The 124,726-nt window shown below is 42.6% G+C and overlaps 2 protein-coding genes across 4 annotated transcripts; one reads left to right on the top strand and one right to left on the bottom strand.

Moving 5' to 3' along the window:
* The first annotated feature begins 17,486 nt into the window (after positions 1-17,486).
* Positions 17,487-85,509, top strand: LOC147614638 (uncharacterized). Of its 3 annotated transcripts, none has more exons than XM_086779904.1 (22): positions 17,487-18,089; positions 18,298-19,038; positions 52,639-52,889; positions 53,945-54,016; positions 80,105-80,239; positions 80,347-80,465; positions 80,638-80,913; positions 80,989-81,076; positions 81,187-81,292; positions 81,411-81,524; positions 81,663-81,826; positions 81,916-82,033; positions 82,160-82,384; positions 82,566-82,756; positions 82,842-83,009; positions 83,185-83,290; positions 83,673-83,810; positions 84,077-84,241; positions 84,336-84,542; positions 84,643-84,837; positions 84,938-85,009; positions 85,135-85,509. In XM_086779904.1, exons 1-22 carry the CDS (start codon positions 18,042-18,044, stop codon positions 85,291-85,293), a joined length of 3,858 nt encoding a protein of 1,285 aa, XP_086636030.1. In that variant the 5' UTR covers positions 17,487-18,041; the 3' UTR covers positions 85,294-85,509. The 3 variants fall into 3 exon arrangements, with proteins under 3 accessions (XP_086636030.1, XP_086636031.1, XP_086636032.1); XM_086779905.1 differs by having other exon boundaries at positions 17,530-18,089; positions 53,953-54,016; XM_086779906.1 differs by lacking the exons at positions 17,487-18,089; positions 18,298-19,038; positions 52,639-52,889 and adding an exon at positions 53,386-53,635 and having other exon boundaries at positions 53,953-54,016.
* A 10,008-nt stretch (positions 85,510-95,517) lies between these two features.
* On the bottom strand, positions 95,518-96,849 carry LOC147614637 (putative pentatricopeptide repeat-containing protein At1g68930). The gene has a single exon (XM_086779765.1). The coding sequence runs from the start codon at positions 96,847-96,849 to the stop codon at positions 95,518-95,520; it is 1,332 nt and encodes a 443-aa protein (XP_086635891.1).
* Positions 96,850-124,726: the final 27,877 nt, after the last annotated feature.

Genomic DNA, 124,726 nt, shown 5'->3' with positions numbered 1-124,726 from the left:
CAAATGATCTTTGGATGTTCAAGGAATTGCCAACTCATAAGATCGATCCAGGTTCTCCTGTACAATTGATGTCCCAGTACTTCAATGTGATCCAGGTGCTTTCTTAGGATCCCCAGCTCATCATCTAAGAAAGTGTCCATGCTTGCTGAAATTTCCAAGCCATCTAAACAGCTGTTCGTGCTTCCTTGGATTTCCAAACGAATTTCATATGCAAGTAAATTTGTCAGGTCCAGCATCCAAGGCCTCATGCCTCAATTTGTCAAGGCCACCATCCAAGGCCTCGCGGCATCACTTGGACCTTGTGAGGTGGGTGTGTGTTTGGCATCACTTTCCAGCCCTTCTCCAGGGCGTCAACAGATGCATTTGTGGTCATTGCCATCCGGCAAATAGTTTGAGCAAAACTTGCTCCCAATTTCTTTGCATGCTTGGCTTGACTTAAATGAATGGCATCACAACAGCCTTCTCCCATCTATTTGCTCCCATTTTTTCTCCCCACTTTTTTGCATGCCTAGCTTATTATCTTACATGCTTGGATGGGCTGTTTTGGCCTCCCTTTTTTTTTTTTTTTTTTTGCATGCTTGTCTTGACAAATACCTGCAATTTCACAGCACAAATTGTCATAATTGAAATTCAAAATTTCCCCATAGCGCACAGTTTTTTTATGCATTTACCAATCAAAGTTGGAGAGAAAATTTTTTCACTTTCATGATTATTCCTGAGGTTAAACGCACATTTTTTTTTAGTTCCATGATTATAGACCCTCTGATGAAAATGGGAAATGCTAAGGCATGAAAATAACATGTGAAGATAGAAATTTATTTTATGAAGACATAAAGGTAGAGAACAAGGAGAATGACTACTTTTACCTTGAAAGTTCCTAGCTTTCATATTATGTCAAAGATGAAATCCTTTGATGTTTTTCATAATTTCCATTTTTTTTCCATTAAGATGAGTGGGTCTTGCCCCCACCCCTTTTTCTAGTCACACACAAGAATTTCACCCGGCTTCACACACACGCGGCCACCAGACATGCAAGGGCCTCCCCTTGCTTTTCATCATTTCCCTTCGTTTTTTGTCCCTAAGCTATGAATTTTTAAGGTTTCCTTTTCATCATTTCCCGTAGTTTTTTTGTCCCTATGCTATGAGTTTCTTATTTTAAAAATACATAGCTTTCCCTTTGTATTTTTCCCCTAATCACTTCTCCTGTTGATACTTAATATTTTGTTTTATACTTGAAAGGAAGCAGAATCCTTCACCCCTAAGCACTTCTTCAAATCCATATTTATTGTTTACCCCCCCCCCCTCCCCTCCTAATATCATCATCCTCATCCATCTTTCAGTATCCACTCACACAACACATTATCATCGCCACATATGCTTCTACATTGAAAGGAGTTTGAGTGAAAGATCGTGTCAAAAAACATTGAGAGGTTTAGCAAGGATATTCAGTTACATGCTTTTAGTGACTCCAATATTGGGCTAGATGTTATGGCATCCGAGTGTTCACTAGTGGTCTTTGCTTTAATCTTGGTGATTCATGTATATCATGGCTCAGCAAGAAGCAACCGATGGTAGCTACTTTGAGCTATAAAGCTGAGTATAGGGTAACTTTTATAGTAACTCTGGAGTGTGTGTTACTCAAATATCTTTTGTCAAATCTTGGTGTTAGCATTTGGGAATTTATCAGCACACATGATCCATGTACATGTTCACATCATCACTATAGAGGGATTGTGTAGCTATTTATATGTTAATGATATGTGGACATAGGCTAATAATAGGCCAAGATATTTTTTTCCTTCTCAAAAGGTTTTTATTCCTTGAGCATGTGGACACACTCTTATGAGTGAGTGTGTAAGGACCTTACCATGTCACTTCACTTATATTTATCTCATTCTCATCAATCTACTTCACTCTTATTAGTGAGTGTATAAGTGACCTTATCATATCACTCCACTTGTATTTAAATTATTCTCATCTACTTTGAGTGTTTTGTTTCTCTACATCTATGCTTACTTCTTGTTATATATGTGTATGTATTGCTCACTCCAACAAAAAGCTATCACATAGTGAGAATTCTAACATGCACAATGGTACACTGTAAGAAGGCTCAAAGAAGCTCGAGTAAAGAGCCTCATGCCCTCTTGTGATGGTCTCATTGAGGTCAAGGAAACGGCACTCGCCTTGGTAAATAACATCCATGGCCCTAGTAAATAACCTAAGAAGCCTGGTTGGAGAGCCTAATGCCTCTAATGATGGTGGGTATGGCCTCCACAGAAAGCGAGATCGAAAACAAAAGAAAGAAAAATGACATCCCAATCTCCCTTTTGTTTTGATTTCCAAAACAAGGCCAGTTTAAGGATTAGAAAAAAGGGAAAGGAGATGGAGGGAGTAGGGTTAATCTTTTTTATGGAGATAAATATTAGCCCAAATTGAAGAGTAGAAAGAAAAAGGGGGCCGTATGGCCTCCCCTGCCTCCCTCCACCCCAATTGTAGCTAGAAGACTTGTGGTACCATAGGAGCCATAAACAAGGTTTATATATATAAATTGAGATTGCAAGAAAATGATGGTTAGAAAGAGAAGCTACTATAAGTAATATGTTGGAAACGTAGCATTATTCGAAACATCATGGTTTGTAGCATAGTTAACAACTCTAGCTGGTGGATGTTAATCCTATTTTGGATTAACAAATATACTCCTCCATTGAGAACATTAATAAGTGTTATGTAAAGGCACTATAAAAGTTGTACATTATGAGATACTAGCCACCCAAGGCCTTAGTTAGTAAGTTTTGGGCGCCCAAGTGTGAATAAGGATCAGATGTATAAAAGGAAATTTCTCATAATGGAAATACACAATCCCCCTTTCTGCTATGAGAGCTCTTGCTTTATCTTGTGTGTGTGTGTGCGTGTGTGTGTGTGTGTGTGTGTGTGTGAGAGAGAGAGAGAGAGAGAGAGAGAGAGAGAGAGAGAGAGTACTCTAGTGCATGTTCCTTTTCTATGCATGTGTATGTGGAAGAGTGACAGGTAGATTGCCTTGCACTGTGGTGTGAGGGACTCTACGGTGACAGCGTGGAGATGAAGATTGGAGGAGTGGAGCTTCTAAAAGCGAGCGCTTGGGACATGAGCTCGAAGCATTGATATGTACCCAATGATGTTTGATGTCTATTGCTTCTTCTGATTGTGAATGGGTAGAGTTCTCTCTTGGGAGGTGTGATAGCCCATAACATTTTTGGCACCACTGCCGAGGAAACACCATTGTTTCTTCCATCCTCTTTGAGCTTCAGCTCCCACTATGCAAGATTCATGATTGCCTTTGCATTTAGAAAGTGCATTGTGGAGAAAATGTATAGATAAGGTTTGAGTGAAAGAGAAGAGTTGTGAGAAATCGTGTGTTTTGGAGTGTGGGTAAGTACTTGATTTAGCCTAGAGGAAAGTTGCACTAGTTTTTTCTTTTAATTTTGATGTTTTTGTCTCACAAAACTTGCTACCGTGAGCTAACAAGGGTGATACTTTGTTTTCTGTTTTTTTTTTAAATTTTATAAAAATTATAAAAACAAGGAGCCAATGGTTGTGCTTATGACTTGCATTGCATTCCTAACCCTTAGCACAACCATTCTAGATCATTTGGATAGGTAAATTACACTCCAAACTTTATTTTGTCAACGCAGAAGCTAAACATGATTGAAAGTGTAGAAAACGGTTCACGGCATGAACCATTTCCTGCTACTTCATGGCATGAACCACCTTCCACAATTAGTGCCCTAAATTTTGGGATTACCTTGCCAAAAATAGGGTACCTTATCCTGATGCATTGGACACAACAAAACTGAAGGAATCTTATCCCTTGAAATAGCAGCGAGGTATTTCATGACGTGAAAAACAATCGGTTTCACGACGTGAAACATTGGCGACTTCACAACTTGAACCATTTCCGGTTTCACAGCGTGAAACATTGGCGACTTCACAACTTGAACCATTTTCGGTTTCACGGCGTGAACCACTCGACTTCATGGCATGAACCATTCCCTGTTTCACCACATGAACCCTTACTACTTCACGACGTGAACTATCCTCTGCGATTTCACGGCGTGAACTGTCAGTTTGCGGATCTAGTTCACAAACTAAGGGCTATCAGATTAAAGTTAGGGGAGTACCTTAATTGCATAATTAGAGTCTGTCTGACTCAAATCAAGGCAACTTTGACTTGAAAATCCAAAGTGTCTACTAAACACGTGAAAGTGTAGGAAACAATTCACAACGTTAATGATTTGCATTTTCTACTACTTCACGAACGTGAGTTGTATCGTCAGTTTCATGGCGTGAACCGCAGTTTGCAGTTTCACGACCCAAAACTTAGTTTGGCAGAAACCTATGAAAAACAAATTAGGGTAGTGATTTAGCCTGTCAAATTTAATTCTCATGCAATTGAGGTCAAGGAAACATATTGGAGACGATATTACTCCTAAACGACAGTGCATCCAATCACCCAAGATCTTCCTATCAAAAGAGTGTTAGTTCAAGCCACTCGGCAAGCACTCAATTGAGTGTTTCAGGTCAGAGAGATCTGACCACCGTTGACATAGGTAGTGAAGAATCCATGGAATAAGGGCTACGATTCTTTGGCCTTGAGCATCTACTAAAACAAAAGAAAGAGCTGGCCAAAGAAAAAATCAAACAAGCTCAAGAAGAAGCCAAGGCCAAACAGACTCCAAGGGAAAATGTTGCATGTGAACATGGCTTCACTCACCCTTCTTGATGAGGAGGACTTAGACATTGAGCCGGCATGTCTCAGTGTAAAAGTCTCTACGAAAGAGAGTTACGCCAAGAGCATTGCGTTAATTGATACGGGATCAAGTCATAACTTGATCGCCTATGAAACATGGGTAACCTCACTTCGAAACCACAAATGCACAAGTCCGAAGTGTGCATTTATTAACTACAAAAGTTGTGGGATTTTTCATTGTTAATATTTCTATAAAAAATAATCCCTTGGTGGGAAAGGTGTTTGTCATGCCTGTAGGATCCATGGAAGAAGAGATGATTCTTGGACGATTGTGGAACTGCACTAGTAATTGTCATATATCCAATGGGAAGAGAGGTCATAACAACTCAATGATGGCAAGGATACCATCACTGTGCCATTATGGAGCCCCTTAAACATAGGAAAACAGGCAATGATAGGGGACATGGAACCACCAACGCCACAGAAAGCAACTGTCATACTAGAGAAAGCGTCCATGTCACAACCTCACCTCCATATGAGAAAACCACAAAAATAGCAACAAAAGTATCCAGTATGTCAACAGTGGGTTACCAAAGCCCAACTTTAAGCACAAGGATACTATGATACAAACAAGGTCTCATGGGGATTAAAGCATAGAAATCAAGCTACAGGCATGGGGCCAAGAAAGCCAACCAAAGACAAGGAGTATTCTAAGTATACCCGCAATCCTTGAAGTATTCAAAAGCAATAGGTTCAAAAGGATTTACTAGCTATACAAGGCTATTATCAAGGCAATACAGTAATATGGGTACCCAAGTTCAACCCAAGATCCAATACTGCATAAACCTTCAGGAGAACATGAAAGGATCATAAACACAAACATGACCAATTCCTAGTTAAATCAAGTGATAAGAAGGCGCAAAATCTGGTATGGAGAGAGAAGCATGTTCAACCAAGTGAACATAAAAGTGCGACATTGCCAATGTCATCCACCAAGGAGAAAAAGCTAAAAAAAGTTGTGGACAAGGGAAAGGAAGACATGCACTCACAAGAAACAAAACAGGTTCCGCAAGATTTAGTGGATGCACTCTTCAATTGGATGGAGGGAAAAATCAAAAGCTCCAACTCTAAACTGAAGCAGTTAAAACAACAAATTCCCACAAGTTCCAAAGTACCACATTGATTTCTGTGCCAATAAACAGAGAAGAATTACAAGAGGTATCCATTCCCCATCAAGTGGGTATGAGGTAAAAGAGTATAATTTCATGCCGTGAAACATGTTCATTCGTTTCATGTGTATTCAATCCTTCTCTGAATGCATAACATGTGGCTTTGAGTGTTTGAGCATATAAGAAACCATAAGGTATCAAAACTTGCATGCATAAGGGATCAAATAGTTTCATGCCGTGAACTGGTCCAGGTTACTTCTCGCCCCGTGAATTGGTCCGAGTTACTTGATGCCGTGAAACGTGCAGAGATGGCTCACGTCATGAACTACCTTAGCACTTCACGTCGTCGTGAAGCAATTCAAAATGGTTCACATCGTGAACCGCCTTTACCACTTCACATCGTGAAACAATCACAAGCCTTTCACGAATCGTAAGCTGACATGTGGCAGCCCCATTTAAGCTAGTCATCGAGGCCGATGACTGAAACATAAAAGCTTCTTTTTTTCCTTTTTTGTGCATTTCTCTTCGTCATCTAACTTGTGCTTGTCTTGCATTTATTCTTCACCGCCTTGCACTCATGTTTGCCTATGAAATTTAGTTCAAGGGATCTTCCCTTTCTCATTGCTTTGGGACCTTTGATCTCAGGTAGGATCTTACCCTCCAACTTTGATTGTTTTATTTCTTTTGAATAAAAGAATTCTAGGACATGCAAATAATCGAATGCATTCTTCATCCATTCATCTGCATATGTTCTTCGTTTTGTTTTTGGGTTGCCATGATTTGTAAACCTTTCATCCATATTCAATTTGCATGAAAAAATGTATCATCACCCTTAAATCGCTTCACAAGGGCAAGAGCTTTCTTAACCCGTGAAATAGCAGTCTGCTATTTCACACAGAATCCACACCAACCCTTCAGTAGGACTAACACTGCACTTAATTGCATTCTAATGCTTGGGATATGCCATAGCTACACACTAACACTGCACTTAATTGCATTCTAATGCTTGGGATATGCCATAGCTACACACTAACACTTATTTAAACTAAAAAACATCACACACAAAACTCTACTATTTCACGGATTTATAACCTACTACTTCACGGGTTAAGCCCCTCACAGCTTAAGCCCTTCACGGCTTAAGCCCTTCATGCACTAACCCTTAACGCACTAACTCTTCACAAACTAACACCTCACAGCTTAAGCCTTCACACCTGTAGCTTCTTGACTTAAGCCATCACACCTACACCTTCACGACTTAAGCTCTCACGTCTGTAACTTCACGTCTTAACAATGCTTCACAACCAACACTCATACACTCTGTTATTGCTCATCCCACTAACACACTTCTCATCAAACATCACACACACACACACACACCAAAAAACAAAACAAAACAAAGAAGGGGAGGAACAAGAGCTCCTATGAGTCATTATGATTGACGCTCTTTCCAGTGTTACAGATGACCTCCTCTTCTACACACCAGAACTAGAAGTTGAAGATGAAGGCCCAGTAAATGCAGATTCTTTCTTGAATAACATAAAGGCCGATCGCTTCTTTATTACAGGAGACAATGGAAGGCCTCAACAACATGCTGCAATTGCCATTCTACGAATTAGAGGGCTCAGCCTCCACAAGCGCTTCTATCTGGGAGAACAAGATCAAAGGGTATGGCGCTGTCAATTACTAACTACTCACATGCTCCATGACAGGAATGCCACCCTATTGTGATCAGTGACACTATGGTTTCATTAAATGATTGTTTTAAAGATAACTGAATCTATGAAAAAGGCAATTTCATATTGGGTGTGTAAATGGTGTGACTGGCGTTAAATTTGCATGAATATCCAACTAAGGGGCCTGGGAACTCTTTTTCCTGGTACCCGGGACAAAACCTAACCAAATTCCTAATTGGATCCCATCACTACAGTGGTTGGGCGGTTGGCTAACCCATGGGACTGGATGGGGTTAGGCTAGACTGATGGATCTATAAAATGAGACTCAATTCTTTTATAGTATGATAGATGAAGTAAATCCCGGATAGTAATTGTTCTATGGAAAAAGAATCAACACCAGTGCCTCTCGATGGGGAAAAAAGCGTTAGTTTCTATGATCCAAGTTTAAGTTATATGCCTTGTTCTCCAAGTGGGTTAAGGGTTTGACGGCTTGGAGACTGACCTACAGAGCTCGTGCCTAACATGTCCCAAACTTGGGCACCCAGCATACGACAAATAATATATACCTAGATAAATCCAAGAACATTGCCAAATTCACCTTATAAGAAAGTGCAATTTATAACCTCATGGTAGTCATCCACAAGACTATAAACCATCAACTCCATCATGATAGTATAAGGTTCCTATGGACCAATAAGATTAATCCAAGTGTTGGGATAAGATAAATCCAAAGAATAAAAGAAAATACCCAAAAATGAGTAAATGCCCACATAAGATGAAGAGTTGACTAAGTACTAGATTTAAAAGCTAAAAATTATGAAGTATTAATAGTGGCAAAAATATCAGCACTTTTACAACTAGAAGGATATGGAGATGTCGGGCCTATGTCGGTGCTAACCACGTTGCCATTTTTGCTAGAAGACGATGGGTTCGCTGCTCACAGTAGCAAAATATTGCTGCTATTTTGTTGTTGAGTAGTGAAAGTACTGCATCGTAAAAAAAGGATGAGGCTGACTGGGGAGTTTGCACAAGACTCTCCAGTCTTCCCTAGTTCTTTTTTATCTAATGTAGGCACAGTAAAACTAACACTTCACAACAAGCAAGTACAAGATGCTATAGACCAAGTGCAAAAGCTTAAGGAGCAAATGGCTATAGCCAATGCTACACACAGAAGAAGTCATCCTCAAAAGCTTGAAGGCCACGGAAGAATAAGAGGCAAGATACCAAGTGTTAGAAGGGCACAACCAAATGCTAAGTAAAACGTGGTTCAAAGGATCAAAGAGAACACGGATCTGAAAGCACAAATAAAAAAAGCCAAGGAGCAGCTTCAAAAAGAGGTAGCACATGCTAGAGAAAAAGAAGGGCAAGATACACAATAGCTTAAAGAAGATCATGCAGCGTTCCATTCCAAAGAAGAAGGGTTTACAAAGAGGTGGCACATGCTAGAGAAAAATAAGGGCAACATACACATGAGCTTAAAGAAGCTCATGCAACGTTCCATGCCAAAGAAGAAGGGTTTACAAAGCACATCGCTACCCTCATTAAAGCCGTCACTCCAACTGAATAAAAAGTGAAAAACCTTCAAACTGAAAGGGAACAATTAAACAAAGCCCATGTAGAGAAGATTAAAGCTTTAAATGAGGTAATCACTTCAAGATCTTTGGAAATGGATCAGATGCTGGCTAGCCACCAGCAAGTGACCATGTCAATCAGAACCTGAGAAGCAGCCAAATATTAGCAGAGGAGCAACTAAAGAAGATTAAGACATGGTTGACACCGGGTCCTGGACTTCACACTCCACATTCCGAAGAAACTTGAAAAAGCTTCAATCACGCTAAAACTTTTACAAACATGAGTTCGGCAACTAGGTCTTTAGACCTTGATAACAGGTTCTAAGGACGGGACCTACATCATGTAGGTGGGGATATTAATCCCCACCTACATCATGTAGGTGGGGATGTTAATCCCATTTTGGATTAACAAATATGCTCCTCCATTCGAGGACATTAATAAATGATATGTAAAGGCACTATAAAAGTTGTACATTATGAGATACTAGCGACCCAAGGCCTTAGCTATAGTAAGTTTTGGGTGCCCAAGTGTGAATAAGGGCTAGATGTATAAAAGGAAATTTCTCATAATGAAAATACACAATCCCCCTTTGTGGTATGAGTGCTCTTGCTTTGTCGAGAGAGAGAGAGAGAGAGTGTGTACTCTAGTGCATGTTTCTTTTCTATGCATGTGTGGGTGGAAGAGTCAGAGGTAGATTGCCTTGCATTGTGGTGTGAGCGACTATGCGAGATGACATCGTGGAGGTGAAGATTGGAGGAGTGGAGCTTCCAAAAGCGAGCTTGGGGAACCTCAAGGGACGTGAGCTTGAAGAATTGGTAAGTACCCAATGATGGTTGTTGTCTATTGCTTCTTCCGATTGTGAATGGGTTGAGTTCTCTCTTGGGAGGTGCGGTAGCCCATAACAGTGGACTCCAATGATTACTAGAACTGTTGAGGATAATATAAATATAAATGTGGTGCCAAAGCACTTTAATTGTTTTGAATGGATGAAACTTAAGGGTTTTTAATCAAATATTGTCAATTACTAAATATCTTAAGGATATGGTGAACATAATGTGGTGCCAAAGCACTCTAATTGTTAAATGGATAAAACTTAAGGGTTTCTAATGTGATACTATTATGTTTTTTTGCATCTTTAACTAAAAAGGCACAATACACTGAGAATATGAAAAAAAGGTTGTTAGAAAGATATTTTGGTATTGATAGCATGATGGGTAAAACTTTGTGTAGGAAGGCTTCTTCATCTCATAAGCAAAAAGTCAACAAATAGGATATCGATAACTTGATATTTCTTCTACCAAAACAAGGGGGCTAACCCTGGCTTGGACTTAAAAATCAAAGGCCTACAATGTACCTTTTACTTTAAGTGGAAATCGTGAGTTTTTGAATTGAGTTCTTGTGTTTTTTATTTAATTTCATGCATGTGTGCTTTAAGATTTAAGTAGCCAATAGCAAGGCCACTATGTTGCGCAAATACAAAGTCGAGACTTCTTAAAAGCAAAAAGTCAACAAATAGGATATTGATAACTTGATATTTCTTGAGGAGGCTGACCTTGGCTTGGACTTGAAAATCAAAGGCCAACAACGTACCTTTAACTTCATGTGAAAGCTATTACTAAAACCCGATTTTTAAAGGTGGGTATTTTTTTGAAGGTTAAAGGCAGGTGCAACCTTCAAATTTCACAAATGCATGCCATAATACAAGAGTCGAGAAAGTTGAAACAAGGGATGGGTGAATGCACCGACCTCTTTGAATGCCCTTTTCCATGATTATGTGGTTCCTCCTCCTAGGTGAGGGAGTTGCTCTCATGGATGAGCATGGGGAAATGGAGAAAGAGGTATGATGGTGGTGGTGGTGAGTGAGGGAGGAGGTGAAGAACCTAGGAATACACCACCAACATTACTCCATTAATACATTAATAATAATACACTAGTAAATGATGCGTGGATTTGCTCGCTTTTTGAAAGTTTCCTCCCTCTCTTTCCAATGTTAGAATTAGGGTTAGGGTTGCAACAAAGCACACACACAAGATAGAGAAGCTTGAGAACACACGAACTCACTAGATTAGAATAAACAAATGTGTGCCAGATATAAAAGATAAGTACACACCCCAAAATGATTAGATAAGAGGGTGTACATACGCACGAGGGAAAAAGACCTCCTGGTGAGGGAAAAAGTACCCGGTGGTCCTAAGCGTGTTCACACAAATCACTACCATATAATGCTACAAATCCCCCCTGGAGTGATGATGTGAACATGTACAGGGTATGACCGATCAATCTTGAAAAGGCAGTAAGCCCAAAGCTTTACGAAAAGCTTCAAACTTTTCACGAGGAAGAGCCTTTATGAATAAAACTGCCATGTTGTCATGTGTAAGCACATATACCAAGTTGATCTGTGTTGCGACGGAGAGTCTTTCCGTGACATAGTGGTAATACACCTCAATGTGCTTAGTGCGAGCATGAAACACTGGGTTCCTCGCAACTGCTAATGCACTTTGGCTACTATCAGTGAAAATCATAGTGCTAGATAGCTATCCAACACCCAAATTAACTATAAGAAGTCTGAGCCACACACACTCAACTATAGTTGTAAAAGCTGCCCTGTACTCAGCTTCATAGCTGGAAGTGGCCACTGTAGGCTGCTTCTTGCTGAGCCATGATATACATGAATCACCAAGGTGAAAGCAAAACCCACTAGTGGACACTCGTGTGTCATAACATCCAGCCCAATATGAATCACTGAAAGCATGCAGCTACGACTCACCCCCTTTGGATAAAATAATCCAAAATATTGAGTGCTCTCTAAATAGTAGGAAACCCGCTTAATAGCCTGCCAATGCTTCGTACCTGGGCTATGCATAAATCTGCTTAACTGTGAGACCGCATACTGTATATCTGGCCTCATGTTGCACACATAAAGAAGGGATCCAACACCCTGCTAATACAAACTAGCATCAAAAGAATCTCTTGCATCTTGAAGACTAAGTCGAATACCTGCCTCCATAGGTGTAGCCACAGGTTTATAGTCTTTAAGATTAAACCTCTTCAATAGCTTCTGTATATATTTAGACTGTAACATAACAATGCCATCATTGCGCTGCATAAACTGAATTCCCAAATAGTAATGCAAGGGCCCCAAATCTGACATCTCAAACGATGAATGCAAATTAGCCTTAAAGGCTGAAATCTGATCTATATAAGGTCCTGTGAGCGCAGCATGTCATCACTGTATATAACGATGACCAAAAATGTGTCCTTATTCCTCCACATATAGGGTACTCTCTGTTGGAATGTTGCAAAAATCATTTGCAACCAAGTATGCATGAATCTTCTCATACCATGCTCTAGGAGCCTGCTTAAGGCCATAAAGAGCCTTTTTCCACCTGCATACTTTAGACTCTTCTCCTTGCACAGCAAAACCAGAAGGCTTCGATACATACACCTCCTCATGTAAATCACCATTTAAGAATGCAATCTTAATGTCCAATTGATGTACATTCCACCCATGGTGTGTTGCCAAAGCAATGAGACACCTAATGGTAGTCATATGAGATATGGGTGCAAAGGTCTCATCATAATCAATGCCCAATGCCCTTTTGCTGAGCATACCCCTTTGCAACAACAAGTCTGGCCTTGTAGTGATCAATGCTACCATCTATTTTACGTTTTAACTTGTAAACCCACTTAGTACCGATGGCCTTCTTGCCATGAGGTAGATCTGTCAAATACCAGGTGTCATTCTTGAGTATAGAGTATAGGTTCCTCCTCATTACATAAAGTATAAATGAGAACATGATCCACACGAGAATAATCTGCATGATGAGAACTTGCATGAGTTCTGCTAGGTAAAGGAGCTGCCAACTTGCTATCCCTCAATGTTTGCACAAGCCATTTTGGCATACGCCTCGATTCTTCTATGGCTGTTCTCTCCTCATCCATTACATCCTCAATAATTGCCTCATTAAAAGGCTGATTTTGCACCTGCAAAACAAAGGCTGAATTTCAGCACTTGGTTGGGCATTCAATTGCTCTACATATGGTTGCCCTCCATTAAACAAAGCCAGGAGTGAATCAAACATGTCCTGTGAGCATACATTATGTTATTTTTTGCATGAAAGCATGGACTATATCCCTGCTTTCTGAACTGTATCCCATAAATATGCATTTAACTGCTTTATCATCAAGCTTAATGCATTGTTTCTTAGGTACAAAAGCATAAGCAGGACAACCAAAAACATGCAAATGAGCCACAGAAGGCTTCCTGCCATGTCAAGCTTTGTAAGGAGTTTTGGATTGCAAGGCCTTGGCAGGGCATTTGTTGAACACATAGTTGCCTCTAACGAAAAACCATGAGGTAAATCTTGAGCTTTCACCACACATCGTGCCATCTCCATGAGAGACATGTTCTTCCTCTTAGCCACACCATTTTACTTAGGTGTGTATGGCACTGTACATTGATGCTTTATGCCTTTTTTGGCCATATATGCATGAAATTCCTTGGACATATACTCCTCTCCCTCCCCCCCCCCTCTAAACGAAGGGTGCCAACTTTACATTTACATGCATTTTTCAGCCATGGATACAAAGTGCCTAAAGCACTTTAAAAACCTCTGACTTCTACTTTAATGGATACACCCAACTATATCTGGAGTAATCATCAATAAAAGTGACGAAGTAGAGATATCCCCGAATAGATGGTGTCCTCATAGGACCACATACATCACTATGTATAAGCTATAATTTCTTAACATCTCTCACAGATCCATCCTTTGGAAATGATACCCAATGCATTTTACCAAGAATACACCCCTCACATACATGTCTAGCATGGGTCTCAAGAGTTGGCAACTCAGACACCATATCATGCCTTTGAAGGTGTAATAAACTGCTATAATTCAGATGGCCAAATCATGCATGCCATAATTCTACATCACTCATAGCACGAGTCATAGAGACTGAGCAAGCATCATGCTGCAACTTCTCAAATACATCCATCTTAAATAGGCCATGAAACAAGGTACTTGAGGCAATGATAGAATAACCATCATTTCTATTCTAAACTATAAATCTGTTATCCACAAATTTCACCATAAACCTTGACAAGGTTAAGGCTGAAACTGACAGCAAGTTCTTCTTAATGTCTGTCACATATAAATTTTTTAGAAAAAGTAAATGCATCCCCATTTGCAACAGTGAGCACAACTCTACCAACTCCTTTGACAGCATATGAGGAACCATTTGCACCTGTGATGATTTCTGCACTTGGGAGAGATTCCAGAGATGAGAACAATTTTTTTCGAGTAGTAATGTGCTTACTAACACCACTGTCAAAGTACCAAGCATTCGATTATGCCATTGACATGCATACATCATGGACATAAGGGCCATAACTGCAATGTACAGTCCATGCCCAATCATCTTGAGTAGAACATGCAGATTCCTTCTTCTCTGCACTTGGTGCAGATGCATCAGCCATAGCCATGCCCGATTCTTTCTTTTTCTCCTTCTCTAGCTTTTTCTTGCACTCATTTATGTAGTGCCCTGGTTTCCTACAATAGTGACACTTGCCCTCCTTTTTAGGCTTATTATCACCTTCTTTCTTTGCATCCTTGCCTAAGGATTCCGATTTTGGCTTTTAGCCACCATGTGAAGAAGCTTTACCTTTGTCTTTCTGACTGGCAACAAAAGCTTGGTCACCAACTCACATAATAGATTTGTTTTGCCTAGACTGCTCTTCTTTGCAAGAGTACTGAAACCAGCTCATCAAATCTAAGGGCATTTGGATTTCCCTTCATCATGGGTCTAAGGGTAGAGACAAAACTTTGATAAAAATTTAGCAATGCATTGAGAACTGTGGACACCAATCTACTATCAAGATATATCGCGTCCACACTAGCGAGCTGCTCCTTAAAATGTAGCAATGCATTGAGAACTGTGGGCACCAATCTACTATCAAGATATATCTCGTCCACACTAGCGAGCTGCTCCGTAAAATCTTTGATCTTGGTCAAAAAACTGTCCGTTGAGTCTCCCTCATTCATGTGCTCAGACTCCAACTATTTGCACAGATATGTAACACGTGTTTCATTGCGCACTTGGTATAATGTAGCAAGTGCATCCCACGCCTGTTTTGAAGTCTTACACGAGGTCTTACATGACCGAATAGGAATAATACTTTGCTTCACAGAAAGTGCAAGTGCATCTCTTTCATCCCATCCTGTTAGTAGTGGGAGGTACTAGCCGTGTATGTGGAGGAGCCACATCTGTATGAGATTCTACTTCAGATGTACCTGCAGCACCTGGTTGCATTAGTGGTTGTGAAACAGGATGAGTTTCACTACCATTGACCACATTCCAAAGGCCTTTAGCAACCATGGTGTACATGCCCCAACATATAGGACCACAAATGGGTAGTTATTCCCATCAAGTTTGTCCTCAGCAGACAGCATGTTGAATACATCACTACTACCAGCCATGATTATCTACCAAATGCAAAATCTTTCAACACACTGCAAGTACGCAGTATTCACATGCAACCTCGAATGGCTGCCAACGGACTGAATCACCTGCAAAGTGTAAGAAAAATAATACAGAGTAGAGAATAGAGTGTTACTGGCAAAAGTATGATGGTCGATGTTGTTGAAGACACTGTAGATGCTGCTGCACACCAATCTTTGCTGCTGCTGGCGCACAGCCCAAACACCCAAAATCGAGCAGAACCAATCCAGAATGATGCCTCTTGAGAACGTCTGCAGAAACCTTGCGGTGTCCAAAACGTGCCCGAATCGCGTCATGAACCTTGAAAACTTTGTATACTTTGTATATAACACACTATAGTATATACCTTCTTCGCCTAAGAGGGTATCTCAATCAGAGACAGAAAAATAGGGTTGTGAGGAGGGAGACAGACTACTAGATCAACTGTCAAGCTAGCTCTGATACCAATTGTTGGAATTAGGGTTAGGGTTGCATCAATGCACATACACAAGATAGAGAAGCTTGAGAGCACACAAACTCACTAGATTAGAATAAACAAATGTGTGCCAGATATAAAAGATAAGTATACACCGCAAAATGAGTAGATAGGAGGGTGTACATACGCACGGGGGGAAAAACCTTCTAGTGAGGGAAAAAGTGCCCCGACAATCCTAAGTGTGTTCACACACATCACTACCATATAATGCTATATCTAAACCTATAAAGCTATACCAAAGCTCTTTCTTTCTCTCTTAACCCTGTCACGTGCAATTCTTCCTCTTCCGAATCTGCCATGTGTAAGGCATGGGAATAGTGAAAAATGAAGAATAGACTAGTTCTGCACCGGCACGCTGCTGCTGCACTGTCCCCACCTGTGCACAGTCTGCCCCTTTGTACAACTGCTGCCATGTGAGCTAGAGGAGGAGCAAAGGAGATTGTTTTAGGTGACACATGGCAGGGGGGAAAACCTCCTCCTAGGTGAGAGAGTTGCTCTTATGGATGAGCATGGGGAAATGGAGGAAGAGGTATGATGGTGGCGGTGTTGAGTTCCAAGGCTGAAATTTGAAGGCCTACCCTGACCTTCAATTTGAAGGCCATAACTAGCTTGACCTCAAAAATTAATTGAATATGTATGTTTATGTTTAAGATATAGAGAAAATTTTGAAATAGTGGCCTTCTTTTGCAACCGTATTTTCTAAGAGGCCTTCTCTAGAAGGTTTGAAGGGCTTTGATGCTCTTTTTTTTTTGGGAATAGTGTCTTCGGCAAGAGGAGATATGGACTAAGCTGGTAAGGGAGCTGGTGGAAGACACTCATGTTCAGATAAAAGGCGGGTTAGGTTGGAGAGATAAGCTGTTGAAAGTAATGGAAGGGGGTTGATGGTGGCGAAACGATGGACTTATAAATTCACCCCCTCTCTGGCCTTCGAGGATATCAGCTTGGCTTTGATGCTCTTTGAAGGCCTAGGAACACACCACCAACGTTACTCCATTAATACATTAAAAATAATACATATATAATAGTAATACATTAATAATAATACGTATATAATAGTGGGCACTATCTAAACATAAATGAGCAAAGCCTTTGACAGAAAAGCCTTCTCTCTTTTTGTTTGTTTTTGGCTAGTGGCCGTTACTCAAGTCCGCGTGGCCGTCAGATCAATTAATCGACGGCTGACGTTCATCATCTCACAACGAGTGACGTCTTTTCTACGGCGTTCTGTACGTTTATCATGGGGGCATCCCAAGCTTGCCAAAAGGATGACCGATTCGACCGGTGACGGGCAAGAGCGAGGCTAAACGCTACCGGCTTTCCTCAGTCACCGTCCAGCGATATTAAGGCAAAAAAGACTGGCGTTTGCCGGTTGCAGTCCCCTCACAGTCAGAGAAACTGAAGCGAGGAAACAACGAGCAACACCGTCACTCTTTTTTCAAAGCTTTTGCTTCCGCCATAGCCAACTTCCACGGGTGTTTCGAAATTCTCATTTCAATTCTTCTCGTTTTCTGCAACACGCCTTCTTCCTTTCCCTTGTACAGCATTTTCCCCGACCTTGCCCCCCCCTCGCCTCTCGTTCTCCACGTGAACCACCTTCATTATCATCTTCTTGTTCTCCTGCTATTTTCTGTGAATCTACATTACCTGCACTGCTGAGCAGCTTCTGCAACACGCTTCTCTCCTCCATTTCTTCCCAGGTTGAGCAAGCAAGAAGGTCTCTTACCTGCGATTTCTGCCGATCGTGCATCATACATTGGCATTAAGGTTCAAGGTCTGGCCTGCTCTTCTTCTTCACTCAGGAGTTTTCACCACTGAACAGGTGACACCTTAGAAAAAATACAGGGCTTGTGAGCAGTTTGCAGCAAGGAGGCCTGCCTTTTCTTTTTGGCGAAGTGGAATGATCACAAGCGCTAGCTGAAGACATGTTTACGGACGGGCTCGACCCCTCTGCTCTACAGTGGGTGCGAGAGGTCGTTTTTTTTCCCTCCAAATAAAAAATCTACAAAATTTCTAAAATTGATTCCCTTTCCTCAGTTTTTTTCCTTTGATAAGTTTTATCCTTGTAAATCTATCCTATTTAAAAGAATTCTCCATCTCGCATGCTGCTTGAAGCTTGTTCTTGTGAACAGAAATTATGGAAATGTAGCATGTAGTCTCACTGTGGCCTTTAAAATGTAGGGTTTGGTGCAGAAGGATAGGGCAGTCCCGCCGGTTCTCATAGACACTCAGAGTGCAAGGCTTGTGAGGGAGAGTGTACAGGATGGCAGGAAAAAAGGCAAGAATGGCTGGGGGGGTCTCCCCCCTACACAGCTCCAAAATGCACATTTCCACTCAGGCCTGATTCGGCCATCACAGTTCTCTGCTGTCGCTGTATATGATTCCAACGAGAGTGTTGGCTCCGCTTCTGCTACAGAAAACCATGAATATGAGGATACCACAGACTCAGAAGACCATGAGTCTGGCCACTATTCTTTGGATTCATCCCCTCAAAACACCTCCGTTAGACAAGATCACGGCATTAGAATCAACAATAGTGCAACGGCAGCAGCAGGCTGCGGCACCGCTGATGACTACTACTACGAGTACGACAGGCGGCTTCTCAGTTCCAGGTCAAACTCCAAGTCTAACTCGAGATCCAACTCGAGGAGGGAGAGCTTTGGGCGATTGGAAGGCCGCCAGGCGCAGGCATGGCAGAAGGTGAAAGAATCTGCGGACTATCGATACGGCAGTAATCAGGACGATGAGGAAGGTGCAAGTGGTGAGCAGAAGTTCCCTTTGTATGATGGGGAACATTACTCAGACGGTGAAGAAGAGTCTTGGCGTAATATTCACAGATATGATGGAGATTCTGTCAAGATTGCCAGCAATGCCTTCTCCGCTGCACACAGTTTGGAGACTCATTCTCAGGATGTTGATCAGGTTTGCTATCATGACTTTTCCAGATTCTTAGAGTTTGTGCCTCTCTCCAATCTTATTGAAATTATTCTTTCATCCTGTGAGCACATCGCAGTGATTACAATTGAATGATCTCTGTATGAAATGAACCCAAAGTAGATCTCCCCAATGTTGCTGCTAGACATGTACTTTCAGCCCAACGATGACTGCAGATCGGTTTTCCAGCTTCTCCCAAACGCCTTTGCCTTGTGCTTCAGATTTTTAAGCTCTTGATAATATGAGATGAGGAATGAAGACTCCAAACGGTGCTTATCAGTCAGCTTCCGAAATTGTTTTGTTTGAGCATTCTGGGTCTCCTCTTGGACATGTTGCCCCAAATCGTGAACCACTTGATTGGCACATGGCTGCATTATAGTACCAAGAGGGTAGTTCGTAAGCCGCAACCCCAGCAACACCTGGGTTAAGCATATGGTTTCATAAAGTACATGGGCAAATACTTGTTTGCTGCCCTGCACTTGGGCTTCTTGTGAGGCAGCCCATGGGCCCATAAAGGCCTCAAAGTCTCAGTCGGCCAGCCCTTGTAGGCTTAGACGAAGGCGGCTAGGACTGGTCTCAGTCAGCCAGCCTTGGGAAGGTGTGCTCACACCTATGGAGGGCCGGGCAGGGGGGTGCATATACGGGCAGCCCATAGGCGCCCAAGAGTGCCAAAACTTACTCCAGATCAGAAAGTGCAAGCCAGCAAGTGTAACATGTAGCGGAGTTATGTGTAGATGAAGGATCTTATCACACAAAGTCTCACACCGCCTTCTTTATCCCGAGTTTCGTGAGTGTTTAGCAATGCACTTTATCACTTCACAGTTTAAGAGATGAGAGAGAGAGAGAGAGAGATCTGAACACCTTATTGGGTCCCAAATTACCCATTGAAGGGTCCCCTCCTAATGCTAGGAGTATTTGCTTTTATTACTTTGAAGAGAATGAATGTATGACTGACTTTGGACTGCAGATAAGCCAAACACAAGACCTTTGAAAGACCAAGAGTCAAGCTGAATTGTTCACGGCTGTAGAAGCACCAATGATGACTGATCTCAATGCCAATACACTCTTCCAAGAAGGGAATGTAGGAAGGCTGTAGACTGTGGTTGAGAGATAGGTTGCTTTGGGACTGTTCTAGGCTGTGAATATGCACTATGAAGGAATGAATATGCTGCGTTTACCTCACCTTGATAGTTGGAGCAAACGATGAGATAATCAAGTCATTAGCATAGATGATTACTAGCATAATGTCCCCATTAGTCTTTTTCACATAAAGTGAAAAGTTTGTTATAGATATCTAAAATATAATAGTGTGACAAGATACTTCTTATCGTATTTGACCATGCTCTAGGTGCTTATAGACCTCCTCCTGTAAATCACCATTATGTAAAAATTGCATTCTTTATATCCATTTGATGTAAAAACCATCTCTTAGCTATAGTTTTACAAATGACTACTCTCATGGTCCATCCTATAGTAAACCAAAATCCTCCTCTGTGATATGCAGCGGAAGTCTTTGTATTGGAAGATCCTGTCACACAAATGCTCACACCGTCTTCTGTATCCTGAGTTTCGTGAGTTTAGCAATCCACTTTAATACTTCAAACTTTAAAGAGATATGAGAACTGAACACCAGATTGGGTCCCAAATTACCCACTGAAGGGCCCTCTATCCTGATAACGAGATAGTATTTGCTTTATTACTTTAGAGAGAATGATTGTGGATTGTAGATAAGCCAAACGCAAGATCTCGGAGGATCTGAAGCTTGGCTGAACTGTACATGGCTGTAGAAACACCTCGATGAACTAATCTTGAGCCTATGCACTCTTCCCAAGAGCATGAGGAAGGGCTGCACACTTGAGGCTGAGAAAAGAAGGCGGTGGATTGTTCTAAGCTTTGTTAGAATGCTGAAATGCTTATGAATGCTTTGTTACCTTCACCAGAGGGCTCGTGTATGCCTGGATGATGCACTGAAGGCTGGTTACTGATGTAAATTGCTGTAGGACTGAAAACGCATGGAAGAACTTCGGGAAAACTGCAAACGCAAGGCTGTAGAGCTGTTTACCGGTGTAGGTATTGAGGCTGGACTGAAACGCAAGCTGCAGGGGCTGTTGTTGGTCAGAAATGCAGATTTGTAGGGGCTGAAGATCTGTAAATGCAGCCTGTAGGGGACTGAACTGCAGGTGGCTGGTTCACATGCAGAAAACGCAAGTGTATATGCTGATTTAGGGTTGTAGAGGTATTGTATGGCTGCGCTTATGGCTGTAGGGACTGCTGAACTGCATGCGTTGGAGAACCAAGGCTGGTTGAAGCAAACTCAAGCACTCCAAGGGCTGGATGAGACTAGTCTAGTGCTGAAGGCAATGGAACTCCTAGGGCTGAGGAGGAAAGCTCTTCGCACATTGAAGACTGAACGGGAAACTAAGCCCTATGCAAGCCTATTTATACTAACTAGAGGCTGGTCAAGTTGGTTGGTCATTTATTTAATAAAGTTTATATTTATAAATGACAATAAATGCTAAATAAATACCATGTAAAATATGGAAAAAATACCAGATAAATCCTAGTAAATTCCCTAAGGCTTCTGGGATTTTCTAAATGATGCACAGGCATATGAATGCATATTATGTAGGATGCAGAGTGCTTTCTGATGCAAACCCTAAGGCTTCTAGTGACTCTACATGCATGAATGATTCTCTCCAAGTTAGTTAAGGGACTTGACTGACTGACTGACAAGGCTGAGAAATGATCTACGTAGCTCGTGCGTGACTTATCCAGGACTGAGGATGTACAATGGGGTCACGGCGTTTGACAAATATCATCCTACTGGGGGGTAGTTGTAGGATTAGGGTGCCCAGTTTTGTCCACTCAGGCACCCTGTAAATAGTAAAAAAACAGGCATTTATTTACCTTTAGTGGCCAATCTCTCCTAGCTAACGAAGGAATTTTCTTTCAAGTTGTTTTGTTGGAACGTCACATGCAAAGTTGGGAATATAGTTGCATAATCTAATTAAGCATTAGATAGTTAAAAGTCCTCATTTCCTTAGGCACAAGCTCAATGTATACACCATGTCCCAAATTTTGGCTGGTTCCATAAAATGCTAATATCTTTCATATATAAACTCATATGAGATTTCCACTTTGCATCTTAGATCTTCACATAATATAGAGCTTAACTTGATTTTTTGAGAAATTTTTAAGCTATTTGTCTATTTTCTTTAATTATTTCAACGTCTTTGAAGTGCTATAATATATGCCACTTTTTGCACCCACAATAACTACCACTTAAAAATGCATAATCTTGTAGATCAAAAGAGTGGTAGATAGTGTAGAATGTGGTGGGTAGTCAAAATTGCAAATCCAATGGTTCGATTTTTAAAGATCTCTTTTCTAAAATTCCTCCAGGCTATCAAAAGGCTTGCAAATACTAATAATCTAATTAGTAAAATTACATTTTTAATGTAAATCATCTAAAATCTATAGGGACTAGTGTACTTGTATAAGTGCATCTATGGAAAAAAAATTAGATCACTCTAAGTATGGAAAGATCAAATTTTTAAATTGTTTTATCATATTTTTGGTTAATTTTGATAAATTGGACTAATTTATATTAATTTAAGTTATGTTGGGGGTAAATTTGAGTGTATATGTATTTTCTATTAGTTTCTTGATCTCGTTTGAAGTACCTTTTCCCCCCAAATTTGTTGTCCAAAAAATGTCTCAGTCCAGCATAAACTGGACAAAACTGGACACCCTGATCTTGCAACAACCCTGGGTTCCAATACTGTACAACTGTTGCACTGCTGATGATGAGCCATCTTGTCACCATGCACTGAGTGCAGAGTGCATGTGACATCCTCATAGTCATGCCAGAGGTCTGTGCATATCTCTTGGCCTTACTAATCTTGCCTTGTACCTGTTCTCAGACCCATCTGAATTCTGTGTATGTCTCCCACATGACCTAACCCTAATTCTCCCATTAACTGGTATCAGAGCCCTTAGTGATCCCTCCCTTCCTCTTCTCCTTGATGGTAGCAAGGAGTCAGGCGCAGCAAGGCAGCGCAACAGGCAGCAATCTACGTGTAGCATAAGCCACAATCTACGTGTAGCATAAGCCACAAGTCTGCAGTCGTGTCAGCGTTTCTGCAGTACAGGCATGCAGGCGAGTGTGGTAGCTCTACACGGTGAAGCAGCGCTGGCCCTTCAGCGTGAGCAGCGAGTGGATACACAGGCGACGTCAACAACTTGAGTCGGCTGGCCACCTAGGCGAGTGGCGAAGGAAGCAGCCGTAAGCGTGGAAGGTCGCAGGCTGGGCGTGAACGAAGGCAGCAAAGCGAGCGAAGATTCATAGCGTAAGGCAGCTGGCGAATACGTCAACAACTCGCAACTCGCGTTACTTGTACTTGTGCGAGCACGGGGAGGAGAGGTGCTTCCGCCTTGTCAACACCCACCGCGTGATCGTGAAGAAGCGGAGGCACTGATGTCCAGACTCCAGACTTGAGAGACAACTATGACATGGGGAGCTCAAAGCTTACGCGAGGCTTGATTCCTGCAGCGTCTCTCACACTGTTCATAGCTACAATTCTGTATCGACGTTACTGGAGGCTCGCGCATGGCCATGGACAACGCAGCAAAAGCAAATTAACAGTCGGAGAGGTGGAGTCTTAGAAGCCATAGGCAACACACCTCTCATCAGACTCAACAGCTTGTCTGAAGCCACGGGTTGCGAGCAGCAAACACATCAGCTTGATTGGAGCATCCATCAAATCTGCAGCAAGAATTGCCCCCCTCTCTTGCAACAGCCTCTGCTATCAAAATTCAGCCTGCAAATTGAAGAAAAATAAAAAATTACAAGGTATTTGCCTCGATTTTTTTTTGGGATTTGCAATTGAGCAAGTACAATCAACAATTGAGCAGGTACAGGTGCCCAATTGCTCAATTTTTGAGCAAAATTGGCAAAATTGGGTGACATTGGTCACAATCAGGATAAATTTGCAGAAAATTGGTCAAATCAGGATCAATTTGCAGGAAATTGGATGTCGAAATTTGGGGCTTTTGATGTAATTGTGCAATTAAGCACTCATACATGCTGTATGATGTGAGAAATCGCACATTTGGGCAAAATTGCAGCAAATTGCAGTGCAAATCAAGGGGCTTTTGTGCCGATTGAGTTGATTTGCATGCAGGCAATCGCATTTGATGCTGTGGATAATGTGTTGATGCGTTACAAGCACTCAATGTGCCTGTAAATCAAGGGGCTTTCATGTATTGGATGTATATGTGGCCAGGGGGAAGCATCGTGAACACTCTGGATGCCTTCATGTGCGTCAATGTACCATGTATGATCAGCAATTGATCTTAAATCAAGGGGCTTTTCAAGTTTGTATGCTTGTTGAGCTTGGCAAAGCAGCAGGCAAGACATTTATGCCTTGAATCCTCAAAAATCAGCTTGCAGTTAAGGGGCTTTTGCCCAATTTCTGTTCGGAACTGTTGTATGGAGTGTACAGGACTGTAAAAGTCTGATTTTCACTCATTTGGACAGCCAGGAGAGCATTTATTGCTATTGTACCTGTTGGTACAGATTTGGCACAGCTTTGTGCAAGTTTTGGCATGGCTGTACACTGTTTTGAGTGACCAAAAGGTTCAATTTCAGTTGCTGTACTTGCCGGTACAGGTTTGGTACATCATTGGTGAGCACTTGGTAGTGCTGTACAGTACTTTGGAAGGGCAATAGAGCACATTTAAGGTGCTGTCCAAAATCTGCAGCAACCAGATTTTGGTGTTTTCATCACATAAAGTGGGAGGAAAGTCGAATTCTTGCTTCCACAGTGGGAGATAAAGCTTGGGAGAAAAACTTTGAGCACTTTGTGTGCTTTTTGGTGCAGTGTTTGCACATTTTGCAGGGAGTCAGGCATTAAAGGTTGCATATTGCTATGGCAACCACAGGTGAGAGCTCTTCATTGCTTCACATCAAGAAGCTTGAAGGCTCGCATAATTATGATATTTGGCAAACCCAGTGCTACAATGTGTTGCTCCAGAAAAAGCAGCACAAGCCTATCAAAGAAAGGGGTGTGATGCCCGCTTCTCTTACAGCTGAAGAGTGGGAAGATATGGATGAGCTGGCAAGATCTACTATCATGTTGTCTGTGTCAGACTCATTACTTTTCAGCATTCGTGAAGAGAAGACAGCTTGGGGAATGTGGCAGAGATTGCAGGACTTGTATGCCCAACAAAGTGTCTCAAGCAAAGTGTATTGGTTGAAGAAACTCATAGGTCTTCAGATGAAGGAAGGGGCGTCTATGACAGCCCATCTAAATGAGTTTAATGGTATTGTCAGCCAGGTCATTAATCAAAAGTTGGCAATGGACGATGAGTTCAAAGCCACTTTTTTGTTATGCACTTTGCCAGAGAGTTGGGACACATTCAGGACAGCCACTAGCAATTCGAATGCTATGCTGTCATATGCAGATGTTGAGGGTGCTCTTCTTCAAGAAGAGATGAACAGGAAAAACAACTCTGTTGGAAAGTCCAATGCAATGAATGCACGTGGGAGATCCCAGCAAAGGGGGAAAAGCCAAGAAAGGGGAAGGAGCAAGTCTCGCTCCAAAAAGGATTTGGAATGCCATTATTGTGGCAAGAAGGGACACATTAAGAAGCAATGCTACAAATGGAAAAATGATCAAAAGGAAAAGGGAAAAGGCAAAGACAAAGAGAAAGATGAAGCCAAAGATGTAAAGCCAAAGGGCAAAAGTGGAGTCAAGATTGAAGAAATCAATGTGTCACATGCAGGTGGCAGTGAGGATGAGGTCCTCTTTACGTCTTCACTTGATGCCCATTCACTTCTTACAGGTGGTCATGGTATGCACTCATGGATCATTGATTCAGGTGCCTCCTTTCATGTCACAGGTTGCAGAGACTTGTTTGTCAGGTACGCTGCTGGCAATGAAGGAGTGGTTTATTTGGGTGATAACCATGCATGCAAGATACTTGGCAGAGGTGATGTGAGGCTTGTGTTTTCAGATGGCTCACAGCTTATGCTCCATGATGTCAGGCATGTGCCTGAGATCAAGAAGAATCTGCTTTCTACTGGACAGCTTGATGATGCTGATTATGTTACCACATTTGGTAGTGGAAAGTGGAAGATTAGTAAGGGCTCACTGGTTGTTGCCAGAGGCTCTAAGGTAAACACTCTTTATTTCATGCATGCAGGTGTTTGTCACCATGCTAATGTAAATGCAACCGAGCTGCCGGAAATTTCTATGTGGCATAGCCGGTTGGGACACATGAGTGTCAAGGGAATGGAGCAATTGTCTCGTTTGGGTTACTTGCCTTCTCTAAAGTTTTCAAGTTTTCAGTTTTGTGAGCATTGTATATATGGTAGGCAACTACAGTGCCCCCACAAGAAAGCTCTTGGACAGAAAGATGCTCAGTTAGAGCTTGTGCATACAGATGTATGTGAGATGCCTCAGCTTTCTTTGGGAGGGGCAAAATATTTTGTCTTTTATTGATGATGCCACACGCAAGGTGTGGGTTTATCCTCTTCGTTTGAAGAGTGATACATTCTCAGTGTTTCAGAAGTTTGTTGCTCATGTTGAGAATCAAACTGGCAAAACACTGAAGGCTTTGCGTTCCGACAATGGTGGAGAGTATATGTCCAAACAGTTTCAGGACTTTTGTGATGCTAAAGGCATCAAGAGGGAGCTCTCTACTCCTTATGATCCTCCACAAAACGGGACAGCAGAGAGGATGAACATGACCATTCAGGAGAAGGTCCGTTCTATGTTGTCACATGCTGCATTACCTCATGGTTTTTGGGCTGAAGCTGTTATGACAGCCGTTCACCTTATAAACAGGTCACCTAACACGAGGCTTGGTGGGAAAGTGCCAGAAGAAGTATGGACAGGGAAGCCTCCGTCATACAAGCACTTGAGAGTGTTTGGTTGCGTTGCGTACGTGCACATACGCAGGGAAATGCGCACCAAACTTGATCCTAAGTCTCACAAATGCATATTCCTAGGATATGGTGACAGAGGTGAAATGGGGTATAGACTTTGGGATCCCATGAATAGAAAGATCATACGCAGCAATGATGTCATTTTTGATGAAACATGCATGTATAAGGAGCCTGCAAGGCAACAGGAGCCTGGCAGAGTCATCTTTGATGATGATGGACATCATGGACAACAACAAAGGGCTGTAAATCAGCCATTACAGCAGGAAAACCAACCCTTAAATGGTGCTGAAAATGGTCCAAATGGACAGCCAGAGATGGCAGAAGATATCCCTATGGATATACCACAGTTAGCGGAGATACCGGGCATGATTTTTCAGCCTTATGGCATGGAACAGGAGCCACCAATGGGTGATATGCAGGCTGGACAGCAACCTGCAAATGATGGTCATTGGGTACGGAGGTCCACAAGACCCTCCAGAGCCCCTGACAGGTTTGTTCCAGGGGTTGACTATTTGATGCTTACTGACTGTGGGGAGCCCTCATGTTATAAGGAGGCTTTACAAAGGGCAGACAAGGCTCTATGGGAGCGTGCCATGAAGTCAGAGATGGATTCTGTGCATAAAAATGGAACTTGGAAGTTGGTGCATTTGCCTGCAGGCAAGAAGGTTTTGCCATGCAAGTGGGTTTACAGGCTCAAAGTTGTACCAGATGCAAAGCCAAGATACAAAGCCAGGTTAGTGGCTAAGGGCTTCAAGCAGGAATATGGTGTGGACTTTGATGAGATCTTCTCTCCAGTGGTCAAAATGACCACACTTAGAGCTGTGTTGGCTTTGGTTGCGCATGATGATCTGGACTTGATTCAGATGGATGTGAAGACTGCTTTTCTTCACGGTGATCTCCATGAGGAGATATATATGCAGCAGCCAGAGGGTTATGCAGTAAGTGGAAAGGAGAAGCTTGTATGCAAGCTGAAAAAGAGTCTTTATGGGCTCAAACAGGCACCAAGAGAATGGTATCATAAATTTGATACATTCATGAAATCTCAGAAATTCAGGAGAAGTGACATAGATCACTGCTTGTACACCAAGAAAGCTTTGGATGGCAGTCTCTTGATTCTCATTTTGTATGTTGATGATATGTTGATTGCCGGGAAATCTCGTAAAGAGATGGATGCCTTGAAGCAGAGGCTGCATCAAACCTTTGATATGAAGGATTTGGGTGATGCAAATCACATCTTGGGTATGCGGATACTTCGGGACAGAAATCAGCATGTGTTGTATTTGTCTCAGAAGGAATACATTGGCAAAGTCTTGCAGAGGTTCAATATGGACGGGGGGAAGAAGACTAGTACTCCTTTGCCTCCATATGTGAAACTCAGTGCTATGGACAGCCCACAATCGGATAGAGACAGGGCTGATATGGCCAAGATTCCGTATGCTTCAGCTTGTGGCAGTCTCATGTATGCCATGGTTGCTACTAGGCCGGACATTGCATTTGCAGTGGGAGTGGTTTCTAGATACATGGCCAACCCTGGCAAGAAGCATTGGGAAGCAGTGAAAGGTGTCATGAGATACCTGAAGGACACACAGGATTTGTGCATTTGCTTTGGCAAACAGGATGCATTAGTGCATGGTTATACGGATTCGGATTATGCCGGTCATCCAGATAACCGGAAGTCTACTACCGGTTATGTATTTACATTCACAGGAGGTGCTGTGTCGTGGATATCCAGGATGCAGAAGTGCACAGCCTTATCTACTACAGAGGCCGAGTATATTGCAGCCACAGAGGCTTGCAAGGAGGCATTATGGCTATCTCGGTTAGTGGTTGATTTGGGCTATACAGGGGATATTCCATTGTTGCATTGTGACAGTCAGAGTGCCATTCAGTTGGCAAAGAACCCTGTTTTTCATGCAAAGACGAAGCATGTGGATGTGAAGTATCACTTCATCAGAGAGGTGATAGAGAACAAGCAAATTCAGCTTGTTAAGATTCATACGGATGACAACCCGGCTGATCTGTTGACGAAGAGTTTGCCTCCGGAGCGGTTTGCTCATTGCAGACACTTGATGGGCATTGGATGAGGCCAGTTTCAGCCTTGATATGGCCTTGTATATTATCATGTACATGCTGATTTTTTTCTTTTCCTTTACTTAAGGGCACTTTGCCTTTAAGTGGGAGGTTGTTGGGGTAAAGGCGTTATGCCCACCCTTATAGTGTGTACAAGCCCATAAGTTATAGTACATAGTACACTTAGTACTTTTAATGTACTAAGTGCACTATGTGTACTAGTGCAATATACATGTGTGATAGGGGTGTGGCAGTCTCATGTATGCCATGGTTGCTACTAGGCCGGACATTGCATTTGCAGTGGGAGTGGTTTCTAGATACATGGCCAACCCTGGCAAGAAGCATTGGGAAGCAGTGAAAGGTGTCATGAGATACCTGAAGGGCACACAGGATTTGTGCATTTGCTTTGGCAAGCAGGATGCATTAGTGCATGGTTACACGGATTCGGATTATGCCGGTCATCCAGATAACCGGAAGTCTACTACCGGTTATGTATTTACATTCACAGGAGGTGCTGTGTCATGGATATCCAGGATGCAGAAGTGCACAGCCTTATCTACTACTACAGAGGCCGAGTATATTGCAGCCACAGAGGCTTGCAAGGAGGCATTATGGCTATCTCGGTTAGTGGTTGATTTGGGCTATACAGGGGATATTCCATTGTTGCATTGTGACAGTCAGAGTGCCATTCAGTTGGCAAAGGGCACTTTGCCTTTAAGTGGGAGGTTGTTGGGGTAAAGGCGTTATGCCCACCCTTATAGTGTGTACAAGCCCATAAGTTATAGTACATAGTACACTTAGTACTTTTAATGTACTAAGTGCACACTTAGTACTTTTAATGTACTAAGTGCACTATGTGTACTAGTGCAATATACATGTGTGATAGGGGAGTCACACACTCATGCTATTGATGAGTTGACTTATCCCCACAACTCTCTCTCTCTCTCTCCCCCTTGCTTCTCTGTGTATGTCTCCCACATGACCTAACCCTAATTCTCCCATTAGGATCCATGTTTGATGCGATCCTCTTTGGAAGTCCATTCAATTGAAACACCTCTCGGATGAAAAGTCTAGCCACCTCATGGCTTGTGTGGAATGAGGCATGCTTGCTCACTCAACACTCTAATCATTATGGAACCTCTCGCTCTTTGACAATCCAATCACCACAAAGTCCATAGAAATATCCTCCCATGGTAGCTCTAGAACTGGCGATGGATGAAGCTTGTTGACCGCTTTCTTGTTGTTTGGATTCGACTTCTCGTAGACCTGGTAGAAAAGCACATACTGACAATCCAATCACCACAAAGTCCATAGAAATATCCTCCCATGGTAGCTCTAGAACTGGCGATGGATGAAGCTTGTTGACCGCTTTCTTGGTGTTTGGATTCGACTTCTCGTAGACCTGGTAGAAAAGCACATACTGATGTCCATCTTGCTTTATGTGAGGCCAATAGAAGAGACGAGTCAACTTCTTCAGTCTTGGGTCCTCACTGCGATGTTGTGAGAGAACATTGTGGGCCTTGAAGAAGCATCCGACATAAATCACTACACTTGGCTACACATAGCAGATCCTTGTAGTACAATCAAATGGTGTACTCTAAAGCAATATCGTGCATGCACTTGCTCGAGTGGCCTTAAAATTATGGTCTCTAGTATACATGCTCTTCATACGAAAACCATTGCCCTTGGCTACACATGGCCAATCATTATAATATCACCATCAATCACAGATGGTGTATTGTGAAGAAATGCCTTGTATGCACTTACTCCAATTATCTTGAATATCTAGGCCTCGAGCATACATGCTCTTCATTTGCACAAATTACCCATTTCATCAACCTTTAATATCTACACTGGATTTGGCGTTTAGCTACCACATTCTCCTTTCTTGGAATATAGTCAATTTGAAAGGTAAATTGGGGCAAAAATGAGACTTGAAAAGCCGACATGGAGATAAATCTTGTGGAGCCTGTGTGAGTAAATGTTACATGCACTGATTGTGATAACGCACAACAAGGCCTTCTTTATACCTTTATGTGGTGAGAATCTTTAGCATCCAATTTAGAGAGTAGAGAGAGAAGAGAATGAGAATGTAGAAGACGACAGAGTATTGGGTTCCAAATACCCACTGAAGGGCCCCTCCCTGTAAGTAAGAGTATTTGCTTATATTATTCTTTGGAGAATGTTGGACAATGCTTGAGTGAACAAGCGATATGAATGCCCAATGCAAGGATGAGGAAGACCATACGTCAGCTGAGTATCCACCTAATCTGAGGCTTTGCTGAAGACTCTTCTAGCCATTGATGCAAGTCCAAATAGCTGGAGGACTACACATATGCTGGTTGAATGTGAAGAGGAGCTTCCTTGATGCCTGGAGAGTTTGGATGCTGAATTGGTTCTGCACTTTATGTTGAATACTTGAATGAATGAGGGAGAGGGATGCGCATGCTATTATTTATACCTTCAAAAGATGTAGTTGGTTGGTATCATGCTCAGTCAGTCAGTCCCATTTGGAGAAATATTATCAATTGACTGGATTTTTGCGTTGGTTGACCTAATCCTAATGAATTGCAATGACTGGATCCCCTCTTCTTACTCTGTTGGTCGACTGCTGCTCTAAAGCATTTATGTTGGCCGATAGCCCCTGGTCCGGCTGACAACTAGTGGGCTTGAGATAGGGCAACCAACTAGTTGCCCAAGCCCACCAATGGCTTGGATGAGGCCCCTTTGTGGGCTGGCCATGCCATGGCCTAGCCCAAGGCAAACTAAATGCTACTTAATGTAGACCTAATGCTAAGGTTGACACCACATGCACTTGTATGATGAATTCTCCAAGTGGGTTAAGAGGATTACACTTGAGCTCGTGCGTGACTGTCTCTAGACTGAGGGCTCACAAGGGGGTCATGGTGTATGACAAATATTCCTTATAAAAAGGTGTCACTTTTGTACAAATGTTGCACTGACTATCATGCTAGTGTGTCACTGTGTACCCCGGTGCAGGTTGCACGATGCACGTGACATTCCCTCTTGCTTAACTTGGCGGTAGGTTTAAGGCTTCCAAGTAGTCCGCTAACACCTGGGGACACTCTTGAAAGAACTCTTCATCCAGCCAAACTACTTCATGGGTTCTGTGGTTGTAGTATTCTTCGATCGGATCCATGGTTCTATCTATGGAGGTGAATTTTCTCTGGCTCTATGACTTCAGCTTCGTCTATCATATTTGGTTGTTGCTCTTCTGATATATCATGCAATGCTGGACCTACATATGGCTTCAACCAAGAAACATGAAAGACACTGTGCATAGTCCAATTTTTCGACAACTTTAACTTTAAAGAGACATCACTTAACTTTTGAATGATTGGAAATGGGCTGAACCTTTGGAATGATAGTTTGGGACAACACTTGCCCACTTGCTGTATAGCCGTTATTTCATGATGCGGAGATATACCCAATCCCCTTCCTTAAAGTTGACATCTCGTCTAGATTTGTTGACTTGTCGGGTATATTCTTCTTGAGCTTTGGCAAGGCGCTCCTTAACTGACTCCATGGTTTCCGAGAATGTCTCGGTGGTTTTATTGGCCTCAAGAGATGGTGACACCTTACTCGTCAAAAGAGATGAGAACCGGCGACCAAATGCTACCTCATACGGCGTCCGATCAATACTCGATGAGTGAGTATCGTTTAGTATTGCTTGAACCAAAGGAAGATACTGTTCCCATTTCAACTGCTCGTTATGGTAGTATGATTTGAGAATGTCAAAGGCCAACTGATTGTGTATTTTTGTTTGGCTATCTGTTTGAGGATGGAATGTGCTGGACAACTGTAATTTAGTTCCAAAATTGTCAAACAATGCTTTTCAAAAATGGGATGTAATCTTTGGATCTCTATCTGATGTGATAGTCTGTGGCAAACCACCAATGGGTTACCAAACCGAATGAACAAGCGAGCTATGTCCTCGGCTGTGGCTGTTTGCTTGCATGACAATTGTCATACACTGTGTGTTTCTAGATCTAGTTGAGATGGAAAGAGGGCCTACGAAGTCCATGCTGATGTCGTGAAAGGGTCCCTTAGGAATAGGCAAAGGTTGAAGTAACCCTACCTATTTCGTATGAGGAACTTTCACTTTTTGACATATCTGGCATGATTGGACATGTTGGTAGACATCCGGTCTCATCTTAGGCCAATAGAACGACCTCTCTAACTTCTCCAAGGTACTGTTGAAATCCCTATGATCCCCAACAAGAGAATCATGGGCATCGTGGAGAAGGACTTGGCGCTTTTCTTTGAGTACACAAAGATGGTTCTTGAAAAACAACAAACCATCCTTTATACTATAGTGGCCGGGTTTTGAATTGAGGACCAGCTGATATTGAGTCCTGAACTCTTCCGAATCCGGATACTATGCCTCTGCCTTGAATTTCTAGTACAATGGACTCTTGCAATTTTTTTAATAGTGCCCTTTCGACTAAGAGCATCAGCAACGGGGTTATTTTTGCTCGGGATGTATTCAATCATTCCCCCAAATTGTTGGAACATTTGACTTCACCTGGACTGCCTCTCACTCCATCACTCCATTGGGCATTGGGCATGGCTTACAACCATTAAAGTGCTTGGTGATCTTTCTTAACTGTGAAGTCTCTCCCGTAAAGGAAGTGCTTCCAATGCTTAAGAGCGATCATCACCCCCAAGAGTTCTTTGTGATACACCGAATAATTCTTTTCGGCGTTGTTCAATTTGCGGCTATAATAAGCCACTGGCCTATCATCTTGCTGTAAAATAGCTCCAGTGGCAAGGTTATTGGCATCGGTGATCACCTCGAAAGGATCATCCCATGATGCCAACTTCAAAACTGGTGACTCAGAGGCAACTTTCTTCATTGCCTGGAATGTCTCTAGAGCCTTGGCCGTAACGGACACTTTTTGACGACGAGTCTTCACACCCTTGAGCAAGTCAATGAGAGGTGCTGCCAGGTCAGAAAACTTATCCATGTGGGTGCTGTAGGCGTGACAAAGATCCACAAATAAGCGTATTTCCTGGGCTGTAGTGGGAACATCCCAACTGAGAATGGCCTATACCTTTTCAGGGTTGAGGCTAATACCTGATGAACTCAATACCTGATGAACTGATGATGTATCCCTGGTAATGGATTTCGTGTACTCCAAACTCACTCTTCTTGGCATTGATAAACAACTCATTGTTCTGCAAGAGTTGCAAAACCCGTGCCACATCTCGTTGATGCTGCTCTGTAGTCCCTGAGAAGATAAGAATGTCTTCTAAGAAGATGAAGACACATTTGCTAATGAGATCCCGAAAAACATGAGACATCATTTTGTTGAATGCCGTTGGTGCGTTGGTGAGGCCAAAGGACATCATCACAAATTCATAGTGGCCACGCTCGGTCCTAAAGGCCGTTTTTTGAATGTTGGCCTTGAAGATCCGAACCTGATGGTAGCCACTCTTAAGATCTATCTTAGAATTTTTTTTTCACCATTGAGTCGTTCGAGGATGTACTCTATTTTGGGCATGGGGAATCTATTCTTAATTGTTAGCTTATTGAGCGCCCTGTAATCCACACATAAGCGTGAAGACTTATCCTTCTTTTGGACAAACAGAATGGGAGCGGCAACAGGTGGTCGGATAAATCTGGAGCGGAGTAGCTAGGCTAACTGTTGCTCCAGCTCACTCTCCAATGCCTTAGAAAGGCGGTAGGGTAACTTGCTTGGAGGTTCTGAACCAGGAACCAACTCTATGTGATGGTCCTCAGGTGTACTGGGTGGGAGGTCGTCTTGTAGCATGATGTTGCTGTATTGAGACAAAAGACCAGCCATCCGCTGCTTCCTTGCGGGTGCTGTTTGAACTGTATTAGACTGAGAGAGCGGACATATAGTAACGCACACTCTACTCCTGCTCGTTGGGCTTGGATGTGGGAAATGAGTGGAATGCCAAGAATCCTCCGATCCCTGCGAATCATGAGAGGCTTAGGAAGGCCTTCACAACGATAGTGAAAGTGTCCTGCCTCCAATCAGGAATGGGTGCATATCGTCTAAACCACTAGATCCTGAGGATCATGTCACACTCTAAAAGAGGGGAGACAATGAAATCTTGTTGGAATGTGGCCCGTTGAACCTAAAACTCAAATTGTTGAGCTTTATGAGTAATGTGTGTATGGAGACTAGGGGTAAACTTGTCCACATCTAGATGATAAGGAACCAAGGTACAGCTCATCTTGGCGGCCAAGTGCGGAGGGATGGCATCCTCAGAACTGCCCATGTAACTGCCCATGTCAAAGAGGACAATGAACTGCTGTCCGTTTGCAATGCCATAGGCATGGATGAGAGCTTTGTCTTTCTCTCAGCCCTGCCCTCCTGCTTATCATCAAATACCACTAGTGGCACTGAATTCAAAGAGGGCAAAAGCTGAACGGCATTTGAGGCTGATGGTGGAGGTGTGAATGAGGATGCTACGGTTGCTACTGCAGAAGTGGATGCCTTAGTAGACTTTTCTGCCTGGAACATAGTGTAATCTTTCTTCTCGTGTCCCACAGTGTGACAAAAGAAACAATGGTGTGAGGGCAAAAGAGACCAAAGGACCAAATATATGAAAGATCATAGTAAAACACACAGCATGCAATGGTGATGTGAATATAAAAGATGAAGTCTAGTACAGGAACTCTATGTGAGACTCCGAATAAGCAGAGAGAGCTGCTGTCCCATAAAACGCAGTTAACAAAACTGGAGTGACCCTGATGAAAGCACGGATATAAGCCTGATATAAGACTAATGTGAGTCTGAAGTAAGGCTGCTGAAAAAACACTGATATCAGCCCAAGGCAAACGCTGAAGTCAGCCTGATGAAGACGATCAGTCCAGCAGTAGAAAATGCTGTAGGAGTATGGCAAGGGTGTAGAGGGTGAATGGGTAAAAGTAGGTTGGTCGTCTCCCAATGAAAGACCTCGAACAGGGCTCTCTAGTGAATGAGGAGTTGCATCCTCTGTGTAATCTATATCGAAATAAGGGGAGTCAGTATATGGTATGAAAAGCTGATCCTCCGAAATCGAGGGTAGACGATCCATGGTATGTACTTTCTAGCTCTTCGATCCCTTTGCTCCATGTGAGGGCAAAAGAGACCAAAGGACCAAATATGTGAAAGATCAGAGTAAAACACACAGCATGCAATGGTGATGTGAATATAAAAGATGAAGTCCAGTACAGGAGCTCTATGTGAGACTCCGAATTAGCAGAGAGAGCTGCTGTCCCATAAAACGCAGTTAACAAAACTGGAGTGACCCTGATGAAAGCACGGATATAAGCCTGATATAAGACTGATGTGAGTCTGAAGTAAGGCTGCTGAAAAAACACTGATATCAGCCCAAGGCAAACGCTGAAGTCAGCCTGATGAAGATGATCAGTCCAGCAGTAGAAAACGCTGTAGGAGAATGTGATATAGGCAGCGAATAAGCTGTGGTGAGGCTGATGTAGGCGGCCAAAAGGAGCAGCAGTTAACGCTGCAAGCAGTACCTGCTGTAGGCGGCAATAGTTTACGTTACAAGTAGAACCTGCTGTAGGCGGCCAAAAGCAGCAGCAGTTAACGCTGCAAGTAGAACATGCTGTAGGTGGCGACAAGCGATATGAGTCGTCTGTGTGCTGACCAACAGCAGATAGGGAGGCACACTGTGATGTCCAGTCCACGAGAGTATCCAGCCAGCGATGAGCTAAGCAACCAGTCCACAGGCGATGGAATGCAGATGTGAGACGAGGGCACAACCGTTGGAGTGCTGCTGTGAAGAGAAACGCAGTCCACGTGGGTTGGTGATGAAGAACACGAGAAGGGCCTCATATTTATATGATAGTTTTAGTGGCCAGGATAGAAGTCGGCCAATAATGGAAGTCGGCCCTTTTCGGCCTCTCCCCGTATCCGTATCCCTGACTTCTTTATCTAGATGCTGACATTTCCCTTGAGATCAGAGAGAGATGGAGATCTTGTGACGGTCCTGATCCTCGTCATAATATTGCGCTAGCTCTTGAGAGGACTAGCCATCATTATCATAGCATCGCCTTGTCTAAGAAGAAGGAGGCTCTGGACAAGGAGAGAGCTATTAGGTGTAGGATTGCTGCTCTTTAGAGGAAACATGAAAAGCATCCACATGCGACTTGGATTACAGACCTCTTGACCACAGTTAGAGCAGAGCTACAATTGGCCATGGACAGGAGGGCTGAGTTCTCCTTTCATGCGAACGAGGCCTTTTGGACTCAGATGGGTGGCAGATGCAACAAAGAGTTTTTTTTCAGCACACAGGCCCTCCCATAGCAGGGATTCCGTGAGGTACTTGCAGGATTCACTGGGTGAGGTTCAGATTGAGCCTGATAAGGTGAGGGGTGGTGCTTCAGAATTTTATCGGTCTTTGTTGACTGCAGAGGTGCCCTCCCCTCAGAGAGATGTGGCACGGCAGAAAGTTTGGGAGTGCATGCCCAGGCTCATTACAGATGCTGTGTGTTCTTCCTTGGATGCCCCTTTCTCGAAGGATGAATTCCTTCACGCACTGCATGCTCTTTCCAGTGGTTCATGCCCAGGGGATGATAGTCTTTCTCCCGCCTTCTTTATTCTTTTTTGGGATCATATTGGAGATGCTATCACTGTTGTCGTTGTTAGGTATGATGCCTCCATACCTCACGGAGGGGCTGATTCACCTTATCCCCAAGAGTGGGGACAAGACTGACATCAAGCAATGGAGGCCCATCAACCTCCTTGGATCTGCATATAAAATCTTAGCTAAAGCCTTGAATATAAGGTTGTAGCCGATTCTCCAAAGGACTATCCATGATACTCAGAATGGGTTCCTCCAAGGAAGGAGTATATTTGATAACATCTTTTCTTTCTGGGAAGTTGTCGAGTGGGCAAAGTCTAGTCAGTAGTCTCTTGCCATTCTTTTTCTTGATTTTGAAAAAGCTTATGATAGAGTGGATTGGGATTTTTTGGAGGGCACTATGGCACACATGGGGTTTTCCCAAAACTAGATCAGAGGTGTGTCTTGCCTATATAGTGTTTTAGCCTGTGGGGGACGCGGTGAGCGTTTTCAGATTTCCCGTTCAATGAGGCAGGGCTGTCCCCTCGCCCCTTTACTGTACCTCATTGTAGTTGAGGCTATGAGCAGGTTTCTTCGGGCTGCCCCTGGTGTTGTGGGTCTCAGGTTGCCTTTATGTACGGACGAAGAGTTTTTGGACTCTGAGTAGCAAATGATACGGCGTTGTTCCTTGAGGCTTCACATGCTTGTTTATGTGCTTTCCGGACAGCCTTGGAGGCCTTTTGTTTGGCAGCAGGAGCTACTATCAATTGGCATAAGTCAGTCGGTTTTTGGATCAGTGATTCTCCTCTTGCAGATTGGGGTACAGATGTTGGTTTTACTTGGATTGAGAGAGGATGCTCTGCTAGAACCTTGGTTGTCAGGTGGGCATTGACATTTCCCCTGCACAACAATTTGCTCTAGTGCTCTTAAGCATTAAAAGCAAACTTCATCACTGGAGTAGGAGGAAGCACGACTTGGCCTCTAGAGCTTTGGTGGTTAACCAAGTTTTGCTAGCCACGACTTGGTTTATCGCTTCGTGCTGGATTTTTCATCAAGGCTACATTGCTAGCTTCGTCGCCTTATTCGGAACTTTCTTTGGTCAGGGCTTGATGGAAATGCACACACCAGGGCTAGAGTTGCTTGGGAAACCATTATCAGGCCTAAGCAGGAAGGGGGATTGAATATCATTGACCCTGAGGTGCAATGTAAGGCTTTGCTGTGTAAGCTGGTTGTTAGGGGCTTTCTTCCAGGCACTGAGCCGTGGAAGGACTTTCTCATGCAGCAGATCACGAAGTGTGTCCCTGTTCGCGGAGGTGACTGGACTCTCAGCTCACGCTTTATTTTTTCGGGTGCAGTTCACCGCTCCCCTTCATCCCCCCTGGTTAGGTCCCTCCTACAGGCCTGGGACTACCTGAGGAGTTTTTTGGTACACATTCCTCCGTGTTGAGCGGAATAAGTTAACCGGCAGTCCATTCTGTGGAATGACTTGATCTTAGATGTGCATGGTAAGCCTCTTGGGAAAGCTATGCATATTCTTTGGGCTGGCTGGGAGACCCTTTGCCCTACAGTGTTGGCTTGGAAGAGGTTTCAGAGCCTCACCGAGGTACAGAGATTGGATCTCACGCAGCATTTGAGAGGCTCTAGTCGGAGGATTGCACAGATTGATGCAGCCATTCCCAACCACTGGATTACTGGATCCTTATTGGAAGACCGTCATCATTCTTGGTTTGGGGTTTTTTCTGGGACAGGTGTTCCTCTTTAGGTTATGGGTCTCCCCTTGCCTAGGGAGGATGATGTACCGGTCTTTTTTTCTGTATAGGATGGATGGCAGTTGGAGAGATGTGACGTGCAGGACCTTATTGAGGACCCCCAGTTTCGTCCAGTCAGAGTTGTTGGCAGGTTAGGGAAGCACGTCTTTGTTGACCCCCCCCCCCAGGGATGATCACAGAGAGTGTTAGCTTTGGTTGTATGGTGGCTGCCCTATCAGACATTTGCATTGGGACCCTGGTGAGTGGGTGTGGAAGGATGCTTGTAACCCCTTGAAAAGCATGCCTTTTTTCAGTTATACGGTGCGGAATGCCAGACATCTTATCTTGGGATACATTTAGAGTGTCCCTACTCTTAGACCCCATTGGGAATCTTATGGCATTTCGACTGACATTCAGAGGGTTTTTTGGCGGAGATTGTGGCATTCTTATAGGAAGCCACATGTTTCCTCCTTTATCTGGGTTTGTCTTCATGGTGGTCTGGCCACCAATCAGTGGAGGTGAGTTACTGGTGCTTGCCCAGCATGCCCTAGATATGCAGTCAATTTACCATTGTTTATGGGAATGCAGGGAAGCACAGAGGGTTTGGTCGGCAATTGCACATCTCTTTGGTAGGATTAAGAAGGATGCTATCATTTCTTTTGGTTCTATCATTTGGTTGACACAGTCTGGGCCTCAGCTGAGATTCGAGGGGACTGACAGGAGCTTGGCCATTATTGTTAGGCAAGGAGTTGCTCGGCAGTGTTGTCTTCATGATTTGCCACTTTCACACTTTGTCTCCCCGGCACAGAGGTTAGACAGTTCTTGGGAGATTATTGCTAGCATCTCAGCCTGGAATATCTGGAAGGCTAGATGCACCGAGGCCATTGAGGGTACTCCCGTTCTTGTTTCTCAGTGTCTTTGCAGGATTTGGAGTGATATTATTCACACCATCATGGCTACCTGGTCCAGAATCCGGGGATCTTCGAGGGCTGCGGAGAGGAAGCACGGCCAATTTATGAGAGTGGGACATTGGTATCTTTTTCACGTCCTCTCATTCGGGACCCTATTGGTAGCACAGGGCTCCTGATTGGTTGAGATCTCCTCCTTTCTTGGTGTGAAATCTTCATTTTGTAAAATTTTTTCATACTTAATAGAAATCTCCATTTGGCGTGAAATCTCCATTTTGTAAAATTTTTTCATACTTAATAGAAGTCTCCTTTCTGGAAAAAGAAATAAAATCAACTCTTGATTCTGAGCGAGGGTTACCCGCGCATAAGTCTGAGGCTCAAAATTCGTCACTGGATACCTAATGGTAGTGTCTAAACCTCGAATGAACTGCTTGAGCTTATCTTCTTCTGATATGCCCAATTGCTGGGCCATTGTAATGATCTTGTTGGAATAGGTCAAAACTGGGGAACCACCTTGAGTGAGTTTGTAGAACTCGTTCTCAAGATTGGTCATGTACTGTGGTGGAAGAAAATGGGCTTTGAGGTCAGCCATGAAGGTGTTCCAATGAAAACGGAATTGGCATGTGATGGGGTTTGTGTGAAGTTGTGACCAATGCTGCCACCAAGTAACAGCTTCCCCATTGAGTTGGGGTGCTGCTACATGGACTTTGTCTTGTGGATCTGTAATTTTAGCTAAAGGAAAATGTGCTTTAAATTGATGAATAAATTGAGTAATAGTGGCATGATCACACTTATCATCATACTTACTAAAAATTTGAAGAGGTTCGGATGATGATGGTGGTAGGAGCGGTGGAGGGCGAGGAATTCGGAGCCTGCTGAGGGAGGGCCACCATAATCATCATTTGTTGATGCTGTTTTTGCACAGCCTCCCGGTCGAGTCTTTGCTTGAACTATCGGTCGGCTTTCTCTCTGCGGCGTTGGTCTTTCTCATATTTGTGTGTGGCTTCCTTATCCATTTGTTCCTCCGCACGTCTCAATTCTTTCTCTTCTTTTGCTTTTCTTTTTGTTTCTTCACCTTTTCTTCTTTGTTCTTCACATCGATCTTCGTCTTTTCTTCTTTGTTCCTCCATATTGAGGACCTGTGCCAGATCTGAGATGCCTTCTTTGGGCTTCTCTTTTTTGGTGGCAAGCTGCATCTTCAGAGAATTTATTTGCTTTTTCACTATTCTCAGGAGCTCTTCTGTGCTTGGTGGAAGCATTTTTTCTGTTTGGAAGTTTTGTGCCTCCATTTGTTCTTGTTGGCTTTCTTCTTGATCTGATGTTCTCCCGACATGGTGGAGGCCTGGGTGTTTTTTATGGACCACAGTTTTACCATCCACCGGATGCTCTTTCTTTAGGTAGCCGAGTTGGGTTACTAGCCTGATGCTCTGATACCAATGTTACATGCAGTGAGGTTGATCGTGATAACGCACAATAGGGCATTCTTTATACCTTTATGTGGTGAGAATCTTTAGCATCCAATTTAGAGAGTAGAGAGAGAAGAGAATGAGAATGTAGAAGACAACATAGTATTGGGTCCCAAATACCCACGGAAGGGCCCCTCCCTATAAGCAGGAATATTTGCTTATATTATTCTTTGGAGAATGCTGTGCAATGCTTGAGTGAACAAGCGATATGAATACCCAACGTAAGGACGAGGAAGACCGTATGTCGGCTGAGTATTCACCTAATCTGAGGCTCTGTTGAAGACTCTTCTAGGCATTGATTCAAGTCGTATGCTGGCTGAATGTGAAGAAGAGCTTCCTTGATTGGTGGAGAGTCTGGATGCTGACCTGCTTTTGCACTTTATGCTGAATACCTGAATGACTGAGGGAGAGGGATGCACATGCTTTTATACCTTCAAAAGATGGAGTCGGCTAGTATCATGCTGTGTTGGTCAGTCCCATTTGGACAAATATTATCATTTGACTGGATTTTTGTGCTGGTCAACCTGATGAACTGCCATGACTGGATCCCCTCTTCATACTCTGCTGGCCGACTGCTACTCTAAGGCATTTATGCTGGCTGACAGCCCCTGGTCAGGCTGACAGCTAGTGGGCTTGAGATAGGACAATTGATTGGCTGCCTAAGCCCACCAATGGCTTGGATGAGGCCCCTTTGTCGGCTGGCCATGCAATGGCCTAGCCCAAGGCAAACTAAATGCTCCTTAATGCAGACCTAATTCTAAGGTTGACACTACATGCACCTGTATGATGAATTCTCCAAGTGAGTTAAGAGGACTGACACTTGACTAGCCTCAGAGACTGACCTACGTAGCTCATGCCTGACTATCCTTGGACTGAGGACTCACAATGGGGTCATGGCATACAACAAATATTCCTTTAAAAAAAGGTGCTGTTTCTGTACAAATGCTGCACTGATGGTCATGCCAGTGTGTCACTGTGTACCCTGCACATGCCAGTGTGTCACTGTGTACCCCAGTGCAGGGTGCACGTGACAGTAAATACCTGAGTGACTAATGATTTGAACAGATTCGAAACTCAATCAATTCCCAAGGGTGTAATGCTGTAGGAAGCTGGTGGTCGTATTTGGAATACTTGGCACCATGGAGCTTTCAGGTGGCATAGGTAAAGGGGTTCCCATGCAACATTGATCCAAGCCCACCTCCACTAGCATCGTAGAACACAGTGAAGGGCTCGGTCAAATCCGGAACTAAAGAACAAGAGTAGAAGACATGAGGGACTACCTTGAGCTTCTCAAAACAGGCTTACTCTATCGGGGCGGAGCAAAACGCCTGATTCTCATGTGTCAGAGGATTGACACTAATTTAAAGAAAGTCAACCTAGAAACCTTTGAAGCTTGTGTATATCACCCGATATTGGCCGTAGAACAATGAATGCTCAATCTTCTTTAAATCCATTGAGATTTTGTTCTCGATAGTAACATGTTCCAAAAAGGTGATTTTGGTCCTAACATACTTGTCTTCCAATAGTGAAGTCGTAATTGGTTCACTTGAATCAACCAAAGGGCCATCTTCACATGACTAGTATGCTTGCCCTTGATTTTGTTGATGTCCAAGATGTCATGGAGAAACACAATGATGAAGAAACATTAAAAGGGCTAAAAATCTGGACATCATCTAGTTAATGGTGCCTAGGACATTTGTAGATGTGAAAGGCATCATGGGAAACTAACAATCCAAACAAAGTTCGAAAAACTATCTTTTGGATGTTGTTTGGAGCTATGCACACTTGATGTTATTCAAACTTCGGAGATCTAGCTTGTTAAACAATTCCCTTGCCAGTTGATGTAGCTAATCATCAATCAAGGCAATGTCAACTCGTGTTTTGATGGTGAGCTTGGAACTTGTTTTTTGATGGTGAGCTTGTTCCTTTTCAGAGTGATTGATTCTACTTTCAAGTAGTTTTTGCATCTTTCCATCTCAAATTCTCCAACAATCAGGTATGGTCAAAAACTTTGATTGGTATCCTTTCCAAAGAGGATATATTAGATGGGTAGGGCCAACAGACTCAGCATTAAGTCCCTGAAACTACTTTTGATAAAAAAAGATGGGATTCACGTGATGCTTAAGCTTTGGCATTGATTGCCTTGTCAGTTAAAAGGTCTATTGTTCCGCACATTCGCTTTTGTAAATCGTCCAAGCTTGCTTGGGACACTCTCGAAAATTAATATCAGGTTAAAAATAATGCTCGAGTCACTTTTCTTTGAAAAAATGCAGGAGAAGGAGTCCACGAATGAACATTTCACAAAGTTGCAGAACTTGTTTGAATAGCTTCTTAACACTGATGAGATCATTTTTGATAAGGAAATGGTTAACATTATCTTGAACTCTTGGCATGAATCTTATCTGGGTTTCAATACTTCCCTCCAACTTTCTTTGAAAAGCAATGCAGCCTTTCTTACTTATCAGGAGCTTGTTAGCTTACTATTGCAAGAGGAACAATCTAGACAAAATGCCTCTTCGCCTCTAAAAGTTCTAGCAATGATCAAGCTTTAGTAGCCAAAGATAAGAGCACGAAATTTCAGCAGACTAATTCAAACAAAACTTCTGAGGCTAAGGGTGATTTCGAAAAGCCAAAGAAGGTGACTTGCCGGTATTGCAAGAAGCCTAGCCAAGCAATTGAAAATAACTTCAAACTTCAAAATAAAGAAAAGAAGAAAAAGAAATCTGAGAAGGATTCTAGCAGTTCTACCATTGACACTGCTAATGTTGTCGTCCATGAAGACTTCTCACTAATGGTTGTTTGGAGTTCTAATCCTGAATAGGACGCATGTCTCAGTGCAATTGTTTGTGACAAGTTGGTTTCTTGATAGTGGTGCTTCTAAACACAACTTCTGAAAGAAGTTTGGTTAAACATTTGGAGACTTTGCAAAGTGCTCACATTGTTACGAGTGCCATAATGCCTCTTACCCCGTAAAAGGTAGTGGTGAAATAGTTCTCACTATTGTTAGTGGTGAGGATCTTTGTCTTCAAAATGTACTTTTTGTTATAGGTATTCAAAAGAATTTGCTTTCTATGTCCACCCTAGTAAGGAGGGGTCTTAATGTTGAATTTTCAAATGATAAGTGCATTGTTTGCGACAGAACAAGACAAGCAGATTGTTCTTATTGGATCTTTAATCATAGGTGGTTTGTACGAATTGGACATGTATGACAAGAGTGATGTTGCTTGTTTGGCAGACAATTCTGATGCAATGAAAGATGCTCAGTTGTGGCATGCTAGGTTTGGCCACACTTCTATTAGTGGTTTGATGCTTTTGCAAAAACATGGATCTTCCTCAGCTTGATCCACCACCAAGACTTGTGAATGATGTATCCTTGATAAACTTTCTCGCCAACCTTTCCCAAAGAATGCACCAGATAGGTGTAGTCCAATGAGGACTACTTCTTTGGGAGGAAACTTATATTTGTTACATTCATTGATGACTACAACGAGTACGGCTTAAAAGATCAAACTCTCCATTCAGACAGAGGGGAAAAATACATTGTTTTATGCATTCAGAGATTTTTTGGCATGAAAAGGCATTAAGCATTAGTGTACAACTCCGTATACACCACAATAAAATGGTGTTGTTGAGAGGCGAAACAAGACTCTCATAGATATGGTTTGTTGCATGATTAAAGGTCATCAACTTCCACACAAGTTTTGGATGGAAGCAGTTCTTTGTTCTATCTATGTCTTGAATAGGTATCCCACTAAAGCTTTGAAGACTGTCATTCCTTATAAGGCTTGATTCAATCGAAAACCTAACGTTGAACACATGCTTGTTTTTGGTTGTTTGGCACATGTACATGTGCCAGAACTAAGCTGGATGACAAGGCAATGAAATGCACTTTTATTGAAAGCAAAGGTTATCGTCTCTATAATCCTCTCACAAAGAAGATTATTATGAGTCGGGATATTGTTTTTGCAAAGGATTCTATCTTTCCAATGGTGGATTTCCATAAGCATGTTTGATGGGTTATTACTTGTGCTAGTATCTGTTGTTTCTCAGTAGATTTTGCCTATTGATCCTTGTTTGTTGCAAGGAGGGAATGCTCAAAGATTTGATGCACCAACTTCATATTAGCTGGATGATGCGATAAATGCTGAAAGATTAGTAATCAACAAATCTAGGCTTATGTCTAGATGTGTTAGAAGCACCTTACAAAATAGCAAATTGTTTGCTCCTTTGAGTAGAACCAGATCCGATGCTCAAACCACTTCTTCAGCAGATATTGTTGAGTTTGCATTCATTAGTTCATGATGTAGATGAACTTGAGTCTTTTGAAGATGCTCAAGAAGTGCGAGGGAAAAGGGACGAAAGGACCATATGTACGAGAGATCAGAGCAAAGCAACACAGCATGAAATAGGTGAGTGAGTCTATATATAATGGTGAATGAACATATGTACAAGAGCCCTTTGATGTGAGGTGAGTATGAGTAGATAGACCAGTGCAAAAGCGGAGATGATGTCGGACCTGAAGTACGGTTGATGACGAAGGCTCACATTGATGTGAGGCAAAGGCACTCTGAGAGGTGGTCGATGTCGAAGGCTCGCGTTGATGGATGCAGAGGCAGTTCGAGGTGGTAGTGGGCCTCGGAAGATGAGGCGATGCAAGCTTTGGTGACAAGGGTGCTACGGTACCTGAGGTGGTATATGTAAAGCAGAGAGGGCTGCCGTCCCGAGTGGTGTTGATGGTGAAAATAAGCAGAGAGTGGACTGCCGTCCTGATGGTGTGATGTAGCAGAGAGTGGGCTATTGTCCCGATAGTGTGAGCCGAGGAAAAATGCTGAAGTGCTCAGGGAGGGCTGCTGTCCCATAAGCTGAAGATAAACCGTTGATATGCTCTACTGTAGCTGAGAGGGCTGTTGTCCCATGAACAAATATGTAACGCTGATGTGTTCTATGTGGTAGAGAGGGCTGCTGTCCCATGAACAAATATGTAACGTTGATGTGATCTATGTGGTAGAGAGGGCTGCTGTCCCATGAACATATATGTAACGCTGATGTACTGAACGAGATGCTGCAATGCAATCGAATGAGAATACTCTAATGGAAATAGTGTGTGCTGAGGCTGACAAGCGATGATGATAAAGCAGGTATGGTGTATGCGCTGGCAGCAGCAACACATGGTATTTGATATGGTCAAGAAGTGGTACAAGATGATGAACGATGAGGCTAACCTATATATACTATCTAGGGTTGTTGGTTGGCTAAACTAAAGGCAGTGGCTGGCAACAAGGACCCACAAAATACCAAATAAAACCAAAAAATTTTCTTTTTAGGACTGGACAAAATGCTATTTTCACACAAGAAGATCCAAATTGGGTTAGGATAAATTCATGCCATTCAAAAAAATGGTACTTAGGATTTAGTGGATCTACCACTTAGCAAGAAAGCTGTTGGTATGATGGGGCTTTCAAAGTTGAGAGAAAGGCAGATAGGTCTATTGACAGACTCAAGGCTAGACTTGTTGCAAAAGGGATTGATTATAATAAAAATTTTGCTCCCACTTTTCATATGACCAGTATCCGATTTGTTATTGCTTCGGCGGTCCATCATGGATGGAAAGTGCACGAGTTGGCATCAAAACAACGTTCTTGAATGGTGACTTGTAGGAAGAAGTTTATGTAAGTCTGCTAGCTGGATTTGCCAAATTGGTCAAGAATAGAAGATATGCAAGCTTAATAAAGCTTTATATGCATAGATGTCACGGTAGAGAAGATATGCAAGCTTAATAAAGCTTTATATGCATAGATGTCATGGTACAAAAATACGATACTGTACTATACGATATGAAATTTTGGGATACCGTACGATAAAATATGGGTTTTTAAAAAACACTTACAAACTTAGACATTTTCAATTTGGACCAGTTGGTTGTCGGCTAGCACATGAGAGGTTCGGAAGAAACGATCGAAAAACAGTAAGAAAATTGGGTAGAAATTAAGCGAAACGGCACTTTTGCAAATGGTCAAAATTGCATCCAACAGTCATATCGTACCATACGATACCGTACGGTAAGTTCGTACTGGTACGAAAAACAACCATGTTTATATGGTTTGAAACATCCGAGAGCTTGGTACCATAAAATTCATGCCTGTTTGACTGGACAGGGAGCTATGGAAAGCACTTTGTATGTGAAAAAGGACAAGCAGGACTTGGTGTTGTTATTCTCTATGTAGATGCCATGCTCATGATAGGCACCAATGAGGATTTCATTATGTTTGTCTTTTGCACTACTACTTGGGTATGCAATTTATACGGCAAGACGATGGTATAGTCATTAAGCAATCAAAGTACATTAAGACACTGCTCAAGAGGTTCAATATGGAAAGTTACAAACCAATCTCTACATTGATGGAACGTCGTGTAAAACTTAATCTGCAGGATGCTGGTGAACGATTCGACATAACCACTCATGATCAAGCTATTGGATGCCTAATCTATCTATGCAACTCATGACTAGACATCTTGTATGGTGTGTGTCAACATTCAAAGTTAATGTATTGCCCAGGCACTAAGCATTGGCAGGTAGTTAAATGTATCTTTTGTACTTGCAAGGCACTCTAGTGTAACATGTGGAAGCTTCGTGGTCGAATTGGTAACTTCAATGCTCAGAATTCAGCCATCATTCATGACAAATATAACGCACAAAACTATAGAAGATGTGCAGAAAAGAGAGAGAGAGAGAGGGGGAGAGAGGGAGAAGAGGACACAGTATTGGGTCCCAAATACCCTATGTAGGGCCCCCACCACGAATGGTGTATTTGCTTTATTAGAATGATGTAAATCTGAAAATAGAGACTGAATCTTGACTTGCAATGTTCACCTTGGTTGGAGCACTCCCCTTGGCTGTCTTGGGCCTTGGAATGCGGAAACCCTTCGTGAATACTGAGATTCTAGACCTGAATTATGGCTGGGCTTTATATACCCCCTCTGATGGCTGGTCGGCTGCCCCAACAGGGGTCGGCCTACTGAAAATCTCCACGACTTGATTTAATAGCATTAAAAGCTGTTTGTAAGTCATTGTTTCACACCATAAAGACTGACCAACATGGCCTAGCATTAAAAGCTGTCCAGGCTGCTGGGCAGCCAATCGCAACTAGTGTGGGGCTGCCCCACACACAGCCGACTGGCTGGGCAAGGCCCTGGGCCCTTTCGGCTGCTTGGCCAGGGCCCCTAGGGCTGGCCGATAGCCTGCCCAGCCCATGCTAGGGCTGGTGGGCACAACGTGGGGCCCTCTTGGCCCCTTGGGGTGGCTATATGCTGCCCCATGCCCACAGCAAGAGCCTTAGGCTTTGCTCTAGGGTAGCCCTATGGGCTGGCCCCCTTTTCTACATGCATCTTCAAACGTTTGGCATCCATTTGCAAAGCAGATACATAGATCATCTGACATCATTCCAAAGGGAGACTCACAGTATTGACTGGCATTGCTTTATGTGCAGGACAGACAATGCACACCTGACCTCGGATGCGTAGTGTGGAACCTTGGCTGACTCGTCTCGGACTAGGCTCACATGGGACCAGTTTCCACTCCAGGTCTTGCACCTTGTTCAGATATGTCTACGTGGCATCCTAGTGCAGGATGCACGTGACATCAAAGATCTTGGATTGGTCTATGCCAAGGGGGGTGATTTACAACTGTAGGTTTTCAGTGATTCCGATTGGGCATGTGATTATGATATACGACAGTCCACATTTGGAAACAGTTTCTTTCTTGACAATTCGTGTATATCTTGGCTAAGCAAGAAACAACCAATTGTGGCACATCATGTTGTGAAAGCTGAATAGAGAATAACATTCACTATGATTGTTGGATGTGTATGGTTGAGAAGATTGATGGAGGATCTTTGTGTCCCTTTAGACATCCCTATTTCTATTCTCACTGACAGTCAGAGTGCAATGGTAGTTTCAAAGAATCTTGTCTTTCATGCCAAGACCCAAGCACATTGAAGTGTCCCTTTAGACATCCCTATTTCTATTCTCACTGACAGTCAGAGTGCAATGGTAGTTTCAAAGAATCCTGTCTTTCATGCCAAGACCCAAGCACATTGAAGTGCATTACCACTATGTCAAAGAGAAGCTTGATGCAGGAGAGATCAATATGATCTATTGCAGTACACATGACAATGTGGCAGATCTTTTCACTAAAAGTTTTCCATAAAGCTTTGGGTCTCTTCCCTTTCAAAGATTAATCTGCAATCTCTGTAAACTTCACATTTGTACTAGGGGTTAATGTTAGATACTTGGTAGTATTACACCGTGAGGCCATGTACTTATGCCATTGGCACTTTTATCCCACTGGGTTTTTCCCCATGGCCATCCAGTTGTGAATAGGTATCTTAGGGTTAGCTAGCTATATAAGCAACCTCATTCATAATTTAGGTTGCTTGCTCATGTGTACTTTCTCTTTGTACGTAGAGAGCTTTCATCTCTCTCCTTTGAGCTTGCCAATCTCTCTCACACTCTACACGCTTGTATTCATATCTTTGAGCATTGTGTGTGTGTGAGTCCGGCTTCACATCTTGTGTGATCCAACAACTAAGACCTAAAAGTCCTAACTCGACCTACCCCAAAAGGGGGATAGATGCTTACAAAGATCTATGGACTTGTTGTTTATAGGTCACAAGAAGTTGGTTGGTTTGTCCTTCACACTATCGGCCTGCTCATGATTGGTGCACTTGATTGGTGCACTTACATTAAATGATACACCTTTCACACGTGTGACCATATCTGTTGGTCGACTGCTCTCCTTGGCTGGCCGATAGGGTTTTGGCCTGTCCTAAGGCTGCTATTGCCTTAAACCTTATGTTTATGTGTTGCCTATTAGCTTGAAAAATCAGCCGTGTCCATGACATGACATTCTCAATTAGTGGCTAGATAGGAGGATTCTCATGAGCAACAAATACGTCTCTCATGAGCAACAAATATGTCATCAGCTCTATTGATGACTGCCATGTGGAAAGCGGACATGCCGACACTAGCACGAAAAGCAGGGAAAAAGGAGAAAACCAACTGCAAATAAGTTTTTCCATTGTTCATAAGCTATAAATAGTCCTCTTCTTCCCCCATTTCTTTTTTTGGCAATTGGAGCTTTCCTTCACTTTAGCCAACCTTCTCGCATACCCGGAGTAGTCAAGAAGTGAAGATTCCAGCATCATACTTTAGCAACAAGGGGTGGTGCAAGGAAGCCATGATCATCCTTGGGAAGGAAACCATTGTAGTGTTCAAGAACAGGGCAGGAAGGCAAGGGACAAATTGGACCAGATGCACATGTCTCAACGCCAGATCTGGAGTGGAATCAAAGACAAGGCAAGGTTTTGAGTGAAAAGGTTGCCAAGAAGAAGGATGACAAGTTTGGAATCCATGAGGAGACAAAGGGATGATGATAGTCATTCAAGGTCAAAGGTTGGAATCTCGTCATCAAGTTTAGCAAGAGGGGATGTCATGTGCACACATGGACATGGCAGCTTTCCATGCTAAGTCTTGATTAGGCAGCAGGTAAACAGTAGGTTTAGGACACTAGCCAGGCTCAAGAGAATGTAGAAGAACCCTTGAAAGGGCAAGATAGCTATTGGCCGACAAAGACTTGCATCAAGTCGGGTTGTGTCCTTTGCTGTTGGCTAGGTGTTGTGCATGATGGGAGCCTATAAAAGGCTAAGCAAAACTCATTTGTTGTCATCTTTCCCTACATGGGGTAGGTATGGTGTTAGAACTTTTAGGATCTTTATGTCATCTCTTTTGGAAGGCCAAAGGCCACAGACAATCTTTATGTACTATATAACATACTAATCCTTATGTACTATATAATATATTGAAAATACAGCTCTCTCTCTCTTCTCTCTCTGTCTTTGTTGTGTTAAAAGCATGGATCGAGCTCTCTTAACTACACATCCTAATCACACACTAATTTGATCTAATGACATGCTAATCTAAGGTGGATAGAAATAAAGGAGACTCATTGTGATGAGTATGTACTAATTAAGTTTAGACTCAAGTTCAATTAGGTTACAAGATAGAAACTTATACTCATAAAAAGACTTGAGATGTTGTGCGCATTGCTTGTATTCTATTGCTTGAAATGTTCTCCTTTTATATGAGGGGAGAGTACAACTTAGCTTTTCTCTTGCATGTGGGATAATTCTCACTTGGTGATGTGCCTTCTCACACTCACTCCATACTTCTTTTGTGCTCCATGGCACCTATTTCTCAACATGTTGGTGACTTGCATCAAGGTTTCTATCTTAGATACTTAGGGTTGAAAGAAAACATAGAAAGCTTCCGCACATTTGACATTTAACACCTATAGATGACAAGTAGTCTTACTCTTCAATTGCTGTAGTATTTACTATCTTCACTTGCTTTTTTGATCAAAGGAGTTTGAGGACGTAGCTTTGTGAGAATGAAATGTTCCCTTGTTGTGGAAGCTTCTAATTTGGATTTTCCTCTAAAGACAATTATAAAATCAAAAAAGGTTGCATGCCTGTTCGGCTTTTCTCACAGCCAAATAGAGTAACTCTTGACCCCATCTAATATGATATTGTTGAGATTGTTGCATTAGGATGGCTTCAAGGGATCTCCAAGGAATGCCTTATTGTTGTTTTCTTCTGTAGAATTAGGAGCATTTATTGTATAAGTTGAGAACTTAGACAATTTTATGAACTAAAGCAATACAAGAAGAGGTTGACTATCGAAAAGTATGGAAAAATTGAGCTCTTTTAGTGTGACCTCTGTAGTGGATCGCAAATTGTTGAAAATTTGGCATGTGTTAGAAGTAAATTAAATTCATGCTAAAGCTGGTTGAGATTGTACATGATCTAATTTGTTATGATAACTTGTAGGGTGCTCATGGAGATTGTCACTCAGAGAAAATGGCTGCTCCACCAAGTGCACCACCTATGTTGCGCCCTTCCGTGATCAATGTAGGCGAAGTTGAAAATAATCTCTCGTCTTCAGTAGGCCCAGGAAACATGCCATTTAGTCATGATTCTGAGGAGAAGAACGGTGGTCATTTTGAAGCAGCAAAACCAAGCACACCCTTTATGCCTGAAAACAAGCAATTTCCACATCTGCATTTTGAGCCATGTCCAAGGTATTTTTCTTTGGCTTTGGTTAGTGCTTTCACACACCTTTCTCATGTAGCACAATGAACCCCCTTTTACGTGCACTTTGATGAATTTAAACCGGTTGAGAACCCAACCCAGGATGCGCTTTCTATTTTCCTATTGAATTGTAGAGATCGTGGGCCTATTTTGGTGCTTAGAATTCCTTCTTTGTTAATATCTATTATTTCATCGATAGGCTTGAACAGTTCAGATGTAACGGGGTACATATGGGGTACATATGCCATAAATGGCCTTCTCTCCCCCCTTCAAAAGGGTAGACTATGGGCTCCCTTGTTATCTCCTTTACCCGTCGAAGTTTATACCATAGAGTATGGGCCTTTCTATGCATAAGTTAGGATTGCACTTTGGTTCTTGTTAAGTTTGGGGCATAACCTGAACTTTCCATTAGTATATCTTTCTGCTGTATTAGAAGGCATGCAATTTCTGTTGAAGTCTTTATCCAATTTGCAGCCAGCTGATATATGCTAATTCTTTCTATCCGAAGCGGTGCATTTGCGCAACTATTATGCTAGCTTTCATATGGTTGAGTCTGTCCTTCACCTTCGTAGAGTGATAGAAACTTAGTTCAATTGTTATCTCCGAAGATTTGTCTACTACCGTGAAATGTCTTTATGCATGAACCTGCACCTACTCTTGGGTGCTCATAACGTGAGTGGGGATGCCATAACACGAAGTCTAGCTATGCGTGATGGAGTTGATGATCTGAAGCTTTGTGAGTAGACTCTTATGGAGTTAAGATTTCACTTTGGTTTTTGTTGAGTTTGGGAAATAACTTGCACTTTCCATTGGTATACATATAAAGGATGTGAATTATACCCCCTTGCAATCGTGCTGCCTGATCAGTACAACCCCTCCTAAAACACCCTCAACGTTACGAAATAATTGTACATCTGGCTCATAGCTCCCGGAATAGTATGTTCAGTTGCTTTCAAGTTTTAGTTTTGTACTTGCCACGGCTGTCTATGTTTCTTAAGAGAGAATACTTGCTATATTGTATCTTCTAACATGGTTTTGCTTTAAGAGGGCAAGATGTTGGGTCTTCAACTAAACAAACGTCGACCTCAGCAAGCCAACAACTACCTACCTATTCCAGGTCATTCATTTTACTCATGCTTTGTGGAATCAAAAGTTTTGAGCCTCTGTAATACTTTTAAATCATAATTTATTTTATTGGTTCTTTTCATTACAAGATTGATGATTCAAGATGAGGGTTGGGATGAGAACTTCTTATGTTTTGTATATATGCAACTACTGTACATTCTATTACTAGTTGGTAACGTGTTTGGGTTTTCTTACATAGCCAAGAGCCAAATGTATTCTTCTTTCTTGTGTGTGTGTGTGTGTGTGTGAGTGTGTGTGTGAGAGAGAGAGAGAGAGAGAGAGAGAGAGAGAGATTAAGTGTCAACTAAAGACCCAATGGACCTATGAGACCATAGTAATAGAATAATGTCCACGGCATATTTTATTTGGAACAGAAAATCAATAGAATAAATCAAAACTATCTCGCTGGAGTGATACACAAATGTCCATGGAAATCTCATCATGGAATACTAAGAACATAAAACATGAGAGGAGCATTAGCCCCCAAGAGATGGTATACCACACTCCAAAATATCAAGCATGGGGCTAATGAGTATGCCGAGAGGTCTCCCTTAGCTACATCACGTGGAAAGGTAGCTCGATGGCGATGGAGCTGATGAGGGGATCGTGGCCTCTGGATCTAGAGCTGATGAGGGGATCGTGGCCTACATCCGGGCGGCTAGGGGCGTCGGGCACGTTGGGATGTGGAGGCCTGGTCTGAGGTAACTCCTCTGGTGTGAGGTGGGTCCACGGGATCCACTATATGAGTGTCCTCCTCCTCCTTCTGGGTCCAGAAGAAGCTGGTGATGGTTGGCTGGCTAGGGAGGGGTTGAGGTGGCTGGTGGTGCCGAAGCTCTCTCAAGAGAGTGTCCCTGTGTTTGTGGAGCTCGAGTAGGAAGAGTCCTAGGCTGCACTAGTCCGAGAAGTCAATGATCCTAGAAAGTGGATCAAATCCCACCTCCCGTGGATTTCGTAGTATACTAGGCAGTGATGTATGTAATGCTTCTCTGTCTAACATTTGAGTGGCATAACCGGCAAATCCTCTCCTCCTCGGGTCTTCTTATGAGCTCCCGGGCTTTGAAGACATGCTGAGCTCTCCCTGTCTCCACTCTTAGGCGGTGGGATGAAACCTATATTTGGCCAATCTCAATCCGTATGGCATGGGATATGTGTACACTCAAGTAGCCCGGCTGTTGGATGAATCCATCGGGCAGTGAGCCTGAGGAAGTGATCTCTGTAGAAATGCATCTTCGGTGGGAGCTCTGAAGGTGTAATCTAACCGGATAACCTGGTTGGTGTACTCATGAGAGAGCTAGAGAAGATGGGAGTCCAAAATGTATTGAAGGTGTTGGAGGCGGTCCATTCAGAGCCCATATCCTGAGAACCAAGTGGAAACTTGAGCATACCATACTCCAGGATGGCCCTCGACTCTCGAGTGCTAGCTAGCTTGAGGACTCTAGGACAAGCCTCGGGTACCCGTGGGGATCCATGTGGCTAATGCGATGGAGGTATGTGACTGTCTAGAAGAGTGCATCCACTACCATCGGGGCTGCAACAAACTTTGCTTGGACTGATGCTTTGCTGCAGATCATACGGGAGAAAATGATTGGGGCCTCTCAACTCATTGCCAATCTTCATCCGATAAGTCTTGCCCCCAGAAGGCTACTCCATACATCAAGGCCGGTGTGACAAAGGGTGTCAAAAAGCCAGCCTTTCATCCTTGAGCTTACTTGAGCGACAGTGCTTCCAGCCAGCCTTTCATCTTGGGCTTCTGGAAATGTGGCTGGAAGCACTGTCGCTCAAGTAAGCTCAAGGATGCATATCCCGTGTCACTCTAGCATGTGTTGCTAGAAGCATGGGCCACTGAAAGTGGCACCAAGGTAGACATTGGATGAGACAATCACCAGAGGATCCCCTCTGTATGTGAAGCTCAATTTGTATGTGAAGGGATGAGAAGTATTGAAGACCATTACCTTGGTTTTACCAAGGTTAATAGTGAGGTCTCTGAGTGCAAAAATCCTAGAAGGCATTCAAATTTCTCTGAATCCCCTCGGCTGAATCTAAAAGGAGAACGATGTCATCTGCATAAAGTAGTAGGGGGATCAAGATGCCTACAACTGTGGGACCAGCCCTGCCTAATTTGTCAATGAAGCTTGAGATCTCATCAATGTAGAGGCCAAAAAGAGTGGGTAATAGAGGGCAGCCTTGTTTCACCCCAATAGTCCTGGAAATCTCGTGCAGTGTACCTCTTGGGGCTCTCACTCAGCCGACGATGGACTCATAATAGAGGGCGATGATGCTCCAAACCATGTCAGATGGGACTCCTATGGACTCTATAGTAGGCGGGCTTGGGGTATAGTATCAAAAGCTTTGTGGAAATCCACAAAGTAGTAGGAAATCCGCTGATGTGCTCTACCCTCCTCGATGATGGCACAGAGGGTGAAGATGTGGTCAAGGGTAGAGTAGCTCCTCCAAAAGTGTGCTTGTCCCGAGGCTCTGCATCCCTATCTGTATGCGAATGAACTGATCTCCACCTCTAGCATTGATCCATAGAGTTTGGCCAATATGTGTGGCCAATAGTGATCGTCTTATAATTATTAGGAATCAAGATTGAATGGATCTCTGGCTTTTGAGGATGGGGGTTGATGGTGCTAGCGGACCAAGAGGGTGGGAATCGTTCACAAAGGGTTCTATTGAACATGTAGGCTAGTAGGGGCGCTAGGGTATCTTCGGCATGTGAGATGTGCTTGGCAGTGAGTCCCTTGTGATCTTGGGCCCACCCATGACGTAGTCTATGGATGGCCTTGAGGACCATGCCCTTTGTGAAGAAGGTGGTGGTGGTGGGGGTAGAGGTGGCTAATGGGGGATATGATAGAAGAAGCGTGCATAGGAGTGCCATGTGTCCAGGTAAGTGATAAGTGTGGGGGGCGATGTTCTTGGAGTTTCCTGCAAGCCTCTTTGGAGTTCGACCCTAAGAAGAGTTGGTATAATTCATCCTCTTTCTGAGAGTGGAACTCCCATTTCTTGCATTGGGTGAGGCGTTGAGAAATCCATTGCCCAATCTGTACCTCATGCTTAAGACGGGAGCATGTGGCTCAACATTCATCATCATGCCGTTGGAGTGTGGAACCACAAGGTGGCTTGGTAGTAGACCATTGCGTGTAGATGAAAGAAGTGGTGCGAGATACGTTGAGAATGGTGGCGAGTTGTGATGTGAGGGCGGGTAGGGGGACAATAGGATCCACATCTTAGAGGTGGCGGTAGTAGACCGTTGCGTGTAGATGAAAGAAGTGGTGGGAGATACGTGGAGAATGGTGGCGAGTTGTGATGTGAGGGCGGGGGGGGGGGACAATAGGATCCACATCTTAGAGGTGGCGGTAGATGTGGTCGGAGTAAATATGGTCAAGCTTGTGATCAAAATGGACTTGGGTGTAATGTGAGATGAGGGGTGGTGGCGGGTACGGGTGGTGTGCAAGTAAGAGTGAAAGAGAGGTAGGCATGGTTAGCTTCAAAGGGGGGTGGCGGGATGGAGAAGTCGAGTCGAGGTGAGGGCATCAGAGGAGGGCCATCGAGACATCCCGTTGTAGATAACAAGACCATGTGCAGCTCCTAGCTCTAGGAAATGGCTCCCATATACTGTGACGTCCTCATGGTCTTGTGGTAATCTTTGTAACCCCGTGTTAGTGAAGTCAAGCTCCTGGAGTCTGATAGGGTTGTTCAGATTAATGAGTGGGACTAGGCGACTCCTTATCTTGGTGTTGAAGTCCCCGATCAAGAGGACTTCCCCCAGATGTGAGAACTCCATAATATCACCATATAATGGTAAGTGAAGGTACTCAAGGATTAGGGTTAGGGTTTACAGAAGGCAATCAGGCGTGGAAACCAAGAGGGAGGAGTGAACACAACTATCAGTATGCTTCAATGAATAATAATCAAGTACAATAGCCACATGATAGTGACCCTAAAGGATAAGTGTTCACATGTCCGGCCATAAATGTGCCGGGTGGACCAAAACACTTATAAACTGCATATAAGTGAAACTGAACTAAACTAAACTGGGGGAAAGAACCTCCACTAACTGAAGTAAAAAGTGCCCCAGTAACCTACTGATGATCACTAGCACTCCTCTGGGTGCATACACAGCATGAAACCCAACAAACCCCCCTGGAGTGATATGTGATCACTGTACATCATCCACCAAAAGGAAACAAATTCAAAGCATTGCGGAATGCTTCAAATTTCGGACGTGGTAATGCCTTGGTGAAGATGTCTGCCACATTTTGATCTGTAGGACAGTAGATCAGACTGATATCTCCTGCCTGGAGTCTCTCCCGAACAAAATGATAGTGAATCTCAATGTGTTTCGTGCGAGCATGAAACACAGGATTCCTGGCCACAGCAATGGCACTCTGACTATCAGGATAGATAGGTGTAGGCTCCTCCACTGAAATATCCATATCAGTCATAAGACGACGCAGCCAAACACACTCAACAGTAGTAGTGTAGGCTGCTCTGTACTCTGCCTCACAAGACGAAGTGGCCACTGTGGTCTGTTTCTTGCTTAGCCAAGAAATGCATGAAGCGCCAAGGAAGAAACAATTTCCACTAGTGGAATGTCTGGTATCAAAGTCACCAGCCCAATCTGAATCATTGTAAGCATGTAACTGCATGTCACCTCCCTCAGGATAAAGCAACCCAAGAGACAAGGTACCCTGCAAATAACGGAATACACGCTTCACAGCTTGCCAATGTGACAACCGTGGGCTGTGCATGAATCTGCTCAACTGAGAGACTGCATACTGAATATCTGGCCTTGTATTACACAAGTAAATGAGGCACCCAACAGCCTGAGCATATGTAGTGGCATCAAAGGAAACACTGTCATCTTGTAGTGACAGTTTCATCCCAGGCTCCATAGGAGTACTAATAGGCTTGCAATCCTGAAATTTAAACTTCCTCAGAAGTTTAGCAACATAACGTGATTGCAACAACCCAATGCCTCTGTTATCCTGCACAAACTGTATGCCCAAATAGTAATGTACAAGGCCCAAGTCAGACATGTCAAATGTCTGTTGTTGCAGTATCTCCTTAAAAGCTGCAATTTTGTCATCATTTGATCCCATGAGCAAGAGATCATCCACATAAAGACTGATGACCAGCAGATCTGTCTCTTCTTTCTTCACATACAAAGTGGCCTCTGATGGACTGTTCACAAATCCCTGAGTGAGTAGAAAAGCATCTATTTTTGCATACCAAGCTCGTGGAGCTTGTTTCAAACCATACAAGGCCTTTTTCAGCCTGCATACTTTCCCCTCATGACCATGTTGTGCAAATCCCATGGGCTGAAATACATAAACTTCCTCCTCGAGGTCCCCATGTAGGAATGCAGTCTTTATGTCCAACTGGTGAACAACCCAACCACGATGTGCAGCCAATGCAATGACACACCTAAGTGTCGACATACGGGATGTAGGAGCAAATGTCTCCTCATAATCAATGCCCTTTTTCTGTGCATAGCCCTTTGCAACTAGACGGGCTTTGTACCTGTCAATGGATCCATCTGCATGTCTTTTCAACTTATAGACCCATTTAGTACCAATTGCTTTCTTGCCTTTGGGCAGATCAACCAAATCCCATGTTTGATTCTTTTTAATAGAATCAATCTCATCCTGCATGGCTTTGTTCCAATGCACATTATCTCGTGCATCCACAAATGAATCAGGCTCATCATCATCCTGTAAACTGGCTGCCATAACCAGATTCAAATCCATGATGTGTGCATGCTCATTGGTCCTTGTCTCCCTACGAGTACGACCAGCAAGAGGACCCTCTAAATGGCTGTCCTGTAATGTCCTCAAATACCATCTAGGTATATGTCTGACTTGTGGTGCTTGCTGTCCCATATTTGGTTCAGCTTCTGGCTCATTTGGCTGCTGAATTTCTGCACCACCTACATCATTTGCTGGCTGTCCAGTACCCTCATGAGTTGGATCACCAACTGTGGAATGAAACTCCATGGGTAGTAGACCTTCAAACACATCATTTTCAGCCTGATTTGTCTCATAACCAGCCATGGATATTTCTGATTTTTCATCAAAAATCACATCCCGACTGATGAATATCTTCCTGGATAGTGGGTCATATAACCTGTAGCCCTTGCTCTCACGGCTATACCCAACAAAAATGCATTTTGTGGCTTTATCATCAAGCTTCCTCCTCAACTCTTTGGGTATGTGTGCATATGCAAGACACCCAAAGATACAAAAATGCGATACAGAAGGCTTGCGGCCATGCCAAGCCTCAAAAGGAGTAATAGAAACCAATGCCTTTGTGGGACATCGATTCAAAATATGACAAGCACACATTACTGCTTCCACCCAAAAGATATGTGGTAGTCTTTTTGCCTTTAGCATACATCTGGCCATCTCCATGAGTGACCGATTTTTCCTTTCTGCAACCCCATTCTGCTGTGGAGTGTAAGGAGTAGTATACTGATGTTTTATACCTCTACTCCCAAGAAAGGAATTCAGCACATGTGACATATATTCCCCCCCTCGGTCAGAACGGAGAGTCTTCACCTTGCATCCTGACTCTGTCTCAGCAAGTGCTACAAAGGCCAAAAATGCATCATATACCTATGATTTCTGTGTCAAAGGATAGACCCAGCATATACGAGAGAAGTCATCAATAAATGTTGCAAAATAAAAGCAACCACCTAATGACTTCGTCTGCATGGGACCACAAAGATCACTGTGTATAAGTTGCAACTTTGCAGTTGCTCTTAGAGCCTGATCACGTGGGAAGGAAAACCTGTGCATTTTTCCCAAAATACATCCTTCACAAATGTGATCTGGAGGCTTCTCCATGAGAGGTAGATCTGTAAACATATTATGTTGCTGCATAAGCATAAGACTACCAAAATTTACATGCCCCATGCGAGCATGCCATAACTCCGCATCAACCATAGCTGGAGTAAGAGTGAATGCATGATAAGCAGACTGATCCATTGGCTGAAATGCATCCAACTCATAAAGTCCATGACATAATGTACCAGTAAGCATCAAGGTCAAGGCATTTGCTTTGTCTCTGACCATGCATTTATCATCATCAAAGTAGACCTGCATTCCACAATGTGCTAAAGAAGAAATGGACAACAAATTCTTCTTTATCCCTGGTACATATAAGGCATCTGTAAGGCGGAGAATGGAGCCATCAATGGCTGTAAGCTGAATCTCCCCAATGCCACAAACTGGATATGAAGCATTGTTGGCACACTGAACAGTTTTGCCAACAGGGGCAGGGCCAACATGACTAAACAAATCCCTGCGAGATGTGATATGTTTTGAGGCACCACTATCAAAATACCAAGTACATGCATGCTCTGTCAAACTGAGTGCCTGTGAAGACCAAGAGGCATCATAGCTGCATGTATAAAAACAGTAATCCCTGTCCTCAACAAAAGAAGCAGTCTCTGGAGGAGCTTTAGAAGTATCATTAACTGACATCCCAGCTTCCTTTGCCTTCTCTTTGGCAATCCTCTTCCTACATTCCGTGATGTAGTGACCTGGCTTCTTACAATAATGACATTTGCCTTTCTTCTTGGGCTGTCCATCACCTTTCTTGGTATCTTGTGAAGAACCACCATCACCTGAATTTTTATATGCACTCTTTGGCTGAGATTTCCCTTTCCCCTTTTGACCTGTAGTAAATGCTTGTTCAGCATTTGTGTTCATATTCATATTCTTCCTCATTTGCTCCTCTTGTAGTAAGAGAGCAACAAGTTCCTGATACTTGAGGGGTTCAACAGCATTCCTCATGCTGAGGTTCAAAGAGGTATGGAAAGCCAAGTAAGATCTTGGCAAAGAGTGCAAGATGGTGGACACAAGCTGTGTCTCAGGAATAATCTCATCCACATTGATGAGTTGCTCTCTCAAATCCTGCAGCTTGTTTAAGTGGCTAGACATGTCATCTCCTTCATTCATTTTCTGATTTTCCAGCTCTCTTTTCAAAAATGAGATCCTAGCCTCATTTACATCTGCTCCAAAGTCACCCATGCATTTTGTGAAGAGCCAGCTGAACGAATATGAGGTATAATGGACCTCTGTACTGACAATGCAATGAGTGACAAAGCTTGTGCATCCCTGGCATCCCATGTCTTTTGAGAATTGTAAAACATATGTGCCTATGCGCTAGGGTTTTCAGAGATAGAAAGGAGAGTGTGGCGGAATCACTCACACAACACACGAGTCCTAAACTACTACTGTCTGTAATATTACAAGAAAAAGTATACAACTGAATCTCTAGTACAATGGATATGGTTGAGTGAAAATGTCAACTGCAGCCCCGTGACCTACTGGCTAGCACTTTGCCTACAAAGAAATGCTTTGTGAAGTCCATCACTGAGGAAAGCAAATGATTATGACACTTTGTCTACCCACATATATATATGCACCAGGTTAACTACCTGCCACGTCATTGCCACCACATCATCATTGCTACGTGGTACTTGCGCCTACCCACGGGCTTGTACATGCTACCCTATAGGTGAGGTGTGTCACAAGAAAGTTGGACTGTGCTCCAATAGAGAAGTTTCATGTGAATGCTTAGGAGGAGAGGGGCGAACGATTAGCTCCGCTATGATGTCAAGTCCCATCTGACACCCAAGGTAGTGAATTAGGTTGCCTAGGGGATCCTCTAAAAGTTATCAACTTGCCTCCGAGCCGGGGTGGGCTCTTTTTGCTAACCCAAAAGCCACACAACTTGTGCCAATTGATCCGTGCTCCTAAGGCAAGGCAAAAATCCTCAATCATCGTTGCTGCAAAATGGGGAAGGTTACCCTCTGACCCCTCAAAGGTATGTAGCGGTATGGGATTGGAGGCCTTGAAGTCCTGTATTCTGCGACGACTGAAATAGAAATGCATGGCCTTTGCTACGTAGAGGAAGAGGAAAGGTGTGTTGGGGTAAAGGCATTATGCCCACCCTTATAGTGTGTACAAGCCCATAAGTTATAGTACATAGTACACTTAGTACTTTTAATGTACTAAGTGCACTATGTGTACTAGTGCAATATACATGTGTGATAGGGGAGTCACACACTCATGCCTCATGAGTTGACTTATCCCCACAACTCTCTCTCTCTCTCTCCCTTCTTGTTCTCTCTGTGTATGTCTCCCACACACGAATAACTCTAACCCTAATTCTTCCTTCTCCCACACAACATGGTATCAGAGCCAAATGGGCTCTTGGTCATGGTGTTTATTATGTATATTAGTTTGGTTGTGTGTTTGTTTGATTAAGCATTATATTTTCAGTTTATTATGAAAAAAAAATTATGCACACTCATATTATCATTTGGATTTGCATTTGTGATGAGGATTTGAGAGGAGATTTGCATTTGTGAGGATTTGAGAGAGATTTGGAGCTACCATTCTCAAGTTAGAGAGGAGATTTGCAACAAGGAAGTTGCATAGAAGCTGCCCAAGAGAGTTGCAAATGGAGTTTTGCAACATGGAGAGCTTGCTCATCATCAAGGAAGCTGAAAATGGAGATTTCAGCAATATGAAGGCTATGGAGTCTTCATCATCATCAAGGAGAAGCTGCCAAGAGAAGATATGCTGCTGATTATTCCTCAAGAAGGTTGGTTTTGTGAAGTTTTGCCTCAAAGTTTTGTGTTTGAGCATGGAAAAATGCTCAAGTATAAGGGTTGGTTGATGGGATGGAAGAATCCCAAGGTTCTTTGCTTCCAAGCAAAGAGTGTAAGAGGTGCAATGCTTGTCTAAGAAGGGACAAGCGATTATGGGCTTGGAAGAAGTCCATGGTTGAGCACATTGGAAAGAGTGATGCTCATGGTTTTGCTCATAGAAGATGGGCAATGTTTGGTGGAAGCTTTTGGAGTTTTCACATTGGTTTGCACCTATGGTTTCGTTTGAGAGACCATGTGAAGAAGCACCCTTGAAGTTTGTGAAAAAGCATAGAGAGTGCAAGTTAATTTGGGAACTTGCAAGGCCATGTTGATGGCTATGGGAGAAACCTCAATGAGAGAGGTTTAGAAGAGGCAAAGAGATTAAAACAAGAATAGATGCATGTTAGAGCTCAAATTTGGGAGCTCTTAAAGGCCATTTGGATGGCTATGTGTGAACCTCATTGAAGAGGTAGAGGAAGCACAAACTTAAGATAGCAGGGCAGTGAGAATGCAGCCTCAACAAGGCAGTGAGGATGGTGGACGCTACAGACAAAACACTTAGCAAAGCAGCGAATAGCAGCAGCTACAAAAGTCAGTTTATAGCACATAAACAAGACGTATGATGAGCAAACTGGCGGGACAGCAACTCATCGTAGCGTGTAGAAGAAGAATCTGTAGCGAAGAAGACAAACGATCCCTTCTGTGATAACACACCACCGCCTTGCTCACAACCAAAGTGAAGCGCAAAAGGCAGTGTTGGCGAAGGAAGTTAGTGGAAGCCGTAGAGGAAGTAGGCAGTGAAGCCGGTGGAAACTGGTAGATGAAGATGCGTCGGCAAGACAGAATGCGACGAAGCAAGAGAAAATGGGTAACAGAAGGCAGCATGAGGTGAGAAAATGAAGCTCAGCAAGGAGACCGCTGTGCAGAATCAGTCGCGTCGAGAGGAGGGAGACAGCGCTGTGCAGAAGCAGCCGTGAGGAGGAAGATGACCAGAGTGGGTCCCGTCTCTGGCAGAGTCCAGAGAGTCTGTGCTCGCACGCGGAAAGGTAGCGACGGTGAGCTAAAAGTTGCAGCCCCTGCACGTCCAGATTCTCAGCCAGATCTTGCACGCAGCGCCTGGTGCGTGGCTGCCACCACAAAAAAAATTTTTTAAATTTTTTGTTTGGTTCTTTAAACCCTTATTGATTATAAGGGTTCGTTCACACACACCATTATTTGTGAAGCTTGAAGCCTTGTTTGAGATGATATTTCTTCTTGAAATGTAGCTGGTGCCTTGCCCGGCTTCGGCCAAAAATGATTGTATTTTTTTTCTCTCACCCATGAATGAGAAGGGTAATCGTACCCGAGCTTGAAGCTCAAAACGAGGATTTTTTGTAATCATCCATGGTATGAGGGTCGCCCTGCCCGAGCTCACCTAGAAGCTCGAAATGGTAGTTGTTGTGATGTGTGCAAGAGCGATGCACGTGTGAGGTGCATGCGCATGGGTTGGTTCCCACCCGAATTTCCATGTTCGAATCGGACTCAGCGGTTTCGCTGTGAGCAAGTTGGCTCAAAATGGACTAGGTGTCTAAGATGGTAGACACGCGCACACATGATTGGTTGATGGACACTCCAATGTATCATTGAGGGGGAGTGTTGAGAGGTAGCGATTGTGTTTGTGCAATGCTACATTGATATGGGTGATGGATGATGGGTGAATTGTTGAACACCTCGATTAAGAGGGGGTGTTGAGAGATGTAATCGTGGTGTTGTGTGTATGGGAAAGCACCCTAGAGGTGCAAGATATTGTGTGTATGTGTGTATGTGGGAAAGCACCCTAGAGGTGCAAGATATTGTGGTGAGATAGGAATGCCACATGTAATATTGTATGGTGTGTGAGTGTTGACCAAAAGAGTGGAAAAGGGAGTGCCACATGGATGATGACATGTAAAGAGGGATAAGGCTTGAGAGCCTATATCATTGTATGGTTCATTGTGATATGCAATACAAGGGAATAGTGTTGAGTGTGCAATCTCTCTCTCTCTAGTCATGGAGTTTTTAGTGTGGTTTAATCCACCTTAATCTTATGCTTAATCTATGTCCTTTGTTGGGGTAAAGGCGTTATGCCCACCCTTATAGTGTGTACAAGCCCATAAGTTATAGTACATAGTACACTTAGTACTTTTAATGTACTAAGTGCACTATGTGTACTAGTGCAATATACATGTGTGATAGGGGAGTCACACACTCATGCTTTTCATGAGTTGACTTATCCCCACATCTCTCTCTCCCTTGCTTCTCTGTGTATGTCTCCCATGAATGATCTCTAAACCCTAATTGACAGGTTTTCTCCCCATCAACTGGTATCAGAGCAGGTGTTTGTCCCTCCCTCTCCCCCTTCTGCTGGTCGTGCTCTCCTGCTGGCTGCCCTTCTGCTGGTCGCCTCTTTCTGCTGCTGGCTGCTTCCTTTTCTGTTGGCCGCCTCTTCTCAGCTGGTCGCCTTGCTCCTGGTAGCCTCTTGAGCTGGTCGCCTAGCTCCAGCCAGCTGCCCCAGCTGTTCAGCCAGCCCACAGGGCTGCCCAGCCAGCCCACGCAGCCCCACAGGCTGCCCAGCCTGCTGTACGGCTGCCTTTGCTGCCCACCAGCTGACCACGACACCCCCCCAGGTGCTGTCCAGTACACAGCAGCAGCATTCATCTAGGCAGCAGCATTCATCAACCCCACTTTTCCTGCAACAACAAAAACTCGCCTGCAAATCAGAAAATCAGAGGTATTTTTGCTTCAATTTTGCGAATTTCTTATCAATTCAAGCAATTGAGCAGGTACAGGTGCCCAATTGCTCAATTTTTGAGCAAAATTGGCAAAATTGGGTGACATTGGTCACAATCAGGATAAATTTGCAGGAAATTGGTCAAATCAGGATCAATTTGCAGGAAATTGGTCAAATCAGGATCAATTTGCAGGAAATTGGATGTCGAAATTTGGGGCTTTTGATGTAATTGTGCAATTAAGCACTCATACATGCTGTATGATGTGAAAAATTGCACATTTGGGCAAAATTGCAGCAAATTGCAGCAAATTGCAGTGCAAATCAAGGGGCTTTTGTGCCGATTTGGTTGATTTGCATGCAGGCAATCGCATTTGATGCTGTGGATAATGTGTTGATGCCTTACAAGCACTCAATGTGCCTGTAAATCAAGGGGCTTTCATGTATTTGATGTATATGTGGCCAGGGGGAAGCATCTTGAACACTCTGGATGCCTTCATGTGCGTCAATGTACCATGCATGATCAGAAATTGATCTCAAATCAAGGGGCTTTTCAAGTTTGTATGCTTGTTGAGCTTGGCAAAGCAGCAGGCAAGACATTTATGCCTTGAATCCTCAGAAATCAGCTTGCAGTCAAGGGGCTTTTGCCCAATTTCTGTTCGGGACTGTTTTATGCAGTGTTCGTGACTGTAAAAATCTGATTTTCACTCATTTGGACAGCCAGGAGAGCATTTATTGCTATTGTACCTGCTGGTACAGATTTGGCACAGCTTTGTGCATGTTTGGGCATGGCTGTACACTGTTTTGAGTGATCAAAAGGTTCAAATTCAGCTGCTGAAATTGCCGGTACAGGTTTGGTACATCATTGGAGAGCGCTTAGTACTGCTGTACAGTACTTTGGAAGGGCAAAAGAGGACATTTAAGGTGCTGTCCAAAATCTGCAGCAACCAGATTTTGGTGTTTTCATCACATAAAGTGGGAGAAAAGTTGCATTCTTGCTTCCGCAGTGGGAGATAAAGCTTGGGAGAACATTTGTAAGCACTTTGTGTGCTTTGGGTGCAGTGTTTGCACATCTTTTGGTGCAGTGTTTGCACATTTGCAGGGAGTCAGGCATTACAGGTTGTATTTTGCTATGGCAACCACAGGTGAGAGCTCTTCATTGCTTCACATCAAGAAGCTTGAAGGCTCGCATAATTATGATATTTGGCAAACCCAGTGCTACAATGTGTTGCTTCAGAAAAAGCAGCACAAGCCTATCAAAGAAAGGGGTGTGATGCCCGCTTCTCTTACAGCTGAAGAGTGGGAAGATATGGATGAGCTGGCAAGATCTACTATCATGTTGTCTGTGTCAGACTCATTACTTTTCAGCATTCGTGAAGAGAAGACAGCTTGGGGAATGTGGCAGAGATTGCAGGACTTGTATGCCCAGCAAAGTGCCTCAAGCAAAGTGTATTGGTTGAAGAAACTCATAGGCCTTCAGATGAAGGAAGGGGCTTCTATGACAGCCCATCTCAATGAGTTTAATGGTATTGTCAGCCAAGTCATTAATCAAAAGTTGGCAATGGACGATGAGTTCAAAGCCACTTTTTTGTTATGCACTTTGCCAGAGAGTTGGGACACATTCAGGACAGCCACTAGCAATTCGAATGCTATGCTGTCATATGCAGATGTTGAGGGTGCTCTTCTTCAAGAAGAGATGAACAGGAAGAACAACTCTGTTGGAAAGTCCAATGCAATGAATGCACGTGGGAGATCCCAGCAAAGGGGTAAAAGCCAAGAAAGGGGAAGGAGCAAGTCTCGCTCCAAAAAGGATTTGGAATGCCATTATTGTGGCAAGAAGGGACACATCAAAAAGCAATGCTACAAATGGAAAAATGATCAAAAGGAAAAGGGAAAAGGCAAAGACAAAGAGAAGGATGAAGCCAAAGATGTAAAGCCAAAGGGCAAAAGTGGAGTCAAGATCGAAGAAATCAATGTGTCACATGCAGGTGGCAGTGAGGATGAGGTCCTCTTTACTTCTTCACTTGATGCCCATTCACTTCTTACAGGTGGTCATGGTATGCACTCATGGATCATTGATTCAGGTGCCTCCTTTCATGTCACAGGTTGCAGAGACTTGTTTGTCAGGTACACTGCTGTCAATGAAGGAGTGGTTTATTTGGGTGATAACCATGCATGCAAAATTCTTGGCAGAGGTGATGTGAGGCTTGTATTTTCAGATGGCTCACAGCTTATGCTCCATGATGTCAGGCATGTGCCTGAGATCAAGAAGAATCTGCTTTCTACTGGACAGCTTGATGATGCTGATTATGTTACCACATTTGGTAGTGGAAAGTGGAAGATTAGTAAGGGCTCACTGGTTGTTGCCAGAGGCTCTAAGGTGGACACTCTTTATTTCATGCATGCAGGTGTTTGTCACCATGCAAATGTAAATGCAACCGAGCTGCCGGAAATCTCTATGTGGCATAGCCGGTTGGGACACATGAGTGTCAAGGGAATGGAGCAATTGTCTCGTTTGGGTTACTTGCCTTCTCTAAAGTTTTCAAGTTTTCAGTTTTGTGAGCATTGTATATATGGTAGGCAACTACAGTGCCCCCACAAGAAAGCTCTTGGACAGAAAGATGCTCAATTAGAGCTTGTGCATACAGATGTATGTGAGATGCCTCAGCTTTCTTTGGGAGGGGCAAAATACTTTGTGTCTTTTATTGATGATGCCACACGCAAGGTGTGGGTTTATCCTCTTCGTTTGAAGAGTGATACATTCTCAGTGTTTGAGAAGTTTGTTGCTCTTGTTGAGAATCAAACTGGCAAAACACTGAAGGCTTTGCGTTCCGACAATGGTGGAGAGTATACGTCCAAACAGTTTCAGGACTTTTGTGATGCTAAAGGCATCAAGAGGGAGCTCTCTACTCCTTATGATCCTCCACAAAACGGGACAGCAGAGAGGATGAACAGGACCATACAGGAGAAGGTCCGTTCTATGTTGTCGCATGCTGCATTACCTCATGGTTTTTGGGCTGAAGCTGTTATGACAGCCGTTCACCTTATAAACAGGTCACCTAACACGAGGCTTGGTGGGAAAGTGCCAGAAGAAGTATGGACAGGGAAGCCTCCGTCATACAAGCACTTGAGAGTGTTTGGTTGCGTTGCGTACGTGCACATACGCAGGGAAATGCGCACCAAACTTGATCCTAAGTCTCACAAATGCATATTCCTAGGATATGGTGACAGAGGTGAAATGGGGTATAGACTTTGGGATCCCATGAATAGAAAGATCATACGCAGCAATGATGTCATTTTTGATGAAACATGCATGTATAAGGAGCCTGCAAGGCAACAGGAGCCTAGCAGAGTCATCTTTGATGACGATGGACATCATGGACAACAACAAAGGGCTGTAAATCAGCCATTACAGCAGGAAAACCAGCCCTTAAATGGTGCTGAAAATGGTCCAAATGGACAGCCAGAGATGGCAGAAGATATCCCTATGGATATACCACAGTTAGAGGAGATACCGGGCATGATTTTTCAGCCTTATGGCATGGAACAGGAGCCACCAATGGGTGATATGCAGGCTGGACAGCAACCTGCAAATGATGGTCATTGGGTACGGAGGTCCACTAGACCCTCCAGAGCCCCTGACAGGTTTGTTCCAGGGGTTGACTATTTGATGCTTACTGACTGTGGGGAGCCCTCATGTTATAAAGAGGCTTTACAGAGGGCAGACAAGGCTCTATGGGAGCGTGCCATGAAGTCAGAGATGGATTCTCTGCATAAAAATGGAACATGGAAATTGGTGCCTTTGCCTGCAGGCAAGAAGGTTTTGCCATGCAAGTGGGTATACAGGCTCAAAGTTGCACCAGATGCAAAGCCAAGATACAAAGCCAGGTTAGTGGCTAAGGGCTTCAAGCAGGAATATGGTGTGGACTTTGATGAGATCTTCTCTCCAGTGGTCAAAATGACCACACTTAGAGCTGTATTGGCTTTGGTTGCGCATGATGATCTGGACTTGATTCAGATGGATGTGAAGACTGCTTTTCTTCACGGTGATCTCCATGAGGAGATATATATGCAGCAGCCAGAGGGTTATGCAGTGAGTGGAAAGGAGAAGCTTGTATGCAAGCTGAAAAAGAGTCTTTATGGGCTCAAACAGGCACCAAGAGAATGGTATCATAAATTTGATACATTCATGAAAACTCAGAAATTCAGGAGAAGTGACATAGATCACTGCTTGTACACCAAGAAAGCTTTGGATGGCAGTCTATTGATTCTCATTTTGTATGTTGATGATATGTTGATTGCCGGGAAATCTCGTAAAGAGATTGATGCCTTGAAGAAGAGGCTGCATGAGACCTTTGATATGAAGGATCTGGGTGATGCAAATCACATCTTGGGTATGCGGATACTTCGGGACAGAAATCAGCATGTGTTGTATTTGTCTCAGAAGGAATATATTGGCAAAGTCTTGCAGAGGTTCAATATGGACGGGGGGAAGAAAGCTAGTACTCCTTTGCCTCCATATGTGAAACTCAGTGCTATGGACAGCCCACAGTCGGATAGTGACAGGGCTGATATGGCCAAGATTCCGTATGCTTCAGCTTGTGGCAGTCTCATGTATGCCATGGTTGCTACTAGGCCGGACATTGCATTTGCAGTGGGAGTGGTTTCTAGATACATGGCCAACCCTGGCAAGAAGCATTGGGAAGCAGTGAAAGGTGTCATGAGATACCTGAAGGGCACACAGGATTTGTGCATTTGCTTTGGCAAACAGGATGCATTAGTGCATGGTTACACGGATTCGGATTATGCCGGTCATCCAGATAACCGGAAGTCTACTACCGGTTATGTATTTACATTCACAGGAGGTGCTGTGTCATGGATATCCAGGATGCAGAAGTGCACAGCCTTATCTACTACAGAGGCCGAGTATATTGCAGCCACAGAGGCTTGCAAAGAGGCATTATGGCTATCTCGGTTAGTGGTTGATTTGGGCTATACAGGGGATATTCCATTGTTGCATTGTGACAGTCAGAGTGCCATTCAGTTGGCAAAGAACCCTGTCTTTCATGCAAAGACAAAGCATGTGGATGTGAAGTATCACTTCATCAGAGAGGTGATAGAGAACAAGCAAATTCAGCTTGTTAAGATTCACACGGATGACAACCCGGCTGATCTGTTGACGAAGAGTTTGCCTCCGGAGCGGTTTGCTCATTGCAGACACTTGATGGGCATTGGATGAGGCCATTTTCAGCCTTGATATGGCCTTGTATATTATCATGTACATGCTGATTTTTTCTTTTCCTTCATTTAAGGGCACTTTGCCTTTAAGTGGGAGGTTGTTGGGGTAAAGGCGTTATGCCCACCCTTATAGTGTGTACAAGCCCATAAGTTATAGTACATAGTACACTTAGTACTTTTAATGTACTAAGTGCACTATGTGTACTAGTGCAATATACATGTGTGATAGGGGAGTCACACACTCATGCTTTTCATGAGTTGACTTATCCCCACATCTCTCTCTCCCTTGCTTCTCTGTGTATGTCTCCCATGAATGATCTCTGAACCCTAATTGACAGGTTTTCTCCCCATCATCCTTCACCATGACCAATCCCATTTCTAGAATCATCAAGAGGGAGCTCTCTACTCCTTATGATCCTCCACAAAACGGGACAGCAGAGAGAATGAACAGGACCATACAGGAGAAGGTCCGTTCTATGTTGTCACATGCTGCGTTACCTCATGGTTTTTGGGCTGAAGCTGTTATGATAGCCGTTCACCTTATAAACAGGTCACCTAACACGAGGCTTGGTGGGAAAGTGCCAGAAGAGGTATGGACAGGGAAGCCTCCGTCATACAAGCACTTGAGAGTGTTTGGTTGCGTTGCGTACGTGCACATACGCAGGGAAATGCGCACCAAACTTGATCCTAAGTCTCACAAATGCATATTCCTAGGATATGGTGACAGAGGTGAAATGGGGTATAGACTTTGGGATCCCATGAATAGAAAGATCATACGCAGCAATGATGTCATTTTTGATGAAACATGCATGTATAAGGAGCCTGCAAGGCAACAGGAGCCTGGCAGAGTCATCTTTGATGATGATGGACATCATGGACAACAACCAAGGGCTGTAAATCAGCCATTACAGCAGGAAAACAAGCCCTTAAATGGTGTTGAAAATAGTCCAAATGGACAGCCAGAGATGGCAGAAGATATCCCTATGGATATACCACAGTTAGAAGAAATACCGGGCATGATATTTCAGCCTTATGGCATGGAACAGGAGCCACCAATGGGTGATATGCAGGCTGGACAGCAACCTGCAAATGATGGTCATTGGGTACGGAGGTCCACTAGACCCTCCAGAGCCCCTGACAGGTTTGTTCCAGGGGTTGACTACTTGATGCTCATTGACTGTGGGGAGCCCTCATGTTATAAGGAGGCTTTACAGAGGGCAGACAAGGCTCTTTGGAAGCGTGCCATGAAGTCAGAGATGGATTCTCTGCATAAAAATGGAACTTGGAAGTTGGTGCATTTGCCTGCAGGCAAGAAGGTTTTGCCATGCAAGTGGGTATACAAGCTCAAAGTTACATCTGATGCAAAGCCAAGATACAAAGCCAGGTTAGTGGCTAAGGGATTCAAGCAGGAATATGGTGTGGACTTTGATGAGATCTTCTCTCCAGTGGTCAAAATGACCACACTTAGAGCTGTGTTAGCCTTGGTTGCACATGATGATCTGGACTTGATTCAGATGGATGTGAAGACAGCTTTTCTTCACGGTGATCTCCATGAGGAGATATATATGCAGCAGCCAGAGGGTTATGCAGTGAGTGGAAAGGAGAAGCTTGTATGCAAGCTGAAAAAGAGTCTTTATGGGCTCAAACAGGCACCAAGGGAATGGTATCATAAATTTGATACATTCATGAAATCCCAGAAATTCAGGAGAAGTGACATAGATCACTGCTTGTACACCAAGAAAGCTTTAAATGGCAGTCTATTGATCCTCATATTGTATGTTGATGATATGTTGATTGCCGGGAAATCTCGTAAGGACATGGATACCTTGAAGCAGAGGCTGCATCAAACCTTTGATATGAAGGATTTGGGTGATGCAAATCACATTTTGGGTATGCGGATACTTCGGGACAGAAATCAGCATGTGTTGTATTTGTCTCAGAAGTAATACATTGGCAAAGTCTTGCAGAGGTTCAATATGGACGGGAGTACTCCTTTGCCTCCATATGTGAAACTCAGTGCTATGGACAGCCCACAGTGAGATAGAGACAGGGCTGATATGGCCAAGATTCCGTATGCTTCAGCTTGTGGCAGTCTCATGTATGCCATGGTTGCTACTAGGCCGGACATTGCATTTGCAGTGGGAGTGGTTTCTAGATACATGGCCAACCCTGGCAAGAAGCATTGGGAAGCAGTGAAAGGTGTCATGAGATACTTGAAGGGCACACAGGATATGTGCATTTGTTTTGGCAAACAGGATGCATTAGTGCATGGTTATACGGATTCGGATTATGCCGGTCATCCAGATAACCGGAAGTCTACTACCGGTTATGTGTTTACATTCACAGGAGGTGCTGTGTCATGGATATCCAGGATGCAGAAGTGCACTGCCTTATCTACTACAGAGGCCGAGTATATTGCAGCCACAGAGGCTTGCAAGGAGGCATTATGGCTATCTCGGTTAGTGGTTGATTTGGGTTATACAGGGGATATTCCATTGTTGCATTGTGACAGTCAGAGTGCCATTCAGTTGGCAAAGAACCCTGTTTTTCATGCAAAGACGAAGCATGTGGATGTGAAGTATCACTTCATCAGAGAGGTGATAGAGAACAAGCAAATTCAGCTTGTTAAGATTCATACGGATGACAACCCGGCTGATTTGTTGACAAAGAGTTTGCCTCCGGAGCGGTTTGCTCATTGCAGACACTTGATGGGCATTGGATGAGGCCAGTTTCAGCCTTGATTTGGCCTTGTATATTATCATGTACATGCTGATTTTTCTTTTCCTTTACTTAAGGGCACTTTGCCTTTAAGTGGGAGGTTGTTGGGGTAAAGGCATTATGCCCACCCTTATAGTGTGTACAAGCCCATAAGTTATAGTACATAGTACACTTAGTACTTTTAATGTACTAAGTGCACTATGTGTACTAGTGCAATATACATGTGTGATAGGGGAGTCACACACTCATGCCTCATGAGTTGACTTATCCCCACAACTCTCTCTCTCTCTCTCTCCCTTCTTGTTCTCTTTGTGTATGTCTCCCACACATGAATAACTCTAACCCTAATTCTTCCTTCTCCCACACAAGGTGCTAGCGGGCAGCCCTGCTGCATAAGCGCGAAAAGTGGTCTCTTGTCCCTCCGTGGTTGAAGAGGAGTAGAAGGCTGAAATCCCACAGACCTAGGATGGTAGAAGCCCAGGCGGATCATGGTCCCCTCCAAGAAAGTTGAATCCATGCGGTCATATGCCTTCTCAAAATCAAGGAGCATTGCAAGATCCCCCCCTCACAGTGGCCTCTCAAAAAGTGAATATGTTATTTAGGATGCTCCTATCCCGAATAAAGCTTGTATGCATCAAGTGGATCAAGTCAAAGGGGTGTGATTGAAGGCAAAGGTTCGGGTCAGGGCCTTGGCGAGCATCTTATAAGCCATCCCGAGGAGGGTGATGGAGCACTAGTGGTGAGTCTCAAGTCTGTCGCCGCTCTCCTTCGGGATGAGGCAAATGAGACCCTCCACCATGCACTGAAACCGGCCTCTGATAGAAACCAGAGTGCGGTAGACTAGCAGTCACCCGTCCACTTGTAGTCTAGATATGAAAACAGAAAAGATTGGGGCTAGAGTGCCCAAATCTGAAAACAAAGCGACACCTGTTGGCCCCAAAGCTTGGCGCCCCTTGCGGTATTTCTTTATTCAATTCCAAAAATATGAATGGCTGAGTACAACAAAAATCAGCCAAGAGATTACATCTGTATGTCCAATCTGACGGCCCACAATCCCTCTTAGCACAGAGGATCCACGCACACAGATCTGTGTCTCAAATAACACACTGTGCCTCCCTCTGATCAGCCAAGACCACTAAGCAGGGCAGCCATGAGCATACATCTGGCATAATTCAAGCACATGATTCAACATCTCAGCTCATACATACATGTACTGTCCAACCTCTGTCTCAACCCTTGTCAATCTGCCATACCCCTCCTCTCACAAGGGGCCAGATAGCTCAAATCTGCAACAGACATCAAGCAGTAGAAAGAGAGATAGATGAACAGATGAGGAGCTTACCAAAATCAGCCCGTGTATTTGCACTGGAGGAAGCAACGGTACCAATCTGTACTTTGCAGGCACTTGTTTCCACAACCCTGCTTCACACGCATGTACGTACTTGTCTGTACCCTCCTCCTTGTGTCCAACTATATGCTGTAATTGACTGTACAGATCTGAAAAACAGCCCTGTACCGGTCTGTACCGCCTCGGGATACGTGCCAGAAGCTAACCTTGCAAACACCGCCTGCAGTCAGCACCTGTACACGCCTGTACCTACGCAGCCAGATCTGTCCAGAGCCTGTCCAGCGCCGCCAGCAGCAGTACTGCTGTACCTGGACTGTTCGTACACTGTATGGCAGTCGTACAGTGCTGTACCTGCAGCTGTACTTGTCTGTACAGCCTGAACCAGCAACTGCAACCGGTCCAGAACCTGTGCACAGCAGAGATTCTCACCACAACTCCTATGCGCAGCTAGCAACAGAAGAGATAACCCGCAGCCTGTCCGTACAAGGCTGTACGGCTGGTTTGCTCACAGAACAAAGCAGCAAAACCACCCTTCAGCAGTCGACTCTTCCTCTTCCTGCTTTTCCACGCATGAGCACACACGCATGGATGCTCCACGACTCTTTTTCCCAAAAAGAAGAGAGAGAGGGAGGAGGAGAGAGAAGCACACACTCCAAAAGTGGAGTGGCCCCCTCTCTGTCCGGGCACCCCCCATGTGAATCATTCAATATTCTAACTCTGCAACCACCATGCCCACACTTGTGCTATTCCATTTTCACAGGGCCATGACATGCACCCTGGAAATAAGGCTTGATTCCATAACCTCATTGAAAGTTGCTTTCAAAGGCCAGCCTCCATGAGGTCCAATGCTACATAAAGAGAGAAACCAGGGAAGTCCATCCTCCTTGGGGAACTTCCTGCATGGGAGTGTGTTGAGGGCCTAAAGGAGCTCCTCTTTGGAGAAAGGAAGATCCAATGAGGTCCAAAGGGAATAAGAGACTTGGGGCTGAATGTGGTACCGGACTAGTTTTCCAAAGTTGGAGAGAGAGGGAAAGAAAGAAAAGAAAGGAAAACATCTACGAAAGACCTCAAGGGTCTATGAGTAATATAGTACAAAGTATCCATGATGAAGGCCAACCACCATGAGGTCTCAATGGTGCATAAAGAAAGAAACTAGAAGGTTAGCCATGTGGTCCCATAGTGACATCCTCCTCTTCTAGAATCTCCAATGTCAGCGACCTAGGGTTGAACCTCTCTATGTCGTCTGAAAATGTCGCGGATCTGCACATGGTGGGTAGAAGATCGCCCCTCCAATGGTCGGGGGTGTTTGGCTCTTAGTATAAGTTGAGCTTATTCTCCGATCACCCCATGAGTGCTAGAGGTTGAGGGGGCTTGGATCGAAGGGGTCTAAACCTGGTCTATCGTCCTCATTGTCGAAAGATGGGAGAAGAAGTTGGTGATGGAGGCCTAAGAGGCATCCCTATGACCTCAGTTTTGGGGGTGCTATCTTAGTATGCCCTCACGATGTCTCTAAGAGAGAGAAAGAAAGAATGAAAGTTATATTAAGGTCTACAAAAGGCCAAAATGACCTATGAGACCAAAAGATTAGATCATGTCCATGGAATACATCATCATGGGTACTAAAAATAAAAGAAAGGAACAAGAGCTGAAATGCCAAAGCTGATCTGATTACAAGGAGCATCAAGCTCTCACATCACCCTAAAATATCCCACATAGGGCGCTACATCATGGTACCCAATGTAGTAGAGCTGGGCTGGCGGGAGAAAGTCTTGTGGTGGTGGGAAATGATGGCTTTGATCCTCCTATGGTGACGTGAGTGTGGGTCGGGGGCGTCGGGCTTTGCATAGCACGATGGCTCTTGTCTAGTGTCACTCCTCTCGACTGGGCTCTTGCATCAACCTAGAGGTCGAGTGTAGTGGGTGGATTGCTCTCGGAGCTCTAGTTTGGAAGAAGTCAGGGAGAGCTCTTTGTGCTGGTCCTCGGGGGACGCTGCTGGTCTGAGCCGGAATAAGGACTCTCTGTGTCTACGGAGCTCTAGAAGGACGAGCCCCAGGCATCTCTCATTTGGGAAATCCATGATCTTGGAAAGCGGTCCAAATCCGTCTTGGAAGAGGTAGTGGAACCTCCCCTTGATCTCATAGTATACCGGGCATTGGTGTATATAGTGGGCCTTTGTCTCAGCCTCTTTATGACAAAGTTGGCATATCTTGTCCTCTGGTGCAGTTGCCCCTGGCCCATGTCTTCCCATATCTTGCTATCTCCACTCTCAACTAATGGGATGAGGTGCGGATCTGTCCAATCGCACATTGCACCCCAAATGACAGATGTGTGTCCATGTAGCGCGGACGTATGATGAAACTATCCTCTATCAAGCGAAAAAGATAATTAGGCCGTCTTTGTCCCCAAGGGTTGAATGAGTGAACGCCAAGTCCTTTGAGTATCGCGTCTCACAATGTCCTTCCTGATGACCGTGTTTAGCTTTGTGCGGCTGAGAGCAAAGGAGGGGGGCTCTATGCTGTATTGAAACGGGGGGAGTGCCCCCATATGCATTCATGTATACCGAACCAAGTGCTCACCTGTGCATACCGGCACTATGTGTCTCCGTCTAGTGCAAGCTGTCTCGAGGACTCTAGGGTGAGCCAGGGTATCTATCTGGTGGGAGCTCCCATAATCTATGCCAGTACATAACTATCTGGAATAGAGTCTCCGTCAGGATTGGTGCAATCCCGATTCCCCATCTCCGCTCGCACAATCTCACGTGGCACTGAAGGCTTACTCCTAATCATGTGCGAGATCATCATCACTAGGGGCCTCTCCATTGGCTTCCACCCATCATATACATCTTCCGTATCTGTCTCAACTGGCTCCCCCCTCCGTCTCTTCTTGTGGTATAGACTCCTACCAATCGTGCTCCTAGTCCTCCTTGTCTATCTAGTCAGATATCTCATCAATGTATAGCCCGAATAGAGTAGGAGACAACTTGTTTCACCCCGACAGTGCTGTGTATGACCTCTAAGTCAATCTGGGGTCCGTACTTGGCCAATGACAGACTCGTAAAGTGTGAGGATTCCCCAAAGCATATTTGTTGGTTCTCCCATATCATGAAGTCTCCTCATCAATCTGGCCTGTGGGACAGTGTCAAAAGCCTTGTGGAAATCCACAAACCAATAATATATCCGACACCCGTGAGCTCTCTCCTCCTTGATGATCCCCCGTAGCATGAAGATGTGATCTAGTGTAGAGTGTCCCCTCCGGAAATCATATTGAAGGTCTTCAAAAGATCCAATGGGTCTATGAGACCAAAAGTGATACGATAGTGTCCATGTAATCTCATCATGGTACAAAAGAAAATAAAGACTAGAGCGAGGAGCTGGGAATGTCAAATCCAAGCCATAGGATACAAAATGGGATCATCATCATCATACAACCTATGGAGAGAGAAGAAGAAGAAGGATTGTTTTTATGTCGTAGGAAACTATCCCAAGAACAAGATGAGAGAGAGAGAGAGAGAGAGAGAGAGAGAGAGAGAGAGAGAGATTGTATGAATGTCTACAAAGACCCTAAGGGTATAAGAGACTGAAAATGAGTACGTACGATCTATGAATAACTAGATGTCAAAAACATGTTTAACTTTGGAGTTCTAGATTTTTTATAAGTGATCCTGGCATGTCTGTACGTAGTTTTCCCCAGCAATTAAAGCTGATACTTTATTTACTTTTTATGTTACTTTTTGGGCTTTCTGTGTTGCTTTTAGACTCAAGACTCATTAGAATTAACAACAGTGGACACAACAACCTTAGCTGTAGACCTTGTGATAACACTAGCCTCACTAAATTAAAGCCATGCATGGAAAACTGGAATGCTTGGGAGAAAATGTCGAAGTTGAGTGAGCATCATGGCACTCCCTGAATGATTACAAAAGCATGCAAACTATCTTCTGCCATGCTCCCATTTCTGACAAGAGCTGAGTGAGCATCATGGCACTTCCTGAATGATTACAAAAGCATGCAAACTATCTTCTGCCATGCTCCCATTTCTGACAAGAGCACCTTGTGCAAATGACATGCCAAAGAAAAGACACTGTTTATTGATAGCACTCCCTGCCTACTTGTGAAGATGAAGGGGGACCTATTTAGGAGATGCTTTTATGCATGTCATAGTTTGTCTTGTTATCTTTTTACACATGCTTATCAACACACACAGAATTATTGTTTGTGTTCTATGCTTACAACATTCATGTTGATTGAAACTATCATTTCGAGTTATTTATGCACTAGAATACTTGTTTCAACTAATTGTTTTTTACCTTCAAAAAAAAAAGTGATGGGAAGGCATTCAAGGATCTTATGTAAATTGTTGTCATATACAGTGGTCATGCTGCATGGCCAACAGTCATAGCATATGATGCTTGTGTACGGCTCTGCCTTCGAGCATGGACAAGAGGATGTGTGGAGGTGCCCGAGTTCTTGATTGATGAATGTTCACTGCTTCGTTCTTCCTTTGGGTAAATGTTTGCCTCAGATTCTTCACCAATGTGTATGAAGTCCATCTTCTTGGATATACAATTCATTTGTACTCCTTGCATTTTTATCTACTTTTTGGTGTTTTCAGTTTGAAGCATATTCTCTTGCAACCACGGGAGGATCTCTCACAAAATCCTGCTGTGGAAGATCCAGAAGCCATGGCTGCATCCAAGCAAAATAAGGATGCAGGAAAACTAAGAGTTCAAGGTGGCCCAAATAGCTGGGTGTTCTTTTGCTAGCATGTTTTCTGCATTTTGAAATGATGATTGTGTGCATGCATGTTTCACGAAGTAATAGTCAAGCTCATTGAGGCATTAACTAAGTTTCTTGCAGAAGCTATTACTGATACTGCAAATTTGTTGCTGTGAGCTGGTAACAGTTCGGAAGGTGAGGCTGACAATGAAAGTGCCACCTAGATGCAGCTTTCCATCCTTTGATGCTGCTTGTGGTGGCCTAGATTTGAAGTCAGATCTTCTGGCAGGATGGGATAGCGTAAAGAAGTTTTGTGTGTTCCCTCGTCAGATCTCACGAAGCTCTTCGGCACGTGGGACTAGTTACATGCAAGCTGGAGCTGAGTACATGCGTCAGGTCTCGGGCCTACTAAAAGCAAGTGTGAATTCTTTGCGAAACACATCACTGATGGATGCACCCGGAGGTGCAAACTTGTTCACATAATCTCTATTTTTGCAGTTCTTTAGAGCCTTCAAGTAATGCCGCCTTTATGTTGCAGAGACATACACCTGTCTTTTAAGATTGAAAAGCACACCGGAGGAAGAGGCTGTGAAAATGCACCCAGGTTCAGGCAATTCGCACATCTTGTAAGCCAGCTTTGTCCTTTGAGAAGTTGAGTTTTGATCTCCATAAATACATTCACATATCGTTTTCTGGCAACACACTAGAGAATTCTGAGATGTGTTACCCTGTACAGCCATCCAGAAAGTCCTGGAGATGATCTTATTCTCGAGGTTCAAGATTCCAAGGGGAATTCTCAGGGAAGAACCCTTGTGCAGCTGGCTTTATTAAGTGATGATCAGGTCCAAGTTTTTGTTGCACTTATTTCTATGCCTCATTCTTCTCATGGGAGCAATTCAAGAGAACATGTGTTTTTGAGTGTTTTCTGATTGAATTGTTGGCATCTTTTTCTACAAACAGAATGATCGGTTGCGGTGGTGGTCTGTGTATAATGAGCGAGATCAGGAGTGCGTTGGGAAGGTCCAATTATTCATCAGTTTTATTGTGGATTCAAGTGTTTCTACTGTCAACAAGGTGGTTTTATGCACCTACATTTTTTGCCTTGTTCAGCTTTTGTATGAGGTGAAAAGTATGTGTATGAGGTTATTTGGCCATTGAGTCTTTTAACGTTTTAGGTCAGGGTATTAATCGTAATTCACTTGATGCTGGCAGTTGGGTATTGTCAGTGAGACTTTGGCCTATGACATTGTTCTGGAGGCTGCTATGCGAACACAACAATTTCGACAAAGAAATCTGAGACTGCATGGTTCTTGGAAGTGGTTGTTGTCGGAGTTTGCTGTTTACTATGGAGTGTCGGATGCCTACACTAACTTGAGGTGAGATTTCAATGCAAGGTACATGCATCTCCATAGAAGATTGTACTGGGCACATGGTGGATGATTCCTATTGGTCTTGGCTTGAACAGATATCTTTCATATGTGATGGAGATTGCTACTCCAACAGAAGATTGCCTTCTGCTTATACATGACCTGTTGTATCCTTTAGTTAGTGCCCAACACCAAATTACACTTAGCCGTCAAGAGGTCTGATATTTGTCCTAGTCTGCTTGGTTTCCACCAAGGGCCTTTGCTCCCTTTCACATTATTTTTCCATTAAATTGTGCCTTCTAGTATACTGTTTGATGTTAGTGTTTTCTACTTTCGATGCAGAAAAGGATAATGTATGATGTACAAGATCAAGTAGAGCAGCTTCTTGCTTTGGTTTTTGAGAACTACAAGTCTCTGGATGAGTCATCACCGTCTGGAATTGCTCAACTTCTAACACCCGTTGCAGGAGAAGCTGCCCCTGCCCTGGCTCCAGCAGTGAAGCTATATACACTGCTACATGATGTGCTCTCTACAGAGGCTCAAACAATGCTGCGCAACTACTTTCAGGCAGGTCTTAGTGGACTGTTTCTTGGAAATAACATGCAAACAATGCTAGTAGCAGTCCCACTTTTTAAGCTTATTTAGTGGTTTCTGACCAAGAGACATTGAGAATTGTGGGCCTAATTGAAAACCCGAAAGAAAGCTTTCATTTGATATCAAGTGACTATTGATTGCTTCGGGTTTGCAGACGGCTGCAATGAAGAGGTGCAGGAGGCACATGGCAGAAACTGATGAGTTTGTCGCTAGCAACAATGAGGGGTTTTTAATTGATCCATTGACCACGTCGGGTGCTTACTGTAAGATGATGAGTTTATGCAACAACTTAAGTAATGAAGTTCAGACTGACATTAAGATACACAACCAGCATATCTTGCCCAGGTACATGCAAATTATCAAGGTTCACCTTTGGTTGGTCCTAATTGCCCTTGATAGCTCCTTGCTGAGGTTGATTGTCTTTTTGCAGTGCAATAGATTTGCCTAGCATAGTAACTGGTATATACAGTGTGGAGCTTTGCAACAGGCTGAGGTCGTTCCTGGTGGCTTGCCCTCCTTCCAGCCCCTCTTCACCGGTTATAGAGCTTTTGATTGCAACTGCAGACTTTGAAAGTCATCTGGTCTCTTGGAACATCAGGTTTGTGTTTACACGTATGAACACATCTACTTCCAAAAGCCAGGAGGATGACCATGAGGATGGGTGCATCACTTGATAATGAGTACTACTTACCAAGCATATGACGCATAAAGGTGTTCTTTTAGAGCTTCTCTCAATGCTAGCCCTTGTTGAGTTGATTTGCTTTTTGTGGTAGGGCAATAAAAGGAGGGGTGGATGCGAAAGACTTATTCCATTTATACATAGTTCTTTGGATTCAAGACAAACGCCTCAATCTCTTGGAATTCTGCAAGCTGGACAAGGTGGGCAGAATCAGGCAACAAATTTGTGCAGTTTATTAATCTTCTCCTTGAGCAAGCACTTTGATAGCTGCCTGAGATCATCACAAGCCTAGCCTTATTTTAGGGATCATACTGCAGGTGTAATAGATCTATCGAGGATGGAAACACATCATCTAGCCTTTGTAATTCTTCTAGTAACATGCTGCAGTATTCGTAGAAACAAAATTGTGTGCCCTAGAAAGTCCTATACTTCCTACAAGAAGTGGAGTGGATGACATGCTTGCAAAATACAAGCTTATTTGGATTTTGCAGTTAGTGCAGTAACATTGGTTTGTGATGCTCCCTGTAAGCCTCTTTCTCACACTTCACAATAACACTGGTGGGCTGTACTCGTGTTGTGTAGGTGCGGTGGACAGGTGTCACCACTCAGCATGGCACGTCTCCTTTTGTGGAAGAAATGTACGAGCGTATTAGGGAGACTCTTAACGAGTACGATGTTCTCCTGAATCGTTGGCCAGAGTACACATTTGCTTTAGAAAGTGTAAGTGGTCTTTAAGATTTCCAGTCCTCCATTCATGTTTGTTTCTCTTTGAATGCATACACATGTCAACCCATAGGGAAAGATATCCAGCCGTAATTTTCTCTGGGATAGGTATTTTTTCCCGTCCATAGCCCATCTGTCGTATCTGTCCTAGATTTTTGGGCATGTGTAAGCTGCCTTGAAACGAGTGCCAGTGATGCTTTGGTGCTACCTTTGAACAAGTGCCAGTGATACTTTGGTGCTGATTTGTGTCTTGGAATACGTAGGCCATTGCTGATGTGGAAACAGCCATAATAGCTGCATTGGAGAAGCAGTTTGCTGATGTGCTTACACCTCTCAAAGATGTGATGGTTCCAAAGAAGTTCAGCCTCCAATATGTGCAGAAGCTAACAAGAAGACGCACTCTGGCTGTCTATAGCGTTCCTAATCAGGCACAGGCTCTTCCTGATATTCTTGGATGGCAACTTTCTTCATGGAGAGTCTTTCAGGATGCATTCTAATGTTGTGTAATGATGAATGCAACAGCTTGGCATATTTCTGAATACAATCAAGAGATTGCTGGATGCTTTGCGGCCAAAGATCGAAAACCAGATGAAAGCCTGGGTGGCATGCTTGCCATCGGAAGGGACTGAGAGAGTCGGTTTCGGAGAGCGACTTAATGAGGTGACAGTACTATTGAGAGCAAAATATAAGAACTTCTTGCAAGCCATTGTGGAGAAGCTATTTGACAATGTAAGGAAAAAACACACTTCAGGGGTTTTGAGGTTTTCCAACTTTTAAAAGGCTCAAAGGCACTGGCAAACTTAACTAAACTGCCATGTTCCTTCTGCAGGCTTGCATGCAGCGGATGACAAAGCTGAGGAAGATACTTCAGGATACCAGGGAAGCAGGTGGAGAGTCTGAATTCCGTGACCGAATGCAGCTTTTAAGCTCACAGTTGACTGATACAATAAGCCATCTTCACGATGTTTTCTCCACTCGAGTTTTTGTGGCTATATGCCGTGGATACTGGGATAGGATGGGTCAGGTGTGGTTTGTGGACTGAGTTTTGAGTTGGATGGGGGATTGTACCCTCCTCAGCATTGCCTTCATCTTAACTTTATCTAACATGAAATTGCTAACTACAGGATGTGCTGCACTTCTTGGAGACCAGAAAAGAGAACAGGTCATGGTACAAGGGGTCATGGTATGCTTTGACAGTAAGTAATATATACTTGCCAACTTGGTCTTTGATTCACAGCCTCCTGTCCTCACCTATCTTAATCTTTAGTAAGTGGATATACTTGCCAACTTGGTGTGCTCTGAATGACTTGTCTGTGTACAGATCCTGGATGACTTGTTTGCATCTCAAATGCAGAAATTACAAGGGCACTCCTTACAAGAGAAAGACTTGGAGCCGCCCCGTTCTGTAATGGATGCACGTTCTATGCTTTCAAAGGATGGCCAGTTAGATCTGAATCAGTCAAACTATCTATATTTTTGAGGCATCATACAACAATATATTGGAGAGTCACAGTGAGCATTTATCATTCTTTACTTACAGTATATAAATAAATATATATCTTTACACCAGCACGATGGAAAGTTGGTAGTATATAGATAGGAGCACGTCACAACCCTCGTCATTTGCTCCCGGTATAGCTGTACACCTTGAGACACTCGTATCAAAAATCACTTAAAAGAATGGCTTCTGTTAAAACAAGATCCATCCTATTTGGTGGTGTGTCTACTGTTTTTTATAGATGTTGCTACATCAAGCTGAAATGGTGACATAAATGGCATATTGTGTATGTTAATCAAACAAATTCATCATTTTGTATTGATGTCAAAACACACTGGAGGAAGCCTTCAACAGCACTTGTTAAATACAACGTATATGGCAAGAGGGAATCAGAAGATGGTCATTCTTGGCATATATATATGTACATATAATGATTTAAGTGTATTAGTATTCTCTAACCACATGAAAATGACGACTGATGACGACTCATTAATAATATGTATACATGCTATGTTTGCATCGGTGAATCTCAATGTATGTTTATGTTCAGTCATTTTAAGAGAGACAAGCCACAGCTCCAAGCTCTACCCTAGCCTTTAGCGGGATCTACCATCTGGCAAGGTATCATACATGTGTTATGTATTCCTTAAAATCAACATAGTGTGGGACACGAGCCTGTTGATGATTCATGGCTGTTGTTTGGGTGGGAGGCGTGCTTGCTGTAAGTTTTTTTTTTCTTCTGGCTCAAGATCCTCTCACAGTTACTGTTTTTTCACTGTCCATAAACGCATTTCATCGCCTGTAGATGATTTTTTTTCGTTGTAGGCAATGCCAGGGAACACCTAGTGATGTTTCAACCCATGACCTCCCGGTCCCAAGACAAACACTTCACCACTTGAGCTACCACCTATTGGCAAGATCAAGACTACTCTTATCTCATATATTTGGCAAGATCAAGACTACACTTATCTCATATATTTTCAAGAACGAGGTTATAACTAGTGATCACGAAAAACTGAGGTTTAGTGTTTGATGAATAATAAAATTTTAAAAATAACCTTCAAAATTTTGAGTAGGTCATCAAAACTTGGAAATTTTAAGATATATTAGTTATAATATTTTGCTTAAAACTTACAAAAAAAAAACCTTCAAAGTCTTGAGCTTGAAGGTTTTGAGAATTGTTAGGAAAAATGTTTTTCATGAATACCATGCTCCCCCTCAAGATGAACAATACACCTCACTACATTTTCAATGGTAAGCACTATGATAAATGTAGTGAGGTGTATTGTGTATTTTGAGGGAGAGCATGGTATAGACCTTGTACTTGGATGTGTGTCTAAAATCTAAGATCACCTTCAAAAAACCCAATAATAGGTTTATGAGACGAGTAGTACAAGGGTTCCATGTGGATATTGAGCCAGGGAAAAGACTCAAAGACTTATATAAAAGAGTAGACTAGTTGTATGTCTATCCAATCATCATCATCAGCATAGACATTACCATAGTGAGCGTCTGGATTTCTGTATTTGTACAAAGAAGCGGAATCAGCCTTTATCCATAAAGAATATCTAACGTAGGGGAATCCATGAGTGTGGAGAGGCTTGATTTACTCTGCACAGGCCAAGTATGACCTAATGTAATGGGATCGATTACAAAGGCATAATGGTTAATAGGCTCATCGGAGTAAGAGTACACATGTATAATCTTAATTAAGGTTGGGATGATGCTGACTTTGGCTCTCTAAGCTCCCTGATAAGGACTTTGGCCCTCTCAAATAACTGCCCATTTTTTTTGGCTGCCTTGTTGTGCATTTTTCCAGTTTTGCTACTCCTATTTGAAAATTTTGCTGTTAGCTCCTTTGAAGTCCAAAGGGTTGCAACCTTTACGCTTCTGATGGTTTGAGGACCATGAATCTTTGTTCTTGTGTGTGTCAAATGTGATAACCATGCGCCCATTGCAAGATGCGAACATACTGATGGTGTATGTATCCCATGTGATGGTGCGAGACAAGATATGTGCCCATTGCAAGATGCAAATATACCAATGGCATATGTATCCAGTGTGACCATGAGATGGACCATGGCATCCGTGCAGAGTTTCTTGACCAAGAGCCCATTGCAAGGTGCAAATATCCTAATGGCATATGTATCTCATGTGGCCATGTGATGCAGCATGGCATCTGTAAAATTTCATGACTATGTGCCCATTGGAAGATGCAGATATACGAATGATATATGTATATCCCATGTGACCATGTGATCCCACATGGCATCCGTGACTGCATGTAAATGTGCAAACCTTGGCTTGCGTCTAGCAGCCCTGCTGCTATAATTGTCAATGCTAGAAACTCCCCAATTTCACTTTGGTTTCATTGGCAAACTTCAAGATTGCAAAGCTTTTCTTGAACAAGATAGGCTAAATATCATTGCTGCTCTGTAAGGCGTACCCAAGATAGGCTAAATTTTTGTAAGGCATACCCATTAGACTAAGTGAACTTTCATAACCAAGGCTCCACTAACCCTTGCATAGACTAACTCCTTTCCATGATACTAACATGTCCACCTTATCTGTTTTTTTAAAAAAATTGGAGGAACAATGGACTAGTCACACACCATTGCAATTTCATTATCCTGTGTGACACCACCACCATTTTTTTTTTCAAAAAGAGACTTCTATTAAGTAAGAAAAAGATATACAACAACCACAGCTATAAGCCAAAAAAGAACAGAATCACCCCAATATGTAAGGTGATTTCAACCACCTGAGGAGCATCATGATGCCATGAAAGATCTGTGGGACTAGAGGAAAAGAAAATGCCATGGTCCCACTCCCACATAAATATAACGCACTTTGCTTGCGCAGAACGAGAGGACCCTGAATGCGAGCCCAAGTAGCCATAAGAGTATGGATAATATCACCCCATATAGTACTAATGCACTGAGACCCAAAAATCTGGACATCTTGACATGCACCACATCTTCAACTCAATCCCAAGGATGTAATCGGCCACAAGAAGTGGAGTATGCTAACCACTTTCAATATGCTAACCACTTTCAATTAGCATGAGTATTTCACTCACAATTCCTGCACTTGGTATTGTATTTGCGTCCTTCCTATATTGTAAGCGCTTGTTAATCAATTTACACTGTTTCTAGCTTCCATACATCTTGACATGCACCACATCTTCAACTCAATCCCAAGGATGTGATCGGCCACGAGAAGTGGAGTATGCTAACCAGTTTCAATTAGCATAAGTATTTCACTCACAATTCCCGCACTTGGTATTGTATTTGCGTCCTTCATAAATTGTAAGCGCTTGTAAATCAATTCACACTGTAACATGGCTAAAATGGTGATTTTAGATGGATTACAAGTCTATGTCAAGTAAATTTTGGAACCCAACAACATGACAAAGCCCTTTTTTGGGCTTGGCGCTTCATTATTATAGGTAATTGTAACATTACACACACGTGATGATACTAGAATAGATGATAATTAATTAAAAGTCAAAAAACAAGGGGTTAGAGAATATATGATGTAATAAGTGAGTTTTGGGTAGTGGACAACTGTGAATGCCCATGACTCAACATGTATGTAAGGCAAAGTCTCTACATCAATAAACTATTACATGCCATTTTCAGCTTTGGGAGCTCTATTTTCCTCTTTCCCTTTGGGTGCTTTTCAATACTCTTCATGTGCTTACTTTCTTGGAATTTCTAGCTATCATGGTACGAGTGAGTGTTCAACTCTCATATGTCTCATATGAGCTCTTGTCTTGTTGGTTTTGCTTGAGTTTGTGGTATTCATTTGAGATTCGAGGTTTGCACGAGTAGGACAAGATTACATTGACTAGCAATAAGATTAAGGCTCATATCTCAAGTTAGGATGGAGTGATGCATGGAGATGGGAAGGGAATGAGAAAGAAGGGAGAGCACGAGGGGATTGTAGAGAATTCTTGTTAGAGTGAAATTGTAGAGAACCAATGGTACATAATGCTTGCTAGAGTCCAATGGTAGAGAACCAATGGTAGAGAAATCTTCAATTTTACCTTTGTGTTGCTTGGAAGGGAGTAGGCATGGCTGTTTTGATGTTACACAAGTCTTCCACTCACACTCGCAATTGCACTCGTTTATTCACTTCTTTTTTTCATCTAAGTTTACAAGAAAGAGATCAATAAGGGTTATGAAGCTTGACTCCTGTCAACACTTTACCCAAAAGACTTGAATTCATGGATAAGACTTTGGATGAGAAGGAGATCATTGGGGGAGATAAGCTCAAGGGAGAGCCCCCAAAGAGCTTCTAAGGGCCTAGGAATAACTTAGAAGGTTCACTAGAGTCGAAGGACTTTAAAGAGATCTCTTAGCATGTACAAGGCAGCTTAAGGAGTTTAGAGGGATGCAAAAAGACTTGATGGGGTTCAAAGGAGCTTTGAAATGTTAAAAATGAACTGTAATATGATAAACTTGGTTCTCAAGATCAATTGCAATACTCTAAAATGGACTGTAATATGATAAACTTGATTAGAGGTCTCTAGATGGTTCTCAAGATCAATTGCAATACTCTTGAAAAATGGATTGTGATATGATAAAATTGATCAAAGATCTCTAGATGGTTCTCAAGATCAATTGCAATACTCTTTAAAACCCACTGACACATGCTACTTCTACACCTTGGAAAGAATTTTGAGAGAAGGCAACATAAAAACCACCTCGAGAAACCAATTTGCAGTACTCTTTAAAAGCTTCAACCACCTTGTTCCTTTTACACACATTCTATCATTGCCTCCTCCTTGTTACAACCCTATCCCAAATTGAATCAAAATATACATAACATTTTCTTTACCTTTTCTTAATTCTTATCTATTTTTCCCCACTGTTCTTTTCTTGTTTGGTTGATTTCTTCTTTTCCTCTGTCCTCTCTTTTTCTCATTTATCCTTCTTTTCTTCCTAATGTTTTTTCCCCCTTTTTTTTCATGGCCATGGTTATTTAGGGTGCGCAAATGCCAAAAGGATCTTGACAAAGAGGAGGATGTAAAGATGAGGGTGATGGAGGGGAGATCAAGGTGGAGAGGCAAGGAGGTTAGCCATGTAGATAAAGGAGAGAAAGCACAATGAAGGGGCAGGAAACACGCTAAAGGGCGGGTGTTAACGAGGGCTAACAAGCTAAAACAAAGGAATGCAAGGAAGCATTCCATAAGCTAAAGGAAGCTCTGATCACAGCTCCAACCACAATGGGATATTATCTTCCATGTTCACATTGACACATCGACTACATATAAACTTAACCAAGAGAAAAGAACATGGATTTCCCAATGAGGGCAAGCATGCAAAGGCAATATAAAAATTGTAACCTTTATTAGAAAGGTGGCTTTTGGGAACTTAAGGGGCCAGCTGTACATAAGTCAAATTCTCATAATTCCAAACACAACCCCCCTTTGTGTATTTACTTTCTCTTCTTTATATGTGTGTGAGAGAGAGATCAAAGTAGAAGCTAAAATGATTCTTGGTGCATGTTCCTTTCTAATGTTTATGACAGAGAAAATAGAGAATGAGAGGAGAGTTACCCTTGCAAGTGATAGAAGTTATCTTGAAGGAGAGGTTTGAGGATGATTGAGGACTACAAGAGGAGTGAGCTCGAGAGTCCACAATAATTGTACTCCATTTATCCATGTATGGAAAGAGTAGGAAAGGAGCAAAACATTTTTGGCACCATTGCTAGGAGGTGGCCAAACTCCTTCCACACCCCTTTTTTTGGAGTCGTAGCTCACCATTTGCAAGTCCCCTTTCCCTTGTCATTGCTCTCTGAGTGATGATTTGTGGTAAAGAAGTGGATAAAGTATGGGTAACTTGTGGCACCCTCCGAGATTTTCAAGATTATCATTTCTAAAAATAATCTTATCTTATCAAAGGAAATCTGATCCTTGATCACATGAAAACTAACTTTCACCTCTGTTAGAATTAACAACTTTCACGTCAATGTTTATGGGTGAGGGAGATCCAAAAACCTTTGAATCCATTTGTGAGACTCGTAGGTTGATGATTGACCTATCAAAAAAAAAAATTTTCCCCTAATGTTAGATATCAATGATACATAACTCTAAATCTTTGAAGACAAGATGAGGCTTAAAAATATATTTGTGCCCAATTTTGTTGACAAATATAATCCACTTGCACAACTCCATAATATTATGTAACATGAGCATGAGCTGAGGAGAGATTTTATGTCTTGATTAAAACGTTTGAACTCTCAAGACCAACTGTTTGAGCTTATTTGGTGTTTGATTTGTAGACATAACCATACAAGCACTGAATGTCTACATCTACAACCCAATTAACACTCCAAGCAACACATATCTCTAACCCTATAGAGAGCTTATCTAGTGTTGGATTTATAGACAAAACCATACAAGCATTGGAAATGAAAAGATGTGTAAACTAAGCAAACCAATATCATACACAAAGAATGTCACCATTACAAAGAACTATTAGGAAGTGACAATTGACGAACACACTGTAAAGTTTAGACGAGAGTCATACATAGGCAAAGCTTGACTAATGTATTAATCTAATAACAAAAAAATCAACTTGGAAACAATGTAGACCTCAAAAGGCACTTGCTTAAATGCTATAATTAAACTTTAATCGAGACGACACATATTTATAAAGCTATTGCTAATTGTCTAATTAATGCATAACTGTTGTTGATTGCAACTACCATATTTCACAAACTATCATGATGGTATTGATGATATTTTAAGGTAGCTAGAGGTTGTAAGCTCTACAACTTTTTAGAAGCCACCACAATGGAATCCCTCATGGTTTACAAGCTAAGTTTTACAAAACTATTCCAACAAACGTAGGCTAGTGAAGATTCTAATTGATTGAGTTCCATATCCATGTCTTGTAGGATAATTATCATGATTGTCTATATATACTCAATGAGTTATGAACATATGTTTGTATTTTTTGGAGTTGATGTGACTACCTTTTTGACCATAATAAGTTGGTCCTAAAAGTAAATGCTAAAGTGACATTAACACTTACATTTATACACTCGCTCGTAAGTGCAAATTGGGCTAGAGTTTACACCAAACATCAAATTTCAAAATTTTCTTGAGGATAATAGCTTGGTGAAATATCCACAACATTATTTTTGTGTTCTGTAATGGATGAGATGATAGCGTGATGTTGTACTTCATTGTGTTTAGTCCTTGCGCAATAGACTAGATTTCCAAGAAGTTGAAGTAAGGATGTATTACCACAATGGAGAGCGATCGATGAAGAACACTGATGTATGTATCTTCCAAAGGTTGAATCAACAAAGTGATCTCACATGTTGCATAGAGCTCAAAGAGATTGTGGATTGCTTTTTACTTAACCAAGATATAAAACTATTTCCCAAAGAGATACAATACCCCTAAAGTAAACCTTTTATCCTTTGAGCAACCAACCCAATCATCATCTTTATACCTACGTGAATAATGACTATTAAAAGCTTCAAATACAAGTTCCATGATTAATTATACCTTTGGCATATCTCAATATTCTCTCGGTGCTATTCCAATGGTTCCTTTGATGGCTCTTGCATGAAATGAGCCACATAACTGATTGCAAAATACATCTTAGGACTTGAAATGATCAAACATATAATAATCTAACTGATTTATCAAGAGTACAATCCACAAGTTGTGGCCCATTCATTAGTCTTCAATTTAAAGTTTAATTTTATTGGAGAAGTCATGGGCTTGAAAGTTTGCAAGCCAAACCTTTCAATCAAAGCTCAAAGCATACTTTTTATATGCCATTCAAGCCTGTTAACATCTTTATATATCTAAAGCACTGTACATTTGCATGGTGGACCAAGCTTCATTGCTACTAGAAGATTCAGTCATCCTTCAAGAGTGGCCAACTTCATTACTACCATTGTGGACTGGCCGACCTGCTATCGGCCAAGTCCTTGGACACAAATAATTCCCATGCTATCGACGTCCTCTGACTAGCCTCTCATATGCTGGGCCCTAGTCGACAGGAACCTGGTCCCTCCACAAAGCCTTCCATGCCTATGTTAGGTAATGTAGCTCCATAATCTGGTCTTTTTATCCGTTGCACCAACCAACCTCCTCGGAACTTCTTCCATGCCTTGTGTTACTCTCCTTGGAGAGTGCACCTTCATCTAAGACACCATCAGTGTAGCCTTGCTGGGCCTGATGCTCTAATACCAATTTCACATGTGGAAGCTCTGGGAGTCTTTTCAACCCTAAACACCTTCTAGGAACAGGCTGATGCAAGATGCAAGCAAGAGATGAAGAGAAGAGAGAGAGATAGAGCCGAATTTTTAGTATATTAATATAGTACAAAAAGGTGTACAACTTTCGCAAGCCATAGGCTTGTCTTGACTCAAGAGAGTCCCATCCTATTGACTCAACCCCTATAGGATTGAATCAATACAAAGAGCCCAGCCTTTTGCTATTTATAGGCCCTTGGAGCACTTGTGGAATGACTGACTTGCTATCAGCCAAGTCCTTGCACACAAATAATTTCCATGCTGTCGATGTCCTCTCATGAGCCTCTCATATGATGGCCGACATGAACCTCGTCCCTACACAAAGCCTTCCATGCCTATGCTAGTTGTTGTAGCTCCATCATCTAGTCTTTTTATATGTTGCCCTTCAGAGATTAGGAAGGAGATTAGCATGTCCATGTCATGCACATGATATGCAATGTCACATGCGAAAGCTTTGGGAGTCTTCTTTTAGCCCTAAACACCTTCTAGGAACATGTTGATGCAAAACACAAGTATCGTACTAACCCAACCCCTATAGGATTGAATCAATACAATAAGCCTAGCCTTTTGCTATTTATAGGCCCTTCGAGCACTTGTGGATTGGCCGACCTCCTGTCTGCCAAGTCCTTGGATACAAATAATTCCCATGCTGTCAACATCCTTTGATTACCCTCTCATATGTTGGCTGACAAGAACTAGATCCCTCCACAAAGCCTTCCATACCTATGTTAGCTGCTGTAGCTCCATAACTTGGTCTTTTTATCTGTTGCCCTTCAAGGATTAGCAAAGAGATTAGCATGTCCATGTCATGCACGACATCCCTTTCTGCTAAACTTGATGAGGGATTCCAACTTCAAACCTTGGATGAATGTCATCATTCTATGTCTCCACATTTGGTCAACTCCGTTGCCCAATTGCCATGTGTCACATTCCCCCCCTCTTGCATTATAGTTGTCCTCAGCTCCATGGTGCACACCTATAAATGCTTGCCGACTTGCTTAAGTTGTGTCCTCTAGGCTCGACTGCCTTGTGCACTTGCTGCCTACCGTCTCTCCTACCTCGCTACCACGTGGCACCATAGGTGAGGTGTCTTACGCTTAATGCTTCTCTTAAGAACGCTCAATGGCTGTACATACTAAATGTGATATACAAGTCCCTTACGTACTCATCTACTGCAAAGATTTCATCCTTAGTGCGTAGGATGGGTGGCAACACCACCTTACCATAGATGATCACAAATGGAACCATGGATGTAAGTGTGGCACTCCTCAGGGAGAATGGCAAGAATCAAGCCCTCAAACTCACGTATCTCTAGGTTATGTCTATCATAACCACTAAGGTCTTGGTGGTCCACTTCTCCTTCGAAGTATTCTGATCTGCCACATAACATTTCGGCAAATCCAATACTATTGATTGAAATCCAATACTATTGATTCGCAGCTTCACTTTGGCCATCCGTTGAGGATGAGAAGAGCTTTGTGTCCATGTTGTCAAAGGGAGCCCTCCAAAAGAGGCTCATAGTCCTAGGATCTCTATCCCCTATAATGGACTTAGGCATCCCATGATACTTAGAATACCTGCGATAAAAAGATTTCTAGCCATACGCTTAACTTTTATGGTCTTTTGGACAGGCAAGAAGTGGGCTTGCTTGCTAAACTTGTCCACAATTACATCATTTCTGTATTGGGTGTGAGGCAAATCCACACGCTTAAATCAAGGGAAAAGGACTTAATCATCTTGAAGAATTCTTTACTTTGTTATGAGATCTCTAGTGACTTGCTGGTTACTATATTTTTTTCTTGATGCAATCACATGAAATTGCACATAAAAAGTTATGTCTACGAAACATGGCCCACAACACCTCCCACGTAGTAGCTTAGACCAAACTTAGTGGGTGATTGTATAAACTCATGCACTTTATTTTCATCTAATTCCATGCCTTAAAAGAATACTTTTTGACTTCACATCATCTCTTTTGTAAGCAGAATCAGCAAACATACTTGACATAAGCACATACCCAGATGCATGGTGTGGTTTCAATTGGACAGCCACATCAAAGCACTGTCGTCCTAGTTCCATGTTCCCATGATTTCTGCATGCTGTGAGAAGAGACCTCCAGCCATAGACATCTAAAGTAATTGGCATCATTCTACCGAACTCTCCCGCTTCCTTGATGCATCCGACACGAGCAATAAGATCAATCATGCAATTGACATGTTCGACCCCTGGTGTTAAACCATGGTCGGTTATCATAGCTTTGAAGAACTGACAACCCATTTCGACTTCACCTGCATGACAGCAGGCTGCCAATATACTGATATACATTGCACCATCTGGCTTCAAGCCATGTCTCAGCATCTCCTTGAGGCATTGCCCAGCTAACTTGCACTTCCCATAACGTGCATATCCCGCAATCATTGCACTCCATGATACCACATTTCGACTCGGGAGTGTGCTCAGCACTTTGTCCGCCTCTGAGAGGCTCCCGCATTTGGCATACATGTCGACAAGGGTGTTTCCAATAACCATATCTGAGTCAAAACCACTTCTTATAACCTCGTAGTGGATGTGCATGCCCTGCAACATAGCTCCTATGCTGCTGGATGCTTTCAGGGCACATGAAAAGATGAAGTCGTCTGGCTTTATTGCCTCTTCCAGCATTCTTTCAAAAAGCTCAAGTGCAAGGAGACCATGCTCATGATGCACATACCCTGAAATCATTGCACTCCATGACACAACATTTCTGTTTGGCAGGTCGTCGAACACATGGCGCGCCTCATATAGGCTCCCACATTTGGCATACATATCAACCAGGGTGCTCCCAACCACCACATCTGATTCAAGCCCACTTCGAACAATGCATGCATGTACTAGTCGGCCTTCAAGAATGGATTTGACATAGGAACATGCTTTCAAGATGCACGAAAACACAAACTTGTCAGGGTTTATATGATGCTGATACATGTAATGGTAGAGCTGAAGAGCCGTGTCATGTCTCCCAAGCAGTGTATGGGCGGAGATGATGGCATGCCATGTGTGGACAGATGGGTTTGTGATGTTGCAGAAGACGAGGTTAGCATCCAGCAAGCTACCTGAGGACCCAAAAAGGCGGATAAGGTGGTCTCCAAGAACACCCACATGATGAAGCCCACTGTAGATCATGAGGGTGTGCACATGCCTGCCTGCTGCGAAGTCCTTCTTTTTGGTACAATCTTGCAGCAGAGAATGGACAAGGTCTCTTGAGATGGGCGGCATCCAAGGAGGCCCCAACACACACCACACGTGCCACACATGCCAATAAGAACAACGCCCCAACAGGCTAGAACACTGTGGCTATTTTATTATGATAGATAGCCGCTCGTTGAAAACAAAAAGGATTGAACTGCATAGCAAGCGACGAGCGTACCTATAAGTCTTTCTCTGCTGAGATAGTTGTTCACTGCGCGGCAAGCAGCCCTAGGTGTCTTTCACCACTGAGATGAGTGCTCACTTCATTAACTTGAAAAATGTGTTTCTCCACTAGGGTATTGTGATGGCCAAGTGGGAACTAGGCGCCCAACTTGGCTATGTGAACACATTCTAACTGCCTTTGCATTTCACATCTATGATCGGTGGAGACGTCGGGCCGCTGATTTTTTGCTGACCTAGGTTGTGCCAACGTGGATGATCTCGATGGAGCCACCATGCAATCGGAAAACATGCATGCTCACCTGCCCTCTTTCAAACCAATTGTTGCAAAATTTGATTCTACAAGTTAACACCACTAATCAACCTTTCATCACATTACTGTCTAAGAAACATTCTGCTCATTGTTGGACATATCATCTCGAGCCCATTTTACTCCATTTAATGCCACTTTTTATCCATATATTTATGTGATGTAATTAGGGATTTTTTCCATATTTTTCTAGCTATTGTATAGCTTAGTTTTAGTTTTTTAAAGGCATTTTACCGTTTGTCCAAACTAATAGCTTTTTTGGTATAGTCAACTGGTTCTACAGATATGTATATAAGCATGGACATACATTTCAGATCTTGGCTGTCTACTTTCTCTTGTTTGAACTCTACTTGCTTCCGCTTCATATTCACATATTCTCATGTGGTATCAAAGATCTTGTGCTTCCAGAAATTAGCAGAAGAGTTTTTAGCTTGCATTTTTTTCTTCTTTGCTCCTTTGGTGGTTGTGTTTTAGAGATCTACTTCGAGCACAAATCAATGTTTTTTTTTTGCACTGATTTGGGGTTGATTTTTGCCTCTGGGATATCACTTCTTTGTTGCATTTTTTATCTTACAACAGTACCTTGCTGTGTTTTCATTAAGAACTCAATGGAGTCTTCTTGGGCCCTTTATTTTGGACGTTTAGTGAAATGCTTAAAATGCTAATCCATCTTCGACCAAGCCTAGAGGCCTAGTCCTAAAAGCATATATTTGATTTTTCACAAAAACAAAGAAAAATGAAAAAATGAGATATTCTTAGATCTGGCCACCTAGGTGACTTTAAAGCTTTGTAATGGGCTGTCAGTCAGTTATCATAGCCTTCTCTACCTTTTCGAACTCCAAACATTCCAAAAATTTGTTACTTTCTTCCCCCCTTTTTTGTGTGTGCACCAGATCTCTTTCTCTCTCTACATTCTCTCTCTAAAACGCCCTGCACTCCTTCTCCATGGAAAAAAGCGTCTTTCTCTACTCCAAAAGCCATAGCTAGCAGATCTGTACTCCTAAATGAGCCTTCTCTCTCCAAACCCACAGTAGTAGACATGGCTTGCAACAAGGAAGAAGCTTACCATGAGCATTCTCTCTACAATACTTGGTCCTCTCTCCATGGCTAGCAGATCTGTACTCCTAAATGAGCCTTCTCTCTCCAAACCCACAGTAGTAGCCATGGCTTGCAAGGAAGAAGCTTACTAGGAGCATTCTCTCTACAATACTTGGTCCTCTCTCCAAACCCATAGTAGTAGCCATGACTTGCACAGAAGAACCTTTTCATGATGTATTCTCTCTCTATACTTGGTCCTCTCTCCAAACCCATAGTAGTAGCCATGACTTGCACAGAAGAACCTTTTCATGATGTATTCTCTCTCTATATTGCTTAGCAGTCATAGCTTGCACTAAAGAAGCTTCCCATGATGCATTGTCTCCTTTGCATTTCCTTCTCACCATTGCCAACCCTCTCTATGTTTCTTTGGCTCCCTTTGTGGCTTCTTTCTCTATCCACAATGCAGCTCTAGAGAAGCAACCCTCATCTCCATTCTTCCCATTATTTTTTGATACCATATCCTGCTCCTTCCACTCCTATTCAACCCAAGCTTACAAGCCTACTTTCTTGTAGATGGCACTACAAGACATCACCAATAAGCCTTCTAAGATCCGCCTTTAGGTTGATTTGGAGACAGAATACGCAACCCTACACAGTAGGCATGTTGCACCCAATATTTCATGCGATCAGCTTCGAATGCAAGGAGCAAAGGCCATTGATCTTTGGATTGATGGAAATCTTTATCCACCAGATCCAATATCTGGTGCCCCTCCACCATTCAAAAGCATTACAAGTTTTTTTAAGTTTGTTGGTGATGGTTTCAATGGGCTTCTTGGCTATTGCAGGAGATTACACATGTTGTGGCTAGATGAGGCAGCTGGAAAGAGGAAAACACAATTTGCCTTTGACCATCTTCAAGCAGCATCGACTAAGCAGATCAATAGTTTGATGCAAAGGATTAAAGAGCTCTCAGAGGAGCTTGAGGTGCAGAAGAATAATTTAGCGGATCGTGTGCGCACAATAAATCAATTTACCGATAATTATGTTCGTCTCTTCAACACTCCACTCGTAATCTTTGGTGTCATGTACACCATTTCACTCACCTTCCCATTGGATATCACGCAAGGCAAAGAAAACGTAAAGCTGTTGGGTTACTTTCTAAGACAGCAGGCGCATGCAAGAGGCATAAACAAACAACCAGGTAAAAAATTTTGTAGGAATTATAGCAACTTTGAGAAGCAATTAATGAATAAAGCATCTCTCATGGGTGACTCTTGCGATTGTAGGGCATGTGCAACAGTTATACTAGGATGTAACAACGCTGAGGACAATGTTTGTTGGAATTAGGGTTGCAGGAATGCACACACAACTTCAAGAAGATGAGGAAGCTTGAGCACAACACAGTAGTGTATTATGAGTGCCAAAAATGAAAGATAACAAGCCCTAGAAGATAATGGGCGTATATACAATGCACGGGGGAAAAAACCTCCTAGTGAGGGAAAAAGTGCCCCGGCGGTCCTAAGTGTGTTCACACACATCACTACTATAATATGGTAACAAATCCCCCCTGGAGTGATGCGGTGAACAAGAGCTAGCACTCATGTATAGGGAAGTGTCTAGCTATGTGGACGAATCCACAAAAGGGAGTAAGCCCAAAGCTTTGCGAAAAGCTTCGAACTTCTCACGAGGCAGAGCCTTTGTGAAAAGGTCTGCAAGGTTATCCTGTGTTGGCACATAAGCCAAACTGATCTCTCCTGCAGAGAGTCTCTCCCTGACATAATGGTAGTGCACCTTAATGTGCTTCGTACGAGCATGGAACACTGGGTTCCGCGCAACTGCCAATGCGCTCTGACTGTCAGTGAAGATGGTGGTGGCAGATGGCTGCCCAACACCCAAATCAGCCATAAGGCGTCTGAGCCACACACACTCAACCGTAGCTGTGAAAGCTGCCCTGTACTCAGCTTCACAACTAGAAGTGGCCACAGTAGGCTGCTTCTTGCTCAACCATGATATGCATGAGCTTCCAAGCATGAAGCAAAAACCACTCGTGGACACGCGTGTGTCATAACAACCAGCCCAGTCAGAATCTGAAAAAACATGTAAATCTGGCGGCAATGATCCCCCCTTGGGATAAAACAACCCAAGATGCCGAGTACCACTCAAATAGCGAAAGATACGCTTCACTGCCTGCCAATGCTTAATGCCTGGGCTATGCATAAATCTGCTCACCTGTGAGACTGCAAACTGAATGTCTGGCCTCGTAATGCATACATAAATGAGGCAACCAACAGCTGTCTGATAGAGTGTGACATCAAAGTGATCTCCAGCATCATGAAGACTCAACTTCAAACCTGTCTCCATTGGAGTAGCAATAGGCTTGCAGTCTTCAAGGCCAAATCTCCGCAACAATGTTTCAATATACTTTGTCTGACACAAAGCAATACCTCCATCACACTGCTTAAATTGTATCCCCAAATAATGATGCAAATGCCCCAAATCTGACATCTCAAAAGAGGCATTCAAATCAGCCTTAAAATCAGCAATATGACTCTCATTTGGTCCTGTGAGCAGCATGTCATCGACATAGAGAGCAATGATTAGATGTACACCATCCACACGTTTAACATACAAAGTGCTTTCTGTTGGACTATTCTGAAACCCATGTGCAGTCAAATATGCATGTATTTTTTCATACCAAGCTCGTGGAGCTTGCTTTAAACCATATAAAGCCTTTTTTAACCTGCACACTTTGTTTTCCTGCCCTCTTTGAACAAAACCACGAGGCTGCGATACATACACCTCCTCATGCAAATCTCCATTTAAGAACGCAGTCTTTATGTCCAGCTGATGTACATTCCAACCATTATGAGCTGCTAATGCACAGATGCTACGAACAGTGGTCATACGACATGTGGGAGCAAAAGTCTCATCAAAATCAATGCCCTTCTCTTGAGCATAACCTTTTGCAACAAGCCTAGCCTTATGGCGATCCACTGTGCCATCAGGCTTACGCTTCAATTTGTATACCCACTTAGTGCCAATGGCCTTCTTGCCAGGGGGTAAGTCACATAAAGACCATGTACTATTCTTCATAATAGCATCGTATTCTGCTTGCATAGCAGCCATCCAATTTTCTGAACTTTGTGCCTCATCAAATGAAACAGGCTCACTTTCATCGCACATACTAGAAACAGCCAATGCATAACAATCTGACGCATAAGAGGCACCATGAGAGCCAGAACGAGTGCGACTAGACAAAGGGGCATCCAACTTGCTGTCACGCAAAGTCTGCACCAGCCATCTAGGCATGTTCCTAGAGCCCTCAATCTCTTGTCTCTCATCCTCAAGTGCATCATGCACATCTGCATCAGATATAGGCTGATCTGTGCCATCATTTAAAACCTGCATAGGCTGAAAAACTGCCTCATGAGGTATTGCACTTGACTGTGCACCACTGAAAAGAGGCAACAATGTATCATAGACATCACGTGAGCTGATATCTGTCTCCTTAGTACATGAAACCAAGGGCTGAACTGCATCTTCCACAAATACAACATCACGGCTAACCAAAATGCGCTTTGTCTGTGGATGATACAAACGATAGCCTTTGCTCTCAGCACTATATCCAACAAAAATACATTTGACAGCTTTGTCATCCAATTTTCTGCGATGTTGCACAGGCACTAATGCATATGCCAGGCAACCAAAAACACGTAAATGGCCAACAGATGGCTTGCGGCTATGCCAAGCCTCATATGGAGTGACAACCTGTAATGCTTTGGTGGGACACCTGTTTAGTACATAAGTGGCACACATGACAGCCTCAAGCCAAAAACCATGTGGTAGACTTTGACTCTTAACCATACATCTTGCCATTTCCATGAGAGACCTGTTTTTTCTCTCAGCCACACCATTTTGCTGTGGTGTATACGGCACTGTACATTGGTGTTTTATCCCACGCTCAGCCAGAAATGCATTAAATTCTGAAGACATATACTCCCCCCCTCGATCTGAACGGAGGGTGCCCATCTTACTTTCTGACACATTTTCAGCCATAACCAAAAACTGTTTGAAGCACAAAAACACTTCGGACTTTGCCTTCAAAGGATATACCCATGCATGCCTGGTAAAATCATCAATGAAAGTCACGAAGTAAAGGTAGTTTCCAAATGATGGAGTTTGCATGGGACCACAAACATCACTGTGAACAAGCTGCAATCTGCGTTCAGCTCTCACTGATCCATCTTTGGGAAAGGAAGCACGCTGCATTTTACCCAATATGCAGCCCTCACAAACATGCTTGACAGGTGCCTCAAGCTTAGGCAAAGAAGACACCATTTCAGATTTCTGCAGGCGCAGCAAACTTGCAAAATTCAGATGACCAAAACGTGCATGCCACAGTTTTGCATTTGAAATAGCCTGCGTATCCATAATAGCACATGCTGAATCCTCTACACATTTGCCATCCATATTGAGCTTATACAGCCCTCGACATAGTGAACCAGATGCTACAATGATGTCACCACAAGAGAGATCATGAACAGTACATCTGTCATCCACAAATTTTACAACCAAACCTGTTTTGGCAAATGCGGAGACTGACAGCAGATTCTTTTTGATCCCTGGCACATACAATGCATCAAAAAGTGTAAAGGTGTTGCAATTTGCAACATTCAGCACAATCTGTCCAACTCCTTTAACGGGATAAGAGGAGTTATTGGCACAAGTGACAGTATTCCCTGTGGGAGCAGACTCAAGGAAAGTGAATAAACTGCGCTGCGAGGTGATATGCTTAGTGGCACCACTGTCAAAGTACCATACATCTGAATCTACTGCAGACATACATGTGTCATGCAAAGATGGGTCATAACTGCACTGCGCATTGAATGCCCATTCTGTATCTTGAACAACATTAGCAGATTCATTGTTAGAAGGAGAGGCATCTGCAACAGCCATACCAGCCTCTTTCTTCTTAGCCTCTTTCGCAGCCAGCTTAGGACACGCTTTGATGACATGATCATTTCCCTTACAGTACTTGCAAAATGTCTTCTGTTTGTCACCCTTCTTCTCATCTTTGTCTTCCTTCTTTGGTTGCGCAGCATTTGCAGATTTCTGCTTACTAGAAGAAAAGCCAGCTTTACCTTTCCCGCTTCTCTGACTAGCAACGAAAGCTTGATCTGCGACACGCATAATATTCCTGTTTTGCCTTGACTGGTCTTCTTGCAGCAAAACAGAAACTAACTCCTCAAATGATAAGGCATTGGGATTGCCTTTCATCATCAAGCGAAGAGTGGAAGCAAAACCCTGATAAGAATCTGGTAGACCATTCAAAACAGTCTGCACAAGTGAACTGTCTGACAGGATTTCATCTGCAGAAATGAGCTGCTCTTTGAAATCCTTGATCTTTGTCAAAAAGCTATCCATAGAATCACCTTCGTTCATATGCTCACTCTCCAACTGTTTTCGGAGGTAAGCAACACGAGCCTCATTTCTTGCCTGATACAATGTGGCAAGTACATCCCAAGCATCCTTAGAAGTCCTGCAGGAGCGAATATGTGGGATAATGGTACGTTTGACAGACAGCGCAATCAAGGCATGAGCCTGCGCATCTCTACCATCCCAACGAATCTGCTCTGCTGAAAGTGGTGGTTCTCGAACAGCTGCTACAGCACTTGTGCCTGCACCATCATCAACAGTACCTGTTTCTGATGTGTTTGCAGCATTCCCAGCCACAATAGGACGTGCATCAATACCCTGCACAATGTTCCATAACCCCTTTGCTACCAATACATGTCGCATCATATATGCCCACAATGGATAGTTGGTGCCATCCAACTTATCCTCAACAGCCAACATGCGGAATACATCATTGTTGTCAGCCATGGCCAATGACTGTACTACTAGATGTAAATGCTGTCTGTAAGAGGTAAACCTGTATAAAATCGACCTGTGCTATGTAGCACAGCCCAAAACAGACGAATGGGCACCTGTCCTGCAGATTTTAATCTTGACAGAAAATCTGCACAGTAGGACGATTTTGCCTGCGCAGTACTTGGAATGCAAAAACGGAGGGCGAAATGACTTCAGATCAAAATTCTGAAACGAACATGCCCTACGGGCTCTCCCACGGCATATACTAACCTGCAGACGCTCGTGAAACCTCGTTGCAATCGGAGGAGATGAAGCGGCAGGTGCCGGTGATGCTGCCCGGGAGGAGGAAGCCTGCTCTGATACCAATTGTTGGAATTAGGGTTGCAGGAATGCACACACAACTTCAAGAAGATGAGGAAGCTTGAGCACAACACAGTAGTGTATTATGAGTGCCAAAAATGAAAGATAACAAGCCCTAGAAGATAATGGGCGTATATACAATGCACGGGGGAAAAAACCTCCTAGTGAGGGAAAAAGTGCCCCGGCGGTCCTAAGTGTGTTCACACACATCACTACTATAATATGGTAACAATGTTAATGTCTCCCTTCTTCAGCATGTCCTTCAGGAGAAGGATATCATGGAAATGATAACAGGTTCTGGTAATGATAAGCTGCGGGAGACCCTTCGTCAACATTTCTTGAAGGAAATCAAAGAAATTGTCACACCCAAAGAGATGCTTGATATATGTGACTCAGCAGGTATTAGCCACCAGAAAGGTTACAGAGCAATGTACAGGTCAATCACTTTAGGGTTGCGAGCAAAGGGAGTTACGCAATCCTTGCTTCCAACACTTTATAGCTTACAGATGGCAAAGAAGTGTGCTAATGGTGATATTGCATCCATGTTTAATGGGTACAAGTGGGTGGAGGATATTATGCCAATGCCAACAAACAAACCCTTTGAATACAATGCATATAACAATGTCTACATTGACATGGAAGTGCTACAAAAAGCAATGATTCAGTACTATGGCCTCACACTTGAAGAGACAGGTGGAAATGCCATGTTTGTCTTGAAGCTGGATGAATGTCAGGTGGTTAAAGGTCAAAGACTGGAGCGTGTTAGTTTAACCTTGATGAACCGAGCACTTAGAGGAAAGCCTTTAGAGACCCAAGAGTTGGATGCAACTCAAGACAGCAATAATAGGGGTCAAGGGCATAAGCAAGACTACTACGGCATTCAATCACAGAAGAACATCTAGTGGCAAGCAGCATGGGTCCTCCCAAAAGAGAACCATGATACCTTGAGGTGGTATTTTCAACGGTCTGGCATTCAACATGTCGTCTCTTGTCAGGTCAATGGTCAAAAGCTTGATGTCCCCGGGATAGGCTGCTTTAACGTTGAATGGCAGTTGGGTGGCGATCTAAAAACCTTAAAGTGTATGTTGGGTTGTAAAACAGGTGCGAATACTATATTCTCATGTAATTACTGTTGTCATTCCAAGACAGCAGTAGACTCGAGAGTAAAAGGGAAACAACCTAGCAAAGGCAAAATCAAAAACAGGTGGGTGCAAAAAAAGCAATCGTTTTTTATGCTGAACAGAACAAAGGATCAAAGGTATGGCATAATGGAATATTAAGTTGTGACCAAAGCAAGCCATCTAGTTGTGACTAGGAGGACAATGCTTGGAACCCAATCTTGGACATTCCACTATGTCAAGTGCATGTGTGCACATTACATGCAAGGCCACATCCAGACGTCCAGTCAAGACGTGTGGCAAAAGAATGGAGGGCAAGTTTCGAGACCAGCTACTAGAAGAGGAAGAGCGTGCACAAAAGAAAAAGAAGTTCAGGTCTGAACGACCACCGTGGGAGAATCAAAGACCACCACCGCCTCCACCAGAAGAAGAGAAAATGGAGGCCAGGGACAGTCGCGCTATGAGAGATTAGGAAATATCAAAAAAGCACAGATCTTCTCATCCCCAAGGCACCATTCTCTTGACTGGTGAGAGAAACAATGGAAAAATTTACTGACAGGGTTGACCGCATATAGAGCACAGCTCTTGAAGCTCTTCAAGAAGCTGCTAAAGATATTGTAGTTTTTGTTTTTGAAGACTCAGTGCTGGCTATGGTACATGCCAAGAGAGTCACTTTAAAGCTTGTAGATATGGCCCTAGCCCTACGCCTACGTCTAGAGCGTAGCCTTCTACCTCAATAGGCTAACCCACTTTGTAATTCTCCCTACAAACTTTTGTAATGTTCCCAAAATCCTTTGTAGCATTTTCAAACATTAATGGAAGCTTTTTGAGTTGTGTTAAATTCTTTGTTGAGTCCAATTTTTTTTGTATGCTCAGTGCCAATGAACATTTCATTAAAAAAAAATATAAAAGCACTATACACACAGGAAAAAACACACACAAAAACACACACACACACACACACATATATATATACACACATATATATATACACACACATACACACACACACACACACACATATATATATATATATATACATATATATATATATACACACGCATATATACACACACACACACACACACACACACACACACACACATATACAAAAAAGGTAGAGTCTATAAAGTCACCTAGAGACCCTTATTGAGGGCCTTATGAGCCTCACAAGACCAAAAAAAATAAAAAAAAATCAAAAAATGCCATGTGTGCTACGGCGCGGTAATTGCTAGTTTGACCAAGTCAAAATACCGATTTTTGCGCCGTAGCGCACATGGCATTTTTTAATTTATTTTTTGATTTTTTTGGTCTTGTGAGGCTCATAAGGCCCTTTAGGTGCCCTAATAGCCCCAAAATCTTATATTTATATAAGATATTATATATATATATATATATATATATCTTATAATAGCCCCAAAATCTTATAATATCTTATGTCTTATATATATATATATATCCTATATATCTTTTATATATATATATATATATATATATATATATATCCTATATATCTTATATATATATATATATATATATATCTCTTTTAATAGCCCCAAAATCTTATATATATATATATAGGTACACACACACACACACACACACACATATATATATGTATATATATATACATATATGTGAGTGTGTATACATCTATAAATACAATATTTTTTCGTACCGCTCTAACCCAATCTCGAATACTTTTTTTAATCACGATCACATCATTTAAAATGAATCCTAAACTACAATATAAAAAGGATAGCATTTTGCTGCATCTTTTGTTTCATGCCTGTAATCTCCTTTTTATTAACACATGAAGAAAAGCTTGAAATTGTATATCACAAGTACGCCAGGAAAAATCACAACTTACAATGCACAACAAAAAAATTTTATTAAACTTGGAAGAGAAGTTTGCATTACATCTTTTTAATAAGCTCTTAGAAGAGCTCAGGAGAGAGAGTTCTAGAGGCTGGTTTCTCGCCTAAGCTTTGGAATATATCACTCGGCTCATTGATTCCTTGAGCCTGAGAAAGGGCACAATGGCTTAAAACTGAGCCGGGATGCTTGTCCGTAAAGCAATATAAGGCAGCTTCCCTAGCTACCAAAATACATTTATTTATGTTTGAGGCTAACGGGTTCTCCGACAAGATTACACTAAGTGCTTTACATTTTAGGAGCTCGGCATAGGCGATCTCTGAATAGTCTAAATGAAAAACCCGCACTATGTCAGCTCCGAGGGCAGGTATGTAGTGCCAAAGAGATGCATCTCGACCCTCTGACTTTGGTCGTGTTCCTCCTACGCGTATAGCAAACTTGTCCACTTCAAAAGCAGTCTATCAACATGTCAATATAGAAGTTAGGAAGCGTGAAATGATACAACTAAAAATAATTTGCTTTACAACTAAGAAGTTAGGACATACCTCAGTTGCATCGTCATTTGCAACTAGTTGCTCATTTGTCAAGTTTATGCTTCCTTGGTCTTGAGCATCGCCAGCAATCAAGGGCATGTGTGGTTCAAAGGCAGCTACGCTCTCATAGAATTGCACATCTTGCTTTATTTCAACGAGCGCTTTGGCCACTACATCTTCCAAGGAACTGCTACCAATATCGTATGCAAGCGCTTTTGTGAGGTTGTCATCTTCAAAAGAGATTTTCACTTTCCCTTTGTCTTGACCCCCAGCATTCACGGCAATAATAGGTGCCTCATCCTCGCGAAACCCGAGTGTCTTGGCAATGTCATCCAGAAACAAAAATTCTTTCCCATCCATAATGATTGGATGCAAAGACATGACAACAAGGTCTGGGACCTCCTCAAGTACTTCATCGCCCTCTAGAACGAGGTTCGGAACCTCCTCGGGGACATTCTCTTGTAGAGCCACCAATGCCATTGAGGCCTCCCATTGTTCTGTTGTAACATTCTCTTCCTCAGCATGGGCCTCTTGGACCTGCTCCATTAGCTTTGCTTTGCCCTTTTCTTTTTCCTTGGCACTTTCTTTCGCCACACCCTCTTGTAACAAAAGGACCAAAACCATGTCCCAGCTCATGAAAGAAGTGCCGATGTTGCCCATTTGTAGATCCAAGAGCAAGTCTTCCTCCTCATTCTTGTAGTCCTTTTCTATGAGGGATTTTAAAAACCTTGATAGGCGGAATCTAAAATTCTTGTCTTCCCTGAATATGTACTTGATGAGGTCAACCGGAACCCATACTAGGCCCTCATCACCCTCAAACATGATGGAGTACGTACTGATGTGTTGATCCATATACTCAATGACATCTGTAAAAGCATCTGCGTGTAGATGCATTATTGCACGCACATCAATTGCTCCCTCAAACATAGGGATAATCTCGTCAACCCTATGAAGTAGCTCAAGCTTTCCTAGCTGTGCAATAAGTGCATCAAGTAGAGGTGCCATGACTATGAGTGATTACAAGAAATAGAGAGTGTGTGATACAGAAAGGTGTGCGAAATTGAGAGCAAGTGTTAGGAGAGAACGATAATTGTCAATTGATGAAAATGAGTAAAGTATCGTTTATAAATGGGCGACCTTGTTATAAAATTTTTAAAAACTTTTAAAATTTTTAAGTACTAAAAAATTTTAAAAAAATGGTATGCGAAAGCAAGAACGTATCCTTCCATCACAGGGTCATTTCTAATTTACTAGTGGCTCAAGCCACAGATGCTTGTGTGACCAACCTTACACTCTTAGCACACAATTGATTTAAAAACAAGAATATAAAGTGGTGAAATGACTTACAATTTGCAGGAAATCGTTGACGTTGGTCATGGTCTGCTATAGTGTCAGCGCTCTGTTGCCTTGTAAACATGTTGGACCTTGGCTAGCTTTTTTCCATCACGATCTTGTTTGAGCTCCAATATCTGCCCTTTCCAATGGTGACTTTGTATATCAACGTATCGCTTTGACACCTTGTGGGTTCCTCTTGTACTAGGCTGCATCGTAATCCAATTCCACTTCTCATATTGTTTGATGTTCCAGTGCCCATCCTCATCTTGACCACTGCTACAAGAGAGAGATTGAATACTGATCGGAGGCCTTCGAGCTTTAGAAGAAGACATCATATGTATATATTAGAGAGATTATAAACCTTGATGGCAAAGGAAAATAGAATGGTGAGGAAAAAACTTAGACTAGGGAGATGTACAAAAGAGAAGGAGTTGTAGAGCAAGTTCCAAGGGCTTGGCTATGCTATTACTGCACTTTGAAAGAGGATATTAGAGGGGGTGAGAGGAGACAATGAGTAAGATTATGAGAGCCAAAGCATTTGCAACTTAAGCTTCCATAGCTTGGCTTTGCTGTTACACTTTGTAAAAGGAGGTTGGACAAGGTAGAAGGATGAAGTAAGGAAATGTAAGTGAGGATCAAACTTCCATAGCTTCTGAGAGGAGGTTGCAGATCAAGCTTCCATAGCTAAGCTCTGCTGTTACACTCTGTAAAAGCAAGTTGGACAAGGTACAAGGATGAAGTAAGGAAATGTAAGTGAGGATCAAACTTCCATAGCTTCTGAGAGGAGGTTGCAGATCAAGCTTCCATAGCTATAGATCTAGGTTTCTGAGTGAAGAGAGAGGTAGATCAAGAGGTAGATAATTAAAAGAAGTAGTCTAGAGAGTGAAAAACGCCCTGCTATGAGAAAGGGGGAAGAGAGAGCATTTTGGAGGGAACATGGGAGAGAGGGATAGTGGAAAATGAAGGGGAATGTGCATTGAATGCAAGATAATGATGGGAGCTCGTTTTTGGGCCTCTATCACTTTAGAGACCTTACTTAATGATGGCTGCAGGCTGCAGCTATCCTTTTCTATAAAAAATAGAGGAAAAATTCATATACGTATAAATTTTTTAAGTTTTAGGTGATTTTAAAAATTAAAAAAGAGCCTATTTAGCCTATTATTCTAAGTTTGACCACTACCTTCTAGGCTCTTACAAACCATTGGTTTTAGTCCACATGTAATCTCCCTATTTGTCTATTTCTTAATCACCTCCATTAGGCAATGGCAAATTAAAGGGCCCAAAAAGACTCCATTGAGTCCTAATGTCCTTTGTATCAGTCTTTTTCTGCATTTTTTCATTTCTAGCCCTCCCCCCCTTAAAGGATTCTAGCCAAGCTTTCTGAGCTTCTACACCCATTTACGTCTTTCCAACCCCTCGCCTAGCTTCGGAGAGTAGGTAGCCCTCAGGTTCCTATTTGCAAATTTTTCTTGCTACCAGTTGAAGAGGAGGCTTCCATGGCTTCTACACCAACTTTTATATTCCTCAACTTCCCAACGAATCCATCTTAGATGGAACCAATTATCTTGATTGGGCACTACAGATGAAGACTCTCCTTCGGTATCATCGCCTACGAGGTATAATCTCTGGTATTGATGACTCTCTCGATGCTACTTCTCCTCAGGCTCAGATTGATGCCCAGGCTGACAAAGATACAAGGGCTCATGTCTTTATCTTCTTCAACATAAACCCCTCTATCACTCGTCAATTTGACTCTCTCCATGCTACTTTTCCTCAAGCTGAGATTAATGCCTAGGCTGACAAAGATGCAAGGACTCATGCCTTTATCTTCTTCGACGACATCAAACTCTCTGTTGCTCATGACAATGATGAGGAAACTACAGAAGAATAGTGGGATACCATCCAAAGGAGTTATCACCGCCGTGAGAGAACTATGCTCAGAAGGTAGCCTTGGCAAATCATCTCTCTAACCTGAAGGTAGCCTTGGCAAATCATCTCTCTAACCTGAAGATTGGTGATACTGCTAACATCATGGATTGTGTTATGGAGTTCATAACCATTTAGAAGCAGTTGGTCTCTTTAGGGAGGAGCAAAGCAGTTGGTCTCTTTAGGGAGGAGCAAAGCTATCGACGACGAGGACTTTGTCAATCGGCTCCTTGCCAAATTGCCCAAGGCTTTCTCTGCTTTTTGTGATACTATATCACTTCTTCCTTCTACTCTTGATCTACATACCATTGTTGGCATGCTTTAGGATAAGGCCATGAGAAAGAAGGGTACTTTTGAGACCCTTCTTCATGCTAAGAGCAAAAGCAAATGGCACTCCAAGGTTTTCAACAACAAGGGTAACCACAAACCTCCCAACAATCCCACTCATAAAGGAGCTTACTTGTCATTATTGTGGTTTCAAAGGTCACATTTAACCTGATTATCATCGTTCGCAAGAATAAGAGAGAAGGTGGTTCTCCCAAGAAACCCCCCAATCAAATCTCTTTATCCACGAACCAAACTCAAAAATACTCTTCAATCAAGGAGACTGTCTTCATCAATATTGAGGAGCTTCCCTCATGACCTTCATCCCAACTCTTCTATAGTGTCCATTGGTGATGCTTCCAACTTGGAGGCCTCTTTGGTTGGTAATGTGCGACTTAACTCTTCCATGGGCCTTCTACCATTTGGGATGTACTTCACGTTTCCAAGCTCTTCAACAATTTCCTCTCAGTTTTTGGGATTGCGGAGAAAGGATATGGTATCTATATTGATAGTTTCGACCTTGAGATCATCGACACTAGCACCTTGCAGGTTGTTGCCACACAGGTATTCACGAAGGTGGTCTTTATCAGTTGAAGGACTTTGGTGGCTCTTTGATTGAGTCCCAATCTCATTTGCTGCAACTTCTACATAGCTATCATGCCTTGGTAGTTCATGTGGATACGGATTCGTGGCATGCTGGCTTCGGGCATCTGAATTATACTTCTCTGCTTAGCATATGGTCGAGGGTCTTCCACCACTGAAACCCTCCCACTCCACTTGTGTGGCTTGTCTTTATAGGGAAAGTAACACCAAGATGCCTTTCCTCATGAGGCTACTACTCATCGGGCTTCTCATATTTTGGAGCTCATTCATATGGACTTGTGTGGCCCTATGTAGAGTACTACCCAAGGAGGAGCCACCCCAATGAGAAATCATCAAGGATCGTGATTCTAGATCTCATAATCTGTAAGCTTTGGAATGAGAGCTATATCCAAAGAATTTGCACTTCCTAGACTTGGGATCAAATTTGGATCTATCAAAATCAGGCATATGAACATAGGCATTATAATCGAAAACCCTGAAATGAGAGACGGAAGGTTTGTGTCCAATAAAAGCCTCCTCTAGAGTCATATGAGAAACTGCCTTTATAGGAGAATGGTTGATGATGTAAATAGTAGTGGTCAAAAATTCTCCCCAGAAAGTGGGAGGAAGATCAGAAGAAGAAAGCATGGTACGAGCCATCTCCTGAACAGTAGTGTTCTTGCATTCAACCACACCATTCTGCTGAGGAGCATGAAGTGTGGAAAATTTACAACTTATACCTTTCTGTGAGCAAAAATTATGGAAGGCTTTGGAGATGAATTCTCCTCCATTGTTGAAGAGCGGACTTGTTGAACCTTCTGTGTGGTCAGATTCTCAACCAAAGTCACCCAGTTTTGGAAGTGGGAGAAAGCTTGAGATTTTTCTACCAAGAGATAAACCCAAACTTTGCATGAGTAATCATCAATAATAAGCATAACACCATATTCTCCACCATCAACTTCTTTACCCCCCTGCTGCCTGTCCACCCCCACTCCCTCATACCCCGGCTTCTCATCCTCCTCATAAGAATGCATCAATCTTATCATACCACACCTTGGGTGCCTGTTTCAAACCATAAAGGGCTATGTGCAATCTATACACTTTACCCTCATGTCCGAAAACTTGAAAATCTTGAGGTTTTTCAACATATACCTCCTCATGTAAGTCACCACCATTAAGAAAGGAAGACTTGACATCCATTTGGTAAACCGGTTAGTGCTCCATGAGCAGAAAGAGCAAGAACTATTTGGATGGTGGTGTATCTGGTTGTAGGAGCAAATGTTTCCTCATAATTTGCACCCTCAATCTGAGAGTACCCTTTTGCAAACCAATATGGCTTTGTGTTTGTCCAAATATCCATCAACATGAAACTTGTTCCTAAAGACCCACTTGACCCCAATGACCTGTCAATATAGAGACCAGTCCACAAGTTCCCATGTACAATTCCTCTCAATGGAATCAATCTTGGCCTCCATGGCTGCCCACCACTTAGGAAGAGCAAGAGCCTCTTTAGCTATAGTAGGTTGATATGAATATATCATTGTACTCATTAGGGTGAGGTTGCAAGAATGACGAAGCTATTGTAATCTTCGTGCCCATGTCAAAGATTGTGTTGAAGAATCATCAAGCTGATGAAGTTCCATATTGGAGAGATGAGAATCATGAACAGTGGTTTCTAGCCATTGTGAAATCTTGGGGGAAATCATCCATTGCATAGGAATATTTCCGGAGATGCTAAAGTTGCAGATAGAAATCTCTATGTCTTTGCTCAGGATGCTTTGCTCTATTTGATTGTCTTATATGTTGATGATTTATTGATCAATGGCTTACATCTTGCTAAGATTGAACATATCCAGTCAGATTTAGCTCTCACCTTTAAGATGTTAAGATGATTGATTTAGGACCTCCACTACCTTCTTGGGATGGAGGTCTATCAGTCTTTTGATGGAGTGTTTCTTAGCCAGTACATATATTTGCAGTAGCTCTTAGGGACATGGGATGATCGAGTACTGTCCAATTTCTTGTTCGATGGATCATAACTCCAAGCTCTCCCATGATGATCCCTCTCCCCTCTTCAAGGAAAGTACATAGTACCAGAGGCTTGTTGGTTCTCTTATTTATTTGACTTACACCAGACCTAACATTTCTTACAATGCCAGTATTCTTAGTCAATTTTCTTTTGCTCGTCGACATTCTCATTGACAAGCTGCTCTCCTATACTTATCCAGTACCTTGGACTATGGTCTTTCTTTCAGAGGAGGCACTGAGCTTGTTGGATATACTGATGCTGATTGGATAGGTGATCAGGATAATCAATGATTTACTTCTCATTATTGCTTTACTCTTGGTTCCAGTCTTATTTCTTGGAGATCCAAGAAGCATAACACAATTTCATTACTCTTTCTTTCAGAGGAGGCACTGAGCTTGTTGGATATACTGATGCTGATTGGATAGGTGATCAGGATAATCAATGATTTACTTCTCATTATTGCTTTACTCTTGGTTCCAGTCTTATTTCTTGGAGATCCAAGAAGCATAACACAATTTCATTATCTTCTACTGAGGCTAAGTACCGTGCTTATGTGGACACCTATTGTGAACTGTTATGGTTTTTCTAGATGAGCAATCGTGATGTACTCTCAGATTCTCCAATCCATATTCTTACGAACAGCCAGAGTGCCTTGGTGTTGGCTCGAACTTCATCCTTCCATGGTAGGACCAAACCTATTGAGGTTCACTTTCACTTTCACTTCGTTTCGTGAGCTCATCAGCGAAGGCATCATTACACTGGAGTATTATCCTTCTCAGGACAACCTTGCTGATCTCTTCACCAAACCTCTTTCTCGAGATACTATTGATCAGCTCTTTACCTGTATGGGAGTCAGACCCCATGCTGGAGCTGAGAGGAGGTTTTAGACATGTCATCTCCAGCCTATTTTACTCCATTTTATGCCACTTTTTATCTAGATATTTATCTGATGTAATTAGAGATTTTTCCCATATTTTGAGCTATTTTATAGCTTAGTTTTAGGCATTTTATGATTTTTCCAAACTAGTAGCTTTTTTGCTACAGCCGACTGGCTCTACAGGTATGTATATAAGCATGGACATTGTTAATTCATAATTAATTCGATACATTTCAGATCTTGGCTGTCTACTTTCTCTTATTTGAGCTCTACTTGATTGCGGCTTCATATTCACATATTCTCACACTCATCACATACATGATAGAAATTTAAACTTAGATACTAAAGTTAGACCAAAATATTTTTTCTTGGCTTACCTTCTAAAGATGTACTAACCTAGCTAGATCACTTCGAAATGTCTTTATGTGTACCATGGTTGGTCAGATGACTACAGTGCAAACAATGCTTGGCGGGATCGTTGCATCATGGTATATACATTAGACATATGCACTAACAATGTAGTGTCAACATTTAAAAACAAAGATGATCCAAGATTTTGCACAACAAAATGTCACACAGTCTACTTCACAACAAGTCTAAGAATGCAAACAAAAAAGGGTTTGAGCCGATTGCATAGTTTACAGTTAAGCTAAAACAATATTGTTGTTGTTGCGGTATCCCACTATGTTCGAGGACATGAAGTTATACTTTTTGTGGCCAAGATTGAGGCATGATATTTCTAGAAGGGCTCATGATCAAGGTTCAACTTTTTTGCATGAGGCAATTCAAATTTCCCAAAGAGAAGAAGTTAAGGGGATAGTTTGAAGAAATCCCTTTGTTGCCTACTTCTAAATCCAGGGTAGGAACCAATCATGCAGTCCCGATGGATATTGATCTACAAAATGTTCAACAAGGGAGGAAGTTGGCTGCTTTGCTGCCAGAGTAATATGAGGGAGATAGCCCAGTTAAGTGAAGGCAGTTGCATACCACTCCTAAATGCTATCATGAATTAAAATATGCTTAAAATTTACTTTTTTCCCTTAAAATTTAAGATGCTATCTTTTCAAGGTTATCACTACCCTCTTCAATTTTCCCTAAGTATCCTTAGTTCCCTTGTGTCTGAGATGTGTATATAGTTTAAGCAAACACCTACAATGCTTGGTGAAGATTTGTTTACTCAAAGAAATATTGATTTTGTGTTTTTTGTGTATTTATGGCAAGAATTTATATCTCTCATAAGTATTGTAAGAATCGATTATGTACGTTATAAACAAAGCATTCCATATATAAACCAATAATAATGGAACATTGATATGTACTATGAACCAAAGGGACAAATAATTAACTCCTAGAACATTGATATGTACTATGAACCAAAGGGACAAATAATTACCTCTTTTTTGTTTAGCAAAGAGCATGGCCATTCATCCCTCTTCCAAAACATCCAATGTCTTACACCTCAACTTTAATGCCAAAGTGAAATATTTATTAGTGAAAATTTCAATCCATAACATACAAAAATTGCATGCATGCAACATGGTGCATGAGGCATGGAAAACCAAAAACATACACGAAGTTTTCTCGTAGTCTAAGTTGTGTCAAAAGCTCTAGTCACATACTAGTGTTTCAAGCAACCTTTATTCACATACTAGTCAAAAGTATCCCACCATCCACAAAATAACACATATCAAGTTTCCCTAAAATCCATAAGCATTCTATCTAAACCAAAGGAGGCTACTTTACAATATCATCAGCAAAATGAACCACCTCCATCTCTTTTGCCTCAAAAGAAGTTCATGATTTAATGTCATCTAATTTGCAATAACAAAGCATCACACTTTCAGAAAAGGTAAATATATAATGTGGTCCATAAAGGCATCAACAAAGAGACACCAATTGAAGGTTACATCAAATGCCAACTCATCATAATTTAATGTCATCTATTTTGCAATAACAAAGCAACACACTTTTAGAAAAGGTAAATATATAATGTGGTTCATAAATGCATTAACAAAGAGACACCAATCGAAGGGCACATAAAATGCTAACTCTTCATCCTCATTTTCCACGTGGCTTATGGATACCTTCACATCGTCGATGTAGTTTGTGCCTCAAGTATTCCTTCCATTAATCCTTGTCATTCTTGACAACAAGCTAAATGCAATGTTGCCTTCATCACACAAATCCCATGGCACTCCAAGATCCAAGACCAAACCATCTACAATGGACACAAAAATTTCATAAACCATGGAAGGAAGGAATGTCCTAATAATAGCTCTCCATGGTCCACTCTTTCCTTCACATTTGGAGTGAGACGATGAGGGAATGTCCCAATAAGACCTCTCCATGGTCCACTCTTTCCTTCACACTTGGGGTGAGAAGATGAGGATAGGTAGTGGGATAACATGTAGAAGGCATGTCCAAATGACACCTCTCCATGGTCCACTCTTTCCTTCACATTTAGAGTGAGAAGATGAGGATAAGTAGTGGGAGAACATCTAACTATTGAGCCCTTGCTTAAGGAGAAGGCTTGCCACTTAGCTTGGGCTTCACGGTATATTTCCCAATATATGATTTTTTCATGGTATTTATCCCAACATAAAATTCTTCACGCTATATATCCCAATATACAATTTTTTCATGGTATTTATCCCAATGCACAATTCTTCTCTAACCCAAAATAGCTTGTCCTGAGGATAAGCAAGCAAGAAATAATAAATCATGTAGTGTAGAAGACCTAATGTGGATGCCACATTCATTGCCTTTGCGTAGACCACAAATAATGAAGTTTGTAAATGGAAGCTTGCCTTCACACTAAATCCACTTTTATTATTAACATACACATCCAAAGCCTCACACAAGTTGTGTGCTCTGACATAGCAATGATATTCATAGCTACACACATCATCAAGTCAACTAAAAAGAACTAAGTTAATATAGTTTTCAAAGAAGCCTAGAGTACCACATTTAAAAAAGTGAAGAAAGCACACACAACCATAAAGGCCAAAGCATACTCAACAACTCAATATTTTGATTTTCAAGTTACCCCCCTAGAGTTATTTTGTTAGGTATGTGCTTTATATTTTCTTCTTCACCAAGATCTCTAGCTTGTTTCTTTCAATCTTTTTTAATCTCATTCAAATTTCTAGAGGAACAAGAATCCAATTTGTATTCCCCCCTTGGAATGCCTTTTATACATTGCTTTCAGGATCCTCAACGAAAGTACTTTTTTTTCATGTCAATTGACCATGGGGAATTCTCTCTTTCAATCCAAAACTATGAACCTTTGTTCCTCTGTAAAGATGGACAAGGTGTAATTACAATTGGTCAACGGGATTTCAACATAGTATAGGCCCTATATATTTTAGGTAAACCCACTACCTTCTTTAACGTAATCAAATAAGAAAGTTACATGTTAAATTAAATTGGATCACAAAAAAACATATAATAACCTTAAATATGTTATTTGATTAAAAATAAGAAAGGTATATGTTAAATGAAATTTAATCAACAATTAAACACATATAATAACCTTAAACATGCTTTTTAGTTATGGCATAAACGATAATACAAAAGAAGTATGTTAGCCACTCCATAAGTTAACAACTCACTTGACCAACCGTAAGGCACTTTGCCACCTTACCCATGCAATAGACAATTATATTTTTTGTAAGATGGCAGTGGAACATATACAGTGGCCCTACCTTATGCTTAATGTCAAATAGGTAAAGTCTACAGACTTACTGTGCATTGTTTCTTAAGACTAGTAGTAGAGGCCGATCAATTTTTTAGTTTGGCTGGCCTAGTGTGAAAACTAGTCATTTGTATATAAGTCATTTTTGATAATAAGAAATACACAATCATTTTGTAATAGTTTACTTGTGGCTCTTCTTTTTCCTCTTCTTTCTTGCTTGTATTTCCATTAAATTTTTCTTGCTTGATGCATGATAGATAGATTTTATTATAGGTTATCTTCTTACATTAACTTCCCCTTTATTCCTTGCATTTTGTGAAAGAGAATCATCGCGATAAGGACCATCTCTTTTTGCCTCCCTCTAGGAATTGAGAGCTCTACCTTCACCCTAAGAGCATTCTACTGTGCCAACAAAGTGAACGATGAGCTAGCATACCCACATAGGAAATTTGTAGTTTGTGGGTCAAGGCAAGACCCAATGACACATGCTTTGGTAAGGCTAAGGTAAGATATGATCTTATAGACGTGAGTCTAGAGGTAGGTATACCTAACCTTGTATGGACCAATTATTACTATCATCATACAATTTTTCCCAGCTATAAATTCTAAGAAAAATTCTTCTCCTTCATAATTATTTGGGAATTAAAGTATAATTACTACTCAATAAGTACACACCAACCCTGTCATAATCCCAATTCCTAGATTTATATGCCCCCCGAGTAGGCTTATTTAATAAAAGGAAAGTATATAAGCCAAGTTTATACAAAAAACATGTGAGCCTATAGACGTGAACTTGTAAATGTGAGCCTATAGATGTGAGAATATGTGAAGCATGCCAATTTGGAAAGCAAACAAAGCATGTATTTCCACGTAACAGATATGTGAGCAGAAATGCACTAGATGTTGTGCATTCAGATGTATGAGGTCCTACGAAGACCATGTCTATGGGAGGCTACAGGTATTATGTGACATTCATTGATGACCACACAAGGAAAGTGTGGGTATATTTCATGAAGGAGAAGAGTGAGGTGTTCACTCACTTTCAGAATTTCAGAGTTTTGGTTGAAAAGCAAACAGGGAAATATGTAAAGTGCCTAAGGTCAGATGGAGGGGGAGAGTACTTCTCCAATGAGCTCTGAATTTTTGAAGAAGAATGGTATTCGGAGACAGTTTACATGCAGATATACTCCGCAGCAAAATGGAGTTGCTGAGCGAAAAAACAGGCACATTGTTGAGATTGTGCGAGCATTGATGGAAGAGAAGAATATGCCGCATAGCTATTGGGCTGAGGCTATTTCTACTGTAGTATACATCATGAACAGGACTCCAACTACAGCCATACATGATGTAACTCCAGAGGAGAGGTTTACTGGCTGAAAACCTGATTTGTCTCATCTGAAAGTCTTTGGATGCATTGCATATGTGCATGTGCTAGATGAGCTAAGAACTAAGCTGGATCCAAAAGCTGAAAATGTGTGTTTATTGGATATTCCCTTGAGCAAAAGGGATACAGGTGTTATAACCCTGCTACACGTGAGTTGAGGGTAAGCAGGGATGTTGTCTTTGATGAGATGAGCAGCTGGTATGCTGCTGAAAAAGAAGCTATTGGGGCCGATGTGAGTGGAAGTGTGGTTGCACAGAATGCAGGTCAGCAATTACAGTCTTTGAGTGGACCAAGAGAGTCCTCATCTAGTGGGTCTGTTTTGATAGACCATGGAGTGGCAGGCTGCATCATAATACCAGTCCTGCAAATGTGATTAGTACATCACGTAAAGGAAAAGAGAAAGTGGTTGAGCCCCTTGGTATGCCTGACATTTCTGCAAGGCATTCTCATGTTGATGGAGAGTCTAGTGGCTCAGATATGAGCCTTGATGAGGAGCTTAGGATCCCAGCTATGAGAACACCTGGTGTAAAGAAGGCTATGGAAGCCATGAATGAAAAGCTGCGAAGATCTGGGAGAGTGAAAAACCCTGTGTAGAGGTTTACCTATGATGGTTATGTGGCACATCACTATGCATATATGGCAAAGGTTGTGCAGGTTGTAGAGCCCACATGCATTGATGAGGCTATTGGAAATGTGTGTTGGGAGAAAGCTATGGATGAGGAGATGGATGCACTATATGGAAATGAACCTTGGGATTTAGTGCAATTGCGTGAAGGCAAGAAAGCCATTGGATGCAAGTGGGTGTACAAAGTAAAACATAACAGTGATGGAAGCATAAACAGGTATAAGGCTAGGTTGGTAGCCACAGGGTATGTGCAGACATATGGCATTGATTATGAGGAAACTTTCAGCCCAGTTGCCAAGATGGCAACAGTGAGAGTTGTGATAGCAGTGGCTGCGTCAAAGCAATGGTCTTTACATCAAATGGATGTAAAGAATGCATTCTTGCATGGGGATTTGCAAGAAGAGGTGTATATGTTGCAGCCACCTGGTTATGAGGATGTGAGTCACCCCGAGCATGTTTGCAGGTTGTTGAAGAAAGCCTTGTATGGCTTAAAACAAGCACCAAGAGCATGTTCTGACAAGATTTCTGAATATCTTGTCACTATTAGTAGCTTTCATGTAGCCAATGCAGATTTCTCGCTGAATGTGAGACATGGTGATAGAGGGGTTGTGCTTGTTGTCATCTATGTAGATGACTTGATCATTACGGGGGACCATGATGTAGAGATCTTTGATGTAAAGATCTTGCTTAGACAGAAGTTCGAGATGAAGGATCTGGGGGAGCTCAGATATTTCTTGGACATTGAGGTGATTAGGTCACCACATGGTATTGGATTACTGCAGAGACAGTATGGCTTGGACATGTTGTCCAAGTATGGTATGACAGGCTGTAAGCCTATTTCCGTGCCATTGGATCAGAATGGCAAGCTGAGTGCAGATTCAAGAGAGATTTTGGAGAATCCTACTATGTATAGGCGCATAGTAGGAAGCTTGATCTATATGATGATCACCAGACCAGATTTGAGCTATGCTGTTGGGTTGGTGAGTCAGTTAATGCAGGTTCCACGGAAACCACATTTGGATGCATTGAGACGCATATTGAGGTATGTGAGGTCTACTTTGCATTATGGACTATTCTATGAGACTGGGAGAGAGATATGCGTACATGGGTACATAGATGCTGATTGGGCTGGTAGTATCTCAGATAGAAGATCTACCAGTGGCTTCATGTTTTCTTTGGGGAGTGCTGCTGTGACTTGGAGCAGCAAGAAGCAGCCTACGGTTTCTCTATCCAGTACAGAGGCCGAGTACAGAGGAGCTGCTATGGCAGCATGTGAAATAGCTTGGTTGAGAAAGCTACTTGTAGATTTGGGTCTATCAGTGGATAGACAAGTTGTCATTTTTTGTGACAACATTAGCAGTATACAGTTGGCCAGAAACCCAGTTTTTCATGCTCGCACGAAGCATATAGAGGTCCACTACCATTTTGTCATAGAGAAGGTCTTGGTAGGAGACCTTGACCTTGTTTATGTCAGCACACAGGATCAAGTAGCTGAATCTTCACCAAAGCATTGGGTACAGAGAAGCTCCGCAGATTCAGAGCTTCACTTGGTGTACATGAGATGGAGTTGAGCTCGAGGGGGAGTGTTGAGATATCGAGCTCGTCTAGTGAGGCGGTGGACAATACTGATGACCCGCCTCGGGGATAGGCTCCACACTTACACCACTAGCATGGTTGGTGAGATCTTGGGTGATATGCGGCTAGTGGGATGACAGGCTATGTGACAGCCATTCTAGAGACTGGCATAGTTATAGCGCCAGCTCATTTAGTTGGGTTCACACTATAGAGAACCCTTGTATGTATTTGGTTGAGTACCTTTCATATTATGTGCACTCTTATCTTTGTATATGGTGTGTTGAGTGTTGAGTGAAGAAGAAGATTTTCAGCCTCTCACCTTGTGTGTTCTCTATTAGGGTTTTGTGAGTGTGTGTGTGCTTGCATGAGCTCAAGCTTTCTTCCCCCCTGCATCTTTTCAATAAATCTGTTGTTGTAATCATCACCTAAACACCAGATTGAGTTGTAAAAGGGTAGACAATGCCCTTGAATCTTGAAATTGGATCAAGAGGTAAGAACCCTTTCACATCATCATGAGTACGGCACAAGAGATAGCCAAATTTAATGGGGAGCAGTTTTACACATGGCACACAAAAACCATGTATCTTCTCATCATGAGGAAAAATCTGTGGGGGGGACTAGTTGAGGAAAGAGATGAATGCCCAAAGGTGAGAGGGGAAAATGAGTGTAAGAGCAGGAATGAAAAAGCATTGGGACATCGCACTCAGTTTAAATGATGAAATCATTCATCACATCACAGGGATACAATCTGTGGGGGGGACTAGTTGAGGAAAGAGATGAATGCCCAAAGGTGAGAGGGAAAAATGAGTGTAAGAGCAGGAATGAAAAAGCATTGGGACATCGCACTCACTTTAAATGATGAAATCATTCATCACATCACAGGGATACAATGGGCAAAAGATGCATGAGATGAACTCAATAAATTATTTGGCACACAAGCTAAAAATTCAACGATAAACCTGTTAATGCAATTCTACAAATTGGATATGAAGAAAAGTGAACCTTTAATCACACACTTGAACAGATATAAAAGCATTAAGCAACAACTGGCAGCTATTGGCAAAAAGGTAGAAGACGATGAGGCACTAGCAATGCTTCTAAAGAGTGTGGACAAAGGTGAATATGAAAACATTGTAGCAACACTAAAGAGTATACCTGAATTGAAGCTACACGAGATAGAAGGATCTTTATTAGAGCAAGAGACCACCAAAGGCAAAGAGAAGAAATGGCTGGACTCAACAACAGGAGAAGAAAAATCATTCTTCACCCAAGGAGGATTCTCTCGAGGACAAGGACGAGGAAGAGGCAGAGTAGGAGGAAGGACCTTCACTTGCCACAACTGTGGAAAGCCAGGACACATGGCAAGAGACTGCTATAGCAAACCCAGTGGAGAAGGAACATCGGCAAACTTCATGGAGGCTCCTAAGGAAGTGGAGTTAGATCATCTTTTTCTGAGAGAGAGAGAGAGAGAGAGAGAGAGAGAGAAACCCTACAACCCAATGTAACCTGCCCCAACAGAGTAAAACCACCTCTGAGCCACCGATGATGTAGGCCATATGGTAGATGTATGTGTGAGCACTTTAGTCAAGGTCACGGGCACTTGTAGTAGCCTTGGACACATAGAGAGAGAGAGAGAGTGTCAAGGACTATGAGTTTAGGGACTTGAGGCACTGGTAGTGGACTATCAAGTAAGAGGGAAACGTGGTATAGGGTCCAGGTGTACTAGGAGTATTCACTTGAGGGGAGGTGTTGAAATATACAAGTGAATAGGGTGTGTGCGGGAACAAGCCCTTAGCAAGAGGCTGTAAAAGAGAATCTGTAAATGAGAGAGAACCTGTGAAAAGGTGAGAAGTATCTACTGGGAGAGAATAAAGGGTAGCATGAGGAGATTTAGGAGGTGTGGAGATATTCTAGGAGAGGTGGAGAGAATCAAGAAAAAGAGGTGGAGTGAATCAAGGAGAAATCAGTGGGATTAGATGCTTGGATGTAAACTCTATAAATTGAGGCATTGGCCTAATGAGAATTTGCTGGTTTTTTATTATCCATGCCTACATTAAACTATCAGTTAATTGCTCACTAATCACGTCTTAATTATCATCTAATCTCTTTGTTAATGATGTTGATTCTAGCATTCGATCCACCATAGCCCACTCATGCTTGCATTTTAACAACTCTCACATAGACGCATATTTGTGTGTGTTTCACATGCATTCTCTCTATGTCTCTGCCATATGCACTTACACAACCCTCTTGCACACACATACACAT

This window comes from Cibotium barometz, chromosome 41 (genome assembly GCF_041138505.1).
Source record: "Cibotium barometz isolate CiBa-2024 chromosome 41, ASM4113850v1, whole genome shotgun sequence".
NCBI classification, from domain to species: Eukaryota; Viridiplantae; Streptophyta; class Polypodiopsida; order Cyatheales; family Cibotiaceae; genus Cibotium; species Cibotium barometz.
Note: the sequence above shows the minus strand (reverse complement) of the source record. Positions and strands in the feature narration are given on the sequence as shown.

What these genes read in the sequence shown, in the direction of transcription:
- LOC147614637 (XM_086779765.1), bottom strand. Translation starts at nt 96,849, where the DNA reads ATGCCGCCCATCTCAAGAGACCTTGTCCATTCTCTGCTGCAAGATTGT.
- LOC147614638 (XM_086779904.1), top strand. Translation starts at nt 18,042, where the DNA reads ATGTTTACGGACGGGCTCGACCCCTCTGCTCTACAGTGGGTGCGAGAG. An exon ending in CTCTACAGTGGGTGCGAGAG is followed by an intron (nt 18,090 to 18,297) that starts GTCGTTTTTTTT and finishes TTTAAAATGTAG; the next exon opens with GGTTTGGTGCAGAAGGATAG. An exon ending in ATTCTCAGGATGTTGATCAG is followed by an intron (nt 19,039 to 52,638) that starts GTTTGCTATCAT and finishes GATAACTTGTAG; the next exon opens with GGTGCTCATGGAGATTGTCA.